The following is a 125,637-nucleotide window of genomic DNA, read 5'->3' as shown; positions in this document are numbered from 1 at the left end:
GAGCGGATAGAGAGAGAGCAGCGGATAGAGAGAGAGATAGAGAGAGAGTAGGGGATAGAGAGAAGAGAGAGGGGAAAGAGGGGGGAGGCAGATAGAGAGAGAGAGAGGAGGGGAGAGAGAGAGTTGAGGAGAGAGAGCAAGGGATAGAAAGAGTGGAGAGGGAGGGGATAGATAAAGGAGGGGCGAGAGGATATGAGGGGAGAGAGAGGGGAGATAGAGGGGACGAGAGTGGAGGGGAGCAAGAGAGGAGGGGGAGAGAGAGGGGAGATAGAGGGGACGAGAGTGGAGGGGAGCAAGAGAGGAGGGGGAGAGAGAGAGGAGGGGAGCGAGAGAGGAGGGGAAAGAGGAAATGGGAGAGAGAGAGAGAGAGAGGAGTGGCGAGAGAGAGAGGGAGGGAAAGAGAGGAAGAGTGTAACGGAGTGCTCACCACAAACAGGGCGCGACTGCGGGGCCGAGGCGGGGATTGTGAATAAACCGACCTCCAGCCGCGAGAGGACGTCCGGAGTGTAGCCAGGTCAGGGTTGGAGAAGTCTGGATTGTCGTAGGTACTTGCCGTGGTCGGGGTTGGAGAGGTGTGGATCGTCGAAGGTACTTGCCGTGGTCGAGATTGTAGAGGTGCGGATCGTTGTAGGTAATGCCAGGTCAGGAGTCGAGAAGTCAGGAGTCCAGATGCTAGCCAAGGTCAGACACAGAGAGAGACTGGTACTAGGAACAAGGAACAAGATCAGAAGGCAGGGATTGCAGTAAGCACTTCACACAGATGAAGTCTTATGCTCAGCCATCTTGCCAAGGGCCTGACTGAGCATTTATACTAGCAGGAACCAATGGGATGCCAGTAGGGAGGAGGGCTCAGCAATAGGTAGTCCTGTCATAGGCTGAGGAGGAATTGGCAGCAGCTGGTGTCTGATGCAGAGAAGCCAGTTTATGCTTTGCTGTGTGCGCCGTCCGTGCGCAGTCCAAGCACGTTGCGTGTCACTGATGAGCTGATGGGTACGGAGACCTGAGGCGGGGCCAGCAATGCCGGTTTCTCCAGCTGCGTGGCACGCACGCATGGGACGAACAGAACGGGGAACATCCGTGTCACCGCGGGACGTGCCAGGGGAGCGCAGCTCGGTAAGGGTGCCTGTGGTGTCCCCCCCGTTGGTCAGGGAGGCGCTTGGTCATGGGGCAAGGTGGACCTGTGCTGTGGGGTGCGCAGCCAGACCTATCACAGCCTTACAAAGGGAGAGTGATGGGAGAGAGAGTAGAGAGAGAGGAGGGGGAAGAGAGGAGGGAGGGAAAGAGAGAGAGGAGGGAGATAGATGAGATGATGGATATCAGGGAGACAGAGAGGAGAGGATGGATAGGAGGGGAGAGAGAGGAGGGGATGTATAAGAGGGGAGAGAGAGAGGATGGGAGAGAGAGAAAGAGGAGTGGAGAGGAGGGGAGAGAGAGAGGAGAGAGAGGATGGGGGAGAGAGGATGGGGGAGAGGAGGAGAGAGGATGGGGAGAGGGAGGAGAAAGAGGAGGAGAGAGAGAGGAAGAGAGAGAGGAGGGTAGAGGGAGAAGAGAGAGGAGGAGGGAAGTGGGAGAAGAGAGCGGATGGTGGGAGAGGGAGGAGAGAAGATGGGGAGAGGGAGGAGATAGAAGATGGGGAAAGGGAGGAGAGAGAGGATGGGGGGTGAGGGAGGACAGAGAGGGAAGATGGATTGAGATTGAGGATGGGGGGAGAGTGAGGAAATGCAGACTTGTAGACTTGTGCCACTACAGCTGTGGCAGATTGTTTTAGGAAAATAAAATGGGAAAAGAATGGAGAGACGCAGAATTTTCCTTATAAGGAATGTATTCCATTTTTTTAAATTGGGGGTGGGCGAGTAGCTTTTTTGGTTGGGCGTGTAGCTTTTTGGGTTATTTTTCAAGCCCTGTATATAAATATATATATGCAAATGAACATACAGGAATATTTACAGTTGCTATATATATATATATTGTGACAGAAACCAGGGGATGGTAATAAATTCCGTATATAGGGCTCCCAGGATACTAAACAGTTTCTATCCTGTTTGGCCTGGGAGTGCAGCCTTATAATACATACACTCCATCCCACAGTTTGGCAAGCGCTGGAACTGAGGGATGAGAGATCCAGACCAGAGTTTGTCTGCTGCCTGATTTCTGTCACCTGTCATGCTAATTAGGAATCAGGTATGTAAGACTGTTTTCCTGTTTGCTCTGGTCTCTCCACAAGAGCCAGGAGGCTGGAAGGCTGCTGAACTACAGAGGGGAGAAGCCTCTTCCCCTAACAGGTTCAATCTTTCTGTTCATTTGTATAAGACTGCAAAAGTACCTTGTTTTGTTGTTGGGAGTGGAAAAGCCACTTCCAACCCTGAGTCAGGGATATCTAAGTTAAGTTATCGCTCAGATGAGCAGCTTTTGTTTTGATCTGTTTTCTGTTGTATGCACTGTGGCAGTCTCAGTGCCTGGGACTGAATAAACCAGGCATAGCCTGTTTAAAGGAACAGTACGTGACGCCTCATCATTTAACCTACCCTAAAAGACCGTGTTCTAAACAGTCCCGGACAAACGACGGAGCCCCGGAGTAAGCCGTTTGTCACAATATATATATATATATATATATATATATATATATATATATATATATATAATATATATATATACACACAAGTGTCAGCTTGCACTCCACTGGTAAATCCATACAGGTAGGTGCTTGTTCCATACATGATTGATTAACATACAATACAATTTTTACGTGAAATCAGGGACAGCACTCAGGTAAGTCAGGTGAAAGAGTTTTGTATTGAGACAAAATGACACTGGAAACCGATGTTTCGTCCCACAGACGGGACCTTTCTCAAGGTGGCACCACCTTGAGAAAGGTCCCGTTTGTTGGATCGAAACGTTGGTTTCCTGTGTCTTTTGTTTAACTACAAAACTCTTTCACCTGACTTACCTGAGTGCTGTTCCTGATTTCGTGTAAAAACGGTATTGTACTGTATGTATATATATATATATATATATATATATATATATATATATATATATATATATATATATATATAAAAAGAACAAAAAGCACTCCGTAATAATAGTCACTGGTGTGTGTGCAGATCCTATAATGAAGAATAAGCAATACGATACCGTTTGGAAACGAAATCAGCAGGCAGCACTCCAGAATTGAACAAACAAGTGTATTGAAAAAATTAAACACAAAACCAACGTTTCGGTCCACGAATGGGACCTTTGTCAAGGTGGTGCAGTTACAGGACAGAAGTGAACACATATATATACCCCTAGAATACTCACAAATAACAGGTGCTGCAAATCAAGTTGATTGCACAGCATGATGTCAGATGCAGTGCTGACCTTGGGTAACCTCAATGTGAGCACTCAGTACAAGGTGTACTTAGTAGCTCAATAGGAAATATAGTGGAAGCCACTGCAGGGGGATTAAAGTTCACACAGTGGCTCCCAAGTCAAAAGTGGTGTGTGTAGGCTCCACATGTATGTGTGTGGCAGAAGCCATAGAGCTGAACTGTGGTTCCTATTCACATTGCTGCAGTGTCACTTATGTGGCAAACAGAAAAAAAGGCCCCAACCACAAATTGCATATGAGGCCAAGGTCAGACATGCACTGTCATACAAAAATCAATATTCCAACGTGCTAAGTGCAAAAATATAAATATAAATGTTAAAATGACAATGTGGAAGGCTGTTGGTCACTCGTGGACCTAGTATCAAATCCGTGGCTGTTTCCGTGGACCCGGCACGTGGCCAATATAAACTGCCCTGGCATAAAGCTAAGGCAAAAGCGTCACAAGACCATTGTAATGGATACATAATATGTAGCCTGGGTATGGCTTCTAATGACCTTACTGATAAATGGGGCATTAACCACCTAAAAGGCAAAACATGATAATCGTTAATGCAAAACCTGCTCAATGTCCAAGAGCCTTAGTGTACAGTCCATAGTCCAATCCTTATCCAAAACGGGTATGTCCTGGTGGTTTGCCCATGGAAAATCCCTATGTGCAGAATAGGCGCCCTGTTGGTGAAAAACCTAGTAAACAGAGTGCAATCATGCCTATTATGATAAGCAAAGTTAACTATTGCAGCAGGGAAACCAGCGATGTGTGAATCCTCAGTTAGCGCTATCATGCTCCTCTGGGGATGTAAAATCACCTATTACAAGCAGCTATGACATAGAAAAGCAACAAAGCATATACAAGAAACATATAGTTGGTAAACAAGACCACAGTTCAGCTCTATGGCTTCTGCCACACACATACATGTGGAGCCTACACACACCACTTTTGGCTTGGGAGCCACTGTGTGAACTTTAATCCCCCTGCAGTGGCTTCCACTATATTTCCTATTGAGCTACTAAGTACACCTTGTACTGAGTGCTCACATTGAGGTTACCTAAGGTCAGCACTGCATCTGACATCACGCTGTGCAATCAACTTGATTTGCAGCACCTGTTATTTGTGACTATTCTAGGGGTATATATATGTGTTCACTTCTGTCCTGTAACTGCACCACCTTGACAAAAGTCCCATTCGTGGACCGAAACGTTGGTTTTGTGTTTAATTTTTTCAATATACTTGTTTGTTCAATTCTGGAGTGCTGCCTGCTGATTTTGTTTCCAAACGGTATCGTATTGCTTATATATATATATATATATATATATATATATATATATATATATATACTAGCTGAGAGACCCGGCGTTGCCCGGGATGTAAATGCGTAATAGGTAGTATTATTTATAACTCGTGGAACAATAGGTGAGTATTTGTTGTAAAGGTTTCGGGTGGAGGGAGAAAGGGGAGCGGGGGGGGGGAGAAAGGGGAGCGGGGGGGGAAAAAGGGGAGTGGGGGGGGAGGAAGGGGAGCGGGGGGGGAGAAAGGGGAGCGGGGGGGGGAGAAAGGGGAGCGGGGGGGGAAAAGGGGAGCGGGGGGGGGAAAGGGGAGCGGGGGGGGGAAAGGGGAGCGGGGGGGGAAGGGGAGCGGGGGGGGGGGGAAAGGGGGAGTGGGGGGGGGGGAAAGGGGAGTGGGGGGGGGGAAAGGGGAGTGGGGGGGGGGGGTGGAGAGCAGTGGGCATATGTATTGTCATAATTTATGTATGGGCATTTCCCCCCCCTCCTCCGTGCGTCCGTCCCCCTGCTGGTTCGGCTGGTGGCCCCCCCCATTCCCCGTGACTCCGTTCCCCGTGACTCCGTTCCCCGTGACTCCGTTCCCCGTGCCTCCCCCCTCCGTTCCCTGTGACTCGCGCCCCCCCCCCCCCCCCGGCGCCCGCTTGGTCCCCCGATGTGCCGTCCTGCTGAGTGAGGCGTGCAGGCGGCTGCAGGAAGCGCCCTGTGTGGGCCTGAGACTCGCGCTCCCCGCCCCCAGCGCCCGCTCGATGTGGCGTCCGCCTGAGCGGCGGTAGGAAGCAAGCGCCCTGTGTGGGCCTAAGACTCGCGCTCCCCCCCCCCCCGAAGCCCGCTCGATGTGGCGTCTGGCTGAGCGGCGGTAGGAAGCGCCCTGTGTGTGTGGGCCTGAGGCTGAGGCGGCATGCGCAGTGGGCCTGAGGCTGAGGCGGGACGCGCAGTGGGCCTGAGGCTGAGGCGGGACGCGCAGTGGGCCTGAGGCTGAGGCGGGACGCGCAGTGGGCCTGAGGCTGAGGCGGCATGCGCAGTGGGCCTGAGGCTGAGGCGGGACGCGCAGTGGGCCTGAGGCTGAGGCGGGACGCACAGTGACTTACCTGAGCGGGTGGTAGCGCCGGGGAGGTAAGGGAGCGGCTGGGGTAGGAGGGCCGCGCTTCCCGTCCGGAGCCAGTGCAGGAAGGCGCACATGAGGGGGGGGGGGGAGGTGGGCGGACAGAGGGTGTGTGTGTGTGTGTATAGAGCTGCTGTGTTGTGTGTGTGTGTGTGTGTGTATAGAGCTGCTGTGTTGTGTGTGTGTGTGTGTATAGAGCTGCTGTGTTGTGTGTGTGTGTGTGTGTGTGTATAGAGCTGCTGTGTTGTGTGTGTGTGTGTGTGTGTGTGTATAGAGCTGCTGTGTTGTGTGTGTGTGTGTGTATAGAGCTGCTGTGTTGTATGTGTGTGTAGAGCTGCTGTGTTGTGTGTGTGTGTGTGTGTATAGAGCTGCTGTGTTGTGTGTGTGTGTATAGAGCTGCTGTGTTGTGTGTGTGTGTGTGTGTGTGTGGGCCGTCACTCCGCCTCAGGCCAATGAGAGGTGTGCGGGGGCGGGCGACCCAAGGGACCAATGAGATTTCCCCTAGGGACACCGGACATCCAGGCAGGCAAACATACAGTGCTTTCACTAATATAGTATAATAAGAAAGATATATATCTATATAAAGACACTGGGGCATTCTGCAATTTGACACAGTTCTTAACAAAATCATCTCAGATAGACCTAAAGTAGTTTATAGGAGAGCCACAATCTTTTTCTGTGTTTTTATATACATATATAAATAAATAAAAATTCCTTTGTTTATGCAAGAGGTATTTGCCCTCTTTTTCAAACTGTAGCCTTTGGATCACATATTTATTCACTGTGTTTATTCCTGAGTCAGCTTACTTCTTGTTGATTTCTAAAGGGTTTAGCAGAGTTTATCTGCAGTGTTTAGTAGAGTGTATGGGCAGGGTTCCTCCTAGTGTATGGGTAGGGTTCATTCAATTTAGGGGCAGGGTTTAGCAGAGTACAACGGCAGTGTCTAGCAGAGTGTATGGGCAGGGTTCATCCAAGTTTATGGGCAGGGTTTAGCAGAGTGTACGGGCAGAGTTTAGCAGAGTTGATGGGCAGGGTTTGGCAGAGTTCATGGGCAGGGTTTAGTAGAGTTTATGGGCAGAGTTTGGCAGAGTTGATGGGCAGGGTTTTGAAGACTTTATGGGCAGAGTTTAACTGAGTTTACAGATATTTGCCATGCATTAAAATCAATGTGCAAGGTAATGTGAGACTTTAAATACTGCAATTCTCTGCCGTTTTTGATAAATTCTGGTGAATTATGTTAAATTCTGGCACAAATTGTCATAATTGGTCAAATGCCACAGGCTCGTTTGTGAATCAGGCCTTCACGATTCAAGCTGTTATTCCACCCTATCCATTGTGACCCTGGGAGGCAAACCACTGAGGTCTGACATTATCCCCTGGATAACAGTAGTAGCTGTGGTAGCTCACAGCTACCATCTGGGTTTTTCACCACAAGTCTTTGCAGCTGGATGTCATTCAGTTTCCAGTCATTGATATCATCCTCGGACTCCCATTGCAGTGGGTTCACAACCCACCGATCGACTGGGCTTCGGGTCAGGTGATGGCTTGGGCTCCATCCTGTATGTCCAAGTGTCTGGCCAGTCCACACTCATTGGAGAACCCTCGCTGCTCTGAATCAGAGGCATTTTCGGGCCTTCAACCCACCTGGCTTTTCTGGACGTCTTCAGTAAAAAGCAGATGGAGTAGCCACCTCCTTATCATTCTTTTGACTGTCTAATTGATCAGCCCCTCCGGATTCATGATAATAACCTAGCTACATTGGACCAGAGGCTAAACACCATCTCCGCTTGCTGCATACCCTTTGTGGATGACTCAGCATATCTAGTTCTACTCCTAAACCCCTCCCAGATACCCTTCCTCTCTCTATCAGATAACCTCCCTCTCTCATCCAGATATCTTCTTTTTTTTTTCCGTGGCCCCAAAGCTAAAGTTGCACATTTTCTGTGGCTCCTGATTCAGAGTCAAGTTCTCCTATCACTGGTTCCCCTGAAGCAGATCACAGGACTGACAACCTGCAGGATCTCTGGAAGAGCATACCGGCGACCCTTCACATGGTGGCATAGACACAGAAGAGAAGTGTGGATAAACACAGAAGGCCTTCACCTGAATACCTAGTCAGGGATGAGGTCTGACTCTGGATGCATAATATCCATTTATGCCGGACCTTTGCGGAATTGAGACTGCATTTTATCAGTCCTTTCAGGATTTCCCGGAAGGTGAACGAAGTGGCCTTCCAGCTTGAACTTCCCCCATTAATAAAGATTCCATACATCTTCCATGTCTATTTGCTGGAAGCAGTTATCCGCAACCATGTTTCCAGGACACCATCCCGCACCAATTTCTGTGGACGGTCAACCAGCATCTCTTTCCCACATACTCATGTTCCCCATTCCTTTACAGGCCTATTTAGAAGGGGCACGTTACTTAATGACAAACAATAAAAGCTGATAGGTTTTAGTGTTTAGAAATAAGTATTATGATGTATCCTATCTACAAGACTCATGGCGAGGACACCAGTCAGAACTCTGAAGAACATGCTTCTAGAACATATGGTGCAGCTATATAACCCTCTATTCCCCTTTTGGGGGCATCCCTGCTCATAAGATAGAGGAGGGGCGAAACCTGAGTGAGTCCACCCAGTTAATCCATTAAGGCTGTTAACCCCTTATAGAATTAGTATTCCCCAAAGAGAGGACTACAACAGTTTATAGTTATTTTCAGTCTTTCGTCTTTTCCCGTACAATAATAAAAAAGGAAAAATATAAAAATCCAGACACACCTCTTCTAACAAGCACAGAATTGTATTTAATCTGTTCGATATACAAATTACTTATAGTTCTACACATTAGTTATTGATTAGGAAAGTGAAGTCGAGATTTTTATGTTACTGCGCCATTATAACATGTTACCATCCTGTTATCAAAATGGGATAACAGGAAAGTGTCATGTGAAAGGAGATAGGAAAGGGTTACTCTGCTAAAGATTAACACAGAGACAACTACTGTACGAAAGTGAGATTGCAGCGATAAACTGACATATACAGCAAATATGTATAATTCCTGGAGATATTTAAAGGCAGAAGAGGAGAGAGAATTAAGCAGAGAGGAGGACAAAAATGCAGGTACAGCTCTTCTAACGAATTTAATCTGTGCAGTATACAAATTAGATATTAATTAGGCAAATGCAATATGGCCTTATGATAAAGCTGTATCAGAGTGAAGTAGAACATTTTAAGTTAGTGTGTGTCATTATAAAACTTTACCACCCTGTTATGAAAATTAGATAACAGTAAAAGTACGGTGTGAAAGGAAAAAGGTTACTCTGCTAATCATTAACAGAGCATAAAACAAAACAGAGACTCCGTGTACAGAAGTGACTGATATAAACTGCTACGCACAGTAAACATTTAACTTTGCTGGAGGTATTTAAAGACAGAAGAGGAGAGAGAATTAAGCAGAGAGGCGGATAGGTGACAAAGGTAGAGAATACTACACAGGGCTCCGAGAGAGCAGAGGGAAAGAAGCCACAAAGAGTTCCAAGTTCTGTGTGTGAGTGAATCCCAGCTCTGTCTGTGCCCCACACAGCCCTTCTCCTGCAGGGACATGTGGAGTCTCCTCGAGCTGCTACTGACCCTACTGGGCAGTCTCTTCATCATCAAGTATCTAAAAATAAAGTGGGCAGCAAGAAGCCTCCCACCTGGACCGACTCCACTCCCTGTCATTGGGAACCTGTGGACCCTGAGCTTCGTACTGCATCCAGAAACCCTGAGACAGGTATTTTCTGTGTGTTCAGTTATCTTTACTTCAATTACAGGCATACCCCGCATTAACGTACGCAATGGGTCCAGAGCATGTATGTAAAGCGAGAATGTACTTAAAGTGAAGCACTACCTTTTCCCCACTTATCGATGCATGTACTGTACTGCAATCATCATATACGTGCATAACTGATGTAAATACCGCATTTGTAACAGGCTCTATAGTCTCCCCGCTTGCGCACAGGTAGGGAGCCGGTATTGCTGTTCAGGACGTGCTGACAGGCGCATGCGCTAGCTGGCGTTTGCCTATTGGGCGATATGCCCTTACTTGCGAGTGTACTTAAAGTGAGTGTCCTTAAACCGGGGTATGCCTGTAGTGTGTGTTCATTGTAGTGTCACTTCTTTAATGTAACAGTAACTGCTGCCAACACAAGCACCAAGCAAACTGATTGTTGCCCACTTGGATACACTTCATTTTATGAATTTTTTTTGTTCCTATGGTAAAAGTTACATAATCTCCCTGAGCCTCAGGCATCAAAATTAGATGTAAACTTTATGGTGGATGAGCTCATTATGCCTGAGAAAATGTATAGTTACATATATTGGCAGTGCTATAAGAGAAAACAATATTACAATGTTATTAACTTCTCACATCTGGAGCAAAGATATCTTAAAGTAAGTATTTGACTTTTAATCGCCCTTTCTAATGAAAGTTGGTTCAGCATTTAAAAAAAAAAAAAAGGTTTTTGATTGACTTTTTGAAAAATTATTTGTAACATTCGTATAGACACTCTGATAAAGCGCTCAGCACGAAACATGTCGGTGGAATTGCTTTACCTCTGTTTTTAGCATGATTCAATAAATTGGAATTTTTTCATGTAAGTCACCCTCTCTCTTTTCGTTACGCCTGGTGGTGTGTCGCAGCATCTTTTTGTTTTCTCCCATTGCAACATTTTCAAATGTTGTCAGAGAGAGAAACAAAAAAACAATAATAATAAGATACGATTGAGCATAAAACAGTGCCATGTACATTATTCGTACCTCGAAAGTTAGAGGATTACATAAGATAATACAAAAATGTATAAAGACTTTGAAATTATAGTGAGTTACTCACCGTTTTACAGAAAAAAACATACACTGTAAAGATAACAGTTTCAAAAAGTGGCTCTGAGTGATCCCTTTGTGTATATTTAATAAAGATTTCCCACATTTTTAAATAGTTCCATGGTTGCTCTTTAAAGTCAAGTTTCTCCATAGTCACAATTTGCCATACTCTATTGTACCATGCAATAATTGGTGGCGTTACATTTCTAGTAATGGGAAAGATTCCGTTTAGCTGCATATACTGAGTAACAAGGGTTTTTGTTTTTTTGACCAGTTCTCTGGTAAACCATATAAGAGGATAATTTTAGGTTCCAGAGGAATTAATCCCCCCGTAATATTTTGTAGTGAGTCTCTGATTTCAATACAGTATTACTGATGGTAATATAATACCATCTAAGGAACACTTTATAATGAACCTCTCTGATAGTAACAGATCTGGAAGATGTAGCCGCATGGTTTCAAATTGTGATCCAAGTTCCCTCTTCAATTTCAGAATTAATGTCTTGCTCCCAAGAAATTCGTGTTAGCCGGATTAACAATTAATTATAGATCCATAATATGACACCAATTATCACAGTTTGTTTTAGATGAGAAGGTTTCAAATGGATTGAGATGCCTGGAAAGAGATTTCCTGACTGAAGCTGAGGGAATCCAATGTTTAATTTGTAAATACGGGAACACATTATGAGGTGATAAAGAATACCTCTGGTTCAGTATCTGAAATTAGTATAAATCACCATTTGGATGGTTTGACACTTTTCTTTCACACACATTTTATTGATGTTTTAGTACATACACATCGGAGGAAAGGTACAGAAGAGAAAAGAAAGGGGAGGGAAAGAAGGGGAGGGAGAGAGGAGGGGAAATGGAGGGATTTAGCAACATTACATCAAAACATCAATACAATGGTTACAGTATTTGGCAAAAGCAAGATCACAGTACAAGTGTAGGATACAAGGGCCCCCACGGAAAGCTAACCTGAGAACTCTCATCTAGGACCAGTCGAGGGCGACCGACCACAATCCAGAACCATCAGAACCCTATTGACCTTATAGGACCAAGGGAGATCAAGGGTCCCGTTAAGTCAATATGGCAGTACTGGTTAAGAATGGGACTGGTGTGCCGTATGGTGTTATAAATTAACCAGGGTTGTCAGATTCTTTGGAATTTGGAACAAGAGTTTCTGAGAGTACGGATTAATTTCTTCATTTGTAGGTTAAACTAGATCTTATTTCTTATTCTTGAAAGTGTGGGACGTTAATGTTTCATCCTGTATGAAGCTATAGCCATCCTAGAAGCAGTGATTATGTTCTGGATTAGTTTATTAGATTGCTTGTTCAAATCTTGAGAGGGTTTGTTTAGTATGCAGGACAAAGGGTCAATCTTCCAAGAGATCTCATGACATTCTGTATCAGTCTCTGTACCTTGGCCCATATCACCGATACCCCTGGGCAGTTCACCACATGTGGGAGGAACTCTGCTCTCTTTCCATATCCCTTTGGGCACATGGGAGAAGAACCTGGGTACATCCTTGAAAGACACACCTTAGTTAAATGCCACCTGTACAGAAGCTTATATGGGTTTTCTTTAGTGATTTTACGTTAGATGTTATGGAGGTGGTTTTGAATATGTCCTCCCAGTCCTCCGGATCAAGGTCTGTCTCCCACTTAGTGATAAACCCTCTAACCTCCTGCGGGGGAGCCAAAATCAATGAGCAGTAAAACTACATGGTTGAACTTTTAATGTTGAGCAGTGAAAAAAATCTGCAGATTATATAACAGGTTATGTTTTACAGTTCATTGTAAATCATTCAGTTCATGATATGCCTTAATATTATTGTATTGTTAGTCCAGTTGCAATGTTCTACACCAATCCAATAAATCCACCTGGACCCTTTGTTAAATTGGAAATCCTCCCATTTATTATTTCAGCTGGCAAAATCTTATGGGAACATTTACACTGTGTGGCTGGGGCAGACTCCCCTTGTGGTGCTGAACGGATGCAGAACTGTGAGAGATGCTCTTGTCTCTCACTCGGAGGAGCTGTCTGGACGTCCTGTGGCCAGCTTCATGCAGGACATCTCAGGGGGAAGAGGTACCAGTTAAGATTTAACAGGCTCCGGGAAATTAGAAAATAAATATACGAATATTTTTATTACTTCTTATTGCTTAGTGACTACAGTACAAGGAATGCAAAACACAAGTGCATTTCGGCACACAGGCCCAGATTCCCAAAAGGGTGCAAAGCCGTAACACACCTTTACTACTATTAATATGAATGGGAGCTGAGGAGGGCTAAAGCTTAGCATCCTTTTCTGGATCTGGGCCTTGGATTGTAAAATTTACGGGGCAGGGATCTCCTTTTCTTTTATCTGATTTTGTTGTTGCACCTACAGTATTGTATTATAATTCCTTGTATTGTCTGTTTTGCAAAAGCGCTGAGTAGAGATTTTGATGGATTTGGATCCACAGTGGATCGTCCGGTTCCTTTTATCTATGGATTTCAGCGGATCATTGTCAAAAAGGGGACTCGCGTTTTGCAGATTTTCTTTTATTATTACCTATACACTCCGTGGCTTCCACAACCCGTGGATGGATTTGTAGAATCCAATCGGTGGATTCAGCAGTTCATTGGTGGATTCTTAAGAATCTGACAACGGATTGCTGAATCCGCAGGTTCGATCCTACAAATTCGTCAATGGATTATATCGAGTGGTGCTTTTTTATTCATCTGCGTGGATTGAAATTGCCCAAATCCGTTTGCGTATTTTACACCGTGAAATGGATTTTGGGGGTAACATCAGCAAAAAATTTGGGGAAACGGATTTGAGCGGATTCGCCCATCTCTAGTGTTGAGTACACTGTGGGCGCTAAACAATAGATATACACAGTATATAAAATAAGAGCACAAGATATACAACCACATTGAGGGTTATTAAGTAAAGTGTGATAGAAACTCCCATTGAAGTCACTATAATACTACCACACGTAAATTAATAAACTCCATCAAGGGCAATTGAAAAGGTTAGTCCATCCTAGTACCAGTGTACTAATGACACTGATGTCTAGGTATTATAGTATATTATGTGTCATGGTAGGGAGATGGCTCTCAGCGGTGCAGAGCCATTGTTCTCCTGAGACAAGAAGGCGCCAGCCCCGCAGAGGGTATAGGGCTGGCAAGGGGAGTGATGCCAGGTCTCAGCTCCGTAGGCATGATTCCCATTGGCCAGTTCGATTATCCCACTCGCCAGCGGGTTCCTCCCCGAGGAGGTTAACAAACACTCCCCCAATTCATAGATCCCATAGAAATGCAAAATAGAATGTCACATTTTCACTTTTAGCATGGTTACATTAATTTAGGAAAGCCAATTAGATAGTTTACAAAAGGTTATTTTTTGGCCAGCTGTGTTGCATTACACGTTTAATTATCCATTGTTCTTAATTGCAACTGCAGTTATTTAACATGCACTAAAGGGAATATAAATGTGTCTGCACTATTGACTGACTCGCAACTTGTCCCAAAATATATCTACTCCACGCAAAAAATACAGAACGTGGTACCGAAATGTTAATCTCCCTCTGTAATGGTAATCTCCCTCTGTAACCAGGAATTGGGGTGGCCAATGGACACACCTGGAAACAGCAGAGACGCTTCGGGTTGATGACCTTAAGGAACCTGGGGCTCGGAAAACTTGGGCTGGAGTCACGGATATGGGAGGAGGCTCAGAGTCTGGTGGAGTCATTTGCTGCTGAGAATGGTTAGTCATATAGAGACAAATTGTTAGATTCATGGGAAGAAGAAATGGAAAGTGTAATATACAATATAATGTCGATACAACAACATATAGTTTCCTAAGAAGCCCTTTCTGTTTACTTTAAGTTTTGTGAAACACCACAAAAGGCAAGAGAGATATTTGGGGGATCCGTGTTTAGTTGAAAATCAGTGTCAGTGCATGTCAAAATAGGTTTTCTATGTATTGATATTATATTTGATCATAATTTAAAAGGAGAGTATATTTTTCAAGCTAGGATAAGGTCTCAGTTACAGATGCAGCGGCCATTATTTTAAGATATCACGGCGCAGTTTTTGTGTGCGCTGCTGTACTCCACGCGGCATTAACGCCGCCAATCGCCCCAGTCACATGTGTTTATCGCGGTTGCTTTGCTTTTAAAAGCCACAACACTAAAATGCCATTTTCTGCACTCGTCTGCACTTGCGTCTTAAGGCGGTACGGTTGGACGCAATGCCGCGCCATGACATGGGTATTCCGAGGTATACAACGCGTGATTTGTTAAAATAATGGCCGCTGCATCTGTACATTATGGTAGCTTATACTGTACTCTGAGGTCCTCCCTGAATGAGATATCAAAGATATCAAAGTAGGATGTTAACAACAGGTACAATGTAGGTTGACACTTTCTATTGAGCCAACGTGAGTTATACATATCTTGTTTGTCCATGAGCTGTGAAACAAAAAAAAGGACGCCAAAAAAGGCAGAGAAAAAAACAAAAAATTAAATATCATACAATGATTTTTATGTACTGTATATTAGAAACAATAATACATTACAATAAAAACTTTACAATAAAAGAAAGGATCATAAAGATCCAAACATCATCTCATCTACATCACATTAACCCCAGAAAAACGTGTCTCAAAATAAGTTAAAGGGCTACTCAGTACCCCCCAATGGCTCACAATCCAAGATGAAAAAGGAGTAAGTGAGATAAAAGGACTGAGTCCCTAGATGTTAAGGGAGAGCAACTTAGGCTGCATCCAGGGTGGCGCTGAGCTGGCGTGGGTGCTCAAAATTTCAAAAATGTGTGTGGCCTGCGTAAGCGTCGCCCCTGCACGTGCCCGTGAGCTGTCCTCTGCGCTCAGATTCACAAAGGGGGAGAGGAGGGAAGGGGGGGAGAGGAAGGAAGGGGGGAGAGGAAGGAAGGGGGGAGAGAGAGGGGAGGGTGGGAGAGAGAGAGGGGGAGGTGAGGGAGAGAGAGGGGAGAGGGTGGGGGAGAGAGTGGGGTAGAGAGAGGGTAAAGGCTTGGGGAGAGAGAGCGCAGGAGGGGGGGCAGGAGAGCAGGGGAGAGAGAGCAATATGGGGGAGAGAGAGATGGGGGGGAGAGCGGGGTGGGAGAGAGAGAGGGAGGGGGGAGAGGGAGGGGGGAGAGGGAGGGGGGAGAGTGAGTGATAGGGTGGGAGGAGGGAGAGAGAGGGGGGCAGAGAGAAAGCAAGGGGGAGAGAAGGAGGGGGAGAGAGAGCAGGGGGAGAGAAAGAGAGGGGGGAAAGGGGAGGGAAGGGGTGGAGAGGGGAGGGAAGGGAGGGGGAAAGAAAGAGGGGGGGGGGATGGAAGGGAGCGAGGGGCTATTATCTATATATATATATATATATATATATAGACATATGGAGACCAGGGGATCCTGATAGCCAAAAAGAGACAGGAGGAAGGTCCCGTTGGGAGGACCGAAACGTTGGCGGCCTTGTGTTACTGAATACACTTTTTTGATACCATACCTGCAGTGTGCTGTCTCTTTTTGGCTATCAGGATCCCCTGGTCTCCATATGTCTACATACTCTCTATGGGACAAGCATCTGCCTCCTGCAACAAAACCGTGAGTGCTAATCTCCATACCTGACTATATATATATATAGATATAGATATAGATATATACATAGATATATATATAGATATATATGTTACTGCAATAGATGCCCCCCCGTACCACTGAAACACCCCCCATCCCACTGACATGCCCCCGTCCCCCGCCCTCGCAAATTTCTTCTAGCAGGACACGATTGGTCTCCTGCTTACATGCGTGTGACGTCACTGCGCATGAGCGCCAGCTCGCCGCTCCGCTCTTCCCTTCACCCGTGACGTAGCCTAAGCTTATAGGTATAGCGTCCTCGTAGGGATGAGATGATCGCAGCTTCTGGGTATCGTCATCATGATGACACATCGCTGTGTGATGACCTTACCGCAATTCATTTCGCGCCTAAGTAACGCTTCATCAGGGGGTGGCCTAAAATTTCCTGTGGCAGGTTAAATAGCAAAATAGCAATATTCAACCACCAATCAGGGACGCACCACTAATTTTTAATGAGACATCTAATCAGTGCAGATCAATGTTAGTGTATTAGAAAAGCACATAATGCACACTAACAGAAATCAAAACAGTAAACACATAAACAATGTAAAAGTAACCATAAAATGTAAAGACAGGCAAAAATGCACAAATAACTAACTAAACACATAAAAAAAACAAAGTGAAGAAAATATATTAACGTAACATACTGTATACATAACAGAACAACCAACATAACATATAATAATCTAATAAAATAATATACTCTTTCTCCCAAACACAATATATAAATGTGTACACCCAGATATTAAATATATCAATGTATATGACAAATATAAACCATTTGTCAAAGCCTCTAAATAAAATGCAATTAAGGTTATGAATTTAAATAAAAATTCTATATGTATATAAATATATATATATATATATATATCAAAAAACAAAATCACAACAATAATCCATGATCAATTTAACACCTTAAGACACAACTTAACTTAATCACCTTAAGACACATCTGCTTAAAGAAGCATATGAGTAGCACTGGATAATCATGGACACATGACACAAAGCTTGGCCCCCTGCAGACGCACTTACTAGTATTCCCTCCTACTGTCTCTGTACGTTCTCCCTACCTACCAATTTGATTGTAAGCTCCTCGGAGCAGGGACTCCTCTTCCTTAATATTACTTTTACAGTATGTCTGAAGCACTTATTCCCATGATCTGTTATTTATATTTGTTATTTATATGACATGTATTACTACTGTGAAGCGCTATGTACATTTTTCTACTTGTCCATGAGCTGCTAAGACCTCACAATGATTTTATCCAGATATACTATAACTTACGCTTGTACAGATACTGGTACACAAGTAATTGATTGAAGTACATTTGATAAATACTCCATCCCAAGAAGTGGTTTTGTGTAATAATCTTACACTTCTACAGCACCGAAATGGCAGCAAGACCTTTACGAGTCATTATTATTTGACATGGTAACTCTTGCACCATATATTTTTTTGCCAAAGGGTTGTAGGAGTGATATTGCTATTTGGTTACAATATGCAAAGCACAACCTTCTTGCTGTGTCCCAGTGATGAACTGTGTTTAATACCTATAGGGAAACCAATGGACCCCTCATATCTCATTATCCACGCTGTTGCAAATGTAATTTCTGCTGTGGTATTTGGGCATCGTTTCTCTATTGATGACTTGACCTTCCAGAAGTTGGTTGCATGCAACAATACATTACTTGAAAGCATGGGCTCCAAGTGGGGGAGGGTAAGTGATCAACACAATTGTCAGAGACTTCCTAGACATCCTGCGCCCAGTCACAGTTCCTTTCTCTGTCACCGGGTGTGCTGCTGTTTTCGGTCTGCTCTGGGTTTCCTCTGTCTATCTATCTCCATGTTGCTCCTGTCCTCTGTCCTTATAGTTTCCTGTTCCTCCCTTGCCTTTGTTTTGTATCCAGACTCCCTCTGCCCTGATCTGTTTATGTTCCTGTTTTGAGTCCCATTCATATTAAAGGCTCTTGCTATTGAACTAGATTGTCCCAATCTGTTTCCTGCTAGCAAGTCCCAGTTCTGTTCCTGCTCCCTAGTCTAAGTCCCTACTCCATAGTATCATTTCCTGCTCCCCTACCCTGCCTTCCTGTTGCCAACCCTGCCTGTGACCACGATGATCCTGCGTGCTGCCTGCCACCGAACCCTGCTTGTGACCACTATGATCCTGCTTGCTGCCTGCCACCGAACCCTGCTTGTGACCCCAACAATCCTTGCCTGCTCCCCGCTTTTCCGGCCAACGAGGTCCTACCCACTCCAGGAGTCTCCCCTTGACAATTATATTTATTTTTTGTTTTTGTCTGTTGCAAACTATTTAATAGTAACTCCCATATTTTATATCCACTAGATGTATGATGCTTTCCCTTGGCTGATGCGACATATACCAGGTCCCCATCAAAAGGTCTTTGTAAAGAAGGAATATTTAAATACATTTATAAGAAAGGAGATCCAAATCCATCAGGAGAACAGGTCACCGGAAGAGCCTCAAGATGTAATTGATCACTATCTGGCCCAGATAATAAAAGTAAATACCTTGTTTATTACTAACTAAACACACAACTGAATATATTAATAAGATACAAGGGGGTCACTCAGCATGTTGCTCTGTACTGTCGGCTTTTCAGGTCTTTGGGGTCTTTATAATGTTGTCTACAGTGCATTTTAATTGTGTTTTTAATACAACAAATACAAACCAAATACATGCACATACATTTCTCTTGCAAATTAATTGTAATCACCTAGCTTGCAGTATGGATATTACCATAGATAATGTGCAATACGTTTTAGATTATTGTATTTTACCATTAAATAATATGGCTGCATCAACTAGCTGCAAAGGTAAACAAGATTTTGTCTTGCATTAAATGGAGAATGGATGGAAGGGAAGTAAACATAATTATGCCCATCTGTGACAGGGAGAATACACGTCACCAGCCCTATGCCGGGCAGACCTATGTTTAGGTCTGCAGTGCAGCAGTGAGAGGGTTAACATTCAGCTGGGAGGTCTTGTTAATCAGTCTGATCCCAGCTGCTTCATCAAGGAGCTTTAAAAACCCCAGGCTGCACAAACATGCAGCCTGTCTGAACCAGTGAGAGTACTGAAATGCTGAAGGAGTGTTACTGCAATAAGGTCTGTCTTCAATATACATTTTTGATGAACTGTTTGCTGTACTGTTATGCTGGAATCTAAACAGCCCTTGTTGGGAAAGGGCAAGCTCTGCTGAGGACTTAATTTCTGTTTTGTATGCTGAAAAGAAGCTGTTTTGTTTTTTTGTGCCATATTTTTAAGGCTCAATAAATAAGCCTTTGCAAGAAACCCTGCAACACCATATATAAACCATTAATAAGACAACAGCTTGACAATGGACTACAGTTTTGGGCACCACTCCATAGAAAATACATTGTGGTACTAGAAAAAGTGCAGAGAAGAGCCACCAGATTAATAAAGGGAATGGAAATCTGATTTATAAGGAGAGACTAGCTAAATTAGATTTGTTTACATTAGAAAAGAGGTATCTAAGAGGGTGTGATGGTAGGGCGTAGCCGGCCTTCATTAATAAAGGTGGAGCCCGGCTGGCTGCCCCTGATACCGTATGGCAAGGGCTGAGAGTGTCAGTTCTTGGGTCTAATATTGTACCTTACTGTATTGCCCTGTAATTCTGTTCCCCTTATACTGTCCCCATTAGGGTTATAAGATAGTAACTGTGTGTGTGGGATTAACTATGTAAGCCTGGTGGGCTAGTTTATGCATTCTATGTGTATTCCCTTTGACTCATGGTCCTGTGCAAACTTATAAGTGGGTTGCCTTGTATGGGGGGCCTCTTATGAGAAATAGCTGCAGGGCAGAGACTTCTGGAACATGATGGAAAAGGGGGATATTTTAACCTGTATTGCCTGCCAGCAAGGTATTAGAGCTGGTGTCTTAGAGCAGGTTTAAGAGCCCTGTGCACAGACCCCATGTTTTAGGTCCAAATGGTAGAGTGCAAGCTCTAGGTACCAAATCTTAGTTTTTCTGTGTTTTAAAACTACAATGCATTTTGTGTTTGTGCTGTGAGCGGGACTGCATACAGGACAAAAGGCAGCTAGGTGTGAATTAGCATTTCAATGCCACCAGCTCAGGTATAGGAATTCCCTGTGTTAATTGCACATGCAGGTTTTGGTACAGGGAGAGGGGGGAGAACCATTTGGTGAGCAGGATATCTAGATTAGAAAGTCTTTGTTTCACGTAGACACAGCGGAGCCAGGGAAAAGAGTTGTTGGAGTTCAAATTCATAAACACAATTTTCATTGGCAAGTGTTGAATCTTGCCCTCCTATGAGTGAATGCACAATCACAATCCATGCTATAATTGGCTGCCAGCCCCCTCATCGTGCCCTATATAAGGAAGAGCGGTGAAGCAGCTCTCTCTCTTTTTCTATTGGAGATTGGAGACAATCAGCTGCTGGCGGGCCTCTCAAAGGTGCTTCTGTGAAAGAGCTATTAACACAGGGAAGCATGGAGAGGCCTATCCAGTAGGTTGGATTTTGGTGCAGGATGTCCAGAACCAGGGTCCTATCAAGGTAAGCCTTTGCTGAAGTAGGCGCCTTGCAACTAGGAAAGGGCTAGATCTCATTCCCCAGACCCCAGTAAGTGTATATTCTCTGTATCTGGTATTTCTGTGTGTTTCCGAGGTCTTATCCGAATAAACCGCAATTTATTTTACTGTCTGTTTTGCCCTGTGACTGATCCTTTAAATATAAAGGTGTATTTGGCCTGGTGTCCCGTGACAGAGGGAATATGATAACTATATACAAATATATTCAGGGACAATACAAGGAGCTTTCAAAAGAACTATTCATCATTAGGGCCGTACAAAGGACTCTGGGTCATCCGTTAAGGTTGGAGGAAAGGAGATTTTACCAACAGCAAAGGAAAGGGTTCTTTACAGTAAGGGCAGTTAAAATGTGGAATTCATTACCCATGAAGACTGTGATGGCAGATACAATAGATATGTTAAAAAAAAGGTTAGGCATCTTTTTAGAAAGGAAAGGTATTCAGGGATATACCAAATAAGTAAACATGGATAGAATGTTGATCCAGGGAGTAATTTTCCTCTTATGAGATATCATTAGATTACATTTCACTGTAGTTTTTTGTTTGCCTTCCTCTGGATCAATATACTGTAAGTACAAATATAGGATAAGTATCTATCGTCTACATTTAGCATAGGTTGAATTTGATGGATGCATGTCTTTTTGCAACATCATCTACTATGTAACTGAAAAACCTTTTTCTCATCTAAAGACAAAGAATGAACCTGGCTCCACATTTGATGAGGCCAATATGATTCAACTGGGGATTGATTTATTTTTAGCTGGGACGGAAACTACAGCCACCACCCTCCAGTGGGCTCTTCTCTACATGGTGGCTTATCCTGATATACAAGGTGAGTGGCTGAGACACTGGAAGGAATTAATATCAACAGACATTTGTACAAAAATACTTTATTTAGCTTCTGAGCATCAGCAATGGTTAAGAATGATAAAGTGGAGTGTTTTATTGTCGGTCTAATGTCTGTTCATATGTGGAAAAATGTCTTGCAAAAGTTTGAACCAAGCTCATTGTCATCCTTTACAGAGAAGGTACAAAAGGAACTGGATTCTGTTCTTGAAGGTTCTCAATTGGTCTATTATGAAGACAGGAAGAGGCTTCCTTACACCAACGCAGTAATTCATGAGATTCAGCGCTGTGGGAATATTGCAGCTGTGGGAATGCTAAGATGCAGTACAAAGAATGTTACTCTTAATGGATTTTCTTTGAAAAAGGTAGGTAGAGTTTGTAGCATGAAGTAATATAGGATACGTATATGTCATCTAAATTTGGCATAGGATGAACTTGATGAACATATGTCATTTTTGAGCCTCATCTACTATGTAAGTATGTAACAGTGTAATACAATAGGCACAGATCCTATAATATCCAACAGGTGTCTTTTGCATTGAAGGTGTTTGTTTGCATATTAATTTATCCAAAAACCTTGTTGTGATTCCATATCTATTGTCCAAGAGCTGCTAGAAATTCATATTATAAATGTATTAATAGGGTCAGGAACATACAGTATAAACTTTTTTCATGTTGTCCTACATTATGGATTTTATGTTGGATTTGGAATAAATAACCAATATTTAATTTTAAAAAAATCTTTTTATTTATTTGCAGTTTTCAAATGGGGTACATAAAATCAGAAATGGGTACTTTAGGGGAACACAGTGCAAAAAACAGCATCACACATGCATTCTGGAACTAACATTGCGCTTATTTTACGAACTGTGATCATCTGATAAATCATAATTCAGATATTGACAATACACTTAAATAATAATAAACAGAAGAAGTAAATAAGCAACATCGGGGAAAGGAGAGAGGGAGTGATGGGTTCACCTTCGTTAATTCAACTTTTTTCATCATTTATTTATGTATTCCTTTGTCTTTTAAAATATACCATTACTTTAACTCTTTTGCACCCAGGGCTCACCAGATCATTTGACAAGGGCCAGCCTTGCTTAACCATGAGTAAAGCTATTTCCCTGTTACCTCCTTATCCTCCTTCCCGTGCAAACCAGGGATCCCAGGTCTGGGAGTTTTTGTGGCATTTCTCTCTCAGGAAGGCTGTGAGTTTTTCAATTACAAAGATGTGCTATATTCTGCGATTTACCATAGCTAGAGTAGGAGCGACCTGCTTTTTCCAAGACGCCACAATGCAGCATCTTGCAGCTGACATAATATGAGTAATTAGCTTGGCAGGGGCTCATGGGATGTCATGGACTGGTTTGCCCAGAAGGGCCAGCCAGAGATCGGGTCTCAGATTAATATTTAGTGGCCCATTTATAAATTGGAAATCTGTCTCCAGAGAGGGGGCTATTTTGGGCCATCCCCACCAAATATGTGACATTGAGCCATTTTGGCCACAACCTCTGAAACAAGTTGGTGAATGGGAGTTATTTATGGCATGGAGCCTGACTGGAGTCATATACCAGTGGAATAGTAATTTATAAGAGTTCTCCTTAATGACAGTACGAATCGAGCTCTGCGGCGCGGCCTCCCATATATTTGCCCAGTCTTTGTCCTCCAGTACCTCACCTAGCTCTACCTAGGTAACAGAAAATTTCTGAGGGAGGTAGGTTTCTCTTTTCTTGTAATTCTAGGAATTGTATTATTCCAGTACCTGAAAACAGGTCTCCCACTCTGGTGATACTGGCAGCCTATGAGAGGACAGAACAAGAATCCCTATTGATGCACTCACTATATGTCAAGATCCAAAATAATAACATTTTATTGATAATTAGAAAACACAAACAAATTAAAAGCTAATCGTAGTGCATGTCAAAGACAGCTAATCCAAGGTGTACTGAAAGAAAATGCCTCTAATGTTACCATATATGGGACAATGAATGCAATTTGTTCTCTCCTGAGTTCCACCAGGTGTATGCCTGAAGTGTCAGTTGTTGACCTAAATAGTTGTCCGAAGTAACACTAGACAATCAGGTAATCTAGGTTGGCTAAATTGAACAGTCTAGTGTTCACAGTTTGTTCCTGTCTGCTAAAGTGCATATGTCCGGATGGTACATAAATATACAGTATATGGGAGGCTGTAGTGCACCAATCTGATATACAGAAGGTGCTCTGTTATGTCATGCAGAATGTACCACTGTTGGCTGTATTTAATTGCAAAAATGCTGCTTATTCATTTGTATGTCCCCTATTTGGGGAAGCATTAAGTATGCACAATATAGACAAACAATCACTGTAGCTTATATCGTGCCACTTCACTTCATGAATGTTACACACAACCCAAATTGATATGGCTCTTCGTGGTTGGGGTTAACAGAGATAATACTGTGTACACATACCAGAAATGTTGTCTCAAAGTACCGCACTGAGGGGCCTATGCAGAGAGCAGCGAATTTGAAAAATGGCGAATTTATTAAAAAGTAGCTTTTTTGGAGAGTTTTATTCTCCATATGCAGAAAAGTGCGAATTCTGCTATGTTTAACATGGATGCGTGTGGCGAGTTTAAATTGGCGAGATGCGCGCTTCAGAAACTTGTAAAAACAAATGCGCGCCTTTTTTTTCCCTTTGCAATGGCCGCGAGCGGCCGCTTCTTGCCAATTTTTTCTGGCGAGGGAAAAAGGAGACAATAGCGCCATTTTATTGGCGCGAACAGCCGCTAGATGCCGTTCGCGGCTCTCTGCATTAGGATATTTGTAAAACTGGCGAGATTGAGGTTTTCGCCAGCCGCGAGGCGAGTTTTACAAATAGAAAATAAAAATTGGCGCGTTTTTCGGAAATCTCCATTTTCTGCTGTTTTCTGCGCGATTATCTCCAAAAAATGGCGAATTTCGAAAATTCGCTGCTCTCTGCATAGGCCCCTGAGTAACAATGCTTTAAGTGACTTCAGCAGGTCTCCCTATTAGGGGAAACACCGAGTGCTGGGCGTGTAAGGAAGCTGGCTAATAATCTCTGCAGAACAAATGACACTGCCACGGAGCCCTTGTTCTAGCTAGTGGGATCCACGCATGGCCCACATCATTGTTAACTAGCAACTAATTAACACACAAACCCAGCAAGCTCAAATGCCCACACCCACTTAATCTTGACTATATGTAATGCCACATAGAGTGCCACTGGGCTGTGGCACATGAATAGAAAACGACAGGGGGTGCCCAGTGCTACATCCAAATGACAAAACATACATGGTAATAATTGCAAGAAATAATGCTTCAGTACTAATAATAATGCCAATACTAATAATAATAAAATACGTTTTTTTAGTTAGATATTTTGGCCAAAACATCATAAGCCTGCACACCAAATCGTCAAGGTAAACCATAATAAGTGCAAGTCCTACACTACACTGCATTTGTTCCCTATACCTCTGTATGAGGGGGAGAACCAAAATAGATTCCTTACCTGCAGCAATATGAGATCCGCCATTAAAAAGGGGGGGGGGTGACGTGAGCTCTGGGGGAGGTGCCACAACCTCCATACAACTGATTCCAGTCAGAAATTAATTAGCACACACAAACCCAGCAAGCTCAAACGCCCACTCCCACCTAATCTTGACTATATGTAATGCCACATAGAGTGCCACTGGGCTGTGGCAAATGAATATAGCAAACGACAGGGGGTGCCCAGTGCTACATCCAAATGACAAAACATACATGGTAATAATTGCAAGAAATAATGCTTCAGTACTAATAATAATGCCAATATTAATAATAATAAAATATGTTTTTTTAGTTAGATATTTTGGCCAAAACATCATAAGCCTGCACACCAAATCGTCAAGGTAAATCATAATAAGTGCAAGTCCTACACTACACTGCATTTGTTCCCTATACTTCTGTATGAGGGGGAAGAACCATAATAGATTCCTTACCTGCAGCAATATGAGATCCACCATTAAAAAGGGGGAGGTGACGTGAGCTCTGGGGGAGGTGCCACAACCTCCATACAACTGATTCCATTCAGAAATTAATTAACACACATAAGCCGACACACCAAATCGTCAAGGTAAACCATAATAAGTGCAAGTCCTACACTACACTGCATTTGTTCCCTATACAAGGATCAGAGTTGGGAAGGAGTTACCACACTCTGATTGGCTACCGTACCATGTGTTGCCGGCCATCTTTGTTTTGATGACATCATCTTAAAGGCAATTCTGATTGGCTGGCGTCATTGCCTTTAAATTACGTCATCAATTTTATTTTTTCTCGGCCAAAGCACATGGTTTTCACGGCCCAATCAGGACCATGAGAACCATATGACGAAAATGTGATGTCATAGGCCTATAAAAGCCTATGTCGTCTCATTTTGAAGCTAGACGGCGAGGAGGAAAGACCTCCTCTGGAAGAAAGAAGACCAGGGCGTGGCGGATGAAGATAAGAAGACCCAGAAGAAGACAGAAGAAGACAGAAAAAGACGGTGAAGACCCCCACTATGGATTACAATAGAAAAAGAAGATACAGACACTTGTGGATTGTAAGGGTTTATTTTTTTATGGTTACCTGGTTCCTGTTGTTGGATTACCTGTTCGAGAGCTTCCGGTTGCCCTTGATTTCGGTGAGTGGTTCATCTAATGGTAAGTAATGGTAAGTAAACAAAATAAATGTATTTTATTTTTATTTTACAGGTTTTTTGGAATTTTTTTCATGACGTCCAGTTTTTTTTTTATGTCCATTTATTTGCCCTGAATTTATGTATGTCACATTGGGTATACATACGTACAGGACAAATCAGTGGTTGTATTGTATGTTGATTTTTAATGTGATTCAATTGTTTTTGATGCTCTTTTATTGCACCTGTATTTATATCTGTAAACTATAGATGGACATACATACAGGTATAATAAAAACTTGTTGACTTGCCTTGTTTGGATGTTTTTTGGAATTGCAATTTGCTGCTTTGTGTAAAAATGTGTTTCTAATGTACATTTCATTTTTTTAAATGTTTATTTAAAGGCTGTTTGCTATAGATTATTTCATTGGCTTATTTTTGGAAGATAGATTTAGTGTGATGGTTACTTTGACATAAATTATTTTTCACAATGGTTTGTTTGTAGGATTTGAAGTGTGTAATTGATTTGGATTGTAATTGTTTGGTGATTGTATTAATTGATGGTAATTTAATTGTGTTGAGATGCTTTGTTTTTCTTTAATGATTTGTATTTGTATCTTGTTTGGAATAGTGTATTTGATTTGGAGCATTGGTTGGCATAGTATACATGATGCACAGATTAATTGTATCATGTACAAATTGTCAAATTGAGTGTTTTGTATTTGGATTTCTTAGATATTGATTTTGCTTGTTGCTGTTTGATATTGGGAGATATTTGTATTTGGCCATGTACAGTATTTATTTGTATATTGGTTAATCATGCATATACAGGCATAATAGCATGTTTATTGGGGACAATTGCTCCCAATAAACATTGCTATATACAACACACATCCCCGCCACCCCCTAACACATGATATACATGATGAAGCCACTGTACAAATAAATGGGTGAAGGGTGAGTATCGGGTCAGGGTGGCTTAACCCCTTAATCACTTTAGCGGTTAATAACTGCTAAGGTCATTAAGGGATTAGGGGACATTAGTTTGGCACTTTTTCTTATTGTGCATATTTTTCAGCACCCCAGTGTATGGACGGTGAGGAAGATGAGGGTGGCCTTCATCGTGGGTGCCGGACAAGGATGAGTACAAAATGTATTTATTGTATTTATTGTGATTAATGTATATTTCATGGGCAAATGCATTATTATCCATATGTGATAATAGTAATTTTGCCCATTACTGTAGTGTGTATGTGTTAGGGGGTGGCGGGGATGTGTGTTGTATATAGCAATGTTTATTGGGAGCAATTGTCCCCAATAAACATGCTATTATGCCTTAACCCCCTTCATTGCCTTAGCGGATTGCCGCTAAGGTAATGAAGCTGCTTTAATGTATTTTTATTAATAGTGTGCGGGAGCAGGGGGTCCCCTGAGCTGAACCGCATTGATTTGTGGCTCAGGGACCCCTGCTTCCCGAGTTACAGGCCCCGGTAAGGGGCATCGGATGCCAGTGTGGACGCCATCTTTATAGAGCCCACGTCACACCAAACATACATCATTTAGAAATAAATCCATATTTTGTCCAACTTTCTCTAAAGGTCCACACTTAGAGACTTATGAGAGATTAGTGGAAAGAGATCTGCAACTGTTGGCCAGGGGATATAATTTCTCAACCTCTGAATACAATAATCTGTTTAAGGAGGAATGTCAGCATTTGGCTACCCTCAAGAAAAGAAGTGACATAGTGATTAAAAATGCAGATAAAGGTGGAGCCGTAGTAGTGTTGAATTCTGAGATGTATTACTCTGAGGCGCTCAGATAACTCAGTAATAATGATGCATACTGCAAACTCACTACTGATCTTACACAAATTTATTTAAAAGAGATTGGGAAACTTATAGATCTCGGCAGGGAGTTGCATGTTTTGTCCAAACAAGAATCAGATTCCCACTATGCCTATTTTTCACCATCTCCCAAAGATCCACAAGTCGCTTGTCTGCTCTCCAGGTAGACCTATTATATCTAGCATTGGATCTTTGGGGGATGGTGTATCTAGGTATGTGGATTGGGACACTTGTAGATTGTAAGGGTTTATTTTTTTATGGTTACCTGGTTCCTGTTGTTGGATTACCTGTTCGAGAGCTTCCGGTTGCCCTTGATTTCGGTGAGTGGTTCATCTAATGGTAAGTAAACAAAATAAATGTATTTTATTTTTATTTTACAGATTTTACAGCCGTTGGTTCAAGAACTGCCCTAATTTCTGAGAGACTCATTTGATTTACTCTCGGACATCAGGGAAATCACATGGCGTCATACTTACACGTGGGTCACATTAGATGTGACCTCACTTTACACGATTATTGACCACACTATGGGAATTAAAGCAGTCACTCACTTTCTGAATAATTCTAATCTTCACTTGGCACAAATCACGTTTATTTTGGATTGCGTGATGTTTCTACTACAACACAATTATTTCACATTTAATAACCAATATTATTTACAGACACAGGGCACCGCTATGGGCACTTCTTTTGCACCCTCATACGCAAATTTATTTATGGGTTTTTGGGAGACTTACCACATTTTCGGTGACACTAATCCATATAGACAGTATATTAAATTCTATCGTCGCTTCATTGACGACTTACTATTAATTTGGTGTGGGGACTCACAGACACTTTTATCATTTTTTTAATATCTTAATTCCAACGACTGTAACCTCAAATTCACTTATACAGTTCATGACCATCATATTGATTTTTTGGACTTACATTTATATGTGGATACTAATTTTCAAATACAAACTGACATTTACAGAAAGGAAAATTCCCTCAACTCCCTGCTTAGAGCGAATAGTGCACACCCAAGACCACTATTAAACAGTATCCCTAAAAGTCAGTTTTTACGACTAAGAAGGATATGCTCGACAGAGGAACTGTTTAATACTCAAGCAGAACAACTCAAACGAGATTTAAAGCTTGTGGATACTCTGATGGCGTTCTTGAGAGTGCACTTCACAATGTTAAACAGATTAAAAGGGCAGATCTCTTATATAGACATAAAACTAAAAAATTGCAGGAGATCAATAGTGGGAGCCAGGATGGAGAGTTACCTCTCTTTATTACGACTTATTCAAAACAAGCAGGAATGATAAGATCTATCCTGAATAAGCACTGGGAGGTACTTCGACTAGATAGAGACTTAGATGCATATACCAAATCAAATCCCAAAATAGTCTATAGAAAAGCTAAAACATTGGGGGGTCATCTATCGCCGAGTATGTACAGAGTGAAAGATACTCCAAAGAGGATTATTCCGAATGGCTTCTACAAATGTGGGTCCTGCAATTTTTGTAAATATGCTTTTCCCATTAAATCAATGAAAAGCATATATACCGGTCAGAGATATAGGATTAATTCTTTTCTGACTTGCAATTCAAAGTATGTTGTTTATGTTCTGAAATGTGCATGTGGTTGCAGCTATATTGGAAGAACTATAAGACACTTGAAAATAAGAATCAGTGAGCATATTAGAACCATAAAGAATAAGTACGATAAATTCCCAGTAGCCGAATTTACTTTCAATTAAGGGAGAATTTACTAAAGTTCTTAAGATAGTGTGTTTCACTTGACAGACACACAAAGACACACACACACTCACACAACCACAAATACAAACACACACACACATACACACACACAATCACACACACAAATATCACACACACACACACATCCCCCTCTCCCTACACTCACACACACACATCCCCCCTCTCCCTGCATCAGAAGCTATCTGATTGGTTTATAGCTTGTCACATGGTGAGACCGTCGCTGTAAAAATCAAACTATACTGACTACAGAGATTTTGGTCGCTCCGTCGCGCCTACTATAAGCGCTTGCGACGGATTCAATGCATTTTGTTTTGATGCAATGTCGCGTCACGGTAGCCGGCACTATAAGTGCAGCCTTAGAGAGACTCATTTAGCCTCCACTGGCCAACCATCCTGGGAGCAGCTAAGTTTAGTAATGTGATGTTTATTAACGCGTGGTCTGGCCATGGGGATTTTTTTCACCAATCGAGCATCAGTCAGAATCATATCAATCCTTGAATATGATTTCTGGGGGGCTGAATAAAATGTGCAGTCCCTTTCGCTTGGGTGCAAAGACTTCCAAATATCTACAACTTGAGTTTCTTTTCGTAAATAAGCCACAACTCTCACTTCCCTCATATTGGACCGGAGTGTTCCCACATCAGGAGATCTTTTCTAAATTTTTGGATTAGATCTAGAGCCTTCTCAAAATAGAGGACCTTTGCTGAGTTTGGGGCATTAATGTTTACCAATGTGACATGTGTCCCACCAATCCAGCCAACCAGGAGAATGAATCGCCCCTCTTTATCAGTTTTAGTATATTCTAGCTGAAAGGGAGTGATTTATTGAAGACTATGGCCACTCCTCTCTTTTTGACTGTTGCAGATGAATAGAATTCCTGGGGAAATTGTTTGTGTAGAAAGGTGGGTTGGTGGCATTTAGAGAAATTAGTCTCTTGTAAAAGATGATATCTGTAAACTCTCTCTTATAATTAGAGAATGCCATCAGGCATTTAGCTTGGCTATTAAGCCTTTTAACATTATGAGATAGAATTTTTAGGGCTCCCATTGTATTGGTAGGTAAGAGCTACAGACATATTCCTTTTTGTCTCAAAATTGCATACCGATTGTGAGTGTGGAATATAGATTTTCTTGGGTAAGCTACGAGAAAGTCATAGATCCTTATTACCGAAGGTGGGGGAAAAAAACACAGGAAGAGGAAAAACAACAATAACAGTACAGAAATAACACATTCAAAAGAAAATAGTTTGGGCCAACTAGGTGGTCCAAAGGGATAGGACCCATGCCTAACCAACCTTTTGGCATGAGTCAAACAATTACCTGGCCCAATACCCGTGATGCTAAACCTGTGACCGCCGAGCAGCGGCCCCAATGACCTACATCTTGAACATTTGGTAACATTTATAATAAAACCTTTATTTTGATAGCATTGATGCTGAGCCTTGTTCACTCCTACATTATTACTGCTGCGGCACAGTTTATTCGAGCATTTGCCCGTTCTGTGCCGCAGCAGTAGCCTGGCGCGCGCCCGAGAGTGACGGGCGCGCGCCGAAGCAGCGGAAGAGCGCCCTCCGATCGGGGCGCTCTCCCTACCGCTGCCGGGTCCGCCGGGTCCCCCGGAACCCCCTGCCGCTGTCCCGCGATCGCGGGACACCAGGGCTCCCTCGGGGAGCCCCTGGACGCGCGTGCAGGGGGCGCACGCTCCCGAAGACGCGTGACCGCGCGTCTATGACGCGCGGCACGCCGAGGGGCGGCCACTAGCAAGCCGGGAAATCTCCCGGCTTGCGGATCTGGCCGCAGTGTAATAAACTGTGTCGCCAGTGTATTTATGCATGAGAACATTTGAAATGTACCAACGGTGGCATTAGCTTATTACAATACTATACTATAACCAAACTCTTGGCTCCTAGGAGCCCAGGATACCAATATTTAATTTTAAGGAGTAAACTACAGACGAAGCAACGAGTATTATAAAGTTTTCCGGAAATTGCCCGGTTACATGCTGGGTACATACTGGGTGTAACCTGGCTAGTTTAAGGCAAGTTTAAGGCATTTCTGCATTGACTAATGACCCATCGGATTAACACAGCAGGGGTCCCTGGCAGTCCCATTCAGTTTGAATGGGACTGTCAGGGACCCCCGCTGTTAATCTTATGGGCCATTTGTCACTGCAGAAATGCCTTAAACTTGCCTAAAACTAGACCCAGCATGTACCAGCATGTACCTGGGTCTTTTTGGCGATTGCCACTGGTTTGTGTTAGAATAACCGTCGGCACTCCAGTATGTGCATGAATGTGTGTTCTCTAAATCATTGGTAATTAATGATTTTGAAACTGTCTGGAACTCCATGAGGTGAAGCCTAGGACCAATTTATTTTATTTGTTCTCAATGCAGACATACATGTAGATAATTGCAAGGAATAACACACTTCAAAACAAACTGCCCATTAATATGGAGTCCAACTAAAGTCCAAGTCATATAGACTCAGCAAAGGCTGAACCCCAGGCAAAATGTATACAAGACCGTCTATGCAGATGATTTCCAAATATATTGCAAAATGTCGATCCTTTATTCTAATAGAAGTTGCCATTATTCCATAGTGATGCAACCATGATTAGATTGGTTATATACAATGGAATTGGTGTATGATTTATAGCTCTGTACCCTGAATACACAGGTTGGTCATTAAAATTGATGTGACTCCCACCCACCTGCCCCCCCTACCCCCCCCACTGTTACAACCATGCCAGGCAACATATCAGTATAAATGAGTTATGTTTTGTTCACCCATCAGCGAGGCTTCCCCCAAATCTCTGATACAATACAGTATGGGTAGTACTTTGCAGAGTGTGCACGCACTATGCAAGAGAGGGGAATATACCAAACAATGAACCATCTCTACCACAAAAAGTCACTTTCCTTTCATCCCCAGGATACAATGATTCTGCCCAATCTGGATTCTGTGCTGCATGATCCACAGCACTGGGAGACTCCTAATCAGTTCAACCCCAACCACTTCTTGGACAAAGAGGGGAACTTTTTGATGAACGAGGCCTTTTTACCGTTCTCTGCAGGTGAGTGTCTGATATTTCCCAGAGATTATACAGATACGTAATAAACATGGTGACTGGTCGGCTGAATGTGTGAATGAGATGTCTCAAGAAGCATTTGTGGTTCTTCTGATACTCAGGCAGAATTCACTGTCTTTTAGGGGTAGAGTCAGTAAGGTCCATTAAATCAGTGAAAATAAAAGTGGAATGGCCATTATGTATTCCACTATTTTTCACCCAAAAAAGTTGGTAACATTCGCTAGTAATTGGCAATATTCTCCAACTTAATTTTTTGCTAAATTTTCACTAAACTTACGTTGGAAGTCACTAAGCATCAATGTGGGATATCATTTCCTGGTCAGGCATTAACTGCCATTGACTTCAATGGCTGTTAACACCTGATTTAAGTCTGATACCCTGAGTTGGTGCATAATTAAGTTTCCTTATATTTCTAAGTGGTGTGTATGTGCATTTGTGTGCGTGTGTAAGCAGCATGGCATGTTTTAGGGAATCAAACCCCATCTTGTAATGGACAAACAGCGTTATCTATTGAAACTTCTTGTTAACAAGAATAGAAATGTACTAATTTACCCTCAACACATAGACCCTTTAGTGGTTCAATGCCATTATATTATAATATCCAAATAAGAGCCTTTTTTCACTGTAGTGGTTTCTCAGTTTATGTTTTTATGTGCTAGATTTCTTTAGCTGGAAACCTTTAGTGGTTTAGGCATATAGGTCCTGGAAATTCAAGACATATAATATGGTAATGTGCTATATGGATACGTATAGGGGTATTTTAATTTTCATGGGGAAAGGTTAAGTCAGAAGACCCACAATTTCAGACTCTTTTGTGCATTAATGAAATCCATAATCTCTTCTGTGTTCAAATGAAATTTAGAAGGGAATAAGGCACCTGTTTAAATGTTGTTACCCCCATTTATTCCATTTTTAATGCGTGTCTGTTACTTCTTGCCACAGGACACAGAGTTTGTTTGGGGGAACAATTGGCCAGGATTGAGCTTCTGCTTTTCTTCACCAGTCTCCTGCGAGCGTTCAGCTTCCAGCTGCCACAAGGAGTGACAGAGGTCAACCTGAAATATGTGTTAAAAATGACTCTGGCGCCAAATCCATACAAAATCTGTGCTATCCGTCGTTAGTCTGCTCCCCACAATCTACTTCTGATGTCAGCAATACATAGTTGTACTGTTCCTGCATTTTGCCACATACAAATACCTTTAGTTTTTATTTTATATAATAAAAGTCTTCTATGCAAAAAAGTTGGGATAATAAATACTGCATTTTTTGTGAGAAAATCTACTCTTCATCTTCTCAGGCTATCTTTTCTCATCTACCTACTTGCTCATATATATGATAAATACGACTCCACAAATCCCCCTATATACCAGACAACGGTTTCACTTGTGGTTTCATGGGGAAAATAATGGGTAACTGTAGGAGGAAAAAGTAAACACCCAAACAATTACTGCATATCAGTTACTCTGTCTCACACTCCTCTTTAGATACAGGCCCCAATAGTTGCGGTAACCTGCATGAGAATGCACGCCTAGGAGGTGTTTGAAATGCACTGAGTTCAAATATGCAGATTTCTAAGGGTTGAGGATCCCTGCACAGTGCTATAGGATATTTTAGTTCTTCACTTCCGTTTGATTTGGATGTGTCTGATAACTGACTATAGTCTCATCACTGTTCGCTGTATGTGCTGTCTGTATTCTCTTCCCCAGCCACCCCCAATCTCGGCCCGCTGGGAAGATGCTGAGGCTTCACTAATTGCTCTTATCTAAGTGATAACTCTGCTGTATAGTGTCGGTAATGCTCCATCTCCTTTGGGTCCTTGTTGGGCCTGGTACTACTCTCTGTCAGTGGTCAGTATCCCTGTCTTGGGTACTGAATGCCATCATGTGGCTTTCTGGGTGAGAGTCAGCTATTGACCCTCCAATAGGGCTGGTCCAACTATGCCTCGAGACTGCGGTTTGGGGGGTCCCTTCTGGGCATAGGCTGCCTCCATGTGAATCATTAGAGTTCTGTGGAGCCATTCCTGGGGACGCAGTTTAAACAGGGAACTGTCCCTAACTACAAAACAATAGGCACTTTCCCTTTAGGCACATTTACATATTTAACTAAGTTCAGTCCACAACACAATAAGACATATGACTTATTTAGTGTAGGTACCTGCTGAAATGGAGTTTACCTTAATGGGGTTAGCAGGCTTGAATCATTTTTTTATTAAAAGATGCAACTAAATGGCTTCTTTGTTATTAAATGTAGGATCAAAATGTAGAATGTCACTAATAAATTGCATGCCAGTTTGGGAGGAGTGCAGTATTTCTGTATTTGTTTTCTAGAAATGTAAGGCCAATTCTTTTCCGGTTGCATACTCCAAGGTATTTAATTATATAACCCTCCTTGCCCGAGACTATACATTGCATAGGTCAGTCTGATACCTTGTCAGTGTGCTGGTTCGTGCATGCTGGGCATGTATGCAGATGGAAATTATGGGTGCCAAGAACTTTATAGTTGCAGAACAGGTATAATGTATTGACAGTCTGTGCATATACAATATCTTCCCCAGATACATGCACTCCTAAGGAGGTGTTATTCCTTGAACTGGGGTAGGTGCCTTCTTTGGTGACCACCTTCTTTGGTGACCATTTTAACGGTGGGTCTATGCCTCTCTGTACTTCAAGAGTGCCAGCTTGGGCTACCCTTTCTCACTAAATCTGGGGGATCAGCCTCCCTGCATACTGTCCTGCATACCTCACTTGTAGCACCCTGGTACTGAGGTAGCAGGGGAATCTCTGTAGCCATTGACTACATCTCGTTACCTCACGATCAGTATCAAGGTACTGTATAGTGGGCTTCTTATTACAAGTCCCAAAGGCTACTGTTGATACATTGTGATTGCTGTGTAACCAATGATCCTGAGGACACAAAGACCACAGAGAGAGACAGACCAACGTTAGAAGCAGAGTTCCTGAATCCCAGAGTGGATTAAAGGCTGATATTTGCTGTACTAAGTGTAAGTGCATACCTTACCATCTAACAGTTGAATTGCTCAGATATACTGCCCTACAGTAGAGGCAACTCTTATTCGAACAAAAACCAGTGGCAATTCCCCAAAAAACCCAGGAAACACCCAGGTACATTCTGAATACATGCCTTAAACTTTCCTTAAACTAGCCCCAGCATTTCTGCATTGATTAATGGCCTATCAGATTAACAGCGGGGGTCCCTGGCAGTCCCATTCAAACTGAATTGGACTGCCAGGGATCACTGCTGTGTTAATCATATGGGTCGTTAGTCAATGCAGAAATGCCTTAAACGTGCCTCAAACTAGCCCAGAACATACCCAGCACATACCCAGCACATACCCAGCACACACCCAGCACATACCCAGAACATACCCAGCACATACCCAGCACATACCCAGCACATACCCAGCACATACCCAGCACATACCCAGAATGTAACCCGGCTAGTTTACGGCAAATGTTAGAATAAACGTTGCCTCTACTGTATGATGTTTTTCTTATTTTTTTCTCTCTCCCTGCATATTTGCGCCTAGGTCGTTCTTTTCTATACAAATCACTAGCGACAAGTGTGGAGCCGTGGACCTAAGTGGCAGCATTTTGTAGGGTTAGTTGATTTTAAAGGGTTAATACCTCTCGTTTTGACTGATTTGGCCAGGTGTGGTTTTGATTATTACTGCATTAATAATTTGTTGAGATTTGCGCTGATGACATGCAAATGAGCCACAGTGCCACCTTTTGCTTCAAAAGCATTCAACATGGTTCCCCTAGAGACTTAAGCTTGCTGCATGGTCACAGCTTTGAGCACAGCCATGGGGTTAAGATGCATAGCCAGTAAACCCACCCACAGACAGACGGTTTCGAGATATATATACATATATATATATATATATATATATATATATATATATTCAGAAGCAAGTCTGATGCATTTTCCATAAGCATAAACAGAACTAAATGTTTCCCTGTGGGAAAAATCAAGAAACAACACTCAATTGTAAATGCAAAAAAGGAAAACCTGTATTTAAGAATACATAGCACACTTATTTCCAATGTTTCAGTCCAGGAAGGACGTTCCTCAGGGGAGTGCTGGAGAACAATGGCACCAAGAAGACATTTATACCCAACCACAACCCAGTGATCAATCAGAGAGACACACGACACAAGGCATAATCATAGATGCGCGGCGGACATCTTGAACAGCTGAGCCAAGTCTGAGCATAGTCCGGCATAAACAACATGAGCGCATGCGTGTGGGAGGAGGGCGTCCTTCTCAGGTAGGAGTGTAGTGGCATCCTCCATTGCCAGGTAGAGCGAACTCCGCATCAGAACACCATAGCAACCAGATACAAAGATCACCACGAATGCGTGGGCAACAGCGCAGCCAATCAAATACAGCCGTCTCAGCACCGTCGGCAAGAGTGCTCGCATGGACATAGTGTCCCTCTGCAATGCATACAAGTGGGGGAACAATCGTGAATGATGGGTTGGGGAATAAAAACAAAGGATAACAGGTAGCTAATACAAATAAAAGGCAATATGGAGCACTAAAGGGTCAGTGACAGAAAGTCACAAATGGAGGTGCCAAATAACTATGGGGAATAAACAAAACTGTATGAGCTAGGGAAGGAAAAAGGTAACACAAACAGAGCACCCTGTTAGTAGGAAAATGTAACAAATGCTAAAAGTAATGTAAATACATGAAGTCCCAAGCAATAAATTGGCACATAACCACAATAGTACTAAGTGAGAGATGCATAGCGAGCAACCGAGTATGGAATATAATGAAAGAGCAGCGAAGTATCACAGAAAGCACTTAAGTTTAAAATCCTCGTTAAGGCCCCATGGGGCCATGATGTTAAGTTCAAAGATCATCCTCATTTCCAGTTGGAGCAGCAGCTTGCGTCTATCACCACCCGGGGGCGGGCATGCGCCTGGAGAATTGGCATGCACCTCAGTGTTGCCAAACTATATTTAAATTGTTTAAAATGTCTCGCTACTGGTTGTAGCTTCAGGTCATCAATGTTGCCAGTGTCCAGTAAGGCTTTAATGATGGTCGAGCGGTGTAGGCAAATGCGTTCTTTTAGCATGCAGGTTGTTTTTCCAATATAATACATGCCGCATGGGCATCGAATAAAGTATACCACAAACCGACTCTCGCAATTCATGTAGTCTTTAATTTTTATGCCCTTGCCACTATGCGGATGTGAAAATCTCTTCCCAAGCAGCTGTTAAGGTCCCTGGGTTTCTGTGGCAATCAGCTGCAATCCAGCCAATGTACTCCCAGCAGGTGCCACGCTACTGCGGGACTAGGAGGAATATACTGTGATATACTGCCGCGGAGACTGTGACGTCATCACGTCAAACCAGGTGACGGAGCGGCATCGTGGCACGCTGAGTGAGCCCCTGCTAGCTGCGGTCTGGCGTCCGCACAGCGGAACTGTTTGCTGAGCCACTCCAACGGCTCTGGACTGCTTTGATATCTAAGTGGCCGTGACGAGCAGTGAATCCTCACAGGAGAGACGGGTTATTCTAGGGGAAATTCCCCCAAAGGCGGCATATCGCCGGATGAGGAGCGGTCCCACTGAGCATTTGAACCTGCAGTGAAGCTGCTTAAAGGAAACCCCCTTGAGAGTGACGTCCTGCCGGAGAGGAGTGAGGGAAGGATCCCATGCCCCAGAACCACCACGGAGGCTCCTGCAGAGAAAGCCAAGTACCAGACCTTCCTGCTTACAGCTGTGGAGTGGTAAACCAGTGTGATATACACTAAATGCACATATTTTATCAACTTGATGTACGCAGATTTATTACCCCTTTATTATTATAATATATATTTATACTTGCTTCACTATTTGGCGTTGTGCACTGTTTTCTTTTTGTTTCCATATACAATGTGAGTCTGCTCATATAGATCCATGAATAAATTGGCGTATGCCGGGGCCATATTCGACCCCCTTGCCGTTCCCATACACTGAAGGTAAAACTTTTTCTCGAATTCAAACAAGTTTTTATGTAGAATACTGTCAATGAGGAGTAGTAAAAATTCCAGAGTGGACCAGTGTAGTCCCTGTATGCACCAAAGTGGTCATTGATGGCTTCCATACCCTCTTCATGTGTGATATTTGTGTACAGGCTGGAGACGTCCATAGTCACTAGCAAGGTGTTCCTGAGATCCAGTCTTAGGACCGCCAGTTTATTGATGAAGTCCGTAGTGTCTTTGATGTAATTTGGCATTTTAACTACCAGAGGCTGCAAATAAAAATCCACGTACTAAGATAGTGGATGGCACATGGAACCCCTCGCAAAGATGATGGGTCACTCTGGTGGTGAGGTAATGGATTTATGCCTCTTGGGTAGGATGTACATAACTGGAATGATAGGGAACTCTTGCGTAAAGAATTTGCCTGTATCCTCCGTAATCCACCTATTGTTGATGCCTAATTTAATCAAGGAATCGACCTCCCATTTGTATGAGGCAGTTGGATTTTCACTCAGCATCTTGCAGTGCTGGGTGACATCTAGTTGCTTCAGAACTTCCGCTCTGTACTGCTCATAATCCATAACCACAATGCCACCCCCTTGTCCGCAGATCTAATAATAATAGACGTATTGTTCCGTAGTGCTTTGAGGGCCAGTTGTTCTTGTCTAGTGAGGTTTGAGAAACTCCTTTTATAGTGGCTAACATTCTCTCTGGTGTCTGTCTCCACTAGACTGATAAAGGTTGAAATATTGGGGTTGCATACCTGGGGATCGAATGTACTGACCTGTCGAAATGGACGTGTGGAAGGTTCATCCATAGTCAGAGCCGGATCGTTCTCCTGATACCTGCCAAAGAAGTCCTTCAAGCGTAGCCGGCAGTTAATGCGGTACAGGTCAACTTCCCAGTCAAAGGGGTCCATGGTGTATGTTGGCATGAATGATAGGCCTTTCCTCAAGACTCTCCTCTCCGCTGGTGTAAGGTCATGCATTGAGATATTGTAGATCACGTCTTCTACTTCTGCCCCTTTTGATTGCCCTTAATTTTGGACTGCCTGGGAAGAAATATTGTTCCCCCCCACCGTCCTCTGGATCTGTCGCCATCGTTGTGGTCAGTGCCTTGACCTAAAAAAATTCTCCATACGCGCGGTATCCTGGCTGTCTGAGTGATCAGTGTCGCCTGTATTGTATGTGCTTCCTGCAGTTACTGCTGTTTTTTTTAACCCTGAACCCCCCTAGCTAGCAGTTTCTCATGGTGGTAGAGAGACAAAGTTACTCCATGAAAATAGAAATCAACCTCTTTCTTGCTCAATTTCAATAACTCATTATAAACATCAGAAGCCTTTTCTGGGCCAAAAATCTCCTCCACTGATTCAGTGTACCTGATCTTTGTTATGTCTGTCTCACTGTAACACAAAGTGTCTGAGATGGATGAAAAAATACCTGTAACATCTGGAAACTCTTCCATAGCACAAAGTCTCTGAACATAAAAGTAAATAGTTAAGTGCCAACTTGTAATGAACTGGCTCTGCCAATGCAGAAACCGGAATATAATAAGCCTGGGTGCTCAACGCATACATATATTGATGAAGTTGAGACATTAAGGGGTCTGACGTAACAGCATTAGGGTCAAACCAGCCATTTTGTTTGAATCCGCCATCTTGTCTTGTCTTTGTGACTTTTTATGTGAAGAAATTTGTGTGAAACAGACATGGAATGTCGACAAGGGGGGTGCCATTGTCATCCAGAATAATGTGAAATACAGAACTGAAGCCCTTAGACAATTACAAGACATGAGCTCATACATGGTATTGAAATCTGATCCTACAGATGTATTTTTGTCACAAATTAAAAACATTCTAGATTTCTGAGTAATTCTGTAGGTGCTGAGAGAGAAAGAAAGAAGCTTCCTCTACGTTGATCATCCAGTTATCCCTATTTTCCACCATCTCCCAAAGTTCCATAAATCTCTAGTTGACCCTCCCGGTCGACCGATAATTTAGAGTATTGAATCTTTGGGAGATGGTTTGTCCAGATACATTGACATTTTTTACAGCCACTGGTCCACAAACTTCCATCATACCTTCGGGACTCCACTGATTTGCTTAATTCACTTTCAGGTTTCACTTGGTCTCCTAATTTATTATGGGTTACTCTAGATGTCACTTCCCTTTACACAATCATTGATCACGCACTTGGTATCACAGCAGTCCAACACTTTTTAAATCATTCACATTTGTCACTTGCTCAATCCACTTTTATTATTGAATCTATTTTATTTTTACTAACACATAATTACTTTCTTTTTTATACACTTTTCTACTTACAGACACGTGGCACAGCAATGGGCACTTCATTCGCACCACCATATGCAAATTTATTTATGGGTTATTGGGAATTTATTCACATATTTAGTTCTGTCAATCCTTTCCGTAATAACATAATTTTTTATCGTAGATTTATAGATGACCTGTTTATGATTTGGGAAGGTGACACAAGGTCACTGACGGAGTTTGTGGACCACATACTGCACCGACACACTTTATTCGAGCAAATACCCAGTATGTACCTGGCAGATACCTGGAATGCGCCGCTCCTCACCTCTGACAAGCCCCGTTGCATTTGCCTTCCCAGCCTGGGTTCATGCCTGGCTGATGGGCGGCTGATCTGTTAAATGAGGATGATTAGGATTTAATAGGCTGCAATGCTTCGCGTGTCTACCAGATGGCATAAATTCATGAATTGTAATGCAGTATATATATATATACTGTGCAGTATTGAAGCCAGCAGGAATAAAATGCTTCAATCCCTGCCTGAAAAATACCTCAATGCACTCGGGCAGAAAACAGTCACAAACCTCAATACACCCGGGTATACCCGAATTCGTGGGACTAGCCGAGCTCGAATAAAGTGTGTCGCCAGTGTAAATAATAATGATTATAATTTACATTTTACATTCTCTTACGATGCTAAAAAAATTGAATATCTGGACTTGTTATTATATATTGACTCCAATCAGTGTATACAATCAGACATATTTAGGAAAATTAATTCAAGAAACACATTCTTAAAAGCGGATAGTGGTCCCCCAAAGCCTTTAATTAGAGGCATTCCAAAAGCACAATTTTTAAGACTTAGACGTATATGTTCAGAGAAAGATCATTTCATAGAACAATCTAAGAAATTGGTTCCGATTTAGGGGATACAATGAGTGTGATCTCCAGAAGGCTTTTGAATATGCTTATCATACCCACATACAGAACTATTGAAAAAACGTAAAAAAAACAAAGAAAGTATTGGTATAAACACCTTTATATTTTGTCACTCAGCACAGCAGACAAGCAAACTCAATCCGTACTATTGTGGCTAGACATTGGGATGTCTTAAGTCTAGACAACAAGTTAAAACCATACATTGAAAATCTGCCCCAATTTTTTTTTTTTTTAATATTTTTCCTTTAGTGGTGTCTTTTGTTGCAGTGACATGTAGGTCTTGATATAACATTCACAGCATAGCATGACAATTCTTTGTACAATACAGGCACATGGCAGTGTGGCATTCTGAGACACACAATAAAGCTTTTTTCCATTTTCAGTGGTGAAAAGAGAGGGGATGATGAGGGACGGGTGGATAGTTGGGAGCGACATGGAGAAAAAGAGGGGGAGGGAGGAATGAAGGGAGGGAGGAGTGAAGGGAGGGGGGAGGGGATTGTGATGGGGAGGGGCACATCGGCCCTTGTCCGCAAGGGTATTAGTGTTGGAGCAGGGCTTGCATCATTGTCGGGGCCCCCGACCCAGGCCAAGGCTCCCAGGTTCTATAGAATTGAGGCATTCTTTGCTTCAACATGGCTGTCAGTCTCTCCATATTCCTGACCCCGTCTATTCTTTTGATTTCTGTTCTCCTGGAAGGGGCCTTAACTTGTTTCCAGGCCGCTGCGATGCAACATCTGGCGGCCATAAGGATCGCCGAGGAAAGTCTGGCTATAGGAGTGGGAGGGTCTTCAATTGGTTTCCCCAGCACGTACGTCAGGGGGTCCAGGGGGACCTCCACATCTAAAGTTTCAATCAGGAGACTCTGGATCCTGATCCAGAACCTCTGGATCTCCGGGCATGTCCACCAAATGTGGGGCATGTCCCCCCTTTGATCAAATCCTCTCCAGCACACGTCCGAGGTGCCTGGGTAGATCTGGCCCAGTCTACTCAGGGTCAGGTACCATTGGAATAAGATTTTATAAATATTTTCCTTCATGACTGAGCAAATTGATGTTCTGGTAGCAGCTTCCCAGATATCCTCCCAGTCCTCAGGACTATAGGGGTATTCAGATCAGCGCTCCATTTTTGCATATAGGAGTGTGTGGGGGGGGTTGAGATGCCTCTAGTGTTCTGTATACCTCGGAGATTAAGCCTCTCTGATATTCCCCCTTGAGACAGAAGGTCTCAAATCTAGTGCGCGCTGGGAATTTTAAACTCGGGGATTGGGCTCTCAGAAAGTGCCAAATCTGAAGGTATTTGAAGATGGGGAGGTCTGGGGAGGAGAACTTAATCTTAAGTTCTTGTAAGGGCAGGACCTCATCACTTTCCAGCAGATCCGCAATCACTCTGATATTTAGGCCCTGGATTTGGCCAAATTGGGTACGGGAGCAGCCGGGTGGGAAGTCCGGGTTCCCGAAAATGGGGGTGAGTTGTGAGGGGGATGAAGCTAGGCCATGTTTCCCTTTGGTTTTAATCAATGTAGACCACGTGCACCTCATTGCCCCGAGGTCGAATCTCAGGGGCATTCTGCTTTTGTGGGCCTGAGACCATAATAGGGCCGGGAGAGCGGTGGGGGCCGCGTGGTGTGTCTCAATCTCCAACCAACAATTGGAGGTCGAGGGGTTATTCCAGACCACCGCCTGCCTCAGCTGGGCTGCCTGGTAATATCTAACTACATCCGGGGCCCCCAGGCCCCCTCTCGTCCTTGAAGCCAAAAGCACCAATCTCGGCACCCTAGGTCGAAGTTGCTGCCATATAAAGCGGAGAATATGGGCCTGCATGTTTCGCAGTTCTACTAGCGGGACAGGGACTGGGAGGGTTTGAAAGTAGTAAAGTAATCGGGGGAGGACATTCATTTTGGTGGACACAATTCTTCCAAACCAAGAGATCTGATGGGCACGCCAGGCCTCCAGGTCTCTCTTGATCTGGCAGAAAAGAGGGGGGTAGTTTGCTTGATATAGCGAGCTGTATGAGCTTGCTATTTTTATCCCTAGATATTTAATGTGGGAGTTATTCCACTTATATTTGAAATTAGTTTGTAGGAGTTTCCATGTAGGGTCTGGGAAGGAGATATTGAGCGCCTCGGACTTGTCCGTGTTTATTTTGTAATCAGACACTCGGCTAAATTGGTCCAAAAGTTGGGGAGGGAGATGAGCAGTTCGGTCAAGGTCAGAATGACGTCATACGCAAAGAGGGATATTTTGTATTCCCTGTCTGCGATTGGAATGCCCTTTATGCTGGGTTCGGCTCTGATCCTTGCGGCTAGTGGCTCTATTGATAGGGCAAATAGTAGGGGGGATAGGGGGCAACCTTGCCTGGTACCATTTTTAATCGCTATTGGGTTGGAGTGCCCTCCTGGGAGTTTTAAAAGAGCAGTAGGGTTGGTATAGAGGGCTCGCACCCCTTCAAGGAACGGCCCCGAGAAACCAAACCGGAGCATAGTTTGGTCGAGAAAGGACCACTTGATTCGGTCGAAAGCCTTTTCGGCATCAAGGCTTAGAATCAAGGCCTGAGACTTATTGAGATGAACGTGGTCTATTATATTAATAATTTTGCGGGTCCAAATTTGTTTTTAAGAAAGCAAAGACCCTGTCAGGCTATGTTTCACCAAGCATATATGTTAATCCCTTGCAAAAAACTAGAGGTTTCACTTCACCCACAGGTTTCTTTAAATGTGGTTTTTGCAAGGTATGTATCTTTGTAAAACCCATTAAAGCAATACAATCTAAAGTCAACAAAGATAAAATAAAGATCAAGAGCTTTATTACATGTAATTGGAAAAAAGGATGGTGTGTTTAGCGCTAAAAATAAAAATAAAAGTGTATACAAATGCAATGCAAATATTAACAACAACGTGGTGAATAGTATGATATTACAATATGGCAAGGCTGCCAGGAAAAACTAACCCAAACACAGTTAGTGATAGACAAAGAAAACAATACAGACCGGCGCCTTAAAGTCCAAATGGGAGATATAAAAGTTCAATGGATGATTTGGAATATCCAATGGATGTTGATCTGGTCCAGTGGACAGCAGGTTCCTCAGCAGCAGAAATGTTAAGACATGCAGGGGAGACAAGAGGACAAGATCATAGTATGGTTATGACACAGTATGGTTATGACAAAAAAACACATAGACATAGACAAACAGACACACACAACACTAAACAATAGGCTGACTATTAATAAAGATGATTTAATAAACACGATAAAATGCAGGTGACTGGTGACGAGCAGGTCTAGGATCCGGTGTGTAAAAACCGGAATCCTACTTACAGCAGGTCTCTAGGATAGGCGCAGGTAAGGGTAGTATAAGTGTCCGACGGATGGTGTTGGTGGACGCGTGCCACGTGTTGATGCCTGCCGGAGCTTCCTTGGATAGCTGCCGATGATGGCGACGCTTCATTTTGCTACACGTGACGTCCTCCGTTGGCACCCGGAAGTGCGTCACAACGGGCGGGACGACACACCAGGTATCACTGCCGATACCAACTCCTATACACTGCGACTCCAGAGACTGCTTTAAAGGTCTGCTCCTCTACCAGTACTGCTGATAAATGATTCTCAATGGCCCAACGCGTTTCGTGCGCATGCGCACTTCTTCAGGGGTCTGACGTAACAGTATTAGGGTCAAAGCAGCCATTTTGTTTGAGTCCGCCATCTTGTCTTGTCTTTGTGACTTTCTATGTGAAGAAATCTGTGTGAAACAGACATGGAATGTTTTCGCTCCTAGCTGACTTTATTGATCTTTCCTCATCCAATCAGCTCCAAATTGAAAGTGTAAACAGGCCAGATATTATGAGAAAGCCTCGTTAGTAGTCTAAGATAAAATGATTCTCATACAATGTGCCAAGTGGCAGAACTGACATCACATTTAACCCCATAATGATTTTTAGCTTACATACAGTTATTCAGTATTATTATGTATTACAAAATGACATCAGCTTTAGTATTGTTATGTACTGCTGCGGCGCATCTTATTCTAACACATCGTCGGTTTTTCCCTGGCTTTTTCCTGGAATGCGACGCACTTCACCGGGAGCATGCCGCATTCATTTTGCGTTCTCAGCCACGGGTCATGTGCGGGTCATGGGCGGTTGACTCGCGGTTGATGCGTTTATTGAGAATGGTTCGGATTTAATAGGTTGGAATTCTTCGCATGTCTGCCAGATGGCAGATATACATGAATTGTAATGCGCATGCGCTTCAGTAATGTGTCGACTTGCAGGTGTTTCGTTTAAAAAAGATACCACAGTGTGCTATTGTAAATTGGCCTTGAGACTGAAGGAAGAGGTTGCAAAAATGTATCAATTTAGGCTTTTCATATTAAATAAAGACATTGACCAGTTTCTGTTACAGTATTCTCCAGAGAGCCATCACCATGAGTGTTCAAGTGCAGCATGTTTTCCAAAAACCCGACAGAAGTTACGCGTATTTGAAATGGGCCGCGATTAATGCAACAGATGATAAGATGGCAACAGTTGTTCAAATTTATCGGTATTTTAGCGAAAACTATGATTTTTTCAAATTTTCGCCAGCTCCTCATACGTGGAAGCGTGCAATAAGGAAAAGGTTACTGTATGTAGCGATCCCTGTTTTTATCGTATTGAGCCACAATTTGTTGGAGGGTATTGGTGTGTATCACCAGCTTTTTCCTGTATCTATGATCATTCAGACGGCAAAAGGCGAAAGGTCGTGTTAAAACCAACTAAGAAATGACAGTCGCTGCCAAGCAATGCACCAGCACCAGCGCCGGCTTCCAATAACGGTCCCACCGTCAGTGACAACCCTTGCTGTCTATCCAGCAAGCCTGAGCTGGATTTCGCGTGCAGTTTCGATCAAGCTTGCATGTACCTAAGCAATTTCCAGTCTCATCAGCTCACTACAGGTGTACGTGTCCCGCTGCAAACTATCGACATGGATAATCAAGAACACTGGACTGGCAGTGGGCCGGCGCCGGCACCAGCTGAATGGGAAATTCTACGGTGAGTATTGTTGCCGTATTATTTTCTGTGTTTTTTTTATTATGACAATACAGTATCAATATCAGCGCGATTCGAAAGTGAAGCGATTCTCCTGTAATCAATATTATTGGCTGAGTGGCTTCTCCAGTACTGTGCTGCAGATACTGAACAATTGGTGGAACGCTAGGCGCATGCGCATTGGAAACTTCTTGAAACGCATATGTGTGTCATTGCATCGACGGTAGGCGCATGCGCATGTGAACAGGAGACGCCCTCCGAGAAAATTATTGGTGGGACTGGCTGGGAACTTCTTTAGGGGACTGACCATTACAGTAAAACTTTTCTTTTTGTTTTTCCTCAGAAAAGAAAACTGCTAATGGAGGGGTTTCGATGGATAATATCGCTTTGTGTAACAATGCCTGCACATTGCTGAATCGGATTTAAAAACCCACGTACCGGAGTCTACAGTTTAGTGGCCATTGTTATTGATTAGGATAGAATACTGTAGCTGAAACAGTATGCTGATGTTTTCCGGCCGTACAGTATACAATACTTTTTTATATACAGTATACTGTGTAATAAACCCGAAAAAATAAAAACTATGCATTTATTCTACATGTATTACAGTACTGTACATACAGTATGTGTCTTCTATACAGTGCCAGTACATACAGTACAGTACAGTACTGTATGTGTCTTCTATTTTTTTTAATACTCTTGTACTGAGCATGCCTACAGGATAAAGCCTAGTATGCCTGGACAGTAGTGTACATTCTAGAAACATTGTATTTTGTTACAGTAGCAAAGGAGCCAATGGAACAATGTAAAACAAATCAACATGTTTTTTTATTGGTGGAGTAAGTACAAAAACATTTATTTACAAATACTGTACAATGTAGAAACATTTTAAGTGCACAGCAATTCAAAACATCAACAGGTGTATGGTTTACTGCTACATTTGTGGAAACATTTATGTCAGTCAGTCTGGTTTACAGTCACATGTTTTAAAAACAAATTCTTTATTCATAAAATAAGCAAAACGCAACATCTCCTTTATTAAAGAACGGCAAGTCAAAACATATACTGTACAGTGGGATGGTGTGCAAAACAGTCTGCACCAGTACAGTCCTTGAGGGCAGCAAACAGGGCGGGTTTTCAGGGTAACCTTTGAAAACCGTGCCTGTTTGCGGCCCCCAGGGACTGGAATTGTGCAGGTCCTGTGTGTGTGTGGACAGCAAGTTAAAACATTTCTGTATAAATACAAGTAAAAAAACACACAACAACATCTCCTTTATTTAAGTACAATACAGCAGGTCAAAACATGTAGAGTACAATACAGTTCAGCACAACAGTATGGTCTTACCTGTGATTACAAAAAAAACTTTATTCATAAAATACAGTATACAAACGAAACATCTCCTTTATTAAAGAAACATATACAGTACAGTGGGATGGTGTGCAAAATATCAGTCAGACCTGCACCACTACAGTCCTCGAGGGCAGCAAACAGGGCAGGTTTTCAGGACAACCTTGAAAACCGTGCCTGTTTGCGGCCCTCAGGGACTGGAATTGTGCAGGTCCTATGTGTGTGGACAGCAAGTTAAAACATTTCTGCATAAATACAAGTAAAAAAACACACAACAACATCTCCTTTATTTAAGTACAGCAGGTCAAACCATGTAGAGTACAATACAGTTCAGCACAACAGTATGGTCTTACAGAAAGTCCACCACATTGTCCGTCCATGGCCGATTCCTGGCATGGCGCAAAACGCCATTAATGCAGTCTCGAACGCCTTTTATTATAGGATCTGTAATTAGATAAAAGCGTCGCATTTCATCCTGAATGTTCTTTCTTAAATTGGCAGGAAGAGCCTTTTTAACGCGATTTCCTTCGTAGTTCACTTTGAAGTCCCAGTCACAGTACAACGAGTAGGGAACATGGTGCTTAAAAAGTAACAAGGCATACTTGTGGGGTGCACCAGCACTCATCACCCTTTACTTCTCCCTGAGCGCCGGTGGCAGATCGCACAGGGTGATGTCGGGCACCGTATCGATGCGAGCGAATGTAGGTCTTTTGGGAGCGGGTGTGCTTGAGGCGACGGGCAATGGTAGGTTGTCTGGGAGGAAGCTTTCCTCCGGTCTTGGTCGCCGTGTTGTCTCCTAGTGTGTTCTTGACGGGGTTGTCATGTCCTCCTCAACGGCATACATGTACACTACATCTTCTGGTGGAGGGGGTGCGCTTGGTGATGGAAGGGGGTCGAAGGTCCCATTCATCACGTCCATGTCACCCCCCTGCTCCAGCATCGGGGAAACAGGGGCATTAACACCAAGCAAATAATGTATGCCCGCTATGTCAGCCTCTATCTTCTCCATCCGTTGATCCATCCGTTGATCCATATCTAGCATCCGTTGATCCATATGTATCATCCGTTGATCCATATGTAGCATCCGTTGCTCCACATTTAGCATTGTCTCCAGAAGCAGATCTATCTTTGCTAGCACAATAGAATTCCCGGGGAGATCCACAGTTATCCCATTCAGCATCCGGTCTAACAAGCTGCTTCTTGTGCATGGTGTGTGAACATCTGGGTGGATGGGTGCAACGGAGGATGAGATGGGGGTTCCATGGAGAGAAGCGGCAGCGACGTCGAAGAAGAGTGGAGGAGGTGACCTGTGGATATCCGGTAGAGGAGAAGCGGCAGCGTCGTTGAAGAGGGATGGAGAAAGTGACCTTTGGATTTCCGGGCGAGAAGCAGAGTCGTCTAAGAGCAAAGGAGAAAGTGACCCATGGATTTCAGAGGCAGCGTCGTCGGATAGAACTGGAGAAGATGGCCTGTGGGTTTCCGTGAGGGTGGCGGCAGCATCAAGGACGAGGGGTGGAGAAGACGGGCTGAAGATTTCCGGGACAGCGGCGGCAGAGTCGTTGAAGCATATGTGAGGAAGTGGTCTGCCGGTACGATGGGTTGGCTGCCAATCGTTTTGCGTCGAGAGTACATCACCGTATATCTTCTTGACATAATAAGGCTGACTTCTATGAAAACCCTTAGCCTTTGGGGTCAGCAGAAGGTTTTCTTTATTGGCCTTAGCCTGTCGCTTTTGCCTTAGCGTGGAAACGGCAACCGCCTTTCGCTTTTTCTGCTTGACAGACACGGCAGAGGCGAGTGTGTTCCTGCGTCCGTAGAATCGGGGTTTCTCCATGGAAGCAGGTGGCACAATGCAGTATCTGGACAAGGGCAAGTTCAGATAAAGATCATCGAGTGGTGGGCTATGCAAAGTGTGTAACCTTGTATGCATGGCGACCAGGTACAGGTGTTGAAAGTGAGCGTACTCTAATGTGAGTCATTACCGTATAAATACACCATCCATTTTGTGGATTCACTGCACATTGAATACACATCGACTAAACATCGAATATACATTCTTGTGTTTGTATTTCTTTCTACTCGCAGCAATGCCTGTTAAAAAGATTTCCAAGAAGCTCAGCATGCGAATTAAGGACATGTACACGAGCGGACACCGAATTGCTGCTATCCAACGCTAGTTAGCTACTTCTGGCATTGTTGTGCCAGCAACCACCGTGAGCTATCATGCACACGGAAAAAACAGAGACCGCAAAAGGACACCAAGGGTAACTACCGCGTAAGTATATTTATACAACTTAAAAAAAAAAATTTAAATCTAATATTTTTGTTATTTCTGTTGATTTATATTTCAACAGTATATATATTTTGTATATTTATATTACAACAGTATATATATTTTGTATATTTATATTTATATTACAACAGTATATATATTTTGTATATTTATATTTATATCAGTACAGTATATATATTTTGTATATTTATATTACAACAGTATATATATTTTGTATATTTATATTTATATCAGTACAGTATATATATTTTGTATATTTATATTACAACAGTATATTTTTTTATATTTATATTACAGCAGTATATATATTTTTTATATTTATATAACAGTATACATTTTTTTAATATTTATATTACAGTACAACAGTATATATAATTTTTATATTGCTGCATATTAACAAAACAATATATTTTCTTTACATTGTAGGGAGACAACTCTTCTGGTGGACAAAATAAGTGAGGAGAATGATGAGAAGAGTGCATTAAGGGTCAAAAACACTCTGCAGGAAAAGCACAATCTCACTGTATCCGAGAGCAGCATAAAGAAGATGAGACGCAGCATTGGATGGAAATATGAACGTGTGAGATTTGTACTGGACAGTACAGGAGGTAAAAGTGTTGTTTAGGAAACTGTACTGTACCGCTAAAATTATTTATTCCTTGTCATTACAGAGCGTACCCCATGATACGGGACGCAAACAAAATCAAAAGAGTGGTCCAGGCCCAGGCATAGATCGACAGTGGGGAGACTTTCCAGGATGCATCTTCACTGATGAGTCTACTGTGTCGCTGGAGAGATTTGCAAGCTTTGCATTCCACAAAAAAGGCCGCATATCTTTGAAGCCGCGGCCAAAACACCCCGTGAAGCTGCATGTGTGGGGTGCCATCTCTAGGCGTGGACCAGGATGCATTGTCATCTTTGAAGGTAAAATATATCAAATATAATGTAGCCTTATACACTGTACACTACTAGTGTAACCTTACTGTATGCATTGTACTGTACTATTGTGCAGTTTTTTGAGCACTTTTCTTTTCTTGCTATAGGAATAATGAATAAAGCTTTCTTCCAATACAACATTGTCCCTGAGATAGTGCAATATATCACACGCGAGTACCCCAATGGTCACCGCTTCTACCAGGATAACGATCCGAAGCACACCGCATCAACAGCACATATCCTTGAGCGCGGTATCAACTGGGTGAAGACGCCAGCAGACTAAGTGCAGTAGATCGTGTCTCATTTTTTCCCCCACTGTTTTTACTGTGTACTGTATCTCTTAAACGAATTGTCCTTTTTTTCCAATGACATGTCGCCAGACTTCAATCCAATCGAAATGGTCTGGCATCAGCTGAAGGACCATATCCGGAAAGTGGCGAAACCCTCCAAAAAGGACAAGTTGTTGAAAGGCATAATGAGTTTTTGGAACGATGTACTCACCGTGGAACGCTGCAATAAATATATAGACCATATTGCGACTGTGTTGCCCATTATGATCGCGCGTAATGGGCAAGCATCAGGAAAGTAGTACTGTGCAGTAGTATTGTAAGTACAGTATGATACAGGTAATATGGCACAGATTTTTTCTTTCCCAATAGTCAGAGTATACAGTACAGTAGTTACAGTTTTTTTCTTTACAGAGAGAGCAGCACCAGCCATCAGGTTACATACAGTAGTATTTAACAGTAGTCAGAGTATACAGTAGTTCCAGTATACAGTAGACTAGTTTGACAGTAGTACAGTAACTGCCTACTAACTGGTCATTTTTCTTCTTTTCAGAGAAAGCAGCACCAGCCATCTAAAGTAGTACAACATATCACACAATGCCATAATACAGTACGCACATACAGTAACTGCCCTAATTTTTTGTTTTCTTGTCGTTTCAGGAAAAAAGGGTGGCCTGGGGGGAGGTGGGGTGTTGTGTCCAGTCGAATCTGTTTGTACAGTCAAATGTACAGTAAATAAACAGCAGTATTGATGTACACAAAACCTCTCCTCTCTCAATGAACTACTGTACTGTTCACGGAATGAGGAACAAGATAACGACGGAAAAAATAATATTACTATGTACAGTATACTGTATATATATATATATATATATATATATATATATATATATATATATATATATATATATATATATATATATATATACAGTATACATATATTATACATTACAGTGTATATATATTATTACATAATATTCTTATAAATGTGCATAATTCATGTTTCTCCATGTTTTACAAATGTTTTCTTAATGTATCTGTCAGAAGAACTTAATAATGACTGCATTATGTATTATTCATGATTATTTTTATATTTGTATTTTTTTGTTCCTGATGAAATAAAATAAATATTTATTCACATTCCTGGTAATCATAATCATTGACAACAACCACACCCCCCCCCCACCCCTACAGTATAAGAATGAATGACAAAACAACATGAATCAGTTAATGTTTTTTTTTACTCTCAATTCTCACAATGCTGTGCAATTCAGATTTACATTTCAAATTCGAGAAGGGATTTTCCAAAGCGTTACCATAAACGAAGCCTCAAAGGGTTGAGGGGGGGGTTGGGTGAGTCATGTGCAGTAACAAGCTAGCTCCCATCTCAAAGAGGCTTAGAGTACACGCAGGCGCAGTGAGGCGATTGACGCTCGGCCAGGGACGGATTAAAAACACAATGACTAACTTCAGAAAATGAATGACTCTGTGGAGAGGGGGGGGGGTTGGGTGACTCATGCGCAGTAAGCAGCTAGCTCCCATCTCAAAGAGGCTTATAGTACACTCAGGCGCAGTGAGGCGATTGACGCTTGGCCAGGGATGGATTAAAAACACAATGACTAACTTCTGAAAATGAATGACTCTGTGGAGGTGTCTGTCGAAAAGAGTTTGTGTGTGGATGGGGGAGGGATGAAGGATTAGTTGTGCAGCAGTTCAAAGAAATTACATACTGTAGAGTACAGAAATTTCAAAAGGCAGTTCATCATAATAATTTGATCAATAAACCCCCAAATACAACCCCCAAATACAGTACATAAAAAGCAAGTCACTTTATCTCCCTGTGCCTCAGGCACCAAAAACATACAGTAGATTGTGAGCTCCACAGGACAGGGAGGGACCTGTGCCTGCAAAATGTCTCTGGAAAGCGCTACGTATACTGTAACTAACAGCGCTATACAAAAACATGCTATTATTATTAGTATAATATCAAGGTGATGCTCTGTGCAAATCAAATTCGAGAAGGGATTTTCCAAAACGTTGTCGTAATACAGTAAGATGGTTTTTGCAGGCTTGTGGAGAGAAAAAAATTACAATAAAAAAAAAAATTCACTCAAGTGGTGGGCGAAGTTACAGGCGCATGCACAGTAAATTCCTGCTGTCAAGCAGGAATGTGATTGAAACCAGACACACGTTCAAAGGAATGGTGTGGGAGAGATGTACTGCATTGCACAGAAGATAAGAAGTTGAAATACCCTGCAGTGCAGTTAATTATCCCGAGCAAGGGGAGAGCGCTGTATATGCTGAAATGTGACACTGTTACAGTACAGTACACGCCTATGAGTTTCAACAATTTTCACTTTCCCTGCCTTGTGGACTGCCCGCATTCTCCACCAATTGTGACGTCTCAGTCCCAGCGTCGGATCTTTTGTCCAGATAAAAGGCAGGAAAAAATTTACTTTCTAAGCAGGGGTTTATTTACAGGGTACAAAGCAGGTACAGGGTTAACTCAAACACAAAACAGAAACAAAAGACATAACTCCTTCCAGGAGTACTGACTAATACTTCTTAGTCCCTAACTAATCGTGGGAGAACTAAACTCTTTCCCCACTTTACCCAGTGTACGTGCAGCAGGTCCCCTTCAGTCTCTCACAGGGCTCTCTGTGTGTGCCTTCCCATCAGTATAGCAGCAGCATCTCTCACCCTCTCTGTATAACTCTCAACAGTGTGTGTCTGGCATCATGGGGGGGGGGGGGGATCTCTGTATCACTTCCTGACTATACAGGCTAGGCTAATTAGCTCATTAACTCACAGCTGAACAGACCTTTCCAGAATGATTAACTCTATGACAGCTGTAAAGTCCCACAACTGCCCCCTTCTAGCCCTTAGAGGCCAGTGATGGCACCACAATATATATATATATATATATATATATGCAAGTCACCTCGCCAAGCACCGCCCACTCAACGATCTCAGCGCCAGCGGGGACTCAGCCTAAGGATGCAAAATGGAATGTTACATTTTCGCTTTTAGCATGGTTACATTAATTTAGGAAAGCCGATTGTTACATTGTTTAAAAAGGGTTGTTTTTTTTGGCCGGCTATGTGGCATTACACGTTTAATTATCCATTGTTCTTAATTGCAACTGCAGTTATTTAGCATACACTAAAGGGAATATAAATGTGTCTGCACTATTGACTGAATCGCAACTTGTCCCAAAAAATGTGTACTCCACACAAAAAATACAGAACGTGGTACCGAAATGACCAGTTGGTAATCTCCCTCTGTAACCAGGAATTGGGGCGACCAATGGACACACCTGGAAACAGCAGAGACGCTTCGGGTTGATAACCTTAAGGAACCTGGGGCTTGGAAAACTTGGGCTGGAGTCACGGATATGGGAGGAGGCTCATTGTCTGGTGGAGTCATTTGCTGCTGAGAATGGTTAGTCATATAGAGTCAAATTGTTAGATTCATGGGAAGAAGAAATGGAAAGAGGGATGTACAATATAACGTCGAAACAACCACATATAGTTTCCCAAGAAGCCCTTTCCGGTTACTTTAAGTTTTGTGAAACACCACAAAAGGCAAGAGATTTTGGGGGGGTTCGTGTTTAGTTGGAAATTTGTGTCAGTGCATTTCAAAATAGGATTTCTATGTATTCAAATTACATTTTATCATAATTTAAAAGGAGTCGGTATATTTTTCATGTTAGGATCAGGTCTCAGTTACATTATTTTAGCTTATACTGTACTCTGAGATCCTCACTGAATGAGATATCAAAGTAAGATGTTAACAATCGGTACAATGTAGGTTGACACTTTCTATTGAGCCAACAGGAGTTCTTCACATATCTTGTTTGTCCATGAGCTGCTAAGACCTCACAATGATTTTATCCAGATCTATAAAGATTAGGTCAAAGGCATCACTGTGTAATAATCCTACATTTCTACAGCACCGAAATGGCAGCAAGACCTTTACGAGTCATTACTATTTGACATGGTAACTCTTTCACTCAATATTTTTTTGCCTAAGGGTAGTGGGAGTAATATTGCCAGTTGGTTATGATATGCAAAGCACAAGCTTCCTGCTGTGTCCCAGTGAAAAACTGTGTTTAATACCTAGAGGGAAACCAATGGACCCCTCATACCTCATTATCCATGCTGTCGCAAATGTAATTTCTGCTGTGGTATTTGGGCATCGTTTCTCTATTGATGACTTGACCTTCCAGAAGTTGGTTGCATGCAACAATACATTACTTGAAAGCATGAGCTCCAAGTGGGGGAGGGTAAGTGATCAACACAACTAATATTATATTTACATTTTGTTGTTGTCTGTTCTAAACTATTTCATAGTAATTCCCATATTTTATATCTACTAGATGTATGATGCTTTCCCTTGGCTGATGCGACATATACCAGGTCCCCACCAGAAGGTCTTTGTAAAGAAGGAATATTTAGATACATTTATAAGAAAGGAGATCCGAATCCATCAGGAGAATGGGTCACCGGAAGAGCCTCAAGATGTAATTGATCACTATCTGGCCCAGATAATAAAAGTAAATACCTTGTTTATTACTAACTAAACACACAACTGAATTTATTAATAAGATACAAGGGGGTCACTCAGCATGTTGCCCTGTACTGTCAGCTTTTCAGGTCTTTGGGGTCTTTATAATGTTTTCTGCAGTACATTTTAATTGTGTTTTTAATTCAACAAACGCAAACTAAATACATGCACATACATTTTTCTTGCAAATTAATTATATCTCACGTATCTTCCAGTATGGATATTACCATAGATAATGCACAATATGTATTAGATAATTTTATTTTACTAATAAATAATATGGCTTCCTCAACTAGCTGAAAAGGCAAACAAGATCTTATTTTGCATTAAACGGGGAATGGATGGAAGGGAAGAAAACATAATTCTGCCCATCTATAAACCATTAATAAGACCTCAGCTTGAAAGGAGTACAATTTTGGACATCACCATAGAGAATACATTATGGTACTAGAAAAGGGGATGGAAAATCTGACTTATAAAGTGAGGCTAGCTAAATTAGATTTGTTTAGATTTGAAAAGAGGCATCTAAGAGGGAATATGATAAATATATTTAAATGTATTCGGGAACAATACAAGGAGCTTTCAAAAGAACGATTCATTCCAAGGGCAGTACAAACGACACAGGGTCATCCTTAAGTTTATAGAAAAGTAGATTTCACAAACAGCAAAGAAAAGGGTTCTTTATATTAAGTGTAGTTAAAATGTGGAATTCATTACCCATGGAGAATGTAAAGGCAGATACACCAGATATGTTCAAAAAAAAGTTTGGGCATCTTTTTAAAAGGAAAAGGCGAGGGACATGAAGGAGAGGTTCACTGAAAGGGGATACAGTCAGACAACAATTAAAAGAGCATACAAATGGGCAAGGCACAAAGCCAGATCAGAACTGGTTATGGACAAAAGAACGCAGCCAGAACAAAGAACAGTTAGATTCATAGGCACCTTCAATAAACAATGGAGGGTGGCTAGGGAAATCTTACAAAAACACTGGCATATACTCAGGGCGGATGAAGACCTATGCGATTCCATACCAACTTTTCCAGCAATGGTCAGCAGACGTGCCAAAAATCTGAGAGACCATCTGGTCCATAGCCACTACAATGTGGCAACACCAAGGGCCACCTGGCTACCACCTCGTATAAACGGCAATTACCACTGCCAAAGGTGCAAGGCCTGTCAGTATATGACAGTTTCTAAAACCTTCAGTAACTATAACAACAGGAAGCATTTTGACATACGCAAATTCATTAATTGCAATACACTGGGAGTGATTTACATGGGAACATGCAAATGTGGGAAAAAGTACGTGGGCAAAACCCGCCGTCCCCTAAAAACACGGATACTTGAACACGTAGGCTCTATCCGGAACAAACTAGACACTCCAGTGGCCAATCATGCAAACAGGTGCCAACCTGGGGATCTCAAAGCCATGAGTTTCATGGGGATAAACCAATTTTCTCCAGGAATCAGACGCAGGGATTGGGACAACGAACTATTAAAGATCGAGTCCAGGTGGATTTATACTTTGGGAACACTAAGCCCACTTGGACTTAATGAGGGGTTTATGTTTAGCCCCATCATATAATCCCCACATGCCCTATGTCCAGCCCCCCCCCCAACCCCCCCTCCCCTTATATCAGCCATCAAACATCAGAATAAACCTCATACATTCAATGAAATAACGACACAGTGTGCTTACATTACTTTATTTTTCGTTTTATTCAATCAATGGAATACAGTGTATTAGCATTTGGTACTATCTAGACTCATAGATATACCCTTACTATTAGTGACCAACCATCACTTTCAACCTTGAATATTAAAGCTTACAACACTAATCCCCTAGCCTATGTGAGTAGCTACAACAGTAACACATCACATATATAAACAGTATTGCAGCCACAGTTATTCAGCCCAATGTGATGTTGCAACTGATTTGACACTATTGCAACAAATTAGTGGGCACCCTGAATCTGGCATCAAGGCAGTTACGAGCATGCAAGCCACACACAGTGCACTTATGGTAGTGGGATATTATATCCGCCATGCAGCAGTAATGAAGGGGTTAAGTGAGGAAACAGGCAATTCCATCTTGGCTATATAAACATACATCTACACGCAGGGACCTCCCCCTACGTGCCCTGAAGAAGCGTTCACTACGTGAAACGCGCGCGTCGGCATTTTCTCTCCTGCACACGCGGGAAACCGGTTGATTTGAACACAACAGCTGATGGATATTGATCCGCGTTGTTAGACTTGCGGTTTCCCCCGGCGTGTATGTTCACCTATGATCGCGCTGTGTCACTGTACCGCGGGATCCTACTACTTCACAGGGTCTACTCACTCATAGACAGGCAGGTCCTCGAGCATATCAGCGCTGATATAACCAAGATCAGCGCTGATATAGGGGACCATGCGATTCACAGGTAGACCGGCCCCCCCCACAAACTGGTATTAGGTATATATCTGTCAATAAGGGACAAAGGGGGGTGGGGTGATCTTACAGTGTTTTTCATCCCATCAGCAACCCCACATACACCCGCTTTACCTATCGGTTGACACTGTTGGCATTTTGTCAGTGTACTCACCGAATACTGGCAGACTAACTTTTGAGCAGTTAACAGCGTTGATACCAGCTCTAGCCACCACAATTACAGTGGAGGTTGCTTTAATATTAGCCGCCTCCTCCATGCACCACATCACTCAGCCCTGGGATCAGTGACTATGAGTGTGCGCTAGGTGTATTCATGTGGATTCTAACAGAATTGCTAATGTACGACTGGTAATCATATTGCACCATTAAGCTCAATATTGATGCAGCCATACTCAACTGATAATATAGGTGAGCTCTGTGGATTAAGAGCACACCCATAAATCCTACGACATATCAGCAGCGCATATGGTGGTCTGCATCAATTACTTTTCTGCAGTATAGGTGTCCTTGGTATATAAATTACACACCTGATCAATGCCAACGAAATTATAGCTTACCTTTTGTTTGCTTATTAGCCTGCGCTTTATTTCATTTGTGGGCACAATATGATTCCACCATAGACCTAGCACCTTTAATGCTAGCGAGATTATCAAGCGAGCAGCGCTATTTCAAGCAGGGGCAGATATAGTCTAACCTGTCGCTTACTATGCCATAGAACGCTTACATTATTGGTATATCATTTGAGTGCGTAACACATGCACTGATACACTAATACTGAGATCAACCTCTTAGTGAGCTCCAATAGACCCATCTCCTATATCTTTTAGGAAGCTATAACATATAGCGCCTTGATCCCGAATATCTATAAGGGATCTTATTACTATATCTACCCACCTAACCTCGGATGGGTTATGAAGGATACAGTCAAGTGCTGTTATAATACACCGTTTAATTACGTTTTAACACCCTATTTTTTATTCTTGGTTATTAATAAAGTATTTTAAATTAAATCTACAATTCTACATTTGTTGTGATAGAGTGCTGGAAGACTGGGTCCTTTTTTCTCTCATATGATATAATCAGTCTCCATCCAGTCAGCACCTCACTGTGGTTAGTATAAGCTGTGCGGGTTTTTTTTGTGTGTATCATCTTTTTAAAAAGGAAAGGTAGACAGGTATATACCAAATAAGTAAATATGGGAAGGATGTTGATCCAGGGAGTAATCTGATGGCCAATTTTTGGAGTCATGAAGGAATTTATTTTTTCCCTTATAAGATATCATTAGATGACATTTCACTGGGGTTTTTGTTTGCCTTCCTCTGGATCAATATAGTGTAAGTACAAATATAGGATAAGTATCTGTCTTCTAAATTTAGCATAGGTTGAATTTGATGGACGCATGTCTTTTTTCAACCTCATCTACTATGTAACTGAAAACCTTTTTTCTCATCTAAAGACAAAGAATGAGTCTGGCTCCACATTTGATGAGGCCAATATGATTCGAATGGTGGCTGATTTATACATAGCTGGGACGGAAACTACAGCCACCACCCTCCAGTGGACTATTCTCTACATGGTGGCTTATCCTGATATACAAGGTGAGTGGCTGAGACACTGGAAGGAATTAATATCAACAGACATTTGTACAAAAATACTTTATTTAGCTTCTGAGCGTCAGCAATGGTTAAGAATGATAAAGTGGAGTGTTTTGTTGTTGGTCTAATGCAGGGGGGCGCAAACTTTTTTCCCTGCGCCCCCCTGCCGGCGGTCCCCTCTCTTCCGCGCCCCCCCTAACCACCAATTACCCACCCCCCGGCGTCATGATGTCACGTTGCCATAGCAACGTGACGTCACATGACCTCGCAGCGTCATTTTGACGCCGCACTGCCATGGCGACGCAAGAAGGAAGCCGCCGGAGTCACGGGTAAGTATGGTTTACAGAGGCCCTGCAGCTCCCCCGGCACTTAATTTAAGTGCCTTCGGGAAGCGCGCGGGGCCTCTGTAAACTCGCGCCCCCCCACCGGCAGTCTCACGCCCCCCCTGGGGGTCGCGCCCCACAGTTTGCGCACCGCTGGTCTAATGTATGTTCCTATGTATGTATGTACTGTATGTATATCTTTATTTATATAATGCCATTAATGTACATAGCCCTTCACAGCAGTAATATACTTGACAATCATATAAATAACAAATAATATAATTAACACTTAAAGGGGAGAAGTGCTTCAGACATAAAAGTAACATTTGGAAAAAGGAGTCCTACTCCAAAGAGCTTACAATCTAATTGGTTGGTAGGAATAACGTACAGAGACAGTAGGAGGGTGATCTGGTAAGTGCGTCTGCAAGGGGCCAATGTTTATGTATGAGGTGTTAATTATCATTCATGGAACTAATTGCTTCCTTAAGCAGGTGTGTTTTTAAGGTGGGTCTTAAAGGTGGATAGAGAGGGTGCTATTCGGATATTGAGGGGAAGGGCATTCCAGGGGTGTGGGGCAGTCAGTGAGAAGGGTTTAAGGCGGGAGAGGAATTTATGGAGAGAATACCTAAAGAAGGTATAGATGATCCCTGATGTAGGCGCACTGCAGACCTTTATATAATAATGCGGTCAGAGGTGAAAAAACTTTATATATCAAATTTATTATATAATATTTATTATGTTAAATATAATTTATATATAAACTTTATTAATACAATTAAACTTTAAAAACCTTGTACACCCTCTAGTAGGGTGTACGTCTAATAGCTAGTGTTTTCTTAGTGTCAATCTTCACTGTTTGTATGTTCCATATGTTTAGTAGCAGGTGTTAGCCTGTATGTAGATAAAAATATTCAAAAAGCGGGGGAAAAAGTGGGGGGAGGGGTGGGAAAGAAAAACCTTGCATCTACTTTTACAAATTTCACGCCACCATAAGCCAAAGAAATTATGTTGTTTACTTTGCATAAGTAAGGTTTGGCGGTGCTCACGGGTTATGAATAATATGAGTGAAAAGAGAAAAAAGTAACCCGTATGGGAGCACTCAGGTATGCAATTGATATATTTAGTTTATTTATTTTGACACAGTGCAAAAAAGGATAGATAAACAGTACATGATTAAAAACACTTAAAAAATAGACTTGGACCCCTGTCACGGGTGCTACCCTTAAATACAGGTGAACAACACTAGGGAACAGTTCAAATTGTTAACCCTAAGCATGAAAAGGATAGTGACTCAAAAATCACTAGGGTAAATCAAAGTATCACAGCAGGTTAATGGGTTCTCAGGCACCTATACAAGCTAAATAATACACACTACACACCAAAAGATAGACTAATCAAAGTGTAAATGACAGTCTCAAAGCGTCCCACATCTAAATGAGCATACAGTGTATATAGTCAATACCAGCAGAGTGAGTATGTCACTTGTAGGAACAGGTGGTAAAATGAATTGATGACCCTATATGTATAGAGCAAATAAGTGTGTTATTAGCATATAAAGAAAAATGCCTGATGAGCGCCTATTAAATAACCTGGTGTTTGAAGTCAGTATCCCTAATGAAAAAAGTAAATGAAATGTCACAGTCCAAAAAAGATTAGTTGCACAAGTTCAGGGTAGCATAGTTACGTGAACCATGGGTCAGGGGTCCTGTCTAGCACCCCCACTCCGACGCGTTTCGTCCAGAGACTTTGACTAGGAGTGGTGAGGGAGCTGAAGCTGGGGACTGTTTATGTAGGGATATTATTCGCGCCAAAATTGGATGAGGGCGGCAGCAGCTGCAGGTGCTTAAGTAGGATTAGTTCCTGTATGCCGTGTCTGCGTGTCAGACTGGCACGCATAGTGTCCGCGCGGGTAGTCTGCGCATGCGTAGCTTGTAAATGCTAAGTTCAACAGTCATATCTGCTGCGCATGTGCGAAAAACGGCCTGCCCCTCTCCATGTCTAATGTGCAGGTACATGGGGCTTCACGATACTCTTGTAGTGCGTGTTAGCTAGGATCGCATATCGCGCATGCGCGCTAAGCATATCTATAGATCCGTGCGGTTCTGCACAGTCACGCCAGCTAAACATGAATGTGGTGGCAGAAACAGATGTCTGATATCACATATATGCATGATATTGATAGAGTCAATGTAATTGTGGTACACAAATGTTTAGACAGAGCCGCAGCAAGCCTAATTCAGAACAAAACTGGGTAGTACCACAAAAAACGCCCATAGCTAGGCATTATGACAGCGCTCCCTAAAGGAAAGGAGGCTGCAGTGTACTTGATGTTGTCTGTTAATAAAATATAGTGACCTCAGTGTTTAGACAGTACATTGAAATATGTTTCATCAGCATTGATACATTGATACATTGATAACGCCACCCTGCACCTTTCACAGTTGATTGCATATAGATATGTTATAATGAACTATAGGCCCTCAGTAATAGAGCCAAATAACAAGACACAGCCAGCCTTGTATGTTACATAAACAAGGGGGGAAAAGGGAATGAAAAACATGTAAATCATGTGTCGGTATGGTCAAAGTTTGACAGAGTCCAGGCAATAATGCATGAGTCCATAATGTCCAAGTAATTTCTCTTTATAACTCCTGAATTGTGCCTTGAAAGTTTAGACCAGATATAGCCAAACTGTAAACGTTCTGGCATCCACAGTTAAGGTCAGCGCATGGAGATGAATTCCTTCCGTGTGGTTGCTGATGACTTATAGTGTCTCTGGGTTGTATTAGTCAATCGATGTTGTCCAATGTTATGTGGTTTATGCATCGGGTAGAAACTTGATTACACGGGTATGACGTCTTGGGAAGATGTATTCCAAGATCCATAATTAATATGGTCAGTAGTCAAGAAGATCTCTAGCTTCAGCCTCTCAATGGCATGTAGTATCTACAAGATTAGACAAAATACATGCAGTAAGTGCACTCATCAGGTTGAATATAAACTATTTTACCTGTATACGGGCAGAGTTTGAGCAGTGTATTACAAAAACATGGCGTAGCCAATATAGTCATTCAGACCTTTCGGGATCATTGAGTTGATTTGTGTGATCCACCTGGTCTCTTTTTTTAGGAGAGTTTTTTCCAGGTCGCCTCCACGTATGCCAAGGGAGACTTTGTCAAGCGCAAAAGCCCTTAATAACGTAGTGTCTGCCGCATGTTTGTTCAGAAAGTGCCTCGCGACACTAGTTATTTTTTTAAAGCCATCAAGGTCCCTTTGCGCATTCTTAATGTTCCTGACATGTTCTAAGACCCGAAATCTAAACTCTCTTGTAGTCATGCCTACATAAGGCAGATCACAAGGGCATAAGATACAATAAATCACCCCTTTAGATTTGCAGTTGAGCATGGAGCGAATTGTATAGACATGGGTCTTTTGGCTATTTGTGAATGTTAGTTTGTTTTCCATATGTTTGCACGCTGAGCAGTTGGAACATTTGGTGAACCCTATGCGTGGGGTAACAGACAAAAAGGTTTTATCAACATGTGGGATGTAATGACTGTTGACTAGGGTGTCTTTAAGATTTGGTGCCCGGCGGCTAGTCATAGTGACTTGTTTCCCCAGGGCTTGTGCCAGGTCAGGATCAGTCATTAACACCCCCCAATGTTGCTGTAAGACCCCACGTAATAGTGGCCATTGCTGATTAAAAGACCCCACAAAGCGGATGACTTTTTTATCTTTTGTCTTTCGCTTGGGTTGTAAAAGGGAGGTGCGGGTCTTGCTCAGGCTATTACGGTACCCTTTCTCTACCATGGTCTTACTATAGCCTCTTTGTTGGAATCTTAATTTCATTTCCCTGGATCGTAAGTCAAAGTCATGAGTTGACGAGACATTTCTCTTTAATCTGAGAAACTCGCTTGTGGGGATACCTTTCACTTGGTGGGGGGGATGGAAGCTTTTGGCATGCAAGATCGAGTTTGTGGCGGTATGTTTCCGAAAGATGTCGGTACATAGTACTCCACCCTCACCGATACTGATTGTCAAGTCCAAAAACTCAATTTTTGTTGGACTTGACTGAAACGTCAGTCTGATGTTTAGGTCGTTGTGGTTGAGGGCATCGATAAACGCAGTGAATCCACCGGCAGTACCTCGCCAGAGGACAAGCACGTCATCGATGTACCTCAACCACAACAGGACATTTTGTGTGTACTCAATATTCACATCGGTGAACACCACCTCTCTCTCCCACCAGCCCAGGAAGAGATTGGCATAGGAGGGTGCACAAGTCGCTCCCATAGCAGTTCCTCTTTTCTGCAGATAGTATCTGTTTTTAAAGATGAAATAATTATGGGACAATATAAAGTTCAGCAGATTAATTATCAGCTCAATCAGGTCACCTGAGAGATTTTGCATAGACAGGTAAAATTTTGTCGCTTTTAAACCGTCTTTATGATGGATGCATGTGTAGAGATATTCTACATCGCAGGTCGCGAGGAGAACGCCCTCTTCAACCGTGATGTTCTCCAATTTGGACAATACATCCATGGTGTCCCTTAAAAAAGATGGTAATGTTTCAACAGACAGTTGCAAGAAGAGATCAATGAATCTGCATATGGGCTCGCTCAGACCCCCTATGCCTGATACTATGGGTCTACCTGGGGGGTGGGAGAGATTTTTGTGTATCTTTGGCAATATATAGAAGGTGGGTACGACCGGACATTTTGTCACCAGGGCATCCATGTTAGATAAAAATATGTAGTGTGTCCTATGTAGGTCTATCTATTTTATGCTGGATGTTATAGTAGGATAATATACCAATGTGTTGACAGAGAAAGATCTTAGATAGAGGGTGTACAAGGTTTTTAAAGTTTATTTGTATTAATAAAGTATTTTATATACAAAGTTTTTAAAGTTTATTTGTATTAATAAAGTATTTTATATACAAAGTTTTTTCACCTCTGACCGCATTATTATATAAAGGTCTGCAGTGCGCCTACATCAGGGATCATCTATTCCTTCTTTAGGTATTCTCTCCATATTTGCCATTCTCACTAGGCAGCACGCATTCACCAGCTAGGGGTGTGAGCAAGGTTTTTCTGCATAGTATTTTGTCCATTCCGCAGGGACACGGATTTAGATACAAAAGGGGTAGAGAGAAGACATCTTTGAGCAGAACGCAAGAGTCGGGATGGTGTATAGCGAGAAATTAGGGCTGAGATGCAATGAGGAGCAGAAGAGTGTAAGGGCCTCATGCAGTAAGCCCCGATCCAACATTTTCGGTAAGGGTTGCAGATTGGTGGCTAACAGGCCATTTTTTGGCGATTTGCCCTCGCAGTATTCAGTAAGGGCCGAATCCTTCCGATCCCTGCCGAAGCACTGCGAAAGCAAAGCTGCCGATGACCTGTGGCGATACAGCCTGGCTCCCGATAAGGCTCCCGATAAGCCTTTGGTGCCGATAGATGTTTGCAGCGGAGAGAGACAAGCCGCTCTCTCAGCGCAAACATCGGCAACAAAAAAAGTATTTAAAAACAACTTTTACTCATAGTGTACATGTGCAGGGGGTCTTCGGAGCTGAACCGCGTTGGTTTCAGGTCCGGGGACTCCCTGCCCCCCGAGATACAGGCCCCTTTATGAGGTGCCGGTATCCCTCGGCGTTTAACGGTCCCGATCACGTGACCGCGACCTGTAAACAAACCAGAGGGATACCGGCACCCCATAAAGGGGCCTGTATCTCGGGGGGCAGGGGGTCCCCGGACCTGAAACCAATGCGGTTCTGCTCCGGAGACCCTCTGCACATGTACAGTATAAATAAAACACACACACATCAATAAAGACTCGTTCCTTACCTTGGCGACTATGTGCAACGGTAATGAAGCAGCATGAATGTCTTTTTAATTATACTGTACAGTGAGCAGGGGGTCCCCTGAGCTGAACCGCATTGCTTTGTGGAGCAGGGACCCCCTGCTTCCCGAGTTACAGGCCCCGGTATGTGTCATCGGGTGGCAGTGTCGCCGCCATGTTTATAGCGTCCCTGCAATAAACATGGCGTCCACACTGTAACCGATGGCCAAAACCGGGGCCTGTAACTCGGGAGGCAGGGGGTCTCTGAGCCACAAATAAATGCGCTTCAGCTCAGGGGGCCTCCTGCTTCCGCACAATATTATTCAAATACATTAATGCTGCTTCATTACCATAGCGGATAGCCGCTAAGGCAATGAAGGGGTTAACGCATAGTAGCATGTTTATTGGGGCCAAATGCCCCCAATAAACATAGCAGCAATACACAACATACAGTATAGTAATGGGCAGAATGACTATTATCCACAAATGGATAATAGTGCAGTTGTCCATTTAAAATACATACACAACAATAAAGACATTAAATACATATAGCACTCACCCATGTCCCACTGCCACGATGAAGGCCATCCTCATCTTCATCCTGCCCATGCCCCATCCGCTTCTGCAAAACAAACACAAGAATTACAACATCCAAATTAATGTCCCCTAACCCCTTAATCACCATAGCGGTTATTAACCGCTACAGTTATTAAGGGGTTAAGCCACCATCACCCACATACCCTCCCCCACAAAGCCCCCCAACCACCCTCACCCAATACCCACAGGGGAGTCCTACCAAATACCCTTGGGCCTAATACCCCCTCCCCCAGCACATACAGTACAATAATGTGCCAAATAACTATTATCCACATAGGGATAATACATTATTTGGCCATTATTAAACACATTCAATACCGTTAAAATGTAAAGAAAATTGTACTAACCTCATCAATAAGAAGTCTCCGTCGCCAGCATCATCCTTGGGGTCCGTTGCCAACATTATAAATAGCCACAACATTTGAATATCATTAACATAACACTGAACCCCTTAATCACCTTATCGGGTACTAACCTGAAAGGTAATTAAGGGGTGAAGCCATCCTGCAATGCCTACAACAGTTATGCATAACATCCTCAGTGAAATAACTACCCATTGCCTAACCAAATTCCATTTAATCATTCAATCTGTAGGCTCACATGCCTCATAAAACATTGCATTTACAGTGTATACATGTAGCATAACATGTAAACTGCATGTACACGCTGCAAATCAATGTTAACAATACAATAATCCCACTCAAATCGCCATACATCACAAGAAGTATATTATTTAATCCAATAAACTCACCATCAATGAATTACCACACATCACTTACATCCCTCAACAATTAAAATACCATCCATACCAATTACACAATGAACTAAAGCTATCCTAACAGAGAACAACTTCAAAACATAGAAAAAAGTACACCAACAATTACAATATACTAAAGCAAGGCTTTCCATATCCTACTGTACGGCCTGGAAGCCCAAAACTTACATCTGTCTAAAAATAAAATACATTTAGCACACATCAATGCATAGCCACAATGATTAACAATACAGAATAAGAAGCTTTAACAACACTATCATTTCTTACCCTGTATATATATCTGTACACATACATACAGACATACATACAGTGGGAAGAAATGATATGCATTATAAAAAATGAAAACATGAAAAAGCAACAAAAAAAACAGTTACATTAAGTACATTTCTTTATTTAACTTACCATTACTTGCCCCCACCGACTCCCGTTGATCAGCTTACTCACGAACCAATCCACGACACCATCCACGAAACAATCCAGGAACAAATCCACGAACCAAACCAGGAACCAATCCAAGAACAAGTGCAGGAACCAATCCAGGAACCAAGCCACGAAGAAATCCACGAAACAATCCACGACACGATCCAGGAACAGGAAACCATAAAAGAAAAAAACATAACAAATTAAACATTAAAATAATAAAACATGACAATCAAGGGTTGTACTAGTTTTATTCTTAGTGAATCTGTATTAAAATACCTTGTTCCGGGGTCTTCTTGACGTCCGGTGCCACGCCCTGGTCTTCAATCTTCAGGAGGAGGTCCTTTGCTGCAATTTGCTGCAATTGCCTTTAAGAAAACGTCATGAAATGACATGTGGCCGGACTCACATGGTACTTGAACCAATCAGAGTAGGGATGGAGTTCCAACGCTCTGATTGGCTGGCTTACCATGTGAGTCCGGCCATGTGTCATTTCATGACGTTTTCTTAAAGGCAATTGCAGCAAAGCCATTCTGATTGGCTGTGCTGGCATTGCCTTTAAGTGACGTCATCAAATTTTTTTACATCAGCCAAAACACATGGTTTTCACGGCCCAATCAGGGCCGTGCGAACCATATGACGACAAATGTGACGTCATAGGCCTTTAAAAGCCTATGTCGTCTCATTTTGAAGGCAGACGCCGAGGAGGACGGACCTCCTCCTGAAGATTGAAGACCAGGGCGTTGCACCGGACGTCAAGAAGACCCCGGAACAAGGTATTTTAATACAGATTCACTAAGAATAAAACTAGTACAACCCTTGATTGTCATGTTTTATTATTTTAATGTTTAATTTGTTATGTTTTTTTCTTTTATGGTTTCCTGTTCCTGGATCGTGTCGTGGATTGTTTCGTGGATTTCTTCGTGGCTTGGTTCCTGGATTGGTTCCTGCACTTGTTCTTGGATTGGTTCCTGGTTTGGTTCGTGGATTTGTTCCTGGATTGTTTCATGGATGGTGTCGTGGATTGGTTCGTGAGTAAGCTGATCAACGGGAGTCAGTGGGGGCAAGTAATGGTAAGTTAAATAAAGAAATGTACTTAATGTAACTGTTTTTTTTGTTGCTTTTTCATGTTTTCATTTTTTATAATGCATATCATTTCTTCCCACTGTATGTATGTCTGTATGTATGTGTACAGATATATATACAGGGTAAGAAATGATAGTGTTGTTAAAGCTTCTTATTCTGTATTGTTAATCATTGTGGCTATGCATTGATGTGTGCTAAATGTATTTTATTTTTAGACAGATGTAAGTTTTGGGCTTCCAGGCCGTACAGTAGGATATGGAAAGCCTTGCTTTAGTATATTGTAATTGTTGGTGTACTTTTTTCTATGTTTTGAAGTTGTTCTCTGTTAGGATAGCTTTAGTTCATTGTGTAATTGGTATGGATGGTATTTTAATTGTTGAGGGATGTAAGTGATGTGTGGTAATTCATTGATGGTGAGTTTATTGGATTAAATAATATACTTCTTGTGATGTATGGCGATTTGAGTGGGATTATTGTATTGTTAACATTGATTTGCAGCGTGTACATGCAGTTTACATGTTATGCTACATGTATACACTGTAAATGCAATGTTTTATGAGGCATGTGAGCCTACAGATTGAATGATTAAATGGAATTTGGTTAGGCAATGGGTAGTTATTTCACTGAGGATGTTATGCATAACTGTTGTAGGCATTGCAGGATGGCTTCACCCCTTAATTACCTTTCAGGTTAGTACCCGATAAGGTGATTAAGGGGTTCAGTGTTATGTTAATGATATTCAAATGTTGTGGCTATTTATAATGTTGGCAACGGACCCCAAGGATGATGCTGGCGACGGAGACTTCTTATTGATGAGGTTAGTACAATTTTCTTTACATTTTAACGGTATTGAATGTGTTTAATAATGGCCAAATAATGTATTATCCCTATGTGGATAATAGTTATTTGGCACATTATTGTACTGTATGTGCTGGGGGAGGGGGTATTAGGCCCAAGGGTATTTGGTAGGACTCCCCTGTGGGTATTGGGAGAGGGTGGTTGGGGGGCTTTGTGGGGGAGGGTATGTGGGTGATGGTGGCTTAACCCCTTAATAACTGTAGCGGTTAATAACCGCTATGGTGATTAAGGGGTTAGGGGACATTAATTTGGATGTTGTAATTCTTGTGTTTGTTTTGCAGAAGCGGATGGGGCATGGGCAGGATGAAGACGAGGATGGCCTTCATTGTGGCAGTGGGACATGGGTGAGTGCTATATGTATTTAATGTCTTTATTGTTGTGTATGTATTTTAAATGGACAACTGCACTATTATCCATTTGTGGATAATAGTCATTCTGCCCATTACTATACTGTATGTTAGGGGGGTATAGGTGTTGTTGGGTGTATATATATATATATATATATATATATATATATATATATATATAATTATTTAATTATTTATTTATTTATTTCGTTATTGTGGGGCTGGGGTGTGTTTTTTTATTATTGTGGGTAGTGGGGGTGGGTGAAGGGGGCATTAGCCCCAACGGTGGTTGTTTAGGGCTTGCGGGTGGGTAGCGGGAGGCCTTAACCCCTTCAGGACCGTAGCGGTATTAACCGCTACGGTCGTGAAGGGGTTAAGTGCCCCCGCATCCCCCCCGCAAGTCCTAAACTCACACCCAGGGCCAAATACCCCCCTCACCCATCCCCGCTACCCACAATAACGCTGGCACGGTGGGTTAACCCCTTCATTGCCTTAGCGGTTAGCCGCTAAGGTAATGAAGTGGCTTTTAAATGCCTTTTTCCTGCCTCGGATGCATGCCGGGGGGCTCCGGTGCGGGTATCAGCTCCGGAGACCCCCAGCATCAATCACATGCAGGAAAAAGGGCTGATTTTTCCTAAGTGTTGCCCTTGCCGATGCTTCTCCTCCAGCAAGTTGCCAACTTTAGTTGGCGGGCTGGATTGGCCTTAAAATCTCCAATCTGGCCTGCCGATCAGCACCGAAGAGCTGATCGGGCCTTACTGAATTCAGGCGGGAAAAAAAAGTCCCGATAAGTGGCTTATCGGCAGCCGAGTGGCGAAAAAATTTTTTTCGGAAGAAAAGTTGCCGATAATTCCCACTTATCGGGGCTTACTGAATCAGGAGGGCAAAAAACAGCTATAAAATGCCGAAAAAGCCTTATCGGGGCTTACTGCATGAGGCCCTAAAGCTTTAAAAGTGAGGAGGAGAATTGAGTATGTGATTTCAGCAGGGGAGAAGCTGAGACAGATTTCGGAAATATTAAAGTGATTCTGGTAGCAGAATTTAGGATAGATTGTAGGGGAGACAGGTGAGAGGGAGGAGGGCCGGACAGCAGGAGGTTACAGTAGTCGAGACAGGAGAGAAAGAGGGTCTGTGTCAGAGTTTTTGCAGTCGAGCAACAGAGGAAAGGGTGTATCTTGGTAATATTGCAGAGGAAAAAACAACAGTTTTTGCTACCTTTTGAATGTGAGAAAAGAATGTGAGAGAGGAGTTTAGTGTGACCCCTAGGCAGCGTGCTTGGGCTACTGAGTGAATGATACTACTTCCAACAGTAATGTGGAAAGATGTAGTAGGGCAGGTTTGGGAAGAAGTAGAGGAGCTCTGTTTTTGCCATGTTAAGATTATGTCGGCGGAGGGCCATCCAGGATGATATGGGTGAGAGACATTCAGAAACTTTATTCTGTACTAGAGGTGTAAGGTCAGGGGTAGAAAAGTAAATTTGTGTCTCATCAGCATAGAGGTGACATTTGAACCCAAGAGATGTGATTGGGTCACCTAGAGAGTGTGTAAGGGGAAATGAGAAGGGGTCCCAGGACATTTCCCTGGGGTACCTCCACAGAGAGATCGATGGAGGAGGTGTTAGCAAAAGAGACACTGAAAGTACGATGGGAGAGGTAAGAGGAGATCCTGGATAGAGCTTTGTTACGAATTCCAAGAGTATGGAGAATGTGAAGGAGAAGAGGGTGGTCTACAGTTTCAAATACTGCAGAGAGGTCGAGTAATATGAGCAGAATGTAATGACCTCTGTCTTTAGCAGCAAAGAGGTCATTAGTTATTTTACTGAGGGATGTTTCAGTGGAGTGAGCAGTGCGGAAGCCAGATCATAGAGTGTCTAGGAGAGAATAGGTGTTGAGAAAATGGAGCAAGCGAGAGAATACAAGACGTTCAAGGAGTTTAGAGGCAAAAGGCAGGAGGGAGACAGGTCGATAGTTAGAAAGACAGGTAGGGTCAAGCTTGCTGTTTTTTAGTCATGGTATAACTGTTGCATGTTTGAAGTAGGAGGGAAAGGTACCAGAGTAGAGGGAGGAGTTAAAAATGTGTATGAGTGTAGGGATTATAGAAGGAGCAAGAGGTTTTAGGAGATAGAAGGGAATGGGGTCAAGACGGCCAGTGGTAGAGGGAGAAAAGGAAATCAGCAACAACACATCCGCCTCTGTGACAGCGGATAAAGAGTCAAGGAATGCAGGAGGAGAGTTAGGAAGAGGTGTAGGATGGGAGGAGGATACAGAGGAGATGGCCTGACAATGGATTCCACCTTTTCCTTGAAATAGTCGGCAAAGTCCTGAGTGAGATGGAGGAAAAAGAACAGACAGCAGAGGGTGGTCTGAGTAGGGAGTCAAAGACAGAGAGTCTGCGTGGATTTGACTTGTGTGTGTTGATTAGTGAAGAAAAGTAGGTTTGTTTAGCTTGAGAGAGGGCAGAGTTGAAACAGGGTAGCATAAATTTGTAGTGAAGGAAGTCTGCAAGAGTGTGAGATTTCCTCCAGAGGAATGAGTGCAGGAACGCAGCATGCGACTGTGGGAGTCTGAGGAGAGAAAGAAAGAGAGCCAGGATTCAAAGTGAGAGAAAAAGACAGAAGGGGGATGAGTAGAGGTAGGTGGGTGATAGATGACCGCCACATGGACAAGCAGAGGAGAGAAAAGCTGGACAGTGTGAGCCTCAAAGGAGGGAAAAACAAGAGAGGGGAGAATAGGAAGGGTACGGTTGTGGCAGATAGAGGAGAGCAGGAACCCCACACCTACACCTCTGCCATCAGGCGTGGAGCCTGGGAGAAAGAAAGGACACCCTAAGATAGAGCAGCTTCCAGAGTAGAGTCAGACTGAGTGAGCCAAGTCTCAGTTATAGCAAAGAGGAGCAGAGAATGAGAGAAAAATAAATCATGCACAGAGAGGAACTTGTTAGAATGGGAGCGAGCATTCCAAAGGGCACAGGAGAAAGGGAGAGAGGAGGGAAGGTGACAGGGGATGGGTATGAGGTTGGAGGGGTTGACACCAGAAGGAGTAGAGGTTGCATTTCGCAGGCGAGGACGAGCGCATGTAGAAATAAAGCAGGGACCAGGATTGGGAGAGATATCCCAGAAGCAAGGAGGAGAAGCATGGATAGAAAGAGAATGTGTGAGGATGATTTGTAGGGGTGTTTTTTAGTGCAGGGGATATAGCTGTGTAGTGTCAGAGGCGCAGGTAAGAAAGTAGTTCATGTGAACTGAGATGTGGCGAAGGAAGAAGAGATGGAGATATATGAATAGAGTTAGAGATAATGAGACTGGTAGAAAGAAGCACGTATTTTGAAAAGAAGTGAGGGCAAAGCAAATAAAAACAGTAGCGTGGCATGGCAGCAATAGTTTAGTGCTGAGATGTGCAGTCTGGGATAGATAAAGTCCTCCTTTCCAGCGTAGTTCAAAATCCAGGATTCAGGGCGAGTAGATGTTGTGTTGTCCACTCTGATGTCAGCAATACATAGTTGTACTGTTCCTGCATTTTGCCACATACAAATACCTTTAGTTTTTATTTTATATAATAAAAGTCTTCTATGGAAAAAAGTTGGGATAATAAATACTGCATTATTTGTGAGAAAATCTACTCTTCATCTTCTCAGGCTATCTTTTCTCATCTACCTACTTGCTCAGATACAAAACAAATACGACTCTACAACATCCCTTTTATACCAGGCCACGGTTTCACTTGTGGTTTCATGGGGAAAATGATGGATAACTGTAGGAGGAAAAAGTAAACACCCAAACAATTACAGGCATACCCCGTTTTATGTACACCCGCTTTACGTACACTCGCAAGTACGTACATTTATTTTTAGTTGCACCATACCCCTGTGTACGTATGCATGCTTCGCGAGTACGGACACCAGGGGGTGGCGTGCGCATGCGGCGGCGGTGTGCGCACCTCAACATTCCTGGAACCTCCTTCATGCTTGTCTGTATTATGGTGCGCCCGATCTCCCCGTTCACTCTGCCCTCCCCCTCCCATCTGTCTCCGTTTCCCCTGCACTCCCGCTCCATAAATCAGCAGCTAAACCAGTTATTCCGCCCACACTCACTGCAGCCCCTGGCTCTGCTCCCTCTGCTCTCCTCCTCCTCCTCTCCCCTTCTTCTCCCCCTCCTCCCTCCTCAGAGCTTGCTCTTGCCTGCTGCAAAACTTTGCATGTGAACAACGGAGCTACGGAGCAACGGTGAGGGGGGGAGAAGATCTTCTGCTGCAATCTTTGCTTGTGTGTGTGTGTGTGTGACTGAGTGTGTGTGACTGAGTGTGTGTGTGACTGAGTGACAGTGTGTGTGTGTGTGTGTGTGTGTGTGTGTGTGTGTGTGTGTGTGTGTGTGTGTGTGTGTGTGTGTGTGTGTGTGTGTGTGTGTGTGTGTGTGTGTGTGTGTGTGTGTGACTGAGTGTGTGTTTGACTGTGTGTGTGTGTGTGTGTGTGTGTGTGTGTGTGTGTGTGTGTGTGTGTGTGTGTGTGTGTGTGTGTGTGTGTGTGTGTGTGTGTGTGTGTGTGTGTGTGTGTGTGTGTGTGTGTGTGTGTGACTGAGTGTGTGTGTGTGTGTGTGTGTTTGTGTGACTGAGTGTGTGTATGAGTGTGTGTGTGTGTGTGTGTGTGTGTGTGTGTGTGTGTGTGTGTGTGTGTGTGTGTGTGTGTGTGTGTGTGTGTGTGTGTGTGTGTGTGTGTGTGTGTGTGTGTGTGTGTGTGTGTGTGTGTGTGTGTGTGTGTGTGACTGAGTGTGTGTATGACTGTGTGTGTGTGTGTGTGTGTGTGTGTGTGTGTGTGTGTGTGTGTGTGTGTGTGTGTGTGTGTGTGTGTGTGTGTGTGTGTGTGTGTGTGTGTGTGTGTGTGTGTGTGTGTGTGTGTGTGTGTGTGTGACTGAGTGACAGTGTGTGACTGAGTGACAGTGTGTGACTGAGTGACAGTGTGTGACTGAGTGACCGTGTGTGTGACTGTGTGTGTGTGACTGTGTGTGTGTGACTGTGTGTGTCTGACTGACTGTGTGACTGTGTGACTGACTGTGTGACTGTGTGACTGACTGTGTCACTGTGTGACTTTCTGTGTGTGTGTGACTGAGTGTGTGTGTATGACTGAGTGTGTGTGTGACTGTGTGACTGACTGTGTGACTGTGTGTATGTGACTTTGTGTGTGACTGTGTGTGTGTGACTGTGTGTGTGTGACTGTATGTGCGTGTGTGACTGAGTGTGTGTGACTGAGTTTGTGTGACTGAGTGTGTGTGACTGAGTGTGTGTGTGTGTGTGTGTGTGTGTGTGTGTGTGTGTGTGTGTGTGTGTGTGTGTGTGTGTGTGTGTGTGTGTGTGTGTGTGTGTGTGTGTGTGTGTGTGTGTGACTGTGTGTGTGTGTGACTGTGTGTGTATGACTGTGTGTGTATGACTGTGTGTGTGACTGTGTGTGACTGTGTGACTGAGTGTGTGTGTGTGTGTGTGTGTGTGTGTGTGTGTGTGTGTGTGTGTGACTGTGTGTGTGTGTGACTGTGTGTGTATGACTGTGTGTGTGACTGTGTGTGCGTGTGTGACTGAGTGTGTGACTGTGTGACTGAGTGTGTGTGTGTGTGTGACTGTGTGTGTGACTGAGTGTGTGTGTGGCAGTGTGTGTGTGTGACTGAGTGAGAGAGAGTGCGTGACTGACAGAGAGAAGGAGAGAGAGTGCGTGACTGACAGAGAGAAGGAGAGAGAGTGCGTGACTGACTGAGTGAGAGAGAGTGCGTGACTGACAGAGAGAAGGAGAGAGAGAGTGTGTGACTGACAGAGAGAAGGAGAGACTGCGAGAAGGAGAGAGCTGCTATACAGAACTGACCCGCGTGCCGCCTCTCACCTCCTTGCTTGCTCCCATTCATTTTATTTGAATAAACCCTACTGTATTTATTTTGGTTACAAATGCATTATTTACATCAGTTATGCACATATATGATGTTTGCAGTACAGTACATGCATTGTAAAGTGGAAAAAAGGTAGTGCTTCACTTTAAGTACATTGTCACTTTACATACATGCTCCGGTCCCATTGCGTATGTTAAAGCGGGGTATGCCTGTACTGCATATCAGTTACTCTGTCTCACACTCCTCTTTAGATACAGACCCCAATAGTTGCCATAACCTGCATGAGGATGCACACATTGGAGGTGTTTGAAATGCACTGAGTTCAAATATGCAGATTTCTAAGGGTTGAGGATCCCTGCACAGTGCTACAGTATAGGATATTTTAGTTCTTCACTTCCTTTTGATTTGGATGTGACTGATAACTTTGTGTATAGTCTCATCACTGTTCGCTGTACGTGCTGTCTGTATTCTCTTCCCTATCTGCCCTCAATCTCGGCCCGCTGGGAAGATGCTGAGGCTTCACTAATTGCTCTTATCTAAGTGATAACTCTGCTGTATAGTGTCGGTAATGCTCCATCTCCTTTGGGTCCTTGTTGGGCCTGGTACTACTCTCTGTCAGTGGTCAGTATCCCTGTCTTGGGTATTGAATCCATCATGTGGCTTTCTGGGTGAGAGTCAGCTATTGACCCTCCGATGGGGCTGGTCCAACTATGCCTCGGAACTGCGGTTTGGGGGGTTCCTTCTGGACATAGGCTGCCTCCATGTGAATCATTAGAGTTCTGTGGAGCCATTCCTGGGGACGCTATTTAAACAAAACTAACTACAAACTAACTACAAAACAATAGGCACTTTCACTTTAGGCACGTTCACTAAGTTCAGTCCACAAGATAATAAAACATTTGATGCATTTAGTGTACAGTAGGTATCTCCTGAAATGGAGTTTACCTTTACGGAGTTAGGGAGTTAGCAGGTTTGAATATTTTTTTTTAAATCAATAGATGCAACTAATTGACACCTTTGTTATTAGATGTAGGATCAAAACGTCGAACATGAATAATAAATTGCAAGTCAAGTTGGGAGGAGAGAAGCAGGCCGCAGACAGATTTCCCGGGGCCCAGGACTTGAGTTATGTCTGCCCCCCCCCCCCCCCGTGTCAGCAGTACTGTGAGCCCCCCCATTTCACACCTCACAAACCCCCTCTATTATCATCCTCTTCTATTGTATTTCTCTCCTCTCTGTCTCACTTACCCCCTCTCACTCTCCCCCTCCCACCTCACATGTATTTCTCTCCCCTGTGTCTCACACTTACTCCCTTTTTCCTCACTCACGCCTTCCCTTACCCCCTCTCACTCGCCCCCACCTTCCGTCAATACCCCACTCTCACTCAATCCGCCCCATAAAATACATACCAAAAAAACCCACCCCCAATACATAATAAAAAGATAGCCACCCCACCCCCAATACATATTAAAAAGACACAACTTACCCCAATACATATTAAAAAGACACCCCTTACCCCAATACATATTAAAAAGACACTCCTCCCAATACATATTAAAAATACACCCACTGCCCCTATACATATTAAAAATACACCCACACCCCAATACATATTAGAAATAGCCCCACTCCCCCCAATACATATAAAAATACCACCACTCCCCCGAATACATATAAAAATATCCCCCCATACATATAAAAATACCCCCACTCCCCCTAAACTTATAAAAATACCCCTACTCCCCCTAAACTTATAAAAATACCCCTACTCCCTCACAATACGTATAACAATACCCTCACCCCCCCAAAACAGATAAAAATACCCCAACTCAACCCCAATACATATAACAATATCCCCACATCCTCAATACATATAAAAAAAATACCCCCCCAAATACATATAAAAACACCCCACTCCCCTAATACATATAAAAATACCCCACTCCCCCAATACATATAAAAACACCCCACTCCCCTAATACATATAAAAACACCCCACTCCCCCAATACATATAAAAACACCCCACTCCCCCAATACATATAAAAACACCCCACTCCCCCAATACATATAAAAACACCCCACTCCCCCAATACATATAAAAACACCCCACTCCCCCAATACATATAAAAACACCCCACTCCCCCAATACATATAAAAACACCCCACTCCCCCAATATATATGAAAATACCCCCACTCCCCCAAATACATATACAAATACCCCCACTGCCCCCCAATTCATATAAAAATACCCCCACTCCCCCCAATACATATAAAAAATACACCCACTCCCCCCGTATATATAAAAATAAACCCACCACCCCCAATACATATAAAAAATATTGGGGATTGTCAGGCCGGGCCTGATGCTGCAGGGGGCCCAATGGCTGGAGCTGCAAATTGGGCCTGACCTCTGGCCAGGCCCAGCTGCCGGTCGCAGCCAGGCGCCGGCTCTCCCTCAGGTGCTGGCTTTTTCCTCACTTTGTCCAACGCTGAGCTTCAACATCAGCGTGTGACAGGCCTCCCTCTCATGCCAGCGCGCACCGGAAGCTGAAGCCCAGCTTACTTCCGGCATGCTGACGTCAGAGAGGCCCATCGCGCAGCAGTGTTAGAAGCTCAGCGTTTGACAGAGTGAGGAAGAGGCCTGTAGCTGAGTGAAAGCTGGGGCCTGGCCGCAACCGGCAGCCGGGCCCGGCCTGGCCAGAGGTCAGGCCCAACTTTATGCACTGGCCAGCCGGGCCCCCCACATCCACCAGACTGGGGACGCCTGTCCCGGCTGTCCCCCCTGTCGGCGGCCATGGAGTGAAGGATTTGTGTTTTTTTTGCCTTCTATAAATGTAAGGCCAATTATTTTCCAGCTGCCTATTCTATAAATGTATTGAATTATATAGAGTAGTGCTATTGATACATTCCATTATTGGGGTAGGTGTGAGCTCACCTACTGCAATTCTATTTTTGTTAAAATCATAAAAAGTCGTGCCCCAGATTCTATAGAACTTGGATGTGGATTCATGAAGAAAAACGCACTGATAATATAAGAGGTTTCCTCAGTTTTGCTTCTCAATGCTCCAAATTTTAGTGCCAAAGTTTATTTCATTACTTTCCATTCACCTTTTCATGTAAACAACACTGGATACGAATAAGTATAAAACAATGTATCTAATGAGTAGCTATTGTCTCTTTTCTGTGGGAGAAACCTACAGTGTTATAAATTGTGTGTGGGTTTTGGTACTCTCGCAACATTATATCTTGGGTAAAACAATATATATATATATGTATATATATGTATATATATATATATATATATATATATATATATATATATATATATATATATATATATATATATATATATATATTTATATATATATATATATATATATTTTTTTATAATACATTCTTTTACCCAAGAGATAATGTTGCGAGAGTACCAAAACCCACAAACATATATATATGTGTATATATATATATATATATATATATATATATATATATATATATATATATATTGGAAAAAAGAAAAGAGAAAAAGCGCCCGATCCTTGTGTAAAATCAGATTGACATTTTAATAAACCATGGACAAGACAATTGCACACTTACAATTAGTCTGATTAAAATAAGCGTTTTATGGGACCTGCCCATGCACCAAACGAAGACTTCACCGTCACCTCCGCTCTGTAATCTCACGATCAGTTCGAGACCCAGCAGTTGAGAACGCCGTTTTCTCCAAGGTGTTTCTATAACAGACATCCGTCAGGAGCTTCTCAGCAGCGTGCGTCCGCCATTACTCCCACACATGCGGTGCTGGATACCGGAAGGATTATCCTTGTATTTCCTTGGTCTCTCTCTGGTGCCGAAGGCAGGTCAGCCACCGTAGTTTCAATGCAAACCGTCCCTACGCGTTTCTTCCGCCTTTGCGGATTTCATCAGGGGATCCCTGATCACTACGGAGGTGACGGTGAAGTCTTCGTTTGGTGCATGGGCAGGTCCCATAAAACGCTTATTTTAATCAGACTAATTGTAAGTGTGCAATTGTCTTGTCCATGGTTTATTAAAATGTCAATCTGATTTTACACAAGGATCGGGCGCTTTTTCTCTTTTCTTTTTTCCAATAGGTACTATGGGAACTTGGTGAACCCAAGAAGAAGCAGCCTGGACCTTTGTTTTATTTACTCATGGACTTCATTTGGACTTAAGTATCAATTTTTATAGTTCTATTTTTGTATTTTTATGCTATTTTTTATGTTCAACAGATTATTTTTATCTTTCATATATTTTTGCACATTTTTTCTATCATTTTTTGTTTGATGTATGTTGTTTTTTATATATATCAATTATCAATTAGTAAATTAGGCACTAGTTGGTTCATGCAAACATCATAATCACTATTGATATTTGGTGCAACATTTTGGCACACGTCACCGGAGTGGCAGCGATTTGGGTGTATTTGAAAAAGGGGCGCTGTCTTTATAACTGTCCCCATATATATATATATATATATATATATATATATATATATATATAAAAGGCAGGGTTGCAGACCTGCCTAAGACATGCAGATGAGTATACAGTTATATTTGCATATTTGCTTTCCTGTGGAGGGTTTTTGTCACTTTTTTTACTCACCATAACTTAACTCAGTATTATGGTTTAGCCTATCCCATAGCCTCTCTTGCATTCCCAGTAAAATCAACCCCACACTGATGAGACCCATCAAGGTCGAAACAGCTGTCTGTGGGTGGTTTTCTGGGTATGCACCTTAACCCTGGCTGTGCTCAAAGCTGTGACCATGCAGCAAGCTTAAGCCTATAGGGAACCATGTTAAAAATGGTTATTGAGGCAAAAAGTGACACTGTGTGCTCATTTGCATGTCATTTCCCAGAATCCCTTGCTGCAGTGGAAGTGCTGTATGCTGGGTGATAATGGGGAAAGGCGGGGTTGCAGACCTGCCTAAGACATGCAGATGAGCATACAGTTATATTTGCATATATATATATATATATATATATATATATATATATATATATATATATATATATATATATATGTATACATATATATATATATATATATATATATATATATATATATATATATATATATATATATATACATATATATATATATATATATATATATATATATACGATTTAAGTTATGGTGAGTAAAAAGATCACTTGTGAGCACATTCACATGTCTAAGGCCGCGCTTATAGTGCCGGCGACGCAACGTCGCCCGAAAACAAATACATTGCCGCATGCGCTTATAGTGCACGCGACGGCGACAAGCGGCGGAGCGCCGCTGCCATCGTGAAAATCTGAAGCCGGCAAAATCAAATCAAATTGCCGGAATCCCGCGACCCCGCCGCCCGGCAAAACATAACTTTCGCCGGTGGCGATGGCAAAGGGTGACGTCACCTGCCGTGTCACCGCCGCCAACGACGGCACTATAGGCACGGCATTAGGCAGGTCTGCAACCCTGCCTTTCACCATTATCGACCGAACATACAGCGCTTCCACTTCAGCAAGGGATTCTGGGAAATTACATGCAAATGAGCACAACTTAGCAAACTTGACACCCTCTACAATTCAATTTGTCGTTTTGTTCTCCAATGCAACTACAACACACATCACTGCGAAATGCTCAAAGAACTAGATTGGTCATCACTCGAGTCTAGGCGCAAAGTTCACCTTTCCTGTCTCACCCTCAAATACTTTCTGGGCAAGCTACCCATCTACCTGAACAAGCTCCTCACCCCTACCACATGCAGCACTTATCATCTGAGATCAGACTCCAAAAGACTATTCATGGTCCCAAGACTCAACAAAGTATCCGGACGTTCCTCCTTCTCCTTCCGTGCACCCCAAAACTGGAACAACCTACTGTACCAGAGACTCTCATATCCACCACCAGCTTAAGTTCTTTCAAATCTAAGGCTGTCTCACACTTTAATCTGGTCTGTAACTGTTTCATACGCTCATAATATATATTTTCTTTAACTGTGCATGCAATGTCTTGTATATAATGTATACCCTGTTCATTTATGTAACTGTATTTGTAACCATGTATTATTTTGTTTTACTCTGTGCCCAGGACAAACTTGAAAACGAGAGGGAACTCTCAATGTATTACTTCCTGGTAAAATATTTTATAAATAAATAAATAAACGTGTCACCTTTTGTCTGAAAATCCATTGCTACATGGAGCCCATATAAGCTAATTAGAGATTTGTAGCCGGCTAGGTGGGGGGGTGGGGGGGGCGATTCGGGGGATGTGGCTATGACATCACGGAGCTGATTCGCCCTCATTGGGAGAACCGCTCACGTGACGCACTTGCGGATGACAAATTCAAATTTGCCGAGTAGGCGCAGGCGCTTGCTCACGCTGGCCACACACATTGCCTCAATGTATTTCATAGGGGCTAGCGTGAGTGAGCCCACCCGCTCAGTGCCACCGTGGCCAAGGCCTTACTTGCTATTGTGAAATTGGTTATCTGTCAATAGAAGAAAAGAGCTATTAGGACTTATGCTTGCTATTAACAGCTAAAACCACACAAATAATTCAGACATACTGTACACTTGTTTTCTTCTTTTTTTCTCTCTTTTATTATGCATTGTTTGCCTCATGTTGCCAGAGGAGAAAACTCTGAAAGCACTCCATGGGTTAATCTACAGTGAAAAGATGGATCCTGACTTCAGACACTGCTTCATTTTACAACAACATCAAGAGCTGTTCAGATTGGCCAGAGTATCAGCAGGGGATGGTTGCCCTGACTACAGCTCAAACAAACTCGAAGTCAACTGCATGCTAATAGCTGAGATGAGGATCCAATAGGATTATGCCTGGCGGTGTCCGCCCCCCCGATGATGTCACATTGCTACAGACTTTAACCAGCATGCATGCACCATTGAACACAGACACCCTGCACTTTCTGAACTGCTGATGTTTGTGCACAGTAACTCGTTACTATACTTTTGGGTCTTATCATATTCTGTGGTCTTCTGACTTTGAGTGCTTGTCATGGCCTTATTTTGGGAAAAGGGGAGAAAAGGACAAAACATGCAGGAAGCCTGCAATGGTGTATTACCCAAGGGATAACATAAATATAATGAAGGAGCAATTTATTACAAAGTTAAAATAACCATGGATGACAATGAATATAAAAATGAAAATATAAATATAAAAATGTTTATGAGCTACAGTTTTAGGAAAATACAAATATGTGTGGTGTCTTTTCAGAAATCTCTGGGCTTCAAAAGTACAGAGGGTGTTTGTTGTATGTTAACACCTATTTGCAGGCCTAGTGTATATGGCTGGTAGATATCTACAGAGGTGTATTTTGAGACCGGTAATGGGATATTTCAATGTTTCTTACCAGCGACCTCCTCTGGGGAAAATCTATGTCATGTGGTGAAGTATAGATTCTTTTATGTTTTATTTTAAGAAGCTGTTCTGCCTTATCTTGTAACTGTATGTTTATTTTGTAATACCTTTTCTGTAATCTATAAGCACTGTATTTTTATATACAGTGTATTAAAACATTTAATAAGTAATGCTTTGGGCTCTGAACGAACTAATGCGCGCTCTGGAGAGAATAACTTACGAATTCGGGCACAGGTTACTACAACTGATTTTGTTAAAGTGCATAGTTTTTACTATAATAAACAGGGACCTGAGGCCCTGCCAGATATTTTAGTCTAACATCTGTTATCATATCTGCATAACCTCAGGTGGTGGCACTGGATTGGTATGATGTGCAATTGAGTAGGGGTTAATACTAACTTGAAGAGGAGAAAGGGGGCTTGCTAGAGTAGCCTTGTGTATTAACCCTGGTTGCATAGCTAAAGTCACGTGCTCACATGTGTGCTGTTCGTGGCGGTGGTATATTGGGACGGCTTGAGGAGAGATACAACTCATTTGAGGGACCCATGAGTGGGTGAAGAGTGGGGCAGCTTGTGGGCTTTGTATTTGTCCTGTAAGAGGGGATATTGTCCATTTGACGGACCTTTGGGGAGGTGAAGAGTGGGTGCGCTTGCGAGCGTCGGTATTAACCCTTGTCGCGTGCTAGCAGGGGGTCGTACATGATAGAGGGTTATTAAGTATAGGGCGATAGTGCAGATCGGAGAACTGTCGCACGGAAATTCCCATTGACGTCGCTACAATACTACCACACGTAAATGAATAAACTCCATGGTCTATTTAAAGGGGAAATTCGTCCTAGGGTCAAAGTGTTCTAATGACCCTGATGTTTACAGGTTATATGTGGGGGAATTTTTTTCAAATAATACTAATCTCAAACCTATAAGTAGTTTTACATTATTTATTGGAAGGGGTATGGTTTCCTCTGGTTACATTTGTGATGTCACGGTGTGTTAAATAGAAGATTGTGCAGCCATAGGCCCCTCTTTCCCCTCATGTATATTGGCTTTCTGACAAGGACAGTGTGGACTAAGGGTTTAGGAAACCTCTTGGTTAACAAACACTCCCCCAATTCATAGGTCCCTAAGAAATGCAAAATAGAATGTCACATTTTCGCTTTTAGCATGGTTGGATTAATTTGTGAATGTTAATTAGATTGTTGCATTGTTTACAAAAGTGTGTTTTTTATTTTTTTATTTTTTTTATTTTTTAGGCCGGCTATGTGGCATTACACGTTTAATTATTCATTGTTCTTACTTGTAACTGCAGTTATTTAACATGCACTAAAGGGAATATAAATGTGTCTGCACTATTAACTGACTCGCAACTTGTCCCAAAATATATCTACTCCACACAAGAAATACAGAACGTGTTTCCCGAAATGACCAGTTGGTAATCTCCCTCTGTAACCAGGAATTGAGGCGACCAATGGACACACCTGGAAACAGCAGAGACGCTTTGGGTTGATAACCTTAAGGAACCTGGGGCTTGAAAAACTTGGGCTGGAGTCACGGATATGGGAGGAGGATCAGAGTCTGGCGGAGTCATTTGCTGCTGAGAATGGTTAGTCAAATAGAGACAAATTGTTAGATTCATTGGAAGAAGAAATGGAAAGTGTGATATACAATAAAACATAATACAGGCAGTCCTCGTTTTATAACGAATGGCTTATCTAACGCTATGCAATGTATATCTATGTTAATTTTTACAACGCCAAAACGGCTTATCCAACGCTCTTACGACGCTTTGCAAAGTTGTGTGTGTGTGTATGAACAAGACAGCGCGGCTCCCATAGTGTATTACTGTATATAAATAATTTATTGATTGGTGCTGCTAGATTACGGAAACTCACAATAGATAAATAGGTAATAAGCAGTGAAAATAAGTTCCTAGGCACATCACCCATTACTCCATTTATCTATCTATAAATGGGCCTCTTTGATAAAGCGCACAATGCGAGAAACACGTTAGAGGTTTCTCTTTTTAATTAGTTATGTCCCAATAAATAATTTGTTATTTTTTCTATTGGCCTCCAGTTCTCGTTTTTTCATAGTTGTGCTCAAAGTCTTTTCCTTCCTGCTTACTTGTTCTTGCTACCCCTGGATGTACGCTGCCTGCACCGGAGACTTCAACCCACCTGGATTCTGGATGTGAGTACGCCGTCTAGTGATTGTTTGCTGTTACCTGCATCACTAAGGGTTACCTGGTTCAGGCGAGGGTCTGTCGGTTCCCTTAGGGGGACCAAGGGCCAATCGTGTCCACTGTTTTCCCGTTTAATGTGAACAAGGCTTCATCACAGCTACAGTGTTTATTCCTATATGGTTGGTCTCCGATGTGCAGGGGGTTAATACAGCCTGCGCGTGATACACGCTGTCTACCAGGCTTGTAGCGTCGGGCTGGGAGGTCTTTTCCTCTGCTTCGCATAGAGACAAATAGGGGAACCCCCGCAGCTGTCTAAAGGTGGTAGGTGTAGGTGCTCCCTAGGTAGTTATCAGTAATAAACGAACAGAGCACAGAAACCTAGTATGGGCACTCTAAACACCTGAAGGGTGATATGATGAACACGTTAAAACATATACTTTATTATACAAATGTAACGGGTATTCCCTCTACCCCAATCACAGATATAGTGTGCGTGTGTGGGAACCTATGTGTTACCAGGTGTGGTGCATATACCTGTAGGTTCACAAGAGGACTGAGCCTCCGCTTGTTGGGAACCTGGGGTGAGTCCTTCAGCTCGATCTGGTTTACAGCGCCTCCACCTGTGTAGGGTTCTAGGAATGTAGAAGGTTGCCTACACAGGACCCACATATACAATAAGCACATACACAGAGATGTATATAACCACTTTAATGTAATGCAGAATGATCACACACCTTGATAATAATAATACTTCCCCTAGAGGGTAACTCCACATATTATAACACAGTCCAAATTTCTTTCACTCCCCTAGGAGTGTACCTACCCACCACCGTGTATCCCCACACCGTGTCCACAGCCTAACCCCTTTATCCCGTGGTCAGTGCTGCCACTATGTGTAAATGTGTGTGTGTGTGTGTGTGTGGTTAATACTGGACAGTGGTCTACCATACCCACTTGTTCACACTGCAGTGCACAATTAAGTGGTTAAGTGCAGTTTATTCATATTTGATCCAGAACACCTCACCGAGTGTTCATACTCATAGGATCGGAGTGTTTAATTATCGTTTTAATTTATATAATAAAGTATATGTTTTTGTAACAATTTCTTTTATTGGTCATTTTTCAAACAGGAAATTTTTTTACATACATTGTTATCTTGAGCCCAAGATAATTATACATTTTGACCAATGTCTTTTTCTCGTTTTCCACAAGTGGGGAAAGAGGTGAAGAAGAGAGGGAAAAGGGAGAGGTAAGAAGGGAGGGGACTATGAGGAGGTGGGAGGAGTACTAACAGGGGAGAAGAAGGGAGAGAAAGATGGGGAGAGGTGTGGGGGGGGGGCTGAGGCCGTGTCCTTATCTTCGAATTGAGTATGTAGCGAGTTTGCCCGCTTCTATCTCCCAAGCCAGGGTTCCCAAGTGTTCTGGAATTGGGGTATCTTTTTCTGGAGCATGGCCGTGAGCTTCTCCATTAACATTACCTCGTTTATTCTCCTGACTACAGTAGACTTTGGGGGAGGTTTGATCTGCTTCCAGGCCGCTGCTATTGAGCACCTGGCTGCTGTTAATATGGCCGTGGTGAGCCTGGACATCGGGGAGGGGATATCCTCCGTAGGTTTGCCCAGCACCAGGATCAGCGGGTCCGTCGGGAGTCTAAGTCCCGTTGTGTCCTCTACAAGTGTCTGGATCATGTTCCAGTACTTCTGAATCTCTGGACATGACCACCAAATGTGGGCCATGTCCCCCTTTTGACCACATCCCCGCCAGCAAAGATCTATTGTGCCGGGGTAGATTTGGCTCAGTCTGGCTGGAGTCAGGTACCACTGATACATAATTTTATAGATGTTCTCTTTTGTTATTGTGCATATTGATGTTTTTTTAGCTTGTTCCCAGATCTCTGCCCAGTCTTCCTGATCTATTTGAATCTGAAGGTCCTCTGACCATTTTTGCATGTACCGGTGAGTAGGAGCCCGAGATCCGAGCTCCAGACCCTTGTAGATCTCGGATATCAGGCCTCTCTGGTATTTGTTTTTGATGCAGAGAGATTCAAACCTAGTGAGTGGAGGGAATTTGGCTGCTGGGGACAATGCTAGTAGAAAGTGGCGGACTTGTAGGTACTTGAATAAGTGGAGGTCGTGAATTTGATATTTGTTTTTAAGTTCTTGATAAGTCAAGATCACCTCTTTCTGCAGCAGATCAGCAACCAGCTTAATATTATGACCCTGAAATTGGTCGAATTGTCTTTGGGAACACCCCGGTGGGAAGTTGGGGTTCCCAAAGAGTGGTGTGAGCTGGGAAGGGGATGCTATCAGACCATACTTCCCTTTGCTTCTGAGCCATATATTCCACGTGCATCTCATTGCTCCAAGATCGAATCTCTGTGGACCGGTCCTACTGCTGTTTGGAGACCACATTGCTAACTGAAGGGGGCTGTGACGTGCATAGTGAGTTTCTATTTCAAGCCAGGAAGCCAAGGCCGGGTCACAGTTCCATACCACTGCCTGCTTCAGCTGTGTTGCTTGGTAATACTTGACTATGTCAGGGACCCCCAAACCTCCTCTCTCTTTTGGTGAAAACAAAACTGATCTAGGGGCTTGTGGAATTAGGATTGGGAGGGTTTGAAAATAATAAAGTAGTCTGGGGAGGATGTTCATTTTTATAGACACCATTCTACCAAACCATGATATTTGGTGCTTTCTCCATGCTTCTAGATCTTTCTTGATTTGATCAAGTAAGGGGGGATAATTATATTGGTAGAGTTTGTTATAGGAGTTGGAGATTTTAACTCCCAGGTATTTTATACAGGTAGTACTCCATTTATACTTGTAATTGGCTTGAATAAGCTTCCATGTTTGGTCGGGTAGGGATAAATTTAGTGCCTCAGACTTGTCCATATTGACTTTATAGTCTGAGACTACTCCGAATTGGGTTAGGACTCTTTGGAGGTTAGGGAGGGAGATGTGGGGGTCCGCGAGCGTCAAGATCACGTCATCCGCGAATAGTGAGATTTTATGCTCCCTACTCGCGATTGGTATTCCCTTTATGCTTTTGTCATTCCTGATTGTCGCTGCAAGGGGCTCTATAGTTAAAGCAAACAGTAGAGGGGAGAGTGGACAGCCTTGTCTGGTCCCGTTCTTAATTTGAATTGGATTCGAGAGGCCTCCTGGCAGTTTTACATGGGCTGTGGGGTTTTGATAGAGGGCTCTCACTCCCTCTAGGTATGGGCCACAGAAACCGAACCTCTTCATAGTCTGGTCTAGGAATGTCCACTTGATTCTGTCGAATGCCTTTTCGGCGTCAAGACTTAGAATCATTGCTTTAGAACCAGTGAGATGCACGTGATCAATTATATCAATAATTTTGCGGGTATTGTCGGAGGCCTGTCTTCCTGACACAAAACCCACTTGGTCTACATGTATAAGTCTAGGGAGAATAGGATTTAACCTGTTTGCCAGGATCTTGCTGTAGATTTTGAGGTCTGTATTTAATAGGGAGATGGGCCTGTAGTTTCCACATAATAGTGGGTCTCTACCTTCCTTGTGTATTATGGCAAGGTTTGCCTCTGTGATGGTGGCTGGGATTGGTTCGCCTTGTAGGAAAGAATTAAACATGCTGAGGAGGTGAGGTGATAAAGTGGATCTAAACATTTTGTAATAGGAGTTAGTGAACCCATCTGGGCCCGGGGCCTTAGATGGCTTGAGTGAGCTTATGGCCTGGTTCAGTTCCTCCTGTGATATCTTTTCATTAAGTGTTTCTAATTCCTCGGGGGTTAGCGTTGGTAAGGAGCATTGCTCTAAGTAGCGAGTAATTGTTTCAAGGCTGACTGGGTCTTGGCCTGAAGGATGGAGGTTATATAGATCGGAATAGAAATCCGCAAATTCCTGCGCTATTTCTTTTTCCGTGTATGTAACCTGTCCCGTTCTAGTCTTAATTCGGGTTATCTGGGATTTGACCTTAGTTCCTCTTAGTTTAGCGGCCAGCAGTTTATCTGCCTTGTTTCCTTTATCAAAATACTTCTGTCTAGTCCACCTGAGGGCCTTTTCGACGTCTTCTAGTTGAGACTGTTTAAGGGCCGCCCTTGCTAAGTTTAAATCTTTTAATATTTTTTTTGATGTTGTGGCTTTATGTTGTTGTTCCAGTTGTGCAATTTTTTCTGTCAGGCCTTTTTGGAGTTTGAGTTTAATTTTTTTCTTGTATGAGGCTATTGATATTAGATCTCCTCTGATTGTGGCTTTGTGAGCCTCCCAGAGCATGGCTGGGGTGGAGGCAGACCCTATGTTTTGCTGAAAATATAGTGAGAGTTTTTGGCATAAAGTCGTCTCTGTGTCTGGGCAATTGAGCATGGAATCATTTAGCTTCCATTTGTATTGCGTGTTTTTGATAAAAGGGAGGGTTAGGGTTAGATCTATGGGTGCGTGGTCCGACCATGTGATTGATCCTATGCTTGACTGGGCAGAGGCCTGGAGAACATTTCTTGTACCTAGAAAATAATCAATCCTCGAGTAGGACTGATGAGGGGAAGAGAAGAAGGTATAGTCCCTTTGACCCTGGTGCTGGGCCCTCCAGATATCTACCAGTGAGAATTCCTCCATGATGTCCCTAAATTTCTTGGATTTCTTTTGGGATTGTGAGATGTGTTTGGCATGGGGGGGCGGTTGGGCAGTGCTAGAGGGGTTTGACTTGTCTTGCGTATGGGAGGCTACCATATTAAAGTCCCCACCTATGATGAGTGACCCCAAGGATTGTTGTTCTAGCGATTCAAGGAGTTTTCTGAGGAAGGGAACTTGATTGTCGTTGGGGGCATAAATATTGATTAGTGTGATTGGTGTGCCTGCAAGCGTACCCTGAACTATTAGGAATCGTCCATCTGGATCTGGGTTGGTTTTTGTGAGGGCAAATGGTGTCCCTGCTCTAATGAGGATGGCTACTCCTCGTTTTTTACTTGGGGACGAGGCAAAGTATGCCTGTGGGAACACGCTTTTAAATGTGTTGGGAGGGGTTGGAGAATTGAAGTGGGTCTCCTGAATAAGGATAATGTCTCCTTTGGATTTTTTCAGATCTTTCAAAACTAGTTTCCTTTTCCTCAGGGAGTTAAGCCCCTTGGCGTTTATTGATATGAGTTGAATGGCAGACATTATTGCTATTTGTTTTCCTTCGAGGCCCTGGGCTCCGAAGCTCTTGGGATTCCCATGTCAAGAGGTTTTCTTGGGTTTCAAAGATCCTAGGCCTGAGCTGGCGTGGGTGGGGTAGTTTGTCAGGCCTCGTGTAAGGGAGGGAGGGGTGAGACACATGAGGGGCGCCTGCGGGCGCTGGGAGGGGGGGAGGGGATAGGGGAAAGGCCTGGCGGGACAGGGTCGCCAGGAAGAAATAGGGTGGCAGGAGGGCCAGAAATGGACCTCTTAATTTACTGCCAGTTGTATTAACCGGCATGTGGGCTTAAGGCCCGTTGGGAGAAGTCCGTTGACCCCTGAACCAAGGGAACAGGCAAATCCGGGACGCAGACTCTCGAGAACTATGTACATCTTACCCTATCCTATGGGTTCTCATGGGGGGGGACCTAACGTTCGGGTCCCATGATATCCCGTTTCTGAACCAGCTAGTGTAAACCATCATCAATACTCCTTAACTTGTGGATTACGTATTGATCCTTTACCCCTATTAGGGGACCCCCTAACGAGGGGGAGAGGGGCGGGTCCAGGAAAAGGGGACGAGGAGGGGAAAGAGGGGAGGGGGGGGGCTCCAGGAGGGGAGGGGTAAAGGGTAGGGGGGAGGGGGATTGGTGGGGAGGGAGGTGAGGGTGGGTGGGTGGGGTGTATGGGGGTGGGGAGGGGGGGGGAGAGGGGTGGCAGGGGGGGGGATGGGGGAGATACATCTCTCTATCATTATCATTCAGTTTGGGCGAGTTTGCCCAATAATTCAGCAACCCTCCCTTGAAGTTTAGTTACTCATTGGACCTTAAAGTTGAATTGTAACATTTGCCTTAGTTCGCATTTAACTTTTTATACCTTAATCCGTGTTGGGCGAGGGGGGGGAGGGGGGGTGCGGGATGGGGAGGGGAGGAGGGGACGGGGGGGGGTGAGGGAGGGGGGAACATTTCTCTCTTTTGCTGACATAGAGTTCTAGTATATTTATCAGACAGTAGAGCAGACCTCCCTTGAGGTTTAGTTGCTCCCTTAGCTTAGGTGCGCGCTTGCATCATTTGTTCAGGTATTTGGGATGTTGTCTCTCAGTTAGTTGTGGGCCAAAAAAGAAAGGGGGGGGGGAAGGGTTGGGGAGGTGAAGATGGGGGGAGGGAGGGGGGAGGGAGGAGGGGGGGAGAGGGATGGAGGGGGGGGGAGAGGGATGGAGGGGGGGGGAGAGGGATGGAGGGGGGGGAATGGGGGAGGTACATCTCTCTATCCTTATCATACAGTTTGGGCGAGTTTTCCCATCATACCAGAAACCTCCCTTGGGGTTTAGTTACTCATTGAACTTTGGAATTAAATTGCAACATTTACTTGAATTTGTTTTTAACTTTTTATACCTTAGTCAGTTATGGGCGAAGGGGGGGGGGGGGATGGGGGGGGAGGGAGGGGGGAGGGATGGGAAGGGTGGGGGGGGGGCTGGGACAGGAGGGGGGTGAGGGAGGGGGGGTACATTTCTCTCTTATATTGACATGCATTTCTATTACAATTATCAGACAGTGCAGCAGAGCTCCCTTGTTGTTTGGTTACTCCCTTAGCTTATGCGTACGATTGCAACGTTTGTTCAGGTGTGTGGGATGTTGTCTCTCAGTCAGTTGCGAGCCGGGAGGGGGGGAGGGAAGGGTTGGGGACATATTGACCAGGGGTGGGTGGGCTGCGACAGAGAAGGGGAAAAGGGATCAGGGGGGGTGAATGGGGGGGTGAGGGTGAGGGGAGGGGGGGGGTGAGGGTGAGGGGAAGGGGGGGTGGTACACATCTCTTATACAGTACCTTAGCAAGCCAATCGGGCCTGTTTCTTATCTAATAGCAGACCTCCCTTGAGGTTTGATTGCTCCATTAGCTTAGGAATTTGATTGCAACAATTTTTTACGTGTTTGCTATGTTGCCTCTTAGCCGTTGCGAGACACGAGGGGGGGGGGGGGAGGATGGGGGAAGGGGGGGGGGGGAGGGGGAGTAAGGATGGGGGGGGGCGGGTTGGGTGGGGATGGGTTGAGTCCGGGGGGGAAGAGGGGGGGGGGGGAAGAGAGGGGGGGAAGAGGGGGGGGGGAAGAGGGAGGGGAAGAGGGGGGGGAAGAGGTAAGGAGGAGGGCTGTATATCTCTTGTGCTGTACCTTAAGATGTTAATTCAGGCATATTTATCAGGTAATACAGTAGACCTCACTTGAGGTTTGACTACCTCCTTGACTTTACTATTGCATTTTAACAGTTGACTTGACTTGGGGTAAAAGTGTTAACTCTTAAACCGTTTTGAACCGGGAGAGTGAAGGGGGGGGAGGGGGGGATGGGGGGGTAAGGCTGGTTGAGGGCGGGGGGGTCAAGACAAGAGGGGGGGGGACCCATCTCTCATTTATTAACACCCCGTTCGTATTTGTATAGCTTGCAGTACAGTAAACCGTTAACTTTGCTAATAAATTGCACCGTCTGCTTTAGCTTGAGTTTAGCGTGAGGCACAGTCTTGAGGTTCCGGGGAGTTCCTCCAACTCTTATGGGACATGCGCTTACTGTAGGTGATATCCCAGCGAGGGCCGGGTCCCTCCGGGGGGGGGGGGGGGTGAAAAGTACTCACAGTTTGCTGCCCTCCCTGAGCTGCAGCTGTCTTCTTCTCCCCCCCCCCGCAAAAATGCCAGCCCCCCACCCCCCGTCGCCCAAGCCCGTGGAGCTCAATTCCTCAAACCCCGACAGCTCGAGCTTTAGCTCTTTATCTCAGAGCATGTTGTCTTTCGACTTGCAGGGTGTGGATTTCTTCAGCTGTAAGCCTCTTTAGTCGGTGGTTTCCTCCGTCTAGGGCGATGGTCCGCTGGAGTCCAGCTCTGCGGGATCCTGCCAGCCGGGACAGAGGGGGCGGCTCTCCGTGTTCTACTCCAGCTGGTGAGTAGGCTGCGGTATCCATGTTGGGTGGGAGCCGCGTGCGTTGCTGGTCTGCTTACCGTCTGGATGTCTTCGTCCGGGATGAGGTCCCTCTCCGCCCGTCTCCGGGTTGTTGTCTCCCTCTTCTTCTTGCTGGGCTGGGATGCGGTTCTGGTCCGGAGTCCAACTAGCTGGCGGCGTTAGGCCGAGGGCTCGTGCAAACGGGGCCATATCCTCTGGGTATTTTATTGTAAGGTATTTGCCCTTGTTGTTTGTGGTGAGCTTGAAAGGAAACCCCCAACGATATCTGATGTCGTTTTCCTGCAAGAAGGTTGTTAGGGGCTTCATTTCCTTTCTCCTCAACACCGTTATTCTGGACAGGTCAGAAAATATCTGGAGGTGTTCATCTTGGAAGGTGAGTGTTTCTATTCCCCTACTCGTCGCCATTATCTTTTCTTTTGTAGTGTAACTGTGCAAACGCACAATTACATCCCGTCTTCTGCTTGGATCTTCAGAGCGGGGTCCCAGGGCTCTGTGGGCTCGGTCTATCTCTAGATCAGAGTCCTGCAGGGAGTCGCATACTGAGCCAAAGAGGTCCACTAGATAGGGGCGGAGGAGGCCAGGGAGAACCGTCTCCGGGATGTTATGGATACGGAGGTTTTGCCTCCTATCCCGGTTCTCCTGGTCCTCCTGCGCTTCCCTGAGCTGCCCCAGTTCCTCCCGCAGCAGGATAATTTCTTTCTCTGCCGCTGTCTGGCGCCTTTGGGACTCTTCCATCACGCCCTCCAGGGCTGTTGTTTTATCTGCCAGGCCATTTATCTGCTGTGTCAGGCCAGTAACGGCTGTTTTTATTTCTAATTGTAGAGAGGCCTGCAGCTTTGTGTGCTGTAGTACCATGAGTTCTTCCATGAAGGCTCTGGTGATCGGTTCTTCCTGCGCCTGGGCCTCTTTTTGTCGGGCTGCTCTACCCTGTTGCGCGTGGTCACCGCGTGCGCCTCTGCCATCTTGGGTTACAGGCTGCGGATCAGGGCTTCTCTGGTGTGGCGAGAAGAGCTTTGCAACCGCTTGCGCTGCGGGTTTCTTTGCTTGCTTGGACATCTTAGTGATATTTCCCCTCGCGGGGGGATAAGTTTTGGGCTGAAGTTTTAGGTGTAAGGGTGCTATATTTGTAGATTATACGGGAGAGTCTGCGGAGCTCCCAAACTACCCGTCCATGTCAGCTGACGTCACCGGAAGTCTCCTAAAGTATATGTTTTAACGTGCTCATCATATCACCCTTCAGGTGTTTAGAGTGCCCATACTAGGTTTCTGTTCTCTGTTCGTTTATTAGATATATTCCCATTACCAGCCTACTAACCCAAAGTCTCAGGAGGTACCTTGAGCAGGTGGTCCTCCATGTCATTCTCTGGTAGGTTCCTGGGTCCTCTGTGTCCAGGAAATATAGGTGTCTTCATATCCGCACAGCCATGGTGCTCAAGACAGTGTCTGTGTGCAGGCTTATCTGCTCTCCTGTCGGCCCAAATGTGAGCTAAGGAATCTCTCTCCTGTGTCTCACATGAGGCTTTTTACAGAGCTCTCATTAGTCCATGTGGAGACTAGTTAATTGAGTGCCTGCAATTGACTATCTCTCTGCTGGATTGTCAGAGCTCTTATGCTGCTTTATTTAATTTGGGATATGTCCCTGTTACATACTTCCGCTGTTTGTGGGAAGCTTAGGCTTGCCATGGCTAAAGCCCATCCTTCCACCCTCACTCGATTTATCTCTGTGGCTCGAATGAGTGGATGGAGAAAGAGAACCCTTTGTCCCACTGGGATTGGAGGTGCTTGAGCTCAGCACTCTTCATTCGCTCGAGGAGGACTTTTCCCAAGCACAGTCTTTCTTCTGACTGCTTGGTCACATATTTTCCCCTGCGTCGGGCGATGCTTTCTTCCGTGAGTTTAGGGTGACCATCTGCATCGGGTTCTGTAGCCACATTCATGGGTAGTTCAAACTGGGCGCTGTTTTTACCCATACCGACTGACTCCTGTGACATCTCAGTTAGGTAGTTACCAGTGTTGTACCTGTAGAGGTGTGAAACAGTTCTGCCTCAATCTAGCCAAAGACTGTATCTTTCTAGCTGCTATCTTCATTGTGAGGAATATGGCTTGGGCCATGGGGCCACAGTAGCATGACTGTATTGGTATTGCGCTTCTCAGTCGTAATTCGGTTCTTATTTCCTGACTTGTGTGGAAAGTCGATCGAGTACTGAGGGCATTGTGGGTGCACTTATCGCAACGCACGGCTTGTTTGGTTGTGATGTAGAACCTTTATCTGGATTGAATCACACAATCAAATTTTTTTTTGTATCTTTGCTGCAGACACTTCCTAACATTTGACTGGAGTAAGACACACACTGCTTCAAATGTTCATAATTCTTTCTTTGATGTTGCATTTCCATATGGATTGGAGAAGGCAGGTTGGTTTATTCTGGCTATTTAGCCGACGAGTTTTCATTCCTCTGGATGCAGCCAGTATGGGGAGAGCTGCAGAGCGTTTGTGCAGATACATTTCTCTTTCCAACCTTGCTTGGACAAAATTTTTTGTAGTACTTCTGGATTATTCTGCTGCTTTTCTCCCTTTTTTTTTAAAGAAGTTTAGCTCATCAGCTAGAGAATCCTGTTTCTAGAGCTTGCTCTGAGTGTGCATCAACGCATTCTTCATTATATTTTTGAGCTCTGCGGATTTCTTCGCTCGGGCTGCAGCTGCTTGCCTCAGTTTCTGGACCTTCTTATGCTCCCTCTTGTACCGATCACCTGGCCTCTAAGCTTGGCCTCTGATGCTCAGAGTAGCCTTCAGTTTCTCATGCTGCTTTGCGGGGCACACTGGGTAATCAGATGTTCCTGCATCACTTGTACTTTAGCAGCCTACATATTTTCTTCCTGCAGAGATCACTGCTTCTCTTTGGCAATCTGTGGGTGTGTATGCAGACCTTACAGTAGGTGCTCTGCTTGTGTGCGTTGCTCCAATGCTTCTAACTTTTCATCTTTCAGCCTTGTATTTTCTCTTCTTACATTCTCTATAATATTAAAGGCCTCCTTGTAGTCCTTCTTCCATTTACCCACTTCTGAGTTGAGACTCCCGGTCTCCTGGTGTGAGGCTTCTATCTCTAGGTTGAGGGTGTGAAGCTCCTTCTGAGAGACTTTAAGATCCATACTTAGACTATAGACAGCTTTTTGAGAGATCTCCAGCTCCTCAGCAAGACTGACGTTCCTGTTGAGAGACTGCCACCTCTGTCTGGATACTGTTTTCCTCACCCCAGGAGGTCTTCAGTTCTATGTGGAGAGTATGAACCTCATTCTGAGAGACTTCCACCTCCTCTATGGCAATCGCGAACCTCTTGCTGAAAGACTGTAATCTCTTTCAGTGCCTCCCCATACTTCTGTTTCAGATTAGCAATCATTCGGTCAGACTTGCTCTGCTTTTCATCGATGACGGTAATAGTAGTGTTTTGCAGAATCTAGATCTGTCTTTGGATCTTCCAATTTGGTCTTGGCCGCAGAGTAAATTGCGAGCACAGTCTTCAGTAACTCAGCGTTATTTTCTCTCTCCATTTTCAATTCTTCACGGAGCAGATCACAGTTATGCCTGGCAGCTTGCAGTGCATCTTCAGGGCTGGTCAAGGGATCGTCACTCACTGGTTCTTGCTTCGCTTCCCTGTATGGTTGATTGAGGGTTCCAAGTGGGGGATTGTAAGTGTTAAATACAACTAATATTATATTTACATTTTGTTGTTGTCTGTTCCAAACTATTTAATAGTAACTCCCATATTTTATATACACTAGATGTATGATGCTTTCCCTTGGCTGATGCGACATATACCAGGTCCCCACCAGGAGGTCTTTGTAAAGAAGGAATATTTAGATACATTTATAAGAAAGGAGATCCGAATCCATCAGGAGAACAGGTCACCGGAGGAGCCTCAAGATGTAATTGATCACTATCTGGCCCAGATAATAAAAGTAAATACCTTGTTTATTACTAATTAAACGCACAACTGAATTTATAAAAAAAATTACAAGGGGGTCACTCAGCATGATGCCCTGTACTGTCTGTCTGTTTGGGGTTTTTATAATGTTCTCTACCGTACATTGCATTTATTTAATTAAAAACACAATTAAAAATTAAATACATGCACATACATTTCTCTTGCAAATTAATTGTATCTCACCTAGCTTACAGTATGGATATTACCACAGATCATGTGCAATATATATTAGATGATTTTATTTTACTAATAAATAATACGGTTTCATAAACTAAAAACCCTTATCTACAGACAAAGAGTGAGCCTGGATCCACATTTGATGAGGCCAATATGATCCAAGTGGTGATTGATTTCTTTATAGCTGGGACTGAAACTACAGCCACCACCCTACTGTGGGCTCTTCTCTACATGGTGGCTTATCCTGATATACAAGGTGAGTAGCTGAAACACTGAAAGGAATTAATATCAACAGACAATTATGCAAAATTACACTTTATTGTTAATTAAACAATTATAGGTAAAGTACAGTGTCTTGTTGTTGGTCTAATATGTTGCTATGTGGAACCATGTCTTGCAAAAGTTTAAATCGAGCTCATTATCCTTTTATAGAGAAGGTACAGAAGGAGCTGGATTCTGTTCTTGAAGGCTCTCAATTGGTTTATTACGAAGACAGGAAGAGGCTTCCTTACACCAACGCAGTAATTCACGAGATTCAGCGCTGTGGGAATATTGCAGCTGTGGGAATGCTAAGATGCAGTACAAAGAATGTTACTCTTAATGGATTTTCTTTGGAGAAGATAGGTAGAGTTTCTAGCATGAAGTAATCTAATAGACACAGATCCTATAATATCCACCAGGTGTTTTTTGCATTGAATGTATTTGTTTGCATATTAAATCAAACCTGGTTTGAGAAAGGTCCCACTGGGGGACCGAAACGTCGTTTTTTGTGTCTTCTATCAAATATAGAACATTTTTGATTTACTTACCTGCGTGCTGTCCCTTGATGTCGTGTTGCAACCGGTATCGTATGGTCTATATATATATCTATATATATAGATATATATATAAAATTATTATTATTGTTTAAGAGCAGCTAGAAATTAATATTATACATTTATTAATAGGGTCAGGCAGGTGATTCCAACATAGGGGTTTTATGTTGTTTTGGAATAAACAACCAATATTCAATTTAAGGTGTAAACTAAGTGCATTAATGTGTGTTCTCTAATTCATTGGTAATGATGAATTTGAGACTGTCTGGAACTCCATGAGGCGAAGCAGCAGGACTAATTTATTTTATTTGTACTCGATGCAGACATATATGGATGTAATTGCAAGGAATAACACACTTCAAAAATTACTGGCCATTCATACGGAGTCCAACTTAATGTTCAAGTCATTCAGCAAAGGCTGAACCCCAGGCAAAATATATTTAAACCATCTTTAGCTAAACTACAATACCTATGCAGATGATTTTCAAATATATTTCAAAATTCAGATTCTTTGTGAGGCATACAGTACAGTATAATATGCACAGTATAGTTACATAATGGAAGTTGCCATTATTCCATAGGTATGCAACCATAATTGAAATAAAGAAAGACAGCGCACAACTCTCATAGTATAGTTATATTGGTCATTGCAATTGTGAATACAAAGGGTGAGTATCGCACGTCCATCAATGAAATCCTCTAACAGCATGTCATGCTAGAGGTACATGTTAACACATTAGCACACAGCCTCCTCCCGCATCCTTGGTAGCCACTGACGGTAGTTCTTTGATCAGGTAAGCAGAGAGGTCTTTGATCCAACAGCCTGGATCCCGAGTGTCTGTTGTGGCACCGACATCTCCTCTGACCGTTGCGGGGACCTGGCGTGTCTAAGTGGATATACTGATGAAGAACAGCTCCCGCACTTCCGGAAAACAAGCCGAAAGCTTCCAGTGCACTCAGCAGCAGCCTGATGACGTCGCTGGATAGCAAACAGACACCGGACATCAAATTAGCCAATGTATTTTCCGCAAGCACGGAGGGCTACTGTAGTGGATGTAGTCCAGAAATAAAGTCCATAGGGACACGAAATACATCAATGCGTTTCTTAGAGTACCACTACTTCATCAGGGAATAACGATGGTTTGAACACCGGTTCTACAGGTACCAGATGTTTGTATGGAACAGATAACTCACAAATGAATCAATCAAAAATGAATCAATAGATTTGCATAGTGGGTCATGAAAGTCAAAACACAAATTACAAGTGGCATGCAAAAGGCACACTTGGCTGTCCTGTTAGAAGTGATGTTATTCACTATTTTAACTGGTACTCAATTAGAAACTAAAATTTAAGACACTATCAGTGGTTAAGAGATATATAAACTCATAAAAATTAAAAAATGACAGCAATATGTATAAAATGTTATTAGTGAATCAAAAAATGACAAATGCGGCTGGTTCAATAAAGAGACCAAATATCAATTTTAATTCATTCAAACCTAGAGGGACCATGGTATTAACTTTATATATTGTATTGTATTGTATGTCTTTATTTATATAGCGCCATTAGTGTACATAGCGCTTCACAGTAGTAATACATGTGGTAATCAAATAAATAACAGATAATATAAATAACAGATCATGGGAATAAGTGCTTTAGACATAAAAGTAACATTTTGGAAGAGGAGTCCCTGCCCCGAGGAGCTTACAGTCTAATTGGTAGGTAGGGAGAACGTACAGAGACAGTAGGAGGGAGTTCTGGTAAGTGCGTCTGCAGGGGGCCAAGCATTATGTATCGTGTTTAGAATATCCACAGTGCTATTCATATGCTTCTTTAAGCAAGTGTGTCTTAAGGTGGTTCTTAAAGGTGGATAGAGAGGGTGCTAGTCGGGTACTGAGGGGAAGGGCATTCCAGAGGTGTGGGGCAGTCAGTGAAAAAGGTTTAAGGCGGGAGAGGGCTTTAGATACAAAGGGGGTAGAAAGAAGACATCCTTGAGAAGAACGCAAGAGTCTGGATGGTGCATACCGAGAAATTAGGGATGAGATGTAAGGAGGGGCAGAAGAATGTAAAGCTTTAAAAGTGAGGAGAAGAATGGAGTGTGAGATGCGGGATTTGATCGGAAGCCAGGAGAGGGATTTCATGAGGGGAGATGCTGAGACAGATCTAGGAAAGAGTAGAGTGATTCTGGCAGCAGCATTTAGGATAGATTGTAGGGGAGACAGGTGAGAGGCAGGAAAGCCGGACAGCAGGAGGTTACAGTAATCAAGACGGGAGAGAATGAGGGCCTGAGTCAGAGTTTTAGCAGTCGAACAACAGAGGAAAGGGCGTATCTTAGTTATATTGCAGAGGAAAAAGCGACAAGTTTTAGAAATGTTTTGAATGTGAGGGGCGAATGTGAGAGAGGAGTCGAACGTGACCCCTAGGCAGCGTGCTTGGGCTACTGGGTGAATGATTGTAGTTCCAACAGTAATGTGGAAGGAGGTAGTAGGGCCAGGTTTGGGAGGAAGTATGAGGAGCTCTGTTTTAGCCATGTTGAGTTTAAGGCGTCGGAGGGCCATCCAGGATGATATAGCAGAGAGACATTCAGAAACTTTGGTTTGTACAGCAGGTGTAAGGTCAGGTGTTGAAAAGTATATTTGTGTGTCGTCGGCATAGAGGTGATAATTAAACCCAAAAGATGTTATTAGGTCACCTAGAGAGAGTGTGTACAGAGAAAAGAGAAGAGGTCCCAGGACAGAGCCCTGGGGTACCCCCACAGAGAGATCAATAGAGGAGGAGGAGGTGTTAGCAGAAGAGACACTAAAAGTACGATGGGAGAGGTAGGATGAGATCCAGGATAGAGCTTTGTTCCGAATACCTAGAGTATGGAGAATGTGGAGGAGAAGAGGGTGGTCCACGGTGTCAAATGCTGCAGAGAGGTCGAGTAAGATGAGCAGAGTGTAATGACCTCTGTCTTTGGCAGCATGGAGGTCGTCAGTTATTTTGGTGAGGGCTGTTTCGGTGGAATGAGCAGTGCGGAAGCCAGATTGTAGAGGGTCTAGGAGAGAATAGGTGTTGAGAAAATGGAGCAAGCGAGAGAATACAAGACGTTCAAGTAGTTTAGAGGCAAAAGGCAGGAGGGAGACAGATCGATAGTTAGAAAGACAGGTAGGGTCAAGCTTGCTGTTTTTGAGTAATGGTATGACTGTTGCATGTTTGAAGGAGGATGGAAAGGTTCCAGAGCAGAGGGAGGAGTTAAAAATGTGTGTAAGCGTAGGGATTATAGTAGGAGCTAGAGGTTTTAGGAGATGGGAGGGAATGGGGTCAAGAGAGCAAGTGGTAGAGGGAGAAGAGGAGATCAACAGCGACACATCCTCCTCTGAGACAGTGGAAAAAGACTCAAGGAAGGCAGGAGGAGAGTTAGGAAGAGGTGTAGGATGGGGGGAAGAAACAGAGGGGATGTTCTGCCGTATGGATTCCACCTTTTCCTTAAAATAGTCAGCAAAGTCCTGAGCGGAGATGGAGGAAGGAGAGGCAGCTGAGGGTGGTTTGAGTAGAGTATCAAAGACAGAGAACAGTCGGCGTGGGTTAGATTTGTTCATGTTGATTAGTGCAGAAAAGTAGGCATGTTTAGCTTGCGAGAGGGCAGAGTTGAAACAGGATAGCATAAATTTGTAGTGAAGGAAGTCTGCGAGAGTGTGAGACTTCCTCCAGAGGCGTTCAGAGGAACGTGTGGAGGAACGCAGCATGCGCGTGTGGTAATTTAGCCAGGGTCTAGGGTTAGAAGAGCGAGGGCGGCAGAGAGAAAGTGGGGCATGTAGATCAAGAGACGAGGACAAGACAGTTGTACTTAGTTGTAGTTATATTCAAAAGCTTTCCTGTTTCAAGAATTTTAACTCTGTCTACCCCTCTTCTATTCGGAGGGACAGTTTGGAGGCCCTTATATTTCAACAAGGTGGTATCACTATGATGGTATTGTTTAAAGTGTCCTGATATACTGTGCTTGTCGTAGCCAATTTTAATATTCCTAATGTGTTTGAGAATTCTAGTTTTCAAAAAATGCTTCGTCCGACCAATATACTGTAGTCCACAGGGACATTCCAGAAGCTACACTACGTAGGTTGTTTTTGCAAGAAATACAGTCTTTGATTATAAACGTTTCATTGCTAGTTTTATATCTAATATTTTTTATCGGCATGCTAAGCATTTACCGCATCCATAATTGCCAGTGGGTTTTTGGGTTAACCAAGAAGAGTCTATTAATTGTTTTGGCCTTGATTCTATTTCGCTAGGTGCCAGTGAATTTTTATTTTATTTTTTTAATTCTTTGCTCTTCTGAAAATTATCTTGGGTTTTTCCTCTAGATAAGGTCCCAAAATTGGATCATTAGATAAGATTATCCAATGCTTGTTGACAATGGCTTGAATTGTATGGCTGACTTGTAATTTGTCACAAAAGGCACCTGAATTAATTTTTGTTTATTCTCTTTTCTTGACTTACTTTATCCTCAGTAGTTTTAGATCATAAATATTTCCTATTTATATTTCTCACTTTTTGTTGTGCTTTATTCAAAGTTTGTTTATTTTAGCCTCTTTGAACATTTTTTAAACAAATCCTCAGATTGGATCTCGAAGTCTTCCGGTGAACTACAGTTCAATTTAATGCATACAAATTGACCAATAGGAATATTATGGATCCATGATTTTGTTTTTTGTGATTACTAGAAGCGAGTAGTAGACTATTAGTATCCACTTTTTTTTTTTAAATGCCTTAGTGGTCACTACATTACCAGGTTTACTTTATAGATGAAGGTCTAGGAAATCAATGGCTATAGTATCACTGACTGCTGTGAAGATTAAATTCAAACTATTGTCATTAAGATATGAGAACTGATCTAAAGAAACAGTCTCTTTCCCACACACATATACCATATATAACGTGCCACCATAAGATAATTCTATCCAAAAATGGGTTATTAGACCAGATAAACTGATGTTCCCAGGCACCCATATAGAGGTTTGCATAGCTTGGGGCAAAGCGTGTTCCCATAGCTGTGCCGCATATTTGGATAACAAATTCTGTGCGGAAAAAGAAATAGTTATGGGGAAGAATAAATGTAATCGACTTCAGAATAAATTCACGAGTTAGTGGATGTAACAGCAAATCGCCTAGCAGATTCTCTTCTACTGCTTTGACTCCCTTATGTGGTATCTGTGTATAGAGTTTCCAGACGTCAAATGTGACCCACCTATAGCTATCCTTCCATTTAAAGTCTGAAACATTTTAAGAACTGAAGTTGTATCTTTAATATAAGATGGGAGAGTGCTGACATACTTCTGGAGGAAAAAATCTACATATTGCGATTGACTGGCTGCTAGTGATTGAATGACAAACTATAGGCCTCCCTGGTGGATCAATGAGTGATTTTATGGAATTTTTATTGTGTATTAACTTTAGTTAATAATAGTTTTTATTGTGTCAATATAGATTGTTAATTGTAGACATGTGTTGATGTTTGGGGTTGACTGTGGTTGGGCGGACAAATCCCTCTGTGTGTCCAATCACATGCAACTGTAGGGTACATATAGCACAAGTGTTCAAACCATCATTGTTCCCTGATGAAGTAGAGGTACTCGACGAAACCTGTTGGATGCATTTCGCGTTCCTCTGGACTTTATTTCTGGACTCCATCCACTACAGTAGCTCTCCGTACTTGCGGCAAATTCGCTTGGCTAATTTGACGGTCCGGTCTCTGTTTACTATCTAGCGACGTGATACTAGTGACTGCATCAGGCTGCTGCTGAGTGCACTGGAAGCTTTCGGCTTGTTTTCCAGTAGTATGGGAGCTGATCGTTATCAGTATATCCACTTAGACACGACTGGTCCCCGCAACGGTCAGGAGGTGTCGGTGTCACAACATCAGACACTCAGGACCCAGGCTGTTGGGGATCAAAGACCTCTCTGCTTACCTGATCAAAGGACTACTGTCGGTGGCTGGCAAGGATGCGGGAGGAGGCTGTGCTAATGTGGTAACATGTACCCTTAACATGACATGTTGTTTAAAGGATTTCATTGATGTACGTGTGATACTCACCCTTTGCAATTGTGACTACAATGATCAATATTACTATACTATGAGAGTTGTGTGCTATCTCCTTTATTTCTACTAGCACTTGAGATGACGAGCCATCTTTCTATTGGCTAGCAGCAAACTCGCTTTTGAAATAGAAGTATTTGTGGTTATCACGTTACATTTGTAACATTTTCATCACTATTTAGTGTCTTCTCACAAACTAGCACTATTTACTTTGTTGCTTTTCTGTCAGTGACTCCTGGGCAAGTGAGCCCACATAATTATATGTTTAATACTTTTATATAATATCACAATTGGTTTCTGTTCCACAATTCTGTAACCATGATTGGCTTGGTTATACAGTATATAATTAAATTGGTGTCTGTGTTTCATAGCTGTTACAACCATGCCAGGCAACATGTCAGGAAATAAAGAGGGATGTTTTGTTCACCCATCAGCGAGGCTTATCCCAAATCTCTGATACAATACAGTATGGGTTGTACTTTGCAGTGTGCACGCACTATGCAAGAGAGGGGAATATACCAAACAATGAACCATCTCTACCACAAAAAGTCACTTTCCCATTATCCCCAGGATACAATGATTCTGCCCAATCTGGATTCTGTGCGGCATGATCCACAGCACTGGGAGACTCCTAATCAGTTCAACCCCAACCACTTCTTGGACAAAGAGGGGAACTTTTTTATGAACGAGGCCTTTTTACCATTCTCGGCAGGTGAGTGTCTGACATTTTCCAGAGATTATACAGATATGTAATAAACATGATGACTGGTCGGCTGAATGTGTGAATGAGATGTCTCAAGAAGCATTTGTGGTTCTTCTGTTGTCCTTCTGTAACTCAGGCAGAATTCACATTCTTTTAGGGGTAGATTCACTAAAGTCATTAAATTGGTGAAAATAAAATAGGAATGACCATTATATATATATATATATATATATATATATATATATATATATATATATATATATATATATATATATAAAAATTCCCTCACGCAGTCAATGGTAAAACTCACAAATTCGCCAGTATTTGGCAATATTCTCCAACTTTATTTTTTGCTACATTTTCACTAAACTTATGTTAGAAGTCGCTAAACGCCAATGTGAGATCGTTCCCTGGTCGGGTGTTAACTGCCATTGACCTTAATGGCTAGTAACACCTGATTGAAGTCTGGTACCCTGCATTGGTGCATAATTAATTTTCCTTATATTTCGTGTGTGTGTGTGTATCAAACCCCATCTTGTAATTGACTAACAGCGTTATCTATTGAAAGTTCTTGTTAACAAGAACAGGAATTGACCCTCAACACATAGACCCTTTAGTGGCTCAATGCCATTATATTATAATATCCAAATAAAAGCCTTTTCTCGCTGTAGTGGTTTCTCAATTTATTGTTTATGTGCTAGATTTCTTTAGCTGGAAACCTTTTATTGGTTGTCAGCAGCTGCAGTAATATAGGGGCATATAGGGCTCCTTGTTTTGTGTTTTTCTTTCTCTTCTGTCCTGTAAGTTGAAGACGTATTATATGGTAATGCGCGTATATGGATACGTATAGGGGTATTTTAATCTCTTCTGTGTTCAAATGAAATTTAGAAGGGAATAAGGCACCTGTTTAAATGTTATTACCCTCGTTTTATTACATTTTAATGCATGTCTGTTACTTCTTGCCACAGGACACCGAGTTTGTTTGGGGGAGCAATTGGCCAGGATTGAGCTTCGGCTTTTCTTCACCAGTCTCCTGCAAACGTTCAGCTTCCAGCTGCCACAAGGAGTGACAGAGGTCAACCTGAAATATGTGTTTAAGATGACTCTGGTGCCACATCCATATAAAATCTGTGCTATCCGTCGTTAGTCTGCTCCCCACAGTCTACTTCTGATGTCAATACAGTAGCTCTCCTTTTTGACACTTATATACATATATTTTGTGGAGGCTCAGGGGTTCCTAAAAAGAGCTTGCTGGGGTTCTGTGTGTTGTTTACTTCTGATGTCAGCAATAAATAGGTGGTAACTGTTCCAGAATTTTGCCACACACATACCTTTTAGTTTTTCTTTTTATATAATAAACTCTTCTATTGAAAAAAGCTGGGAGTATAAATACTGCATTATTACCTTCTCGTGCTAGCTTTACTCATCTATCTACTTGCTCAGATATAAGTCTATACAACACTCCATATATTCTAGGCCACGGTTTCACTTGTTGTTTCATGGGGAAAATTATGATTATCTGTAGCAGAAAAAGCAAACACCAAACCAATTACAGCATATCAGTTATTCTATCTCACATTCCTCTCTAGATACGGACCCTAATAGTTGCCCTAACCTGCATGAGGATGCACGTCTAGGAGGTGTTCGATATGCATTGAGTTCAAATATGCAGATTTGTAAGGGTTGAGGATCATTTAGTTCTTCACTTCCTTTTGATTTGGATGTGACTGATAACTTTGACTATAGTCTCATCACTGTTCGCTGTACAGTATGTGTTGTCTGTATTCTCTTCCCTAGCCACCCCCAATCTTGGCCCGCTAGAACGATACTAAGGCTTTACTAATTGCTGTTATCTAAGTGATAACTCTGCTGTGTAGTGTCTGTAATGCTTCATCTCCTTTTGGGTCCCTGATGGGCCTGGTACTACTCTCTCTCTGTGGTCAGTATCCCAGTCTTGGGTACTGAATGCCATCACGTGGCTTTCTGGTTGAGTCAGCTATGGACTGGAGCTATGATTGGGCTGGTCCAACTATGCCTCGGGACTGCAGCTTGGGGAGTCCCGTCTGAGCCTAGGCTGTCTCTATATGAATCATTAGAGTTCTCTGGAGCCTTTCCTGGGGATGCTATTTAAACAGGGCACTGTCCCTAACTAAAAAACAAAGGGGATTGTAACAGGGACTTAACCCTGTCTAAAGGATTAGTGGAGAGGAGTGATCTGAGGAATCCAGCAGGGATTCTGGTTAATTGCAGTCAGTCAATTAACTAGTCTCCACCTGGCTAATCAGAAATATTGAAAAGCATCCTGCTGAAACTGCCGGAGAGAGACTTCTGAGCACAGTCACAACTGGGTTGCCCAAGGAGATGATGTCTTGAGTACAAGGCTGTGCTGATATCAAGACACCAGTGTAATGATGCACTCACCACAAACAAGGTGTGACCACGAGGCCGAAGTGGGGGATTTGATAAACGCCAACCCACAGGCACGTCTGGAGTGTAGATTGGTCGGGGTAGGAGAAGTCAGGATGGTCAAAGATACTTGCCGAGGTCTGAATTGGAGAGATATGGATCGTTGCAGGTACTTGGCCAAGGTCAGGATTGGAGAGGTACGTGGGTCAGGAGAGGAGTGCGGAATCCAAAAACAAGCAAGGTCAGGATCTCTGGACAAAACAGGCAAGGCACAGACATTATGGGGCCTATGCATAAAACTGTAATAAGTGGTTTTAATGGTAGATAGGCAAAAAAAACAGTCCAAAAAACAAATCTGGGGCTCCAAAAAGCAATCCCAACAGTATGTTTAAGGCACTGAATGTTTAAATCAAAAAAACACTACAGTAATATCCAATTCTTTAAATCTTGAATAGAAACGGTATCCTTAGCAGCTCCACTTATAAATGATATGAGTCTCAGGGTTTACAGCATATACATGGAAAAGAAGATGGTGATTGGCTGGTTCTGTTCTGTTGGAGAGCTTTCACAAAACGGCTATTAATGTTCACATAGAAAGGCACTGGTTATCTTCCTAAATCAATAACTATAGACTTGCTTGTCCCCCTTTATATTATAGACTGTATCCTCAAAAATTGCAAAGTGTAGACTCACGGTTGTGAAAGGTGCATCAGTCCAATCCTGGCCCTGTGGGTTGAGGCAAGGCCCCTTTTGGTCTGCTGTTCGCTGGGTAGATAGTACAAAAAGTGAAGACTGCACGACGCACCACTGGAACGATTAATAAATGAACTGGAGAGAGGGTAACTACAAAATGTAGCTTTTAATAATTCCTCTGATCCCCAGACCGGCAAAAAAAACGGACCCGACATGTTTAGTGCTTGTGCACTTTATCAAGGCTCGACTTTATAATGGCCAATAAATGCCCTTATTGCTCGATACTGCCTGCTTTGCTATTCACAAGGCAGTGATAACAGTGCAGTATCGCTCTATAATGGCTTTTTAACGACCATTAACAGCCTTAGGCAAAAAGTCGTCGGACAAGCCAAAAAAAGGCATTATCGCTATTTATTTTGCCAGTATTAACTATTCACTAAATTGTGGAAAGCTTATCGTGTTTGAAAATCTCTCAATATATTACCACCAGCTAAAGGCTGGTGCTAAAAATATTGCAAGATTGATAAAAGCTTCTTTTTTTTTGCCCAGGATTGATACCGTAGGCCGGCGGTGGTCCCCATGGATGTCTGGGGGCCTGTGAGTGTCTGTGGGCCTCTGGGTGGTCCCCGTGGATTTCCATGGGCCTCAGGGTGGTCCCAACAGGTCCCCGCCGGCCTCATGTATTAATCATACGCAGGGAAAAAAATTGCAGCCAGTTTCATTACCTTAGTGGCTAACCGCTAAGGTAATGAAAGGGTTAAAAAGCAAGCACTGATTTGTTGTTGGTACAGGGGGTGGGTGAAGCTTGTAGTTGCCCCAGGTTGGGTGTTTAGGTCTTGCGGGAGGGTGGCAGTTGAAGTTAACTTCATTGCCATAGCGCATCATGGAGACTTCAAAAGGAGAAAGGTCATGGTAAAACCAACTACGATTCATTAGTCCCAGGCCAGCAATGGAACAGCACCGGCTTTCAATAACGGTCTGACTGTCAGTGAAAGCAAGGTGTTAGATCTCTACAGATCAGGTCCTTCTAGGGCAAGCAAAACCTTTTCTCCCGGGAGCTACTGAAACGCAACAGATATGGGATTATTTCAAATAGTATGACATATACGAGCTCGGAGCTGTAAGAATTCAGGGAGGCACCTTGGCTGAGTTCTTACAACTAAATTTTAATGGTTCACAAGCAGGTTTATATACACAAGGCAGGGACAAAAATACAGTTGTCATCTGTTACAAATATGGGTACACATCTAAATTTACATGTATCCTTCACATAATGCCTTTTCTGTAGAGCTTAAAACATTTAACTGCTGAGCAAGAGACATATACAATGGTGACTTATAAGGCAGCCCTATCCTCTGTAGTCTTATTTTAACAATATTTTGACAGGCATTGAACAGTTGGTCTGAAGCTATTTACAATAGCCTCCCATGAAAATAGCAAGGCCAGCGTATTCTTTTTAACCTTATCAATTCCAGAAGACAGAAGACAGTTTTAACCTTACAATACCTCCTTTTGTTCTGAAAGAACAAACCAATTGACCAATCCCATTTATTCTTCTGCAAACCACTCAGGAGAGGAAAAACTCCAAGGAAGAAACCTCCAAGAGACCATGTGCCTGCAGAAACCTATCTCTTTTAGGTATCTCGTTTGATAATCAGAGATGAACATATGGGTGGTTGACGAGCACCAAGACTATTGGTATTTCTCGCTCTCTTTGTGGGAGGCATATACATAATGGTCGAGCTAAAAGCAGAAACATCTTTCTTTGGCAAAAATAGAGCTGATTACACTTAGCCATCTAGATTAATTCATACACACAGAGTAATAAACCTGCGATTATCCTAATTCCGTAAAGAATTTAATTCCCAATACATCAAGCCAATTTTCAAGGCCAAATGTAAAATCAAACTCTTTTGTTTCCTCTCGCATTCTAGATTAAATTTCTGCTAGAGTATCCATATCATGGTGTAAACTTTTTGATTGGGTGTCAATATAAGAACGGCATTCTTTACCCACTAATTTACAAACCCCTCCTTGTGCTGCCATCAGATAACCCAATGCCATACAATTTTGCAAAACTACTGTCCTTATCTATTGCTGAACCTTAAAAATAGCGTCTTTTAGTATCGTGAAAAACAACATTTATATTGACTACTGAAAAATCCCCTTTTGCATATAAATCATACATTCCTAACAGGGTATTAGACCTCCCGCTATTCTCTTAACTGAGCTATTTTTAATAATTAATGCCTTTCAATTTCGTATTCTTTGCTTAGGTATGATGAACATTATTTAAATTCTATTTCTGAGCATAAGTGGGGGTTGGTGTGGGTTAATATTTCCTAGGAGCGACTGCCCAACACATACATCTTACATATTACATTTACTCAGAATATCGGAACAGACAAAATGGCTGCCATAGGCAAAATGGTTGACTTGTGATCCTTTCCTTGTGGTTGACACACGCACTTGGGTGACCTCCCCACCTTCCTCTTTTCCAATCTTCTCAGCCCCCTCTTCCTTTAGAGACAGTCTTTTTAAAGAACAGTTAACCATATCATAGTCCTGCCGGACCAAAAAAATAGTCCCATAGTACATAACGTAATTCCTTTCTGGCCATTGTATCGGCCCAGTTGATTTCTTTTTTCTCGGTCTCTTCTTCTGGGGGACTGCTGACATCTTCATCACCAAAAAGAGACATAGCATCGGTGGGGGGGTTGCAACGCACTTCAGGACCAAAGTTTTGCTGTTCATAACACAGAGAGTAATGAGTAGGACAGACACACATACAAAAACATCCACTAGCTTCGCTCCCAGCGAAATAATCTAACCACCAAGTCCCAACAAATCCCAACCCTCATCTCTACCTTCAAACACTGGAACCACTTTCCCAAATAACATAACCTGGTCTAGTTGCAGGATAATAATTTATCTATCCTTCTATCACAGAGTCAATAATTTCCCTAAGGTAAACTTGTATTTCTACTCCCTTCATAACCAATTTCTTATATATATAGTTCTACAAATATCTTATAGCATCTTGTCTTTTTCCAAGGGGTTAAATATAACTCTCGTGTTCCTGGGGTGCAATTTATTCGGTATGTATAGTACATTGGGATATATTGCACTAAGATGTGGGCTTTGTTTACCAGGATTCCATTATATAACAAAATATTCTTGTTACTACCCTATCGTCTTCATGTGGACAGCACTTACAGTATATAAACCTAATAGAATAAACATTGTAATAAAATAATAAAACCTGTAAAAAGAAAGGTTATTAAAAAGTTCAAAGTTCATATGTTGAGGTCCGAATTTTCTTCCTATGAACTTTTCTCCTTTTTTTGGTTAGTGCCGGGTTTTCTTATGAACCAAAACACCAACTGAGAACGGCTGTATCTTTAGGCCATCCCTCCATTGTTGAGGTTTAATTTTGAAGCGACTGTGGGTGCACTTGTGTAACATGTATCAAGGAAAAATACTCTGACTGGGTAGAATCTGGAATAGGCCTCTCCACTTTAGATGAAAAGCGCTTTTGCGTCACCTTTATCTTCATCTAATTGGAAGGACTGCACCTGGACATGAGACACTCAGACAATTGCATTAGTTTCACACAATAGATGCTGATTAATATCGTCTGTTTTAGAATATAATCATACAACATCAAATCTACAAGGTACCTAGGGTGACCATTGGTCTTCCCATGAGAGAAAATTATATCTGATTGTCACATTAGGCCAGGCCAAATACACCTTTATATTTAAGGGATCAATTACAAGGCAAAACAGGCAGAAAAATAAACGGTGGTTCATCCGGATAAGACCTTGAAAACTTCACAAACCCAAGAAACAGAGAATATACTTTGGGGGACCTTATACTTATTAGGAAAATAACTTGGGGAGATTTGGACTCGAAATCCAGGAGTCTGGGGGGCACAGGGAGGCCCTGGTGTAATTCACACTGCGTTCCATCAAATCATGCCTGCTTTCTGGGGTAAATTAAGTGACTACCAGGACTCTGGCTCCACAACTCCTGCAACCAAAATAACTATATTTCCACCCAAATATCCTCCTAAAACTGACACACAAGAAATTTCACAGTTCCGCTAAGGGAATATGACATAGAAAATAACAGGGTCAGTTCACTTTTCAGGCACTCCATATCTGAGCTGGGGCATTGGAATGCTTATTCACATGTCATTCACCAACCTGGGTTTAAATCACAGGACAAACACAATGCATTGCAGGTTTTAGAACACATAAAACAAACATGTAAACACAAGAGCTTGCACTCCACTATTTGCACCTATCATGTGGGGTTCTAAAACCTTCTCTTCTCTAAGATACCAGCTAAGAATACCTTGCTGGCAGGCAAGACACGCCAAAATATCACCTCCCTTTCCCCTCATGTGCCAGGAGACTCTGTTCTCATAAGCATATTCTGTGCAGCTATTTCTCATAAGGGGCCACCCATACAAGGCAATCCACTTATAAGCCTGCACAGACAGCTGCATGCCCATGAGGCAAAGGGAATACACAGAGAATGCATTAACTTGCCCACTGGGCTTACACAGTTAACCCTACATACACAGTTCCTAGTTGATACCCATGTGGGGGTACAATAAGGAAAAATTACAGGCAACATAGTAAGGTACAATTTTATACCCAAGAGCCAAGAGCTGGCACTCTCAGCCCTTGCCATATGGTTTCAGTGGCAGCCAGCAATAATAACAGCAATAACACCCTCCTTTTGTTCACTTGTATTACATGTGAACAATATCACATAAAGGATAACAGCATTTAAAGCATAACCTTAATGGAATTGCTTGATGTATAGCAAAACTAACCTAAAACCTTTGGGTATAACATTTTCATTAAAAAATCTCAAAAGAACCCTACTGAATATAAATATAATCTGCTATAGTCTTCTGACAGAAACCTTTAAAGCACAAAATAGCATCTGGTTTGCTGAAAAAACAACCTGTAGCATAAAAACCTATAGACACAGATTTAAAGGTGGGACACATTTGAGAGAAAAAGATGGTTAAAAATTATAAAATATTAAATATTTGATCAACTTTGCAGAAAAATAATTCCATAGAGAACCCTCTAGTATATGAGAGGGAGCGGCTCAGTGAGCAACGACACCGACCGGCACCGAGAGAGCGAAGCAGGGGAGCCCGGCTCAACTCCCAGTGTCGGCTCCCCGAGACTCCGGGCAAGTCACTTTATCTCCCTGTGCCTCAGGCACCAAAAATGTAGACTGTAAGCTCCACGGGGCAGGGACCCGTGCCCGCAAAAATGTCTCTGCAAAGCGCTGCGCACAACCAGCAGCACTATAGAAGAACATGCTATTATTATTATTATTAGTATACTGGCAGACCTGGTCAGGGGCCGTTTTCCTTGTACGTTGCTTTACTGCTATTTCGAGGTCTGCACACTTATACATGGCTCAGCACTAGAGTTTCTGTGCTGATTACATTGGACTAGTGGTTACTTTATCCACCTGTTCCCACTGCAAGACACTAGTTTAGTGATTCTATGCAGTTCATCAGTGATCCAGAACATTACATTGTGTTCATACTATAGGGTCTGAGCGTTTAATATTTGTTTTAATCCCCATTTTACACGGATATTAAAGATTTAAGTTTTAACCACTTCGTTACCCACCCACCAGGTGTTTAGAGTGCTCATTCTGGGTTACTGTCCCCTGTTTATTGGAACTCTATATTAATCAATTTACACCTGTTTCCATTTCAAGCCATATAACAAGCTCAAATAACTCTCTGGGCTTCCTGGCAAAACCTTGTAACAGAAAAAAAAATGGTTAATTACTGGTTACTGCAATACAATTTGGGACAGCTTGAAATATGCAGCTCTTCACACAGCCCGACAATGTTTCTGGTATTCAAAAATTAAAACTGGATCTTTGTTAAACAGAAAATTGTAGGCTTTAACATATACTTTTAGATAGTTTAGTTACTGGTTATACACAAAAAGAGCACAGAGCGCAGATACAAAACAAACAGAATTTTACGCTTCTTTCACACATTCAACCAGTTTTTACAAAAAAAAAATAACAGACACATATTTTCTCACCTATTTTAATAAATAGGAAAACAAAACAGTTTGATCCTGCAGAATAAATTAATAAAGATATCCCTTTTTTTTTTCTTCATATCATAATAAACTTCTTTTTTTTTTTTTTTTTTTAAACTAATTTTAAAATGCTGAGCTTCTAGTTAGCTTTGTGTCTAGAATATATTTCCCCTGTTATACTATATAACTTATTCACCTGATTTTATCTGGGGAGACTTAGAGGAAAAGAATTATAATTCTGGTTAAGGAAATAAATCGCCTGGCCAGTACGATAAACATCCTTATTATTCCAGTGACTGGACTGTTTACAAAAATAATTCATCCTTTCTTTATTCTTTTTCTCCACAGATACCCAAAACTTTCCCCTGACCAGTGTAAATTAGTTTATATTATTGTGGTGGTGTACACCTTTTAAAAATTAAATTTCAATCATGAGCAATTAATTATATTCTTATTTTAGAATCATTTGCAAGTCCTGAATAGTCATTTTGTATACATACAATAAACCAGTATTCTTATTATTCAATGTAAATAACACTTTCACATAGATAGAATTCACCCAGATTCTTACAAGCACACACACAGGTATTACTCAATCAATCAACCTTTTTTTATCATATCCATACTTAAAAATAAAACATTCTGAGGGAAAAAGAAACCTATACCTGTTATACTCTTGTTTTCCACTTTTCAATTCAGACGGGAAAATATTATTAATTTAAACTTAATATATACTCATACTCAGTTAATGTTGCACAAATAATTTGAGTTTGCATGTTCGTTTTTCCTAAGAGGCATGCTGCGATTCACGATTTTTAGTACATTCCTATGCCTGTGTAAAAATAGCTGGAGGAAAAAAGGTGGGGGCTACTTGCAGCTGCTTATTACAATACATACAGGCGAGAGAGACAGCTGATTTTGCCACTGACAGTGAGGGAGGGGGCTGTACGAGGGCTGACAGGTTAGTGTAAGTTCATTAAATGACAAAATGTTAGTGCCCATAATGAGTTTATACAGGAAAGAAATCTTAACACTTTATGCGCACGTATTAATAAACAATTATTAACTTAACTTTAAACAATTTTAACTTAACTTAACTTAAATTGCCATGCTATTTGAAATCATATACTGTCCGTTTTACTTATCAGGGACTTACTGTACACTTGATTAAACAATAGGGACTCACCCTTTGTTACATAAATCACAGACTTACCCTCGATAAAACCAAAGGGACTCTCACCCTTTGTTACATAAATCGGGGACTTACTCTTGATTAAAGAGACTTACCCACGATTAAACAATAAGGACTCTCACCTTATGTTCTTTTGCCCTTATAAATTTAGGTTGTTTAGTTTCGCAGAGGAAAAGGTGAGAAACAAATAAAAAGAATCTTTACTCACCCTTTTTCCTGTGCGAAATTCCACTTCTGTCACCAAAACTGTTAGATCTCTACAGATCAGGTCCTTCTAGGGCAAGCAAAACCTTTTCTCCCGGGAGCTACTGAAACGCAACAAATATGAGATTATTTCAAATAGTATGACATATACGAGCTCGGAGCTGTAAGAATTCAGGGAGGCACCTTGGCTGAGTTCTTACAACTAAATTTTAATGGTTCACAAGCAGGTTTATATACACAAGGCAGGGACAAAAATACAGTTGTCATCTGTTACAAATATGGGTACACATCTAAATTTACATGTATCCTTCACATAATGCCTTTTCTGTAGAGCTTAAAACATTTAACTGCTGAGCAAGAGACATATACAATGGTGACTTATAAGGCAGCCCTATCCTCTGTAGTCTTATTTTAACAATATTTTGACAGGCAATGAACAGTTGGTCTGAAGCTATTTACAATAGCCTCCCATGAAAATAGCAAGGCCAGCGTATTCTTTTTAACCTTATCAATTCCAGAAGACAGAAGACAGTTTTAACCTTACACAAGGGTTGCCGGTCACCAGGTTATCTGTCACCGCCTGGATACCTGCAGCCTGAGCAAGATTTCACGAACAGATACCAACAAGCTTGCATGTACCAAAAAGATTTCCAGCTTCATCAGCTCAACTACAGGTGTAGCAGTCCCGCTATCACCTGTCAACTACGTGTATAATCAAGAATACGGAACTGGTGACAGTGGCTCGGCGCCAACCGATTGGCAAAGTCTATAGTGAGGGTACATACAGTACAGCTGCAGTATTTTATTCTTTTTTTTTTTTTTTTAAATATCAATACATTATGCACACAGTCAAGCGATTAGTTACTGCAGATCGGTCCATTCTCCTGAAATCAATCGCTTTGCTTATGGTTATTTAGTTATATTATTTTAGTCACATTTCAAGAAAATGTAGTCCAGCAATATCATTGGCTGAGCAGCTTCTACAGTAGATAGTGGACAATTGGTGGGCAGCTAGGCGCATGCGCGTACTGTATGTCTCATTGGAACCTTGCTGAAAAGGATATGTGTGTCATCACATTTAGGCGCATGTGTGTATGTGAACAAGAGATGCTCCCGAGAAAATTATTGTGGGGACTGACTGTGGGAAATTCTGTAGGGGACTGACTAATTTTAACCAACCATTACTGTATGGGAAATGTTATACAGTACTTACTGTATGTTTTAGAAAACACTGATATTTTTATAAAAGGTTGCAAAATGAAACAATTTAAAAAAGACTCAACTTTGTTTTATTATTTTGGAGTTAAAACATTATGGTATACATTTTGAACGATAGAACAATCTATCAGCAGCAATAACGGGAAAATATAACATACAGTACGGTACCAGTAATAATTTTATTTTTCCTCAGAAAGAAACTTTGGCATCAAGCGGAGAACGGCAAATGGAGGGATTTCGATTGATAATATCGCTTTTTGAAACGTTGCTTGTGCATTGATGAATCTGATTTAAAAATCCAAGTACTGGAGGCAACAATTTAGTGACAGTGCCATTTATATTGATTAGGATAGAATAAGTGTGAGCTTTATAGAAAACCTTAAAAAGTACAGTATGCTGCTGTTTTCATACAGTATACAATACTTTTTACATACTGTATAATAAACCCTAAAAATAAAAAATATTCTCTTTTATGCTATACAGTATGTATTCTACAGTATACAGTATGTGTATTCTATACCTGTATGTATTGTTTTGATTTAATGCAGTGTACAGTACAGTATCTCATGAAACCTTGTTGAAACACATATGCCTGTCATCACATTTATGCGCATGTGTGTATGTGAACAAGAGACACCACACACACCCCACCCCCCCCCCCGAGCCTTTCATGAACATTCTTGTGTTTACCAACTAATCCTGCACACACCCAGACAGCAGCAGTTCCCCACAAGCCATTCATGCAAATTCTTGTAGCCTTTAGAAAGTGTTTAGAAATGTTTTAGAAACACTGTATTTCTTTTTTATAAAAGGTGACACAATGAAACAATTTAAAAGAATCAACATTTTTTTTATTTATTTGGAGTAAGTAAAAACATTTATTTATAACTTTTGAACAGACAAACAATCACGCAGCGAATTCGATCCCCATCAGTCTGTCTTTCCAGGGACGAGCCCTTGTGTGCCTCAAAATGTCATTTATGGAGTCTCTCACGATTCTCATTAAATGATCGTTAATTGTAAAATAGCGCCGCAATTCCTCCACAATAGTTCTCCTTAAATTTAAAGGAAGAGCCTTTTTGACGCGACTCCCTTTGTAATTCACGTTGTGGGTCCACCTGCAGTACACCTCGTAACTTACGTGGTGTTAGAAGATGTACATGGCATATCTCTGGCCTATACCAGCACTTGCAGCCCTATATTTCTCCTGACTTGCTGGGGCAGGTCGCGCAAGCTGAGGTCGGGCACCATTTCAATGCAAGCGTGTGTGGGTGTGCTTCTGGGAGCGGGTGTATTTGTGGCAGCGGGCGAGGGTAGGTGGTCTGGTAGTATGCTTTCCTCCTGTCTTAGTCACCTTATTTGTGTTGTTATCTCCTGGCATGGTCTTGACGGGGTTATCATGTCATCCTCGTCAATGTCATACATGTACACATATTCTTCAGACGCATATTCTTCAGACGGAGGGGGTGCGCTTGGTGATGGAAGGGTGAAGGTCACATCCATGCCACCCTCCTGCTCCTGCGTCCGACATACAGGGGCAGGAACTCCAAGCAAACTATGTATCCCCGCTATGTCAGTCTCTATCTTCTCCATCTGCCTATCCATATTTATCATGGTCTCTATAAGAAGATCTATCTTTACCACATAGAGTTCTCAGGGATATCGACACTTAACCCATTCAGCATGCGGGCGAACGAGCTGGATCTTGTGCTAGGAGGGCAGTGGACATCTGAGTGCTGGAGAGGATGAGATAGGGGTTCCCTGCAGCAGAGCAGCGTCGTCGATGAGTGGCTTCCATTGGTTTTGCGTTCTTTCTACATCAGCGAATATCTTCTTGACATAATAAGGCCTAGGCTTCTAAGCCTTTGGAGTCGTCAGAAGGTTTTCTTTATTAGCCTTGGCCTTTTGCTTTGGCTTGGAAAAGGCTTCCGCCTTTCGCTTTTTCGGTACGACAGAAAAGAGTGGGTTCCTGCGTCCGTAGAATCGGGGTTGATCCATGGAAGCAGATGCAACAACGCAGTATCTGGACAAGGGCAAGTTCAGATACAGATCAGCGAGTGGTAGGCTATGCAATTTGAGTCACCGTTTATACACTGTGTCCCTATTGTGATTGAGGTGCAGGTGTTAAAAGTGGGCGTACTGTAATGTGTACTAAAACTTTTTTCCGCGTGCATGGCCACGAGGTGCAGGTGTTAAAAGTGGGCGTACTATAATAAGACTCATTAAAGTATAAATACACCATCCATTTTGTTGATTCACTGCACATTGAATACACATCGAATATATATTCTTGTGCTTGTATTTCTTTCTAAATGCAGCGATGCTGGTTAAAAAGATTTCTTAGGATCTCGGCATGCATTTCAACAAGGTTCCAAAGAGACATACACGCATGTGCAGAAATGTGATAACACACTCGGGAAGATTAAACTATTAAACTGAGCCAGAAAGCCACCCTTTACAAATGAATGGTTTGGGAGAGGTGTAGATAAGAAGTAGAAATATTTTAGCCATGTGTGTGTGGGGGGCGGGGGGAGGGGGAGAGCGCTGTATGCTGGATTATTAGTTGAAAGAAATATTTTCAACAGGTCATCATAATGTTTTGATCCCGACACCCCCAAATAAAAATCACAGTATGCCACCCTCCTCATAAAGTACATACAGTACATGACTAGTGTAGAATTAAAAAGCTACAGTAGTGATTGATTCTCAGAATATCAAGAATTGTTATGCAGGCACATGTCGAGAAACGGAAAAAAAAATTCAGACTTGAAATTCAAATTGAATGAGAAGTCATACACGCTTGCGCCTAAATAATCAACAAGGTTCCAATGAGACATATACGCATGCGCAGAAATGTGATGACAGGCTTGGGAAGATTAAAGCCAGAAAGCCACCCATTATAAATGAATTGTGTGGGAGAGGTGTAGATAAGAAGTAGAAATACTTTAACCTTGTGTGTGTGCGGGGACAAGGGGGAGAGCACTGTATGCTGGATTATTAGTTCAAATAAATATTTTCAACAAGTCATCATAATGTTTAATGCGCAGAAATGTGATAATTTAACACGCCTATGCGTTTCAACAAGGTTCCAATGCGACATACACACATGCGCATAAAATAAAAATATTATGAAAAGAGCAAGCCTAGCAAAAGTATTAATTAATAAATTATACATATAGAAATGTGATGAGACGCATACAGTATCCACATGAGCGGGATAATCTGGGATAAAAATATTTTATATTCGGAAGACACAACATTATATTTTTGTAATACTGTACTTCTTTTCCCTTTAGTATCCTGTATACAGTACAGTACTGTATGTGTCTTCATATTTTTTATGTGTATGGCTAAGGAGCCTCATACTACAGTATACAGTATGAACAGTATACAGAAATGTACGGCTGTAGGTTGAATTGCTATTAGACTTTGAAGACAACAGCTTACGATCGCCCACGAGTTTCTTGACGGTATTGCAGACAATGCTAAAAAAACGATCAGTGACTGTGTGTGTGAATCAGTGACTGTGTGTGTGTTTGTGTGTGTATATATCAGTGGCTGTGTGTGTGTGTGTATCAGTGGCTGTGTGTGTATTTGTGTGTGTGTGTGTATCAGTGACTGTGTGTGTGTGTGTGTGTGTGTGTGTGTGTGTGTGTGTGTGTGTGTGTGTGTGTGTGTGTGTGTGTGTGTGTGTGTGTGTGTGTGTGTGTGTGTGTGTGTGTGTCAATGTGTATAAGTGTGTGTATCAGTGGCTGTGTGTGTGCGTGTGTGTGTGTGTATGTATCAGTGGCTGTGTGTGTGTGTGTGTGTGTGTGTGTGTGTGTGTGTGTGTGTGTGTGTGTGTGTGTGTGTGTGTGTGTGTGTGTGTGTGTGTGTGTGTGTGTGTGTGTGTGTGTATTAGTGGCTGTGCAGGCCAGCAGTAGCTGTGTGTCTGTGCAGGTCTGTCTGTGTGGGTGTCTGTACGTGGTCAGTGTCTGTGTTGGTCTTTGTGTGAGTGGCTGTGTGTGTCTGTGCAGGTCAGAGAGAGAATGGGGGGGTTAGAGAATGGAAGGGTGAGAGGGAGATGGGGGGGAGAGAAGAGAGGGGATTGAGAGAATGGAGGGGAGAGAATAGAGGGGATTGAGAGAATGGGGGGAGATCTTTAGCAACATTTTAATAAAGCTTCACTAAATTCAGTAAACATTTATTATTGGGCTACTTTTGGGCTGTATTCGCGATGTTATTGGGCGGTATTTTTGGGAACTATCTGGCAACACTGCTCCCCACAATGCAGCACGTGCTCCGGGGGAAACCAAAATGGTGAAGGGCTGCAACCGAACAGGGCCGTTTGCGCATTCCATGTAAGATTGTGGAGCCACCTCTCGCCCTCTCACCGGCTGCGGGCAGCGACAGCAAGAGGAGTTCCCGGCGCTGTCTCCTGGAGGGGCGGTTAATTTATTTTATGAGGCGCTTCGCACCACTGCCGTGACCCAATGAGGTGAGCGCAGTACTGCCGGTGCCAAGCCACCAACTGCGCACTGCAACTGTGAGGTATGTATATACAACTTTGTTTTCAATTTGGGCGCCGTGGAAAAATCCTGATCGCCTTTGGGAGCCTTGAACCGAAAAAGCTTGGGAACCACTGTATTAGATGATAAATTGACTTGTGTAGACAGGGTGGTAATATTTGTGTCAAATTTTCTGCCTCTTGATTTATTATTGTCCAAGGTAATTTTCTGATCTATGGAAGTAGAATTGTGTGAATTTAACCGAACAGTACTTATAGGACAATTCGTTGTGTATTTTGTCATCATAAAATTATTTAAATTATGTTGTTTTATAAATTGTCAATGTGTGTGAAAGTATTACTGGTGACTAGTGTTAACATAATAATGTGTCCCTTGAGTAAACACTACACTAAAAAACTCACATTTGGCATCTACAGTACATTGTTTAAAAAAAATGTCTTTGTCTTCACAGTTTCAAAACCACAGTGACATGACAATGTTTGCATTGACTTCATAAATTTAAATGTTAAACTACTACAATTAAGAATGTTGAACGCTCTGTAGACACAACGTCAAAACTGATTGTCACGATGACACCAACTTTTATCAACACATTTATATTTCTGGGTACTTGATTGAACAGAACAAGTTGCAAAATAAATTGTGATTTATTTCCTTAATAGACAAACACACGACATCTGCAGAATACACTAAAAACAACACTCACTGGGATAAGGGAACTAAATAAATTGTCCTTGGAACGAAAGAAATTGTCCTTTGCTTGCAAGCGCCAGAAATGCAACCTTGGTTTTAAAAGTCCTGTGGTTATGTTGTTATTAACCCCTTCACTCCTCGACTGGTTGCTGCTGTGCTGGAACAAAGTCTTGCATCTTTACATCATGGATAAAAATTCAGGAATCACCCTGGGGATACCTGGGGAGTCACAGTTATACACTGCCAAAAGCTATCTTTAACATGTGGATCCAATACCCTCATGGGAACAAAAAAAAACACGAATAGCCAAGTTACCCACAGTTCATAAGACCGGTCAAAAGGGCTGTCCGGTGGGCAGGACGCATGGGACAGGTTGACGCCCATGCCGTTTAGCATACCTGGGGCTACACCCATAACTTGGTGCCGCTCCGTCTGATTTTTGACCAATAAATGTCAATAGACTGGCATCTGTGATACCTCAGAATTCCGGCCGTGTATAACTTATGGGTATCTGGGTCTTTTTATAACTGACACCCTTTTAGACAGGGAGACTCTAAATCTGTGAGACCCCTTTTGAGGTTCCGTCATAAAAATACCTACAGCTCATTGAAATGCCGGTTACCATCATGTGTCGGTTAGAGAGTACGGCGAGCAATGCATTTTGTCTTTTCACATGGTAGCCAGGGAATGGCTTGTAAATGGGGAACAAAAACGTCTGGGACCGGGCAACCATAGTAATGCATAGCAAATCAGGTATCAACCCCTTCCTCCCCGTCACACTGATTCCTTATAAACGTGGATAATTTGTAATATCAAGCGGTTTGCTTATTTGGAATGTGAAACATTCTAGAAAATGTACAAAATAGTTACTAATGTATTTGTTAAACAATGTGGAAAGTCCTTATGTTAAGCAGCATTACACATTTTTATAATATCCTTTAAATATTTGTCACGTAGGCCAGAGGGGGAGGGGGGGGGAGAGTTTTTCTCTACACATGAGGGAAAGCCAGAGAATAAGTGAGAAGAGATATTGGCGAGTTGAATTTCGTGTGGGGTATAGTTTTCCGCTTTATAGACGCAAAGTGGGGGACGAGGGCATGGCTTTGTCTATTCTACGCATCCATCTAGTCAATAACGTGGGCCAATCCCCCAGCACTAATGTGAATACTGAATAATGTCTTATTACAGAATAACTCTCCACAAAGTCCAGAAGGGGCAGGGATACCCAAAATGAGAAAAAGGAATACATAGTGTACACTGTGTTTACAATATTGACAGGTGTATGGATCCAATCGTGGCTCATATGTCAGCCCAGCTGATTCAATGCGTTTCGCTTCGTCAGGAATCATATTGCTGAACCCCAAAGGCTCCCTTTATATAGTCCATGTGAATATATTATTGGCTAATCAGGGGGCCTGACATAATTCTTATTTACAATGAGTATATAACTTGTATAGCGATCACAGAAGAGATCTTACAATCAATGATACAATATGGAATATAAAAACAGACACATACTATGAATACTAATACAAAAAAGTTGTCTAATAGCCCTAATCTACTTATAATATTTATTAATAAAATGCAATTAAAATTAATAATAATATATATAATAAAAACGCAAATAGTGACGCAAAAAGAAGATGTCTAAAAAGATGAGGAAGAGAATAGACATAATTAAATTCATATATTTATAACAAAATACACTTAAAAAATATATTTATGTTAAAAAAGCACCAATGTCGATGTCCACATTAAGACCCTTTGGAGTAAGAGTCTGTATTTTGTGGATCCAAAATGTCTCTCGTCTTGCTAGGTTATTTAATCTATTGCCCCCCCCCCCCCCCCTCCAATGTACGGGGACATGTTCTATACTTTAAAGGTAAGGGTCTTTGGATCTGAATTATGGTATATGCTAAAATGTTTGGAGACATTGTGCGTTAAAATCCCTTTTCTAATATTTAAAAGATGCTCTAGAATCCGTACTTTTAAAGCCCTAGACGTGCATCCTATGTATTGGAGGCCACAAGGGCACTCCAAAACATAGATGACGAACCGTTGCATGTTTGAAGGAGGGAAAGGTACCAGAGTAGAGAGAGGAGTTAAAAATGTGTGTGAGCATAGGGATTATAGTAGGAGCGAGAGGTTTTAGGAGATGGGAGGGAATAGAGTCAAGAGGGCAAGTGGTAGAGGGAGAAGAGGAGATCAGCAGAACACATCCTCCTCTGAGACAGTGGAAAAAGAGTCAAGGAAGGCAGAAAGAGAGTTGGGAAGCGGTGTAGGATGGAAGGATGAAACAGAGGGGATGTATCTATTGATAATTTTGACAATAGGCTACCTGTTTGTACCTCATCTTATTTCCACTTCCTGTGGAGTGGCCTCCTATGGCGCTAAGGATGAAG

The 125,637-nt window shown here is 42.7% G+C and overlaps 2 protein-coding genes across 2 annotated transcripts; both read left to right on the top strand.

Moving 5' to 3' along the window:
* Positions 1-9,157: 9,157 nt before the first annotated feature.
* On the top strand, positions 9,158-34,340 carry LOC142493440 (cytochrome P450 2J5-like). The gene is made up of 9 exons (XM_075597503.1): positions 9,158-9,526; positions 12,546-12,708; positions 14,222-14,371; positions 17,815-17,975; positions 18,603-18,779; positions 21,539-21,680; positions 21,872-22,059; positions 32,898-33,039; positions 33,997-34,340. The coding sequence occupies exons 1-9, from the start codon at positions 9,356-9,358 to the stop codon at positions 34,173-34,175; spliced, it is 1,473 nt and encodes a 490-aa protein (XP_075453618.1). The 5' UTR covers positions 9,158-9,355; the 3' UTR covers positions 34,176-34,340.
* An 11,342-nt stretch (positions 34,341-45,682) lies between these two features.
* Positions 45,683-107,544, top strand: LOC142489548 (cytochrome P450 2J4-like). The gene is made up of 14 exons (XM_075590568.1): positions 45,683-45,764; positions 55,429-55,578; positions 56,262-56,422; positions 56,516-56,692; positions 60,594-60,735; positions 85,671-85,820; positions 86,205-86,212; positions 86,300-86,407; positions 98,039-98,155; positions 98,249-98,425; positions 98,743-98,884; positions 99,061-99,257; positions 106,091-106,232; positions 107,192-107,544. The coding sequence occupies exons 1-14, from the start codon at positions 45,683-45,685 to the stop codon at positions 107,368-107,370; spliced, it is 1,932 nt and encodes a 643-aa protein (XP_075446683.1). The 3' UTR covers positions 107,371-107,544.
* The last annotated feature ends 18,093 nt before the right edge of the window (positions 107,545-125,637 follow it).

This window comes from Ascaphus truei, chromosome 1 (genome assembly GCF_040206685.1).
Source record: "Ascaphus truei isolate aAscTru1 chromosome 1, aAscTru1.hap1, whole genome shotgun sequence".
NCBI classification, from domain to species: Eukaryota; Metazoa; Chordata; class Amphibia; order Anura; family Ascaphidae; genus Ascaphus; species Ascaphus truei.
Note: the sequence above shows the minus strand (reverse complement) of the source record. Positions and strands in the feature narration are given on the sequence as shown.

What these genes read in the sequence shown, in the direction of transcription:
- LOC142493440 (XM_075597503.1), top strand. Translation starts at nt 9,356, where the DNA reads ATGTGGAGTCTCCTCGAGCTGCTACTGACCCTACTGGGCAGTCTCTTC. An exon ending in GTCATTTGCTGCTGAGAATG is followed by an intron (nt 14,372 to 17,814) that starts GTTAGTCATATA and finishes TAATACCTATAG; the next exon opens with GGAAACCAATGGACCCCTCA. An exon ending in ATGGATTTTCTTTGAAAAAG is followed by an intron (nt 22,060 to 32,897) that starts GTAGGTAGAGTT and finishes TTTCATCCCCAG; the next exon opens with GATACAATGATTCTGCCCAA.
- LOC142489548 (XM_075590568.1), top strand. Translation starts at nt 45,683, where the DNA reads ATGGCGACGCTTCATTTTGCTACACGTGACGTCCTCCGTTGGCACCCG. An exon ending in ATCTGGCCCAGATAATAAAA is followed by an intron (nt 56,693 to 60,593) that starts GTAAATACCTTG and finishes TCTCATCTAAAG; the next exon opens with ACAAAGAATGAGTCTGGCTC. An exon ending in CTTTGGAGAAGATAGGTAGA is followed by an intron (nt 99,258 to 106,090) that starts GTTTCTAGCATG and finishes CATTATCCCCAG; the next exon opens with GATACAATGATTCTGCCCAA.